At 32.6% G+C, this 144,179-nt stretch overlaps 3 protein-coding genes across 4 annotated transcripts in view; 1 reads left to right on the top strand and 2 right to left on the bottom strand.

Moving 5' to 3' along the window:
• Positions 1-6,684, top strand: part of LOC127726814 (heparan-sulfate 6-O-sulfotransferase 3-B-like) — an 18,583-nt gene extending 11,899 nt beyond the window's left edge. The window contains exon 3 of the mRNA XM_052234267.1: positions 6,114-6,684. Coding sequence (XP_052090227.1) covers positions 6,114-6,684 — 571 coding nt within the window. The remainder of the gene's footprint in view (positions 1-6,113) is intronic.
• A 15,346-nt stretch (positions 6,685-22,030) lies between these two features.
• LOC127726715 (zinc finger protein 436-like) lies at positions 22,031-43,425 on the bottom strand. 2 transcript variants are annotated; one of them, XM_052234187.1, is made up of 5 exons: positions 43,340-43,425; positions 32,716-32,897; positions 28,745-28,892; positions 27,384-27,554; positions 22,031-23,724 (listed from the first exon to the last, which is right to left on the bottom strand). In XM_052234187.1, the coding sequence occupies exons 1-5, from the start codon at positions 43,362-43,364 to the stop codon at positions 22,103-22,105; spliced, it is 2,148 nt and encodes a 715-aa protein (XP_052090147.1). In that variant the 5' UTR covers positions 43,365-43,425; the 3' UTR covers positions 22,031-22,102. The 2 variants fall into 2 exon arrangements, with proteins under 2 accessions (XP_052090147.1, XP_052090148.1); XM_052234188.1 differs by lacking the exon at positions 43,340-43,425 and having other exon boundaries at positions 32,724-32,793.
• A 17,230-nt stretch (positions 43,426-60,655) lies between these two features.
• LOC127726813 (uncharacterized) lies at positions 60,656-139,399 on the bottom strand. The gene is made up of 13 exons (XM_052234266.1): positions 139,279-139,399; positions 126,734-126,883; positions 123,824-123,973; positions 123,039-123,188; positions 114,455-114,604; positions 113,668-113,817; positions 107,615-107,764; positions 106,570-106,719; positions 95,193-95,381; positions 86,128-86,316; positions 77,163-77,351; positions 64,392-64,532; positions 60,656-63,065 (listed from the first exon to the last, which is right to left on the bottom strand). The coding sequence occupies exons 1-13, from the start codon at positions 139,397-139,399 to the stop codon at positions 62,014-62,016; spliced, it is 2,931 nt and encodes a 976-aa protein (XP_052090226.1). The 3' UTR covers positions 60,656-62,013.
• Positions 139,400-144,179: the final 4,780 nt, after the last annotated feature.

Raw genomic sequence — 144,179 nt, 5'->3', positions numbered from 1 at the left:
AATGTTAAAATGAAAATAAAAAGAAGTTTTCCACTCAAGTTAAAGAAATACAAAACGGAATCCAGCAATGTTTTTATTCATGCTGGTTTATTTTTTAAAACGTTTTTTCTTCCTATTTGATAATAGAAGAAAAATACTTAATAAAATAATTGATTATTACAGAGACATATAATACAATATGTCTCTGATTATTATTATTAGTCTATGATATTAAATTGAAATGAAGGAGTCGGCAACCTGGGACCAAAAGATACATTGTATTAGCCATGTTAGTTCTGGGTTTAAAACATTGTCATGAAATAAATAAACTATAGAAAATAATTTTAAGTCTATTATTATCTAACGTTGACTTTCATCAACACAAATTACTTAAAATTTTTACAATATTCTTTATTAAAGCGAGACATAGGGATTGCTTTTCCGGCGACGGCGACGGCGACGGAACGGCGTCAACAATTGTTATGTTTTCTGCTTAAGTTAGTTTGATTGGAACTACATGTACTTGTGATAGATCATTGATATTTAATATAACGTTTTATCCTGCAATCAGCCAACTATTGTACAAATAACAGGTAAACAAATAAATTTTTGCTTATTTGTATATGTACAAATAAAGTCTCCTGTTACCCCTCTTCCATGTTGAGCAAGCGTTAATGTGGATATTTCTTTTTGCGTACCAGTTCATTTTGGGGTCCTCTTCGCGGTCTGCGTTTAAACTATGTCGATTTCTTTGAAAAATTAGAGACAATGATTTAGATTTTAACAAATAAAGTTTCAAGTGTTGGATGTAAATTTCAGGATAAAAACAATATTATGTACATTGTCGGAAAATATAAAATTTATTTGTACTCGCTGCGAAACAGGAGAAAAAATCGTGGAGCCTCGCTTTTCGTCCTGTTTCTAAAGCTCATACGAATAAATCTTACATTTTCTGACATTGTACGACTTTACCCCCAGCAGAGCTATAGAAAAACAGTACATTAACGGGTGTTACACGGACACTTTTTAGATGATACACGGACACTTTTTAGTTGTTACACGGACACTTTTATGAATAGAATCACTCGTGTATGATCAGTGAGTTCATGGGCACTTTAAATTTCAATTAGATTTGAACTTTTTGTTTCACCGACATATTTCCTGTCTTTTTGATGAAAATATTTACGTTGGCATCAATAACTATTTTTTTCAAACAATTCCTGTATATTACTACTCATATCAGTACACTAAGGGATTGACCATTTAACTTCAAAAGGGGGATTATGTATGGTTTTTTCCTAAAAAAAATTTCTGATCCCCAGTTTTATGAGAAAACATATATTGTGGTCAAGCAGATGACAAAATAATGTTCTGATTCCTGATTTTCCGAATACCGTATATAATAGTGCTAATTTCGAAAAAAAATATGTGTGTGATAGCGTTGAAAAACTAAACAATTTTCTTACCCAGAAAAAAAACATACTCCCCTTTTGAAGCTAAATGGTCGGTCCGTAAATGTATATTTTTTTTCAATATATGGACATGAATAGTATTCTGGACAATGCTGAAAGTCAAAAAATGCTGGTACCGACGTTTATATTTCAATAAAAAAAGACAGGAAATATAATATATAAAAAAAATCAAATCTAATCAAAAGATCAAATCCCTATCAACTCACCAATGCACGATTGATCCTATAGATACAACATTTCCGTGTAATACATGTTCAAATAGGCAGCAAATCTTGAAAAAAATCATTTAACTTATATCACCAATTTTGGACGGTAAGCTACGATTTGGTCTTATAGTGACACGTGTTTAATCATGATCAACACTATTTGAGACATATAAAAACCTACAAGCATGAAATATTTAAAAAAAAAATCCAAAATATATTCCTATATATATATCTAATAACAAGACAAAATCCATTTTTTCATAACATTTTATTCACTAATGAAATAGGAAATTCATTCTTTTGATAAATTCATATTGGTATTGAAATTATACATATTGAATTCATATATTTGGGAGCAAACGTACGATTTTTTTATTTTTTTTAAGGGGGAATGGGGGGATGGAATGGCACATCCTGCATTTTTTCAACAAAGAAAGGATCAAGCCTATTTATTTTAAATTTATTTTACCCCCTCCCCCTTTTTCCGTTTTTCCCCAAATAAAAATCCAATGTTAGCTTGCTTACCTCTGAAATCTTTTTCATACATTTATTTTACTTACTTGCGAAGTTGCATTTTAAAAAGTCTCAAATTGATACGACATTCATCTTTTACATGACATGGTTCTTTTTTATAAAATTATTAGATTTTTGAATTTCTTGAGAAAAAAAAAACTCTCGGCTGGAGGGAAGTGAAAAAAAATTGTTTAAACTTTAACTTACATTAACTGGTATATGGCCATTTAAGTGTTTAATCTGTTTTATTTTGCTACCTCTTCTAAATGCAAAATGTACTACTTCTTTCTTGAAACGTCGTACAAGTCAGATACAAAACAAAGGTTACAAAAAACAGGCCGGAAACAAACTGCCGTATAGTTTTTCTGCACTTGTAGTCAGGTCAAGGTCCTCGGCTATCGCCTCGGACCTTCACCTGACTACTCGTTTAGAAAAACTATCCGGCAACGGTTGTTACCGGCCTGTTTCTTGTTACCGTTGTATTGTATCTAATACATGTACATAATAATATTGTATATGTATTACTATCAGTACATATCAGTTTGACGACTATTTTGAGGCCATGCCCCCTAGGACATGTTCCAGTGACTTTGAATTAATTAGCAATTTTCAATGTTAAGTTTTTCTGCGTAAGTTATATTGATAGGAACTACTTACAATAAACAACGATATTTTCTATAAAGTTACATTACTGTCTGTACATCTCAGTGTGTTGACCATTTTCAGGCCCTGCCCACTAGATCATGGTTCAGTGACTGAATTAATAAGCAATGTTGCTGTCCATCAGATTGTCTTTTTCTGAAATTTATGCCGATAGGCGAGACATACATTGTATCTCGTGTGTCAACAGTTTATTAATATGATGTTGTTTACCGAGCCCGTAAATTTAGATAGGATCCGGGTAAACTTATCGACCCTTTAAATAAACTTATTCTAAAAGGTTACCAATTCAACACTATATTTAAATCTTTGAATGTTGTTTTTATCGGTATAAATATTGATATTGTTATCAATAAATTAAAACCCAACTTAATATTATTGTTATACTCATATGTACATTCACGGTCCTACAATCTATCGATACCTATATCTTGGCATTGCACAAGGTCATGTTTTTCTCGGATTGTTTATGACGTCTTTACACTAATTCCATTGGATGTTGCATGTGTACTGATTTATATTTTAGTCTTATATTCACGATTTTTTTAATAATTGTTGTTATTGGGTTTGAACTAACTTTCAGTAACTGCGAGTTCTCTCAGATCTTTACTTTGTGTCTTTTGTGTTTTTGTTCGTTTTTTTGTGCTTTGTATCGATCTGATGAGTTAAGCCCTTTTCAGCTGATTTTTATTTGTTCTTATGTTAAACTGTATTCAGGCTGTTAGTTTTCTCGTTTTCTCGTTTTATTTTTTTCATTTCGGGGCCTTTTATAGCTTACTAAGCGGTATGTATTTTGCTTATTGTTGAAGGCGGCCGTACGGTGACCTATAGTTGTTAACTTACACGTCATTAGGCCTCTGACAAAGAGTTGTATCATTGGCAATCAGACCACATCGTTTTATTTTTCTATTTGCAGCATACAATGTATATGTAATAAGCTTATTGACATGGTGTTTGTATTGTTGAACACTGTTTTTCCTCATCTACCTGAAGTTGTAACGAATTGACCAAGTAACTTGGGACGAATTGTTTGATTCGAATTGGAGTTTGGAACAAATCATTCAGATACCACTAAGTTTCGCGGGATTGTTTTACCAGAAGTTTAAAGCAACAATACAAAGGAGACATAACACACATTCACCTTTGAGACTTTCTTTTCAACCGCTCGTTTCACTTTTATCAACTGTACATAAACCCTCTTAAAATTCAAAATCGTGTATTTACAAACTGACAGGACTGGTGCGCGTTGACTCCATTTTCGTACCTTTACATAAAAGACCTCTTGGAACAGAGGTGGGTAATCGGTTGTCGGTGCGGAAAGATTACGACACATTTGTGAAATACTCGTAAACTTGGTCGTACGATTAACGAACCTTTGTGAAACGATAATCAGAAACGAATAATCCAGTGATTGTCTCTGACTGCTTTCTGTCCTAACTCAGTGTTTTTCATTTATTGTTGTAATATGGTCTGAGCCTTTCGATTTTTTTATCCTGATTGTTTTATCGTCTCGGCACCTTAAATAACCTAATTTACGGATAAAGGTTTTCTCGTAATTGTTGAAGGTCGTTATTAGTCATATCCTTGACCTTTGGATTCCACGTCTTAATTTTATCAAACTGCTATCAAAACACAGACACTTAGATAAATGATACAGAACAAAAATTTAGAGTACCACTAGATGGCGATCGGTAAAATGTCAGAAAGACACCTTTAACCCTGATATATAGTTTGCACCTGACGACGGTTATTCCAGAAACACGGGTGTAGTTGTCTTGATAATAGGCATTATACTTTAAACAAGTGTGCACATGCTGAAATTTCTCGCCCGCTCTACTGATAATGATTGATTTTATGTTGAAAGTTTTATAAGAAAATTTACTACGAGTATCACATAAATCTAACATTATCAATGATCCATGCAGATGAGGAGATGGTCAGATAAACCCTGCCAGAAAGACATTACCACTAATATGAGAAACGGACGTGACAACTTCATTTTTGGCAAATGATCCATGAAAATGAGTCCAGGTCAAATAAATCCTGCCAGTCGGAAATGCACACTTTGCAAGCATTTCATACAACAAATATAGTTGCCGTGTTGCTTACAGTATCTATGAAACTGACCAAACTACAAAACGTTATGCAATGGACAATGAAAATGTGGTTTAGGTCAGATGAACCCTGCCAGAATGATAATGTAAATAAATACATATGATACAATGAGTTTGTACAATCAGTGATATTGTAGGTGTTAGACCACCAATTACTCCATCCAATTTAGAATGTAGGTAAAAGTAGCCCTACTATGACACAAAATAGTGCTTTTGATGTCCTTGTTTATTTAAACTATTGGCCAACAAACTTGCAGAAATGAAACTTTTGGTGAAAGAGAAATATATTTAGACCTTTTTGAGCCAAATTTTACTTGTCTATGAGTTTGCATTAAAAATTGAGGATTAATGCGCTCCATAGTATACTAATTTAAGATTTCCAGAAAACCAGGGGTTATTTTTGGAGTGCCCCTATTCGAAGGTCAGTTTTTTCTTAGAAGGCTTAAAAAGTATGTTGAAAATTGGCATGTAGAAAGCTGATACATGTACAATTCAGGATACACCTGGTTTCTATAAAGTTAAATTTATTAAGGTAAAATATTTAAAAAGCTGTGAAAATTGCAAAATGTGGTTGAACAGATAGGGATTTTTAATTGATGGTCTGACACCTGTATATCTCTGAAATAATTAGTGATTTTGTAAAACCCCTTACTGATTCAGTTATTTTGTAAAATCCCTTAGGCTAGCTGATTCAGTGATTTTGTAAAATCCCTAACTGATTCAGTGATTTTGTAAAACCCCTGATTCAGTGATTTTGTAAAAATCCCTAACTGATTCAGTGATTTTGTAAAACCCCTAACTGATTCAGTGATTTTGGAAAACCCCTAGCCGATTCGGTGATTTTTTAAAATACCTGTAATTGTTAGGAATTTTTTATAATCACTGAAAATATCGCTCGGGAGTTTGTAAAATCCCTAATTACAAGTTGAAACATAATATCTGAAATTTATTTTTATCTCTATCACAGTTTTGTCTACCTTTTTATACGGTTTAGAATGGGGAGAGTGTATCTATTCTTATTTAGAGCCTATTATTTTCTGTTCTGTTAAACTCATTCAACCCCTCTGATAACAAAGCACAACATTTTGAACTTACAATTTTTGCCAATGTAAATCAAATAACAATGCGATTAACTTGATTAATCTAGATCAAGAACATATCTTTTTCAGATTACATTACATAACTATATTACGAGAACCAGTTATAAGATATATCAGTGAATGGAAACAAGTTCAACGAATCGAGATGACGTGGCCTTCTTCGCTGTTCTGCGATGGACGGAAGGCATCTTCAAAAGAGGTCCCGTCTTGTTATAATGGACAAAAATGGAAGAATATAACATTTGAAAATTTCGTTGGTTGTAAATCGAACCTAGCAATTAATCGACAAACCCGGATGTTAGCTAACCTTAGTTTAGTTAACTGTTATAATACGACTGGGATGAGTTTTGAAGAAAGACAAACAAAAATATTGGAAAGTGCGTTAGAAAATTTAAAGAACATGGCATTTTTTGGATTAACGGAATATCAGCTAGAAACACAACTTCTTTTTGAAATGACATTTGATATAAGATTTAAACATTTATTTGAGCAACACAATAACACGTATGCAGAAAATGCTATTTACAATTTGACTGAAGCACAAATTAGTATAATTAAACAGCTAAATGATTTAGACATTAAGTTGTATGAATTCGCAAAGGAAATTTTTTTTGAACGATTAATTATATATAAATCATAAAAAGAAATATTCTTAATAAAATATTGTCAGATTAACTTATTTCTTCTAGAAACGATCTTAACAATAAATTATTATGAAAGATGTGGTATGATTGCCAATGAGACAACTCTCCACAAGAGGCCAAATGACACAGAAATTAACAACTATAGGTCACCGTACGGCCTTCAACAATGAGCTTGCTCATATTAATTCATTTTTTTTTGTCTTTAAGTCCATTTTCAGATTTTGATTTTAATTGAATGGTTATTTGACTTTTGATATTACACTAAGATGAACCTACCGGAAGAATAGAGAACAATATATACACAATTGATTATGAATGACTTTTCTTTTAATGTCTCTAAGGAGTTACATGTAATACCTAGTAACATAAAATTTCTGTTATATGCCGTGGTTAAAATGTACAAGTCACAATGTTATCAAGACGAAGAATTCAAAGAATAATTCATTAGCGGATTCAGATGTAGGATACTGGTAGTACATATGGAAAGATATTTCATTCTCCAAAAACTAAATATAAATTTACTGAGAAACATAAAATTGTAGGTACATTTAAACAAATGTAGTACAAAATTATACATGTATATACATAATAAACTGTAAAAATACATGTACAAGGAGTTAAGGACTCACCTTTTTATTAATACATTTACTGAATAAACACACTTTCTTTAATTTTATTGTTTTTCATTACCAAACCGCGAGTTAATTGACTTCAATGTAAATATTTACAATATATAATTTACGTTTGTTTTTGTAACTGAGAACAGCAAAACAAATAATTATAAATTCATCACTTATATCGCCGGAGTTACATAGAGTACATTTCCTTTCACTGTGGTCAATGTTTTGTCATCTCCATTTTTCTCTAAAGAAAGCATGGTTACCTGCTTTGAATTTACTTAGAATTTCGGAATTTTTTTTTCAAAATCAAGTAAACTTGTGAATGTTATACTAAAATATATTATGTCCCAGAGTAATCTGAATCAGAAAAAAAATCACACTATCCCAAGTCAAATCCATAAAACCCCAACCTTCCCTGTTTTTAAAAGTTACTGGATTATGCAATGAAATGATGTAAATTTAAGCTGGGACAAGTCAATATGTTATGTCCCGGATTGAAGTTATCATTTATAACTAGTCATTGGGATTCCATTTTTGTCTCGCCTTGACGGAGTCAAAAAGCGAGACATAGATATGCTGTTTCCGGCGTCGGCAAAGGCGGCGGCGGCGGCGTCAACAATGTATTAGTTTGTGATTAGGTCTAGTTCATGGTGAACCACTAGTGGTAGGTCAATGATATTTGGTATGCAGTTGTATTAGCATTGGCACATCTCATTACCATGGAGATCATTTGACCCCGCCCCCTCAGTCAAGGTCTATTGACTTTGAAACTTTTCATAGTTTACATGTATTAGTTTGTGATTAGGTCAATTCATGGGGAACCACTAGTGGTAGGTCAATGATATTTGGTATGCAGTTGTATAAGCATTGGCATATCTCATTTCCATGGAGATTATTTGGCTCCGCCCCCTTAGTCATGGTCTATAGACTTTGAAAATTTTGCTAAGTTAACATGTATTAGTTTGTGATTAGGTCAGTTCAAGGGGAACCATTAGTGGTAGGCCAATGTTAATTGGTGTTCAGTTGTATAAGCATTAGCACATCTCATTTCCATGGAGAATATTTGGCCCTGCCCCCTCAGTCATGGTCTATTTACTTTGAAGCTTTTGCTTAGTTTACATGTATTAGTTTGTGATTAGATCAGTTTAAGACGAACTGTTAATGTTAAGTCAATGATATTTGGTATGCAAATTTATTGGCATTTGCATGTATCTTTTCCATGGAGATTATATAGCCCCACCCCTGATCATGGTTCATTGACTTTGAAACTTTTACATTGTTTACAAGTTAATGTTTGGGTTTAGGTTTATTTAAAGGGAACGACTTATAATAAGTCAATAGTATTTGGTATGCAGTTGTATTAGCATTGGCACATCTCAATCCATGGAGATTGTTTAGCCATGTACCTTCAGTCATGGTTCATAGACTTTGAATATTTGCATAACTTACATGTTAAAGTATTGCTATTTTAATTTCAACATTTGCATTATCAAAATTACAAAAAGGCGAGACATATCTTTGTGTTAACAGTTTATTATATTTCTATGTAGTTCGTATTTATAAAAAAAAGGTTTAGTATACGTATGAGACGGTGCTTTCGGTCCGCAATTTGCTTTTTGTCCGATAATTTTGCTTTTTGTCCGACACTTTTGCTTTTTGTCCGTTGCTTTCGGTTCGTTTTGCTTTTGGTCCGATAATTTTGCTTTTGGTCCGACACTTTTGCTGTTTGTCCATACGAGCAAAACGGACCGAAAGCAACGGATAAAAAGCAAAAGTGTCGGACAAAAAGCAAAATTATTGGATAAAAAGCAAAAGCGGACAAAAAACAAATTGCGGACCGAAAGCACAGTATCATACGTGAGCCTAGTTTAACGGTCGAGGTGGAAGGCTGTGGTATACTGACGATAGAATATGAATAGTGAACAGTTTATTTCACAAACCTATATATTACTGTAAAATCGTGCAATATCTTTATTATGTAATTTGGTTTTTTGTGTAGTTAATTATGGTCTCATTTACGTTTATCAAACAGCATCGAGCCTGGCATTTCATTCATATTTACTAATTTGGTTTCATTGCAAACACATACTGATGTATCTTACAGATAAAAAAGGTACACGGGGTTAGTCCAGAACTACATGAGAGGAGACAGTTGGATTCAATACTTCGCATTGAAAACAATTGAGGACCTTATTAGAACTATTGCACACAATTCTAATGTAAATAAATTTTACATGCATATGTATATAATTTAGAATTGCCATGTGATAATCAAGTACACAATCCTGTATGTGATCAGTCAATTCAACTTTCGATCGTTTATAGTACGCGCGTGGTTTTTTTTTCTTCGCAGGTGTACTTGGGAGGGGCTTCAAAGTTTATTTGAGGTCGAAGGTTTGAATTGACCAATGACAACGATCGTTCTTTAACGAGTTGACCTAATAAAGTTTGTTTGACTGATTGGCCGAGTTCACTTGAAACTCTAGAGTTAACTTTACTAACTCGGGTTTCAACAATCCGAATTTACTAGAACCTCTCGAGTTAACCCTCTTACCCCGGTTCCAACCCTCACTGAGCCAGGGTTAAACTCGAGAAACCCTTGAATGACGTCAAACCAATCAGATTTTTTCCTTTTTTGTGCTTAGTCAGGGCCTTACCCTATAGTTACTTTGAGTTGTTCCGAATAGCAACTCGAGTGCGTTCACGTGAAACTCTTGAAACTATATAGTGGACTCTAGAGTTTCAAGTGAACTCGGCCATTATGTCGCACAACCTTACGCTAAGCTTGGCCGCAGTTGCAGTCGTTCTATAGTTAGTGTGACAAGTCTTACTAGTAGTCGAAAAGAAAGTAGACAAACATAACCACTGGACTGATAATTGACTATAATTTACTTTTGTTAATTAATCTTGTTTTTACAATTTATTGCCTTGTTTGGTTTAATTATTGAATCAACACCTGATTGCCGTATAGAAAAATTACAAACAATACACCTGAACATCTTGCAGTACTTATATTAAAATAAGGAGATGTGGTATGATTGTCATTGAGACAACTATCCACCAGAGTTCCAAATTAAGTGGATGTAAGCAATTATGGGCAACCGTACAGCCTTCAACAATGAGAAAAACCCATACCGTATAGTCGGCGATTAAAGGCCCCGACATGAAAAATATGAAACAATTCAATTGAAAAAACTACTGGCATAATTTATAACAGATTTGTTTACGAAAAACAAATATGGCAGACATAAACCAACGACAACCACTTAACTACAGGCTCCTGACTTGGGACAGGCACATTAGATTGTAGACTACATTAGAATGTAGACTCTTTGTAGCAGAGCAGACATAGCGTGAGACTGCTTCTTTTCACACTTGATGACCTGGAGTTTTAACTCGTCTTTTTTTTTATTTATCACAAAAAACAGAAGACCAGTGTAACAAATTTAATGAATTAATAATTACATTACTATCAATTATAAACTGTTATAGTGAATGACTGTCACATAAAAGCTGGTGACCAAATCTTTGGTTTCGGTGTATCAACTTCCTCATCTGAACTTGCAGGTGTAACATTTGAAGATTGGATATTGTTGGTGAAAAACGGTGCAGATTGTTGTTGTATTTCGAAAGTATTTTCATGGCGTGGCGGGAAACAGTTATACATGTTTTGTCCTACTTGTTGCATGTGTTGAAATTATGTGTTATATCCAGTTGGCATCTGTTGGTTCAAAAACGGAAAACCACAAACTACATTGATAATAGGTCGGAAAATTAAATGGAAAGTGATTAGGACTATAGCTAGCTATTTTCTATATAAGGAAATGCCTGTACCAAGTCAGGAATATGACAGTTGTTTTCCATTCGTTTGATGTGTTTGAACTTTTGTTTTTGCCATTTGATAATGGACTTTCTGATTTGAATTTTCCTTGGAGTTCGGTATTTTTGTTATTTTACTTTTTTCTATAAACATAATCAGAACAGTGCATATGCTGCCTAACTGCCTGTCTGCGAAGTGACGGTACACATTTCTTTACAAGGTGGCGAGTCAGTATTACTGGAATCAGAATCATATTCCCTTTTTATTTTAGTATTGACCTCCTTGAATTTCTTCAGAAGTTCTAATTTATCGTTTTGCGAAACGGTAAGCGTCATTACATATCTTAACAGAACACTGGATTGGGAGTATTGTATCTTCCTAAGCCTATCCTTTACAACTTTTGTGAATGAGTTACTAGATTTTGCCTCGTAAGCAGAAGCACGTACAAGCTCACCCTCCAAATCAGCAACTTCTTTTTTGATGTTTTTGATGCGATTATGAAGTTTTTTTTTATCATATCTATATTCCTTGTGTTTATCTTTTTGGCCACATGATCTATAATCGGTGCATTTGTCATTTTGACATACAGAGTTTCCTTTGTTATATTATCTGTTTTATGGCCACGAACATGACAATTTGTGCACCTAAAGGTAGTAAGTACTACAATGTTTTAAATGCAAGTTAAAACTGAAAGGTGAAATTACTCGGTAAGTCAAAAGCAATTGTGTTCAAATTAAATTCTTTATTGTATATGCATTACATCTTAAGATCGGGATTTCTTTTCCTTCAGAAGTTTGTTTGAACATACATAATGATTATGACTATGAATGAGCGGTGTCGGACTATATATACTTATTTGAAATTGGCTATGGTGTGCATGCAATAGCCAATTTTTAAATAAATATATATTGTCCGACACCGCTCATACATAGTCATAATCATTTAATTGGTTTATATTCAATTTGAAAACATTACATCTGTTTGTTGTACTGGATAATGGAGTTTGTGTACAATTTTAATATAAACTCTTAACACCGAGATATGTCTCGCCGTTTTGTTATTGTTTATAAGACGTGCAAATGCTAATACAACTGCGTACTAAATATCATTGACCTACAACTAGTGGTTTCCCATAAACTGACCTAATCACATAGTAATACATTGTTTTGAAATTTGACCCAAAATCTTTCAGTAAGTTCTCAATATGACCCCCAAAAACACAAGAAAAATTGAACACAAAATGTGCAGTGTACCAAATATTGAAATGAAACCTATGCTGACATCACAACAATTATCCGAATTTGCGACACCTCGTTGTTATCAGTGACTTTGCTTACGACCCCACCACACCCCATGCTCCCACATCTAGAAGCACCAGGCAAATATAGCATGCACATTTAGGACCAGATCAAGTATGGGGATACAATCTTTCTAAACATACCTGTAGTGCAACAGGCTCACAAAAAGACGTCTCAAATTCTGCCAACTTTTGTTCATCGTCGAATAACTCTCGTTTCTTTTGTCGGATTTTCTCTTCTGTCGAATTACAAATCTTTCTAAGTACTGGATTTTCTACTTTTTCTGGTACATTTTTGTCTACACTTGAAAGTTCATTTAATGCAAATTCCATCTGTCTCATTTCTCCAAGAGATAAATCATTTCCAAATATATAATTAATGTCGTCTGGAATTTTTAAAGCCCACAGAGAAGCTACGTTTGTGAATTTATGTCGGATAAGATGGTCAGCAAATCTTGCAAATTCAGGACCAATTTGATATGGAAATTCCCTTACTGTCATGTCATCCATTTTTATCAAGTAACACAGAACAAAGTTATAAGCAAGGTAGGTAAAACAGGTCAGAAGATTTTTTAAGTGAGATTATTTCATGTTGACATTTAATTAGAACACGTTTACTGTTACTGTACAGTATCAGGTAAAAGAAATTAAAATGACAGACAAAGAAAATAAGTATGGAAGAAAATACAAACCAGGAGTTCCCACTAATATCGAGTTCAAGGAAAAAGTAATAAGACTTTACAAAACAGGGAGGTTCTCTTATTCACAAATAAGACGCGGGCATTGTGAAATTTCGCATAGTACTGTTCAGACAATTCGCTTGCAGTCAATTAAGATCTGTTTAGTCTATAGTCAGACTGTTCAGTGGTTGTTATTTACCTGTACACATCAACATCAAACTAAATTGTCTGAAAAGCTGACCGAACTTATGTTCTTGTTCGTCTATTCAAACGAACATATACTATTTATAAATAAAAACCAAACACTATTTGGGGGGTCAGAAATGACCTTACATCCCAGCTCCTTTGTTCTACCAGGGGTGATCTGAGCCGGATCATTCCTACCAGATCACCCCAGCTTGAGTTTCTTTGTTTTGAATGCTTTCCTTTGTTTTGTAACATTTTGGCGGGAATGCCTAATCCACAATAAAACTTAGAATTATTTATTGAGAAAAGACACACTTTCAAACTTTATGTACAAAAAAAATCAATTGTCTATGCTGGGATTCGAACTCAAGACCTTAGCATATCAACCCACGACACATACCCCTAGACCAGGACGACTGGATACCAACTCTCAGTTATTTAACATATCTAAAGGAAGCAAGATATTTTCATAAGTGGGGCGAGTTGGCAGACCTTTATTCAGTGGGATTTTAAACCTTTTTCATAAATAAGGCGAGTTGTCAGACTGATTGTTCAATGAGATTTTACCCTTATTCATAAGTTGGGTGAGTTGTTAAACAAGAGTGGGGCGATTTTTTAGAAAGTTGCGATTTAGTGTGGGCCGATTGGCCAGTGGGGCGAGTTGACATGGTTTCATATCTAAACATCGTGTTCGGGGGACATGAAGGCTATATAGTATGTAGAAATATATAAAGTATATTATAATAGTTGTGTGGCGTTCTAAACTAGATTTTATGAATTGTAAATGGTTTTTCGTCTAATCTAAAACAGCTGGGATGTAAAAATCTGAAAATTGACCGAAAGACTGAATATGCCTGAATAATTTATTGTACAGACTTTTCAGATGGTGTTTAGATCAAATGACTGTTTAATACTCAAATTCATTTACTAGTGTAATCATTTGCAGACCCATAAAATCATAAACTTGACACAGAGATATGTCTCGCCTTTTTGTTACTTTGATAGTAAAATGCAATTGTTCAAATCAAATAGCAATACTTTAACATGCAAGTTCTGCAAAATATTGAAAGTCAATGAACCATGACTGAAGGTACAGGGCCAAACATTCTCCATAGAAATTAGATGTGCCAATGCTAATACAAATGCATACCAAATACCATTGACCTACCACTAGGGGTTCCCCATAAACTGACCTAATACATGTAAACTAAACAAAGTTTCAAAGTCAATAGACCATGACTAAGGGGCGGGGTCAAATAATCTCCATGGAAATGAGATGTGCCAGTGCTAATACATTTGCATACCAAATATCATTGACCTACCACTAGTGGTTCCCATTAAAATGACCTAATCACAAACTAATACATGCAAACTAAGCAATAGTTTCAAAGTCAATAGACCATAACTAAGGGGGCGAGACCAAATAATATCCATGGAAATGAGATGTGCACGTGCTTATACAACTGTTACACCAAATATCATTGACCTACATCTAGTGGTTCCCCATTAACTGATCTAATCACAAACAAATACATTGTTGACGACGACGCCGGAAACAGCATACTCCGTAAAGGCGAGACAACCAGGCCAAAGGAGGGGTTGATGGATGGATGCCATGGACAAAACTAAACTTATAAGCCCGCAAACTTACAACTGGGGTTAAACTTAAAATCGTCATGAGACCGACAGTCATTTGCTTTTGCATCATACAGCATCTGCCTTAAAAGAATCGGTCATTCAATATTGTTCTGGTTTTTCTTGGAGAAAATGTAGCTTTTGCAACCTAGAGTATACCATATACTGTGCATTCTTTCAGTATAGGGTTAAAACTTAGTCGACTACAAAAGTACAAACGAAGCAAGTTACCGTGTATTTGTAGAACTTTATTGGAAGCTTCGTCAAATCGCAATTTTAACTAATACATAAACCATATGTATGTTTTCCAAGACTAATATATCAATATGATTTTATATTTTGTCGTCTGTGCTCTTCAACAAGATTGTGAATTTCGTATGGTATATTAGGTTGATAGAGTTTGCAGTATAATATTTTTTTTAATAATGAAATGCTTTATTTAATGTACATTATATATGTAGCATATGCTATTACTCGAATGTTATATTTTAATTACAAAAATGTGAAGAATGGAGAAAGCAAAACCTGTTTTATGTAAATGTTTTTTTATCAAAGTTGTACAAAAAATCGAACAAAAGTGAAAGTGTTGTTTGTTTATGGTTAACTACATGTTTGGTTATTTATAGTAAGGTCGGCTCGATTGGAATATTGTGTTTCATGCACGAGTGAATTTATGCAGTTTGAAGTCATTCGAGCCATTGCAGTCAAAGAGTACAGTAGCAATTATTTATTTCCACTTCAACTTTTCGTAGTATGGCAAGTTCTAAACGTGAAGAAAGTTCAACTTTAAGACATTCTGATACTAATATCACAGGTAGAGATACGGTAACCAAAATTGCAGATATAACCGTGAACCATTTAAAACAGTATTTCGACAGTGAAATTGGTAGCCTTAAGAGGGAACTTAAGGAAGACCCGACGAATAAATCAGACAAAGTGGCTAAATAGCTAAAACCAGAACATTCCTATAAGTTTAAGTTTAACGGTAGCCAGGTTCAGAACGAGTATAATTCTAAAATTGATTATGAAGTAGCCAGTATCAAGCGTGCAGCCGAGCGTGATGAATATTCCTAAGTCCGGGATATTTGCCATGACAAAAAGGAGAAGATTCATTAGCGAAACTATTAAGATCGCTGAAAAGTCACAAGCAGGATAGGATACAGTCAAAGAATACGTGTCAGACGACCTTCCATCAGACTCCGAGGATGAGAAGATTAGGTCTGCCGAAACTTGAGCCTTGGGTACCAAGAAGCACAAGGAATAAGAGCGTGTTCAACGTTGGAATTTGGGTAATTCATTTACTAAGACAGCACATGAAGATCACCAATCTACTTCTACTTATTCTACTAGTCGTAATTTTCGTCCCTACCAGAATGGCAATCCCGTCGGACCTAAACCTACAGATATCTACTTTAGATGTAACACCCAAGGACATTGGAGACAGACTTGTGTAAAAAAGAAACAGTTAGGACAACGCCCTGCAATTAGAAAACAAGGGGATAAGTATTGATTTTTGATAATATTGATAATGAAAATCTTGATAAAAATGAACAATTAGGTACAATTTAGGTCATTTCATTTGAATAATATATTCTTCTCTTTCTGCATCTGTTAAAGGGAGATTAAAAAGAACATATAAACTTTTGGAAAGAATTTGGTACAGATTTATTGTTTTGAACATTATTAATAATGGTCATTGCATCTCGTTTATTACACCATCAGTTATATGTTTAACAAGAACAATAAGTCGGCCTATATGGTAATGTTAAATTTGTTTCTGAGGCTATTTCAGAGCTGTAAATAATAAATGTATTGTACAGGTGAAATCCTGACCTCATGTTGTTAATCCATTCACAGTTTCGATTCAAAGATCGGGGAAAGGATGTAAATTTTTCATAATGTTTGTTGCTTTTTTCGCTGAGTACGTTTTGATCTACCGATCGTTTTAGTCACTGAGCTGGTTGTTATTGAAGCTTATGGGCTGGTTGTTATTGAAGACATTGGGCTGGTTGTTTTTGAAGCCCCTGGTATGATCGTTATTAAATACACTGAGCTGGTTATTACTGAAGCTACTTTGCTGTTTGTTATTGAAGCCACTGGGTAGGTTGTTATTGAAGCCACTGGGCTGATTGTCATTGAAGCCACTGGGCTGATTGTCATTGAAGCCACTGGGCTGATTGTCATTGAAGCCACTGGGCTGGTTGTTACTGAATTCACTTGGCTAGTTGTTAATGAAGACACATTTGTCTTATGTGTCTTCATATACTCTTGTCCTAGAATTGCTGGACCATTAATATTTTCTAAGATTCATACACTTTATATTAAGTCTCTCAAACAAGTGAACTTATAAATTAAAATATACATCTTATTTTTATAAAAATCTTTAATGTATTACATGTATTACATTTGTGATTAATCCTCTTTAAAATTCAGGCCTGTATTTCATTTTACCCAGTATTGTCCAGTATTACCCGGTAAAACCAGTAAAACCGGGGTTTTCCCAGTATTTCCCACTGGGCTGGGCCAATACTCATAAAACCCGGGTTTTTGCCAACCCTGCATTCTAACCATGTCAGATTTGCTTCTACGCCTTTAATTTTGAGATATAAACCAAAGACTTTGAAATTTAGTAAAAATTGTCAGTTCAGGGGCCATGACTCCAACATGGATTGTCTGATTTTTAGATATCAGACAAATTCTGCATTTTGCAAATTGTTGCGGATGTTGTCAGTTTGACTGCTTGGCTCACAGTGACGTTAACACTTTAAAAATAAAATGCTCTGCTGGGCGCAGCTTGATAGGACCGTAGAGGTCGAACCCTGAACAGTTGGGGCAAGTATGGACACAATATTCAAGCTTGATACACACTGAATTTGGATTGTGATTAAATATTTGACACAGCATAGGTTTCTGACACAGAATGAATGTGGTCTAAGAACTTATAAATTATTAATTGACCTATTCAAACCATATCATTATTATTTACTTTTACATATAAATCAGAAATAACCAATTTAAAATGAAAAATTTTAAAGAAAAAAAAAGGAAAAAAAATCCCTCCCCTCAAATTTTTTGAACCCCCTTATGATTCATCACCCCCAAACTCAATCTAAGCCTTCCCTTTATGGTCTGGTACCTTGCAGTACAATTTCAGAGAGATCCATACACTTGAACACAAGTTATTGTCTGGAAACTAGAAAAATGCTTGGTTTTTTGCCCCTTTTTGGCCCCAAATTCCTAAACGTTTAGGACAATTACCCCCAAACTCAAACCCAGCTTTCCCTTTGTGATATTGAACCTTGTAGTACAATTTAAAAAAGATCCATACACTTACACACAAGTTATTGTCCTGAAACTAGAAAAATGCTTGTTTTTTGCCCCTTTTTTGCCCCTAATTCCAAATATTTTGAGGCAATTACCCCCAAAATCAATCCCAGCCTTCCCTTTGTTGTATGGTACCTTGTAGTACAATTTCAGAGAGATCTATACACTTGAACACAAGTTATTGTCATGAAACTAGAAAAATGCTTGTTTTTTCCCCCTTTTTTGACCCCTTATTCCCTTAAATTTTGTGTAATTACCCCCAAAATCAAACCCAGCTTTCCCTTTGTGATATGGAACACTATAGTACAATTTCATAAAGATCCATACACTTAAACACACATTATTGTCTGGAAACTAGAAAAAAGCTTATTTTTGGCCCCTTTTTGGCCCCTTATTCCTAAACGTTTTGGGCAATTACCCCCAAACTCAATTCCAGCCTTCCCTTTGTGATATGGAACCTTGTAGTACTATTTCAGAAAGATCCATACACTTACACACATGTTATTGTCATGAAACTAGAAAAATGCTTGTTTTTTTGCCCCTTTTTTGGCCCCTAATTCCTAAAATTTTGAGGCAATTACCCCCAAAATCAATCCCAGCATTCCCTTTGTGGTATGGTACCTTGCAGTACAATTTCAGAGAGATCCATACACTTGAACACAAGTTATTGTCTGGAAACTAGAAAAATGCTTATGTTTGGCCCCTTTTTTGCCCCTTATCCCTAAACGTTTTGGGCAATTACCCCAAAACTCAATTCAAGCTTTTCCTTTGAGATATGGAACCTTGTAGTACAATTTCAGAAAGATCTATACACTTACATACAAGTTATTGTCATGAAACTAGAAAAATGCTTGTTTTTTCCCCTTTTTTTGCCCCTAATTCCAAAAATTTTTGGGCAATTACCCCCAAAATCAATCCCAGCATTCCCTTTGTGATATGGAACACTGTGGTACAATGTCAGAGAGATCCATAAACTTACACACAAGTTATGTCTGGAAGTTACAAAAATGCTTATTTTTGGCCCCTAATTCCTTAACTGTTGGTACCATAACCCCCAAAATCAATCCCAACCTTCCTTTTGTGGTATTGAACCTTATGGTAAAATTTCATAAAGATCCATTCCTTTAAACTAAAGTTAGAGTGCGAAAACCAATGTGTCTTCGGACGACGACAACGCCAACGTCATACCAATATACGACCACAAAATTTTTTTGCGGTCGTATAACAACATATCTAAATTAGGAATTTTGATAAGTTATAATTTCATAATAGATATGAGGTTATCGAATGACAATTAAATAATGCAATTAGCACTTAAATAATTAAAAAAAGAATGTAACAAAAATCTGTTGCTTGGGTTTTAGGCTGTGTAAGTGCTAATTGGAATGACCATGATGACTAAGGATTAATTATTCTTTACCGTAAGAAAAACTTAAGAACTGTGATGTTATCTATAATTTAAGTGTTTTCTTGAGGCCATAACTTTGTGCATGCATATTTTTATGGTTCTACAGTGATCCCAAGTCCTAGAGCTTTCATTTGATAACAAAATTACCCAAATGTTTTACTTTTTGATGACATTTTCACTTTTAAAGTCTGCACCAATATATTTTCAGACTTCTAGTCTGAAGACCAATATTCCAACATTTTTCTTATTTGGCTGATAAAAGTTTTGCAAAAACTTACTACTCTGAATAAAATTTTACTAGTCTGGGGGATCTGATTACTGGCTAATGGTGCAGACTGCTTATGAGTCACATAGACAGACACCAGAGGGACACAGTGATTCCTACATAACCCACAAAAACATTGCATAAGATTTTAACATAGTATTTAAAAACACTGTTGTAAGTTCATTATGTTTTAAAAGATAAATATAACATTAATTATTATTTTTTTCACTATACTGTAAGATAATATAACAGCTGTTTTATACAGTCAGTGGTTTTACTTGTACAAGTCATTTTTATTTACTTGAAGATGTAAGTAATGTTTACTTTTATAAGTAAATTTGTAAGATTTTAATTTTATTTTCAAGGTTTGAATTATCTCCCCTTAATATTCTCCAAAAATTTACTTATACATACAAGTAATTTTTTTTACAACCCCATAAATTTCCAAGTTTTGGGAGGTCAAAACATACCTTAACAGAATTTTTCTGGTTTGCTTATTAATTTTCAATTACTTGTATAAGTACAAAAAATCTGAATGTCTAAGGGATATAACTCTACCTCCAAAATAATTTACCTGTACAAGTAAATAAAAAATGGAAAATGTGTCCCCATGGACACAGATGATGCTCCCACTTGCATATAACATTATAAAGGGACATAACTCAAAAACAATAAAAAGTGACCCTACCCAAATTTGTACTAGATCTGAGTTTTGTGGTAATAAGTATTGTGTATAGGTTTCATAATGTTTGGCTGGGGCAAACTTTAGTTACAGAACAGAAACTCAAAATTTTGCAATTTTTCGATTTATAAAGGGGCATAACTCAATAATGATTAAAGTGACGCCACCAAAAATTTGACTTGACCTGTATTTTGTGGTAATGAGCATTGTGTATAAGTTTCATAACATTTGGTTGAGGCAACTCAAGTTAGAGAACGGAAACTAAAAATTTTGCTTTTTTTTTCCATTTATAAAGGGGCATAACTCGAGAATGGTTAGAGTGACCCCACTAAAATTCAAACTTGATCTGTGTTTTGTCGTAATTAGCATTGTGCATAACATTTGGTAAAGGCAAACTTAAGTTGGAGAACGGAAACTAAATATTTTGTAATTTTTTTCATTTATAAAGGGGCATAACTCTAGAACAGTTAGAGTGACGCTACCAAAATTCAAACTTGATCTGTATTTTGTGGTAATAAGCATTGTGTATAAGTTTCATAACATTTGGTTTCGGCAAACTCAAGTTAGAGAACGGCAACCAATTTTGGGACGTACGGATGTTTTTATGTACGGACAGACGGACATACAGACGGACAAGGGTAAAACCTAATGTCCCTTCCGCCACGGCGTGGGCATAAAAACACTTGTATAAGTATTACCCCTGACTGTTATATCAAGCAAATTTAAATTGCCCCAATTACAAAACCAGATACACATGTAACATGTGTAAAACTGGTTAATGAATTAAAGAATAGAATCTTGTTCCATCTCACATAACCAAAATGTTGGGAAAAATATGACCACATGTGCTGATATGTAAACAACATATATCTTTTCTATATTTTCTGGTTTTACTGTGTCTAAAGGTTTCTGTAATGAATAAAATTGAGAATAGAAAAGGAGGAATAAGTCAAAGAGACAACAACCCGACCAATCAGCAGAAAACAGCCCAAGGCCACCAAGAGTCTTCAACACAGCAAGAAAATCCCTCACCCAGAGGCGTTCTTCAGCTGGTCCCTAAACAAAAATGTATACTGTATAAAAATAAGGAGATGTGGTATGATTGCCAATGAGACAACTATCAGTTCAGCAAAAATGGACATCACACTAAACTCTGAAACATATAAATGAACCAAAATTTAAAAAACTTACAAGACTAACAAAGGCCAGAGGTTCCTGACTTGTGACAGGTATTTAAATGTCTAGGTTAAACATGTTTTGTGAGATCTCAACCCTCCCCTATACCTCTAGCCAATGTAGAATAAACAAACACACAGCAATATGCACAGTAAACATGGTAAAACTCAGTTCAAAAGAAATCAGAGTATATATGTAACACTTTTTTTAAAAATTTTTTTATATTTCATGAAATTTTCGTAAAGCGCTATTAGAATTTAATCTTTTATGACAAAAACAATAGAAAATACATCTGGATGACTTGTTAATATTAGTATATTATTATCTATTCATTGTATATGTATTATGCATGGCATTTGCCCCTGCCAAAAGACTGCCATAAAGATGATGATAAAAGTTTCTCCTTTCGGCAGGATTTTCAAAATTCATGACTTCATTTACAGCTTCCATTGTCTCATTTCTTTCTATAAAATTATCTTTTTCAAAAGCTGCTCTTTCATTTAATTCGTTAATCTGTTTATTCATTTTCCCAGTATGATTTTTTTCCAAATTTGCTGAATCTGCAATTTTTTCAATTTGTTTATTTTTCTTCATCATATTAACTTTTTCTACATGTTCTAACTTAGCTTGTTTAGACATTTCATTTATTTTGTCATTGACAGTCCTCCCGCCCACTTTTTCTAAACTTCTTTTTTCATTAATTTGTTGATTTCCTTTAATTGGTCGCACAACTGTATCATTTTTTCTTCGACCAATTTCCTCAACTGCATTAATCATTTTAATGGTCGTGTCCACTTTTTCAAAATATCCTTTATCCGATAATTCATCATTTTTTAAATTTCCTTTCATTGGCAGCACTTTAGTAAGATTTGTTCCTCCAATTGATTTATCAGTTTTCTCATTTGTATTAATGGTGGTGTCCACTTTTTCAAAATTTTGTTTCTCATACATTTCCTTTATACTTTCATTCACTTCTGTAGAGTATATTGTTTCAAAATCTTCCGCATCATTCATCTGTTCATCCATTTTGACATCATGTTTTTCCCTTTCATGTCTATTTAAACCAGTTTTGTATACAAAACCCTTTCCACATATGTTGCAGTAGTGAAGTTGTCCATCGTGTGTTTTCTTGTGTGACCTTAAATTACTCATATCGCTGTATACTTTACCACATACATTGCACATGAATGGTTTTTCACCGCTATGACAGCGTTCGTGTATATGCAAACGGTCACTTCGACTGAATGCTTTACCGCAAGTTCCACACAAATATGGCTTTACACCAGTATGTATTCTCTCATGATTATGTAAACATCCGGATCGACTAAATGTTTTATCACAATACTTACAAGCAAAAGGACGTTCATTTCGGTGATTCCTTTCATGAATAAGAAATTCACTGTGCTGATTGTACTGTTTACCACACACAGTACACATATAAGCCTTGTCACTGGAGTGGATTTTCTTATGTGCACTTAGATTACCAGACGAGCTAAATGATTTATCACATTCTCCACACTTATAAGGTTTTATCCCTTTGTGTCGGTTCTCATGGATTCTAAGCGATGTACTATTCTTGAAATTTTTCCGACATATACTACAAGAATAAGATTTCTGCCGTGTCAGTTTATCATTCGGCATCTCACTTTCTTCAGTGATATTTTTAGTTGAACCTTTTTCTAATGAATCATCATCTTTATGTTGTTGAATGTGTTTTTGTAACTTGCCAAGTTCCGTGAAGCCTGAATTACATGTTACACAACTGAAAGACTTATTTTTCTCATGCACTTTCTTGTGTCGCTGCACGTTACTTAGCTTACTAAATTCTTTGTTACATATGTCGCAAGCATAACGTTTCTTTCCATTTGTCATTTTCGTATTAAATTTCCGTAGCTTTGTTTTCACTATGTTGAGTACCCCATCAACAAGATCATTTCTTTTACCTGTAAAATATATTTGATATAGATTGATACACTGTTTTCACAGAGAAATGTCTCACCTGTATTTAATTTTGATAGTATCAAGCAAAGATATAAGAGTGCACATGCTGAAATGTCTCGTCTGTTTTATTTATTATTGAATTCATATTGAAAGCCTGTAACATGAAAATTTAACTACAAATAACACATAAACTAAACATTATCAATGATCCATGAAAATGAGATCCCTGTCAGATGAACCATGCCATACACCAAATGTAGTTGACCTACTGCTTATATTTATCTGAGAAAGGGACTATACCATGTAACTTATACCCTGATCATTGATCCATGAAATGAGGTTGAGGTCAGGTGAACCCTACCTTATGGACATGTAGACCTTGCAAGGAACTCATCAACCAAATTTAGTTATAATGTTACTCATAATAAGAGAGTATATTTGCTTAACTATTCATAATTTGTTTTAGGAAGATAGTCCTTAAAATAAATTTTCACTACGAGTATCTCATAAACTTAACATTATCAATTCAACATGTTCAATGATCCATGAAAATGAAAAAGAAACAGACCAAACCATGAAAACTCAATATTGACCAATGAACCATGAAAATGAGGTCAAGGTCAGATGAACCCTGCCAGACAAACATGTACACCTTATAATCATTCCATATACCAAATTTAGTTGACCTTATTGCTTACAGTATCTGATAAACAGATTTAACAAGAAAACTTAATATTGTCCAATAAACCATGAAAATGAGGTCAAGGTTAAATGATACCTGCCAGACAAACATGTTCAACTTACATGAGGTCAAGGACAATGGACATAAAACAGACGAAAACATCGTAACGTATAAGGTATCTGCATACAAGATATCAAGCATCTGGTCTTCTATCTTATATCTTTCTTCCACCGCATCCTAAGTGTCATCCCTATGTCTCACATAATGCCACTTTCGTTGCAGGCGAAACAAAAAAAACAATTATAATTTTTTTTCAAGCAGTCACTGAACCATAAAAATGAGGTCGAGGAAAATGGACATATGACAGACAAAAATTTTGTTACATAAGGTATCTGCATACAAGGTATGAATCATCCAGGTCTTACTAAGCTTCTGAAATATAAAGCTGGATTCAAATAGTTACGCCGTTGCTGTGGCAACTGTTGCCAGATTGTAATACCTATGTCTCCAATTCTGTGACAGACGAGACAGTAAAATCTATATTAAATGAGATGTGAAAAATGCTAATATAATTGTCTTTCAAGTTGTATTGATTTACCACTCATGGTTCGGAACTGGTTCCTCTTAAATTACTCTAATCACAAACTTAACATATAAACTACTGTAAATTCAGAAATTATTGCGAGGTTTTTATTAATGCGAATAATGCGAATAGGCGAGTATCGCAATAATAAGAACTCGCATTTTGATAACTAAAACATAGATCTGTATGTAGATTTTTCTGAAATCGCAATAATTAAAATCGCATTCTCATCCATTTTTGAAAAATCGCAATAATAAATGCACGCAATAATTTCTGATTTTACAGTATACAGAAACTTTAAAATCAATGACCCACTAATATTGGCAGGGCCATGAAATATGTGAAATGAGATTTGTTAATGCTAATAAATACACAACTACTTACAAATTATATAATTAGTGGTTTCCCAAATCATATAAAAATTAATCGAATTATTTACACCTGACTTTCCATCTGAAATCACCACACAAAGTCTTTTCCTTTGTGACTTCATTGTTTCAAGACAAAAATTGTGTAAGGCCAACTTTTACTGCTGTGTATTAACCCAATTGGCATTTCATTAAAGATTCCATAAGCATATTTACCTCAGTTAATTGTTTTTAAATTTATTTACTATTATCTTTAATACATAAAAGTACAATTAGGAGCTGTAACTTTATTGTGCAGATGAACTGTCAACAGGAAAAGAATAAATTTGCAACAAATAGGTTTAAATTATTTTCCTACATTCCCTAGACAGCACACTAATAAAGAGAATTGAAAACTGAACAATACACTAGAAGGAAAAAAGAATCTGCATCTTTCAGTATATGCTAAATATTTCAAACATTAAATTCATATCTACCTTTCAATTTCCATAAATGAACAATGTAAATGATTTCAGCATGTTGGAGGTTGTGCAATTCACATTTTGTAACCTCTTCATGGTCCATTAACAGACACTAGAATGTCATTAGGTGATTTAAGGAACACTAGACCATAGGTCTCTTTGAGCATAGAGATGTTTATTTTCAATTGTTTGTGTTGTCTTGATAAGGTTTCTCTCATTAAAATAATTAAAGTGCTTGTGAGCACTGAAGAGTAGATACTGTCATTTTGCAATTTTGTGAATTGAATAATAAAACTGAATTTATTTAGCTAGTAGCTAGACAATTCATAAATTTGTTTTTGAGTTATCTTCCTTTGTTCATGATTGTATATTTGTAGTTGAACATATTTTTATAACAGATTCACACATCATGCATTATTTACATGTATGTAATTTTTAATAAAACAAAGTGTTCTTGAAAAATATGGAAATCAAAATACACCTCATATTGTTACTTAATAATCTAAGTATAACATATCATCAATAAATTTCATAACATTGACCTGTTGACTGGATAGGATCTAAATAATGATCACTTCACTGCACTATTTTGTTTGAACTATCAAAAACATTGATAAAGCTTGTAAGATATAGATATGAAGTCAGTTCCATCTTTACCCCAAACATGTTTTCCTTGTTAATTAAAGACTACAGAAATGGTCAACACATTATTCCACAAAAAACTGATAACAAACAATTTCGAGGACAAGAACATTTGAGTATCACCTGATATCCCAAAAAGGATTTTCTAACCAAGATTTTCACATATCATTAGTTAAAACTTAAGGTTTGTAAAATATAAACTTACAAGACTTACGACAGTTTATTTTTTTCATTTTTTTTTTTTTATGATGCAGTTTCTTTTTAGGTTGCCCTTATATAGCCTTTTTGTGCTGATGCAGTCGTAATGCAATCTTCAATCAATCAATCTTTCTTTGGCTAGTAAATTTTGTTGGCAATAGCTCAAAGTAGCCCATTGGACCAAATGAGTTAAAAAATAATTCAAAAACTTAATGCAAGAAAGAAAATTATTTCGAGAGGATTTATCAAGTTTTGTAACAGGCAAACTTCATCAAAACTCTCCATTTTAATAGAGACGACAAAGTGATGTGCCCAGGATAAGATGCTGACCTTAATTGAATAATGTTAATAAAATTGAGAATGGAAATGGGGAATGTGTCAAAGAGACAACAACCCGATCACAGAGCAGACAACAGCCGAAGGCCACCAATGGGTCTTCAATGGGTCTAAAACTTCTTCACATATTATGACTGCGTCTTTTAGCTTTAAGAACACTGAAGATTTGAACCATTGCAATGATCCCTAAAGTGATAAATTGTAAATTGTAAATTGTAAGTTGTAAATTGTAAATTGTAAATTGCAAATTATATGTAAATTGTAAATTGCAAAATATATGCAAATTATAAATAGTAAATGTAAATTGCAAATTATATGTAAATTGTAAATTGTAAAGTATTGTGAACATTTTTAAACAAATAATTCATAATCCACCATGCATACAACCTACTTTTGTAGTCTACGTTATGTTCTTCATCTATTTCAGTTGTACTACCAGAATGATTGTCTCTGTAAGAACTCCCATTAGACATGTTAGAATCATTCCCATCAAAATCTGTGGTGTTGATAAACATTACTGGTCCATCAGTATTGCTAGGTGATATTTCATTGTCTGAAGCCACTAAAATCATACGTTTATATATGAAATATATATTCCAATACATATTACTGTAAATTCAGGAATTATTGTGTGCATTTGTTATTGCGATTTTTTAAGAATGGACAAAAATGCGAGATTAATTATTGCGATTTCAGGAATATCTCCATACATTTATATGTATCGGATATCAGAATGCGAGTTCTTATTATTGCGATACCCACCCAATCGCATTATTCACATTAATAAAACACAATTATTTCTTAATTTACAGTAATACATGTAGTGCAAGATCTTTACTGACATTAGTATTATATTGCAAAATGAATTCTATTGCTACTTTAAACTCCTAAGGTTTTCAAAATGACAATTTAAACACTTTTCAATTTCTAAAGCTTGTGACAGAGTAAATCACCATAATCCATTAATTTTAGAAACATAATGTTATAAAAAGAATTTGTACAATATAAAGCTTTCTTTAATCAAATTAATAACATCGAATTGTTTTGTTTTTTCTGGTGCTTTATTCACATTTTTCTGGGGTCGATGTACAGTTGAAGTACTTTTTTGCATCAGGTTCACCTTTTAAAGACAGTTAAAGAAGAGTTTTTTAAACTAGCTTTTTTCTATAGCATCAGGACTTTGCTTGTCATGCTTGTCAATGACAAGTATGCATTGGTAAAGAAATTAATTTTGTGGTTTTAAAAAGTATTGAAAAAATAGTACAAATGTCAAAAATAATTTCTGAAATTATTCTGTGTGTTCTGTAATATGAGCATCAATCTGAATGTTTTATGACTGAATACATGAAGTAACATTTAGATCCCCTTTATATTTTAGCAGTTTCAATATCTATATACTAATTACTAAATATTCTCCTTACTATCTTATTAACTTTACATTTAAATGTTCTGAAGATGGTAGGTATAGAAGCCTCTTATCAAATTCTTAAATGTAGGTCTAGAAGCCTCTGATCAAATTCTAAAATGAGTCCTACCAAAACAGTCAGAAGTAAAGTATACGCAAGCCGATTCAGCTGAAAATCGCTCTGGCTGACAAATTTTTAGAGTGAATATAACTGTCTGTGATTGAAAAATGAAAAATGACATCATGCCTTCTTTTTAAAAGCAGTCCAAGATAATAACAGTTAGTCAATTTCTGATCTAGAGGAGTTTCATCAATAACTGTCCAATCCTGTTATATTATCAACTTACTACAGAAATCCTTGAACTTTTGTAAACATTTAGGATTTGTGTCCAAGAAATTCTGTCCAACAGTTGATGCCTCACATCTAATTGTCTCCCTTTGTTTGTTTACTGACATAATGACAGTTTCTCTCCCCAAGTCCTGCAATCTTTCACACTGAAAAAGATAAATAAACAAATGTTATTAATTTGAAATTAATAATGATGATGATTTGGTATTTACTCTAAACATATTTTATTTGCAAAATATCACAAAAAAGATGAGGCACAAGTTAGTCCAACTTAGATCGTGTTCTACTACATTCAGATTGTACACTTGATTAATCAAGAAACAATTAGGTCTTTTTAATATAATCAAAAACATTTCTAAACATTTCTTCATTTTGCTCATTTGTCAGATTTATACTACCAGATGTTATAATCTCTAGATCCACTACAAGGTCATCTTGTAACCAACTAAGACTATTCCAAAGAATGTGACGTAAATTTGTATATAAAGGACATATAAAGAGGAAATGATTAGAATCTTCACAAGGAAACACACAGCGACAAGCATTGGTGTTTAAATCCAGTGGCAATTATTACAGGAGAACCTGTTAATGAGATATGAATATCTACATTAGTTTGAAGTAGACAGATACACAGAGCTCAATTTTTTGTGTACTAGTTCAGAAGGTCAAAAAGTCAATAAGTATATTGTATCTTTTTTGACGCATTTTTTGCAATATCAACACCAAAGTACTGTAGATAATGTTATAACACAAGTATAAGCTATTGCTACAATTTTAGAAAACCAGAGTCTTAGTGATTGCTTTTTGATGTCTTTGACATGTTTGAGGAAACAGTTAAACATTACCAAGGTTACATTACGGTGGTAGTATCTTTTGTTTAATTTTCAGATAAGAGTAAACAGTACAAAAATGTATATATAAGGACAAAAAGGAGGGGTCTACCAGGCAGTACCAGTATATTTCTCAGAATTTTTTGTCACAACTCTACATTTTCAACTGGGATCAAATTTAAAGGGGCACTAGCTATGAGATATATAAAAAAATATAAAATATGATTTATTTTGTTCAATTATTAATGAAAGTGAAATAGTGAAATAATAAATTGCTTTTAGGTGTAATACCACCATTGATTTTCCCCTATTAGTCTTTGTTAAATTTGCACTTTTCAAAAAATTGTGCAGAATTTATCTTTGTTTCAAATAAAGAAATACTTGGCATAAGTAAAGTTTTATCCTGTCCAGTACTATAGAAAAAATTTCACATAACATTTCATTGCATATAAGAAAATAACCATCACTGGAAGTTAACCAATCAAATTTTCCCCCCTTTTTAACCTGTGTACAAGCTTTAGTAACCATGTAACCTCAAGTTTCCAAAATATTCTATAGAAACCCCAAATAAAAAAATAATGGTGCTTTGAAATACCCAAGATATATGTTTATGACCCAGAAATGTTTTACTGCAATGAAATGTAGGATCAATTACCTACAACTGTCAAATGCAAGGGAATATTTTTTTTCGACCTATTTTCGTATGCAACCGGATGTGAAATACTATGATTTGGTGGTATTACACCTGCAGCCAGTCTGCTTCAATTTTGTCAAAATAAACTAAGAAACATTGATGATGAATTTTTCACTTGCAAGTGAATAATGAGACCCCATTGAATCAGTATTCATGTGAGCCCTTAGCTAGAAATGGATAAAGCATGAATCGTGCGTGTTAAGTTATTTAAAGGAAAAGAATGTAAACATTGAAAGTGAAACAAAGGTAAATCATTTAATTGACTGATTCGATCCACAAAAAAACATTCGTATACAGGTAAAAACGATGATTAACATATATTCTTAATCTTTAAAATGAAATTAAACAGACATAGAAAAATCCAATTGCACGATTTCGATATATCTATTTATATCTATATTTATTTTTATATCGCTTATATGGTCATCGGAGGTCGTCAGAGGTCAGCTCGATAGTTAATTAGATGGCGTCTAGACAAAAATACACACGAAACGAAGCTACATATAATTGAGCCCATGTCCTGTAAATTGTTTATTTTAGACTTTTTATAATTTGGATAAATGTTTTACATTGTTATAAATCAAATATGAGAATTTGAGTCAAATCGGTGAACACGAATTTGACAGCTAGTGCGCCTTTAAGAATAAAGAACTTAAAAAAAATTAGAATTTCTTAATAGTATAATGAGATTAAGAGGTGTAAAAAAATTTGTATACATAACTAAAACCAAAGGAAAAATTCTTTGTTTGATGTTGCCTACCCCTGCACTGTGGGGTTGGGTAAGCAGGTATGGGTTTTATTTTTCGGGGCCAACAACATTAGTTTTATGTTTTAGACAAGAAAACAACGTAAGAGCAGGTTAAAATCTTAAAAAATAAAATAAGATACGATTTGTGTCATAATCTTTATTGGGTAGCTATATATAGGCGGCTTTTTTAATGTGTAGGTAGGCAACATCAAACAATTCAAATTCTATTTTTGGTCTGGTCTAGAATGGTAGGCATATCTTAGACTTATAGTTGCACCTGTTGGGCTCAAGGCAAATAAAACTAGAGGCTCTAAAGAGCCTGTGTCGCTCACCTTGGTCTATGTGCATATTAAACAATGGACACAGATGGATTCATGACAAAATTGTGTTTTGGTGATGGTGATGTGTTTGTAGATCTTACTTTACTGAACATTCTTGCTCCTTACTATTATCTCTATATATAATGAACTTGGCCCAGTAGTTACAGTGGAAAATATTTTGTAAAAATTTACAAAAATTTACAAAATTTATGAAAATTGTAAAAAATTGACTATAAAGGGCAATAACTCCTTAAGGGGTCAATTGACAATTTTGGTCATGTTGACTTATTTGTAGATCTAACTTTGCTGTACATTATTGCTGTTTACAGTTTATCTCTATCTATAATAATATTCAAGATAATAACCAAAAGCTGCAAAATTTTCTTAAAATTACCAATTCAGGGGCAGCAACCCAACAACATATTGCCTGATTGGTCTGAAAATTTCAGGGCAGATAGATCTTGACCTAATGAACAATTTTATACCATCAGATTTGCTCTAAATGCTTTGGTTTCAGAGATATGAGCCAAAAACTGCATTTTATCCTATGTATTATTTTTTGCCATGTCGGCCATCTTGGTTTGTGGGCAGGGTCATCGGACACATTTTTTAAACTAGATACCCTAATGATGATTGTGGACAATTTTGGTTAAATTTGTCTTAGTAGTTTCAGAGGAGAAGATTTTTGTAAAAGATTACAAAAATTTACGAAAAATGGTTAAAAATTGACTATAAAGGGCAATAACTCCTTAAGGGGTCAACTGACCATTTTGGTCAAGTTGACTTATTTGTAGATCATACTTTGCTGAACATTATTGCTGTTTACAGTTTATCTCTATCTATAATAATATTCAAGATAATAACCAAAAACGGCAAAATTTCCTTAAAATTACCAATTCAGGGGCAGCAACCCAACAACGGGTTGTCCGATTCATCTGAAAATTTCAGGGCAGATAGATCTTGACCTGATAAACAATTTTACTCTTGTCAGATTTGCTCTAAATGCTTTGGTTTCAGAGATATAAGCCAAAATCTACATTTTACCCCTATGTTCTATTTTTAGCCATGGCGGCCATCTTGGTTGGTTGGCGGGGTCATCGGACACATTTTTTAAACTAGATACCCCAATGATGATTGTGGCCAAGTTTGGTCAAATTTGGCCCAGTAGTTTCAGAGGAGAAGATTTTTGTAAAAGTTTACGGACGACGGAGGACGGACGCAGGACGAAGGACGACGGACGCAAAGTGATGAGAAAAGCTCACTTGACCTTTCAGGTCAGGTGAGCTAAAAAAAGGTGATAACTGATAAGTCATGTTCAGTATTGAGGAAAAGAGGAAAAAATGGTGGCTACAACAATTTTGTCCTTTTAATTCCTACCATTTTACCAGCAGCTTTCCATATGTCCTCTTCAGTCTCAAAAGACACTAGTTCATTTCCATTGTTACCACTTCCTTTAGTAAGCACTTGTAATTGTTTTCCTTGATGGTTTTCTTTCTTTGAAGCTAACAATGGTGTCACACTGGCTTGTTCAATATTTCTTATTGATTGTTTTGTTTCATCTATAAAATAAAGGGATGACATTATAAGTAAACATCACACTGCACATGTACATGTATTAACCTTCAAGGTTTGTATTTATAGAAGATTAGAGCAATATTTATAAACACACCAGCTGCTTTTAGGGGAAATATCTTGAATCCATGTCAGAGATGTGGAAAAAGAGGCAAAAGATACCATTTGCAAAGGGACATTCCAACTCATAAGTAGAAAAATAAACTGACAACCATGTGACAAAAAGTGGGAAATAAACAGACAGACAACTAACAGTACATAAAACACAACATAGAAAACTATAGACTGAGCAACACAAACCCCTCCAAAAACTGAAATAACTAAATTCTTCATTAGTCCTTGAGTACTATATATCCATGCTATACAAAAATCTATTTGCCCAGAATTTTTGTTGACTTACAAGTTTTCCTACTGGTTGTGCTATTACAGATGTCTTGGGACAAAAATTTGGAACATATTTACTTGTCAGGGGAGATTTTGGGCCAACAACAGGCTGGCAAGGCATTTCTGCATCTCTGCATTTTCAACAATTTCTTTTTTTGTTGTGCTATTTTCAGGGTTGTTGTTTTAAGGAGGGCTGGTGTCTCCTTCTATTCACATAATTTGCAATTCAAACCAGAAAACTAACGGCCTAATTTATAACAAAACAATTTAAAAAAAATATAAAAGACATGAATCAATGACAACCACTGAACTATATATATACACTCTACAGGCTTCTGAATTTGGAGTTGGGACAGGCACATTTTATTAGTCTTTTTTTTTGTTGCTTTTTCGTACATGAATGTTGTGCTATTACACCACTGTCAATGGTTAGGGGAGAATTTGGCAACAAACATGGAGTTCAAGTCAAATCAGCACCTGGTTAAATCAGCATCTGGTCAAATAGGCACCTATTTAAAGTCAATTCAGCATCAAATAATATTTGATATAACATATAACATATATAAAAAATGTATAAATTATCAGTCTTTGTGCTCTAACCACAGGCCCACCAGCCCAGGCTTGTAAAATTGCTGTCGCCTGCAAAAATCATTTCTACTAAAATGTTTGAAAAATTCAGCTTCTGGCCTGTCATGACTGTAGATAAAAAATTTGCTGTGAAGACTGAATTGCAGCTGTCTTTTAATTTTTTATTATTTTTTTAAAATTTTAGGGTTGGATTTTATTTTATTTTATTCACAACCTCCTTTTTTATCAATATACAGATATTGTATGAAGACAGACTATTCTTGTATAATCACTATGTTTCCCTCTAACTGTGTATGTTATTGTGATGGTTGGGTCAGATTCATATAGTGATACTAGAAAAAGGACCAATAAACAAGCTGCGAAAATAAATTATTGTTTTGACCTTATCTTCGAGGTTAGGGAGCTACCATTTGATTTTTATGGGGGGGGCTTAGAGGATGAAATTTGAAAAAAAAGGCAGGACAGAAGCTAGATTTTGAGTATAAAAATCTAAAAAAAAGAAAAGGCAGGACCGAATAAAGTGAAAAATAAAAATGCAGGACCGAGATTACAGCTAAAAAAAAAAATGCACGACACAATTTTTCATCCTAGTCCCCCAATAAAAATCAAATGGTAGCTCCCTTATCTTAAACAGCTACAGTATTACGAGTATCATAAAGATACTCAAATTACTGTCGCAAGAAAATTAACGACATAATTTCGATAACTTGTAGCCTTTCTGCATGAATTTTTGATTCGACAACAGCAAATGTAGACTACTGTCAAAGTTTATTTCCGGTCTTGGGAGTAGTCCTCAATATGATCATGATGACATATCTACTCAGAATGAATCGTGTAAAATTCATGAATTAAAACAAAATATTTATTAAAGATGCTAAAACAAACTAATATATGAATGTTGTGGATATTCGAATATCACATTTTGAAAATAATCGAATTATTCAGAAATAAATAAAATAGTACATAATACGCCCATTTCCAGAATAAAAAATAAACTTCAAAAACTTTCAAAGCGGTTTGTGTTTGTACCGGCCAACAATGCAGCCAACAATGTGGTGGTTGTATGCTGTAAATACTACAGGGACCTTCTTAAGAATGAAATGTTAAATTCATCTACATTCAAGTCCGTCCGCTCCACAGAGAGTCATTTAGTTAACAAACATATCATAAGCACATCACAGCTTAAGGCTTCTTCTGAACTTTTGAAGGTCCCTACTATGTATTGGTTACCTAAACTACACAAAAAAAAAAAACAGTAAATATCTTTTCATCTTGGCCTCTAGTAAGTGTTCTACAACTAATCATTCAGTGCTTTTAACAAGTTCCTTAACTACTATCAAAGAACTAATAAACTTTTGTAATAAAATATACAAAAACAGTGGAATTAACTATTTTTGGAGTGTAAAACATTCTTTGGATGTTTCAGACAAATTACATGCTTTTGATGGTCCTTTTTATTCTGTTGACAGTTTTGACTTTTCTACTCTTTACACTACACTTCCACACAATCTCATCAAACAAAAGTTTTCCTATCTAATTAAATGGTCGTTTGGTAAATCTGAATGAAAATATATTTGCTGCAACTCATTTAAAGCCTTCTTCCCTAATGAGTAAGGTGAATATGCTAGATATACTTACTGGAGGTGTGATGAGAACTTTCTAAATATACTGCCGAAATTTACCCAAAGGAACTTACTTAAAAAAAATCAAACATAAACAGTAAGATGACTGAAGCTGATAATTTTTTCCTTGATAATATTAATGTATGTATCTGCAACAAAGTTTATAGACAGATTGTAGAACTGTATTCCTATGGGCACTAATTGTGCATCTTTAATAGCAGACTTGTTTTTGTACTGTCATGAATCACAGTTTATGACCAAATTCAGTAAAGACCTGTCTAAATTGCATCTAATTGATAAATTCAACAACACTTACCGTTATCTTGATGATATTTTTTATTGGAATAGTCCAGAACTTTCTAAATAAACTGCCGAAATCTACCCAAAGGAACTTACTTTAAAAAAATCAAACATAAACAGTAAGTTGAAATGTCCTTTCCTAGATTTAGATATTTTAGTATTACACGGGAAACTCCACACTAAAATTTACGACGACAAAAGGGAAGATTTTTCATTCCCTAAGTTCATTTTCCTTTTTTGGATGGTGATGTTCCTTTGGTACCATCTTACAGTGTTTATATGTCACAACTCGTTCACTATGCCTGTGGGATGTTGGATGTGTCCTGATTGATATTTTAGTCTTAGATGCATGATTTCTTTTAGTAGTTGGCTTTGAAGTAGCTGTCAGTAACTCTTAGTACTCTCAGATCTCTACTTAGTGTCTATTTGTTATCAGGATGCACAAGTACCGGGCTACGTCCACTCTGTGTTTTTGTTAGATGTATTTCTATTTGTATCCATCTGATGAGTTAAGGTGGTACCTAACACTACAGGGAGATAACTCTGTAAAAATCAGCTAAACGTTTTAATTACGTTGTATTGTTAAGAAAATATTAAGCTTCTCAATGATCAAAATTAGTGTTTGTCAAACTGCTATATAACCAACGAAATTTTTCTGATAAAGTGGTTGGTTCAAATTTTTTGAATTTTTTATATTTTTGTCAAAGGGTCAAAGTAAACATTTTATCAAAATTTTATGAAAATTAAACGAGCCAAATTAATATTAGTCAAGGTGTTGGGTACCACCTTAAGCCTTTTTTAACTGATTTTTTTAGTTTGTTCTTATGTTGTACTGTAACACACAACTGTCCCAGTTGTGAGAGGGTTGGGATCCCCCTAACATGTTTAACCCCGACACATTCTGTATGTATGTGCCTGTCCCAAGTCAGTAGCCTGTAATTCAATGGTTGTCGTTTGTTGCTGTGTTACATATTTGTTTTTCGTTCATTTTTTGTACATAAATTACCGGTAGGCTGTTACTTTTCTCATTTTAATTGTTTTACATTTGTCATTTCGGGGCCTTTTATAGCTGTCTATGTGGTATGGGCTTTGCTCATTGTTAAAGGCCGTACGGTGACCTATAGTTGTTAATTTCTGTGTCATTTGGTCTCTTGTGAAGAGTTGTCTCATTGGCAATCACACCACATCTTCTTTTTTGTATAAACCTAACTATAAACAAATCAGAAATATGCATATAATCTTGCAAAAAGTAAAATAACAAAAATACTGAACTCCGAGGAAAATTCAAAACGGAGAGTCCCTAATCAAATGGCAAAATCAAATGATAAAACACATCAAACGAATGGACAACAACTGTCATATTCCTGACTTGGTACAGGCATTTTCAAATGTAGAAAATGGTGGATTGAACCTGGTTTTATAGTGCGAAACCTCTCACTTGTATGACAGTCGCATCAAATTCCCTTATATTTACAACGATGCGTGAACAAAACAGACATAATACATGTAGGTAAAATAGTCACAATATGGGTACAGCAGTCATCACTGTGTCGCAATCTCAAAACAAACAAATATTTAACAAAAAAGCACAAAAAAAGTAAAATCACAAAATTACTGAACTCCGAGGAAAATTCAAAACGGAAAGTCCCTAATCAAACAGCAAATTCAAATGATAAAACACATCAAACGAATGGACAGCAACATCGTTAAGGCCATTCAACAGGAAATTTACTTACAGGTGCGTATAAATTAATAGTGGGGAGTACGCAACATCTCATGATACAGGAGAAGTGCAATATACTGTGAGATTCCAATCCAGCTCACTATACAAATCCTTGATTCATTACATCGTTAAAAATCATCACATTTTATTAATTAGCAGTTAGAATTATAATCATGATAATAACAAATATCTAATACCTTGAATACACAGTTGAATGAAACCCCCCTCCCCCCCCCCCCCCCCCCCCCCAAAAAAAAAAAAAGAGTTAATAAGTCAATATTTTTGGACAACTCCTTCTTTATTTTAATCTACTTGCTTGGAACTGAAAAAAAAATAATATATTCAACATGGGTGCTGTAATGACTATATTGGTTGCCATTTTAACCAGGTGCCGATTTGACTAGAATTCCCTAACACTTGTTTATCATGTTTATGGGAGGGACTTTAGCTGCAGAACCCTAACTCTTATGGTCCTTATTATATTTTTTGATTTTTGATCTATGGTCAGCAAATTGTCAAAAGATATCAAAAGGACCTACAGTCAGGGGTACTACTTGTACAAGTAAATTTTATTTACTTGAAGGAGTAAATGCTTATATAACAGGTATAAGTAAATTTGTAAGATACTTATACAAGTGTATTTTATTTACTTGTATAGGTAAATTATTTCATTGGCTTAGTTATTCCCTTAGACATTCAGATTTTTTTACTTATACAAGTAAATTGATTGTTGGTGTTTTAACGCCACTTTTAAGCGCCACTTTTGGGCTATTTCGTGGCGGCCAGTTTTTATTGGTGGAGGGAGCTGGAGTGCCAGGAGAAAACCACCGGCTTCGATAGGAAAATTGACAATCCTAGTCAATTAAGATTGGAGTCGAGTGCACCTGCACGGGCGGGGTTCAAACTCACAACCTCTGTGTTGACTGGCTAGTGATTACAGTAGTAACTACTTAGACCACTTGGCCACCGAGGTCCCTACTTATACAAGTAAAGAAGTCATACTATCTTCTTTTCTTGAATGTTTCATGACTTCTTTGCTCTATTAGAATTTTTAATTGTCTGTCCTTTGCAGATGTCTTTACTAATCATTTAAGGATGTTTGCTACTCTATTTCAAAATAACAAGCTTTTTAAAAGACTGTCATAAATTGATAGTATATATATATAGATAAAGGAACCAAATAAGCAGAAAATATGAAGGGTCCATGTGCTTGTTTTCGAGATATTAGCCATCGAAAATTTGGCGAGAAATAATTCTCTCTAGGCTTTTCATACATTTAACATTGGCACAGTGCCCTTTTCTTCCAAAAATCATGAAAAATAAAAAGGATTTTATACATTTGTTATAGGATTTTGAAATACAGCTTTTTAAACTATATGTAATAAAATTATGAAAAGAAAAGTAGGGGTTAGTAGGGAAAATTTTATAATTGAACTACATGGATAAAACCAGAGGATTCAAATATCTGGCAAAAATTCAAAAAACAAGAGGAGCGAACATCCTCAAGTGTAATTTCATGGACAATGAAAATCTCATTTGTCTGTTATCTTCAGAACACTGCTCATTTACAAGTCCCCAAGGGGCAATCTTTGAAGGCCTTGAGCAATTACTAAAGATCTTTGCGTAATTAGTTTCTCTGTTGAATTAATCAGATGGAACATTGAACTCGAATAAAAAATTATGAGCTAACCTGAAAAAAATTAGTACCCCTAACTAACTTAAGAGCTACAATTCCACAGTTAGGCGGACTTTTGATTTTCAAATTACCACAATCTAGAACTTCAAATTCTTATCATTATTAATTTGTACATGACCTATGACTTTCTTAATGTCAGAGGTAAATTGTACCTTAAAACAATGTAAAATTGAAATTGTCTAGGCCTGTACCTTTTATCTTTAAGACTTTTCATTTCTACAGTTCTAGACCACAGGCCCTTGTTTCTATCCATGGGAAGATCCACTATCAACGTATATTTACGAGCTTGTAAATATACGTTGATAGTGGATCTCCCCATGGATAGAAACAAGTGCCTGTGGTCTAGAACTGTAGAAATGAAAAGATAAAAGGTTTTACCTTTAAAATATTTTTTTTTCATTTTTTTTATATTCTTCATTTCTTATATCAAATGTTATGATCTTCCTTGATACCAAACTTGATGATGTTCCTTTCAAAAATAAAAAAGTTATTGGCATCTTTATATATATATCGGTCAAGACATTTTTCAAGGCAAAGCTAAAGTTGGTCAGGTCAAGTTTTCTAGCATTTCAAAAATAAAAAAATAACTTTTTTCTTAAATTCTTATATTAATTGTTATAATCTACCTTGATACCCCTTTTGATGTTAAGTCTTTCAATAATAAAAAAGTTAATGGCATTTTTATATCGGTCAGGACATTCGTCATGGCAAAGTTGAAGTTGGTCAGGTCAGAGACATATAATACAAGAGATTCGCAACTCTAGCATGTCTAGTAGAGTCTATATAACAGCCAATGAAATGACGTGGCCACCGGAAAGCCGATTATTCTGATGGATTTATGGGTAAAAACCCGCTATTGTTGTGAAGAAGGTTCTACGCTCACGATTTTTCTAATGGATAATGCCGATACCTTTCACAGCTAAAGCATGCAAGTATATTTAAAAGTTACAAAAAACTAATTCTAATAATTTGTTATTGATAAAATGTGTTCTAATGATGAGATTAATCAAATACAAACAAAGTTAAAACTTGGCCCATTTTACTTCACCTCCTATTGCTGTAGAAACCATTTGATCTCCCAATTTTTTTCTTAAAACTTGGAAATATGCTAATAAATATATAATTTTATGGGGCAATAATACTCCCAAATGTTGTTTCGTGAAAATAAGACTTTTTTCGTAAAATTTGATCCAATAGTGTTTTTTTTTTCAAAATTATCAACAAATGTGGCGATTTTTTCTTATTGATACCCGAAGCCAGCTGTGCTGGTACTATCATTTTATCTCGTAAAACTTGGAAATGTGCGAATAATTATTCAATTGTATGGGGCTATATTACTCTCAGATGTATGTTGTGAAAATAAGACCAGTTTCGTAAAATTTTATCCAACAGTTATTTCTAAAAATATCAACAAAGGTGACTATTATTTTGTTATTTATACACAAAGCCAGCTATGCTAATTTTATCAATCTGTTTCGTCAAAACTAGAAATTTACAAATAAATATGTCATATTATGGGGATATATATTACTCCAAATTTTTTTTTTCTTTTCTTTTTTTTTTTTTTTAAACTGGCTAAATATTGAAAATGTTCATGGACAAATTTCCTTAAATCAGTCCTTCATTTTTGTGCACTATGAAATTTATAGCCTGCATTTTGTTAGGCAATTTATTCATTTTTCATTCTGTTTATGGCAAAGTTGTTTATTTACTCCTATTCTGAAGTCATTGTTTTTTTCTTCTTTTTAGGGTGCCAAAGATGAACGAATGCAGTAAATTTACAAAAGGAGTAAAATTTTCCTAGTAAAAGAAACCTTCTGCTGGTCATAATATTATGAATGAGCTTCATGCATCTGTTGTCGTTTCAGACTACACTTCTCATTCAAAACATGAACCTAATTCATTTTTAAATTAAAATCGTATTGAGGACATTTCAATGGTGACTGCAAAAGATATATATATATATATATATTTGATAATAAAAGATTTTATTTACACCAAAGATTTGTGTATGTATACACATAAACAATCTTACTTTTAAACTGCCATCTCTTTACCCCAGAATAAAAAGACAAAAACCACTACAAATGATTAAAAAACAAAAACCACTACAAATGATTGTCTCATAGAAATAAGGTTATAAAAAACACTTTTTAAATAGTGTCTTTCATGTTGCTTTGATGTATGACCTCGGCTCCCACTTCAATGTTGTGTTTTTTTTATAGATTTTTTGTTGCTTCGAGGACACACATATCCATCTATGTATGCAGTATTGTCAATTGTTTTTGTAGGTGGGTCTCTCGCTTATGTCTTCGTCACTTTCACTATCAACAAAGAGTTTGTTATCAGTTTATTCAACTAGGAGTATATCTAAGTCGTAACTATTAAGATTGTCATCCCACGAAATAAAATCGGAATTTTCCATATTGTGTGCACATGAATGAAGCTTTATTCAAATGAGAAATTAATTGTAATTTTCTTAAATATTAATTCTCAATACACACTTCGAACATGAAGAAACCATAAATTTACAGACAATCATTTAAAAAACAACTCAATGCAAGCCTATGATGAAACTGTCAAACAACACTTAGAAATCAAACATTTACCGACAATCCTACAGAAAAAACTCAATGCAAGCCCAATTAATGATGAATATAAAAATAAATAAAATTTTAATAATTTATAAATATCAAGAATAAAAAGCAAAGCCTATCATGATTAACAATTTATTAACAAATAAATTAAGTTTTTTTCCACATTAATTTTACATTTTGTGAATTGAATTTTTGGAAAGAGTGTGGACACCTGTGGTGAAACAACTTCTTCATGTTCTTGTTTACAAGATGTCAATTAAAACTCATTATTTATAACATGTTCGTGATTTACCTGGTCATCGAATAATTCAAACCTAATATACATGTCACACTGTGAAATTATGTCTCCGAGACAGGTGTATATTCAATAGAAACCCATTATGAAACTATCAAATAAAATGAACTCTGACACAATTTATCAAGTGTTAATTATTTAATATCAGTTTTTTTTTAATACAATATCAATTATGTCTCTTTTTCAATAATACAAATCTAAAATCAAAATTACATTAAAATAAATAATTATAAATTCACTCAAATTATTTAATTTGTTATGATAAATTTAACACTGAAACAGTTTATATTATGCTTAAACATTCGTCCTTACTTCGAGTACTTTTAATACTTCTATTAATGACTTTATTACCTAAGGAGATCTCGCCAGGTTTAACTAGTGGCCGCGTGTTTTTACGGGATTTCGCCGAGTTGCGAATCTCTTGTATTAGGGAGCTACCATTTGATTTTTAGGGGGGGGGGGGGGGGGGGGGGGGGGCTAGGATGAAATTTGAAAAAAATAGGCAGGACAGGTGTTTTGAGTAAAAAAAAAAAAAGGCAGGATGAGCAACTTGGCAAAAAAAAAAGGCAGGATGACAATTTATGTATAAAAAAAATGTCAGGATAAACTAAAAAAAAAAAAGGCAGGACCGAAAAGAGTGAAAAATAAAAAGGCAGGACAGAGATTACAACTTAAAAAAAATGCAGGACAATAGTTTCATTATGGCCCCCCATAAAAATCAAATGGTAGCTCCCTATTATATGTCTCTGGTCAGGTCAAGTTTTCTAATAGTAAATTTTTTTTTTTCATTTTTTTTCTCAAATTCTTATATTAATTGTTCTAATCTTCTCTGTTTCCAAATTTGAAGTCAATTCTTTCAATAAAAAAGTTATAAGCACTTTTGTATCAGTCAGGACATAGTCAGGGCAAAGTCGACATTGGTCAGGTTAAAAATTATTTTTTACAATTTATTTTCTTATATTATTATCATGATTATATCTAATGTTATAATCTTCCTTGATGTCAAATTTGAAGTGGATCCTTCCAAGAACAAAAAAGTTATTATCATTTTTGATATCGGTCAGGACATTCATAACAGCAGTCATGTTAGTCAGGACATTAGTGTAACCCGTGTTCTACACAGTAAAACAGTCCAGAACTTCTAGACTGTTAACCAGTATAACGATTGATGATATACACTGACAATGACTGATTTATGTAAGAAAACCAAAAATAATTCAATACCCTGATTTGGACAGGTATTATCCATTTCAAAGGATCTGCACAATGATAATCAAATATTCTCTAAATATTCATCTTTATCAAGCACAATATTTTTTTTTATAACCGGAAATGGAAATGATATTGTAATAATGAAACCAATTCCGGAAAAAGAGGAACCAACTTCCACTATTTTTAATAAGGCCAGTGCCTATTTTATTGGCTCCGGCAAAAGGCTACTTAACAGTTTTTCCCGAATCCGACAGAATAGCTATTTATTTAGAGTTTTGCTATTTGCCGGACTTAACAAAGATTTTGATATTAAGGAGATCAGGTATGCATATTGACACTAAGTCAAGTAAATGATTTGCCTGAGAATGAATGCCCATATAATGTAATTTTATTCTTTTATTCACAATATATATGTGGTTTTTGGCTCTGATTCTGACCAATGCTAATATACTAAATATACATTTTCAAGTGACTATTATTGTTGTTGTTACCAATTATGTAAATCAATTGTATCTGATTTTATGCCCGTTATGGGCCCTGTAATTTGGGAAAAAAAATAAAAATATTCTATTCTATTCTGTTCTATATTACTTACGAATTGAAATAAATGTAGGAACATATATACACTTTAACATGTGTAAAAATATGTCATCTTTTAACATATATATATACATAAGCAAAGCATGGATGATGCATATTAAAATTGATATTTTATCAAAAAAATATCCAATAAGTTTTTAAGTTAAAAGTTACTTTACATTAAAAAAAAATGTCTATTTGTAGCGGAATCGTTTTTTATATATTTAAATTTATGTATATGGTGGAGTATTTCTATTTCCAATATTTATTTTCATGGTTATTATTTTGCTAACATGTACGTATCCAGGGTAAACTATAAAGAGTAATTGACTTTTATTGGTTAACAAGTAAGGACTCTCGGTGTTTTACATAAGATAAATGATTAACAAGTTGCTTTAAAAAAAAAGTCAATACGTGAACCTTAGAACTTTGTTTATGCTAATTATTATTTCAACTGATTTGTAAATTATATCTCAGTATTTTCATTACCATGTGTGTGGAGGATAATATTTTCTTTTTATTGTAAATCAGGACAATTATGGCATGTTGAGAGTGGTGTTAAATATAAAGTAGGGAGATAAGGAATGTTTTAATTTCAATAGTTCATTTCTGGATGGTGTTAGCTTTCATTTTTACCAGTGTGAACGGTCAAACTACTACCAATGGACAATGATGGATGACACTTCGAATCTATGGTGTTTATTGGTAGAGGTAATATTTCAACTAGAATCCCTCAGTAATTTTATATATTTTTATTTTTAAAATACATATTTCAGAGCAAGTACTATATTTTGTTTCATAAAATGTGAAAGTTTTATTCCTACCAAATAAGACAAAATCTACTTGCTTACATTTTATTTTGTGCCGTAAAATCCTGTTCCACCTTAGAAATGGGTTTGGATCCAGCTAATACATTCAATTTGCTGCTTATACATGTATATACTTAATATACCTGTCCAAATCCGAAGCCTTTTTTTTTGTTTGCTTATTATCGTTTCTGTTTTTCGGGGTTTTTTATTGTATAAAAATATTGCCATTGATTTATATCTTGTACAACACTGGTCAATTTGATGTCATTTAGCTCACTTTGCTAAGACTCAACATTCAACGCCATGTGTATTGAAAAGTTCTCTCATTGGCAAGCATAGTTTACCAAATATTATATAATCATATCAGTCGCAGGATAATTCGATTATTATGAAATGCGGTTCCTTAAATCAACATACGTAATAAATTTAAAAACTTTACACTGTTTTTTGCTAACTTATGTTTGTTCCTATAATTCAGAAATTTAACAGTGTTTTGGGATTTTTTGCTTAAAGTTAACTTTTTAAGCATGGGCCCCTTTTCAACAGTTTCCCAACTACTACCTCATATGTGAACTTAAGTATAGGGGAAATTTTGTTCGCTATGTTAAAGAAATCTTCTACTTGCTCTATTTTGCATGTGAAGACCATAGAGCCGTCATCTCTATATTGACAATGTAATTTGATGTTTTCTTTCCATTTGAACTTATCTAAGATATTTATTAATAGGACAGACATATGCAGATATGTGCATGATGGTGAAAATATACCACCTATGGAGGGGGCGCTCCTATAACTTGTTTGTATAACTTTCCATCAAACTTAAAAATTTATTGTTTCTTAGAATTAATTAAACAAATGCAGTTTAATCTTTTTTGTTGAGAATCTTTAAAGGATATTCTTTTGTGTCAATTAATTCTTCTGCATTGATAACTATTTCTTTTAAATTATCAATGATCATATTTGTGTACATTTACGTTTCATCATAGGCAATAAGAATACATTCCCTTTTTACCTGGTGTGTTTTATTGCTGAAATCTTTTGTATCTTGAACTTAAAAGTTATGCCTCTACAAAAATGGTTTTATATTAGATCATTTAATCTCTCAACTCGTCTCGTGGTAGAGTTACACTTATTGATGATCAGTTGTAAGGAACATTAATTAATGTCTCCTACTAGTTGACCATTACTCAGTGCCTCATTAATTATTTCTAGATTAATTTAGTGAATTTTTGAATGACTGAGGTAATGTGTCCACATTTTGAATCATTATTATTCTTTAAGAATTATACGTACGGGAATCTATTTCTATTTTTTTCTATATAGATTATCAACCATATCTTTTATTACCAATATAGCATATAAGTGAGGTAAAGCGATATGTGTAAAGTTCTTTATTGCCAAGTTTTAGATATCTTAAATGATCCGTATGGAGGTGCTCTTAATTGCAGGAAGCTAATACAGATAAGAAATATAAATGTTTCGAATGAACAATAATAAGGGTTCCGAATATTCCTCCATAGACTCTAACTAACTAATATGCGTGAACCCTCAGGGGTTCACGCAAAAAAATTTCTTCTCGGAAGAAAACAATACACTCATTCTCAGGAAATCGGGTCCAATACTAAATGTGTTGTCCCTTTAGATATTTTAAGTCTTGTCTGCTTTAAAATATAAAAAAAAATAATATGTTTTTGAAAATCCAAGGAGATATCTAGGTAAAACTAACATAATTGCCAAGTAGAAGAATATCAAAACTACTCCAGCCTCACACAAAAAAACGTATTTTGAGTAAAACGAATGTCTCTGATGGTATGGATATTTTTTCTGTTGAGTATTCGACTGAAGAAGCTTGCAAAATATGTACTTATGTTGCCATTTCCGAACTATCACCATTCTGTCAGTATATATTTAAATCATTTTAAGTAGTTTAAATTGTCATAAAAAAAAAAACAACACAGTTTTGAGATTATATTTCGAGGTTTTAAATTTAATATTCAATGAGATTACGATACAGTTAAATAGTTAAGCGTATTTACGGTAGGATTCCGTTTTTTTAGAAGCCGTTAATATTTGTCTTACATTTTTGATAAGAACTTTTACATTATTTCACAATGCAATATTTTGAAAGACTTATTTGAGTACTCTGTTTGAAGTGTACATTGTTTACCTGTGTCCATATTGTTATTGCAATTTACATGTGTTGATATTTTGAAAGACCTTATTAAATTATAAAAACACACTTATTTCGATCTCTTCAGGCATGGAGACTCAGACCTAGTGTTTCAAACCTTATGAGGTAAACAGACGGTTTATCTTTTAAAGTCGGAAATATCAAGTAGACTTGTGTATCGGAAATTGATTATTTCCGAGCCATAAGATCAGTTTAGCTTGATTACATATAATTGTCCGATTGCAGGTCTTCAATTTACAGTTAACTCCGAGATATAGTCAAGGTCCGTAATCAATCTTTGTCGGTGAACTTATTGATAAAGGTGTGTTCGAGAAGTAGACATACATATTGTTGGAGTAGATTTTCACACACAATAAAAAAAGAAGCTCATCAGTACAATGTAGAAAAATACGTGTAGCTATAGAGAATTGGATACTGAGTTAACATTACGAAATTTACTAAATAAGAAATACACAGATAATTAAAAACCAATTGTTCAGAGAACAATTGAAGGTCTTTCCACATCAATTTTCTAAATTATTGATGAGGAGTTACTTCTGGTTTACTCAAAGTTACTATATATATTGGCGCCCAAGCATGATAGGTTTCTTCATACTGATTCTCAATGAATAAATGTTGCTATATATTTTTGCCTGAAATAAGGGAGATAATTGTCAACTTCCGGTTTAAAAAATTTCACTTCCGGTCTCACATGACATATCCAGAAATCAACGCCACTTTGCTTATTTGAATATTATACTAAAGAAATCGGATACGGGTCACGGAAATTATATTGAAATGATAGGGAATTTTGAAAAAAATGTCTTGATAGACAGGTTGCGGCGACAGAAAATAAATATACACAACAATATGCACCATTTAAACGAAACATAATGACTGTCGTTGCAAAAATCAAGGTTCCTGAGCTATTTTAAAAATCGAAGCGAGAGGCTTTTAACATTGAAGTATAAAATACAGACTAAAATGGCTGAAACGTCAAATTTGCAAACTTCGTGTTGAAAATTGGCTAACAAGGTCATTACAAAAACAGGTTGCGGGGATGAAACTTGAAACTTGAATGTCCAAAGAATAAGCAAGTCCAAACCTTGTATGTGTAGTCGTTGAACTCTAGGTTCCCACGTAAAGTTAAAATACCCCTATTTCAAGAAGAATAAAGTCACGAAAACACGAAAAATTCACTAAATTCGCGTTCATTGTTTTGATTTTGACCGCCTGACAGCTTTACGGACATATCAGAGTGATTATAAACAAGGACTCTGTGACGGGCAACTTATAATATCCGTGTTTTAAAGATTTCAAGCCAGTCCAGTTCAAACTATTATCACGTGGTACAATTCTCATTTACATATTATGAATATTAATTAGCAAAAGTACTACTAATTTCTGGCTATGATAGCTTTATTTACACTGATTCCAAAAATATATGGTTTCTATATACTTTTGCCTGTAATAATGGAGATATTAGGTACTTCCGGTTTAGCTAAGGTCACTTCCGGTCTCAAATGATAGGTTTATGGATGCATATTTCAAAAACATATAGTTTCTAGGTACTTTTCATGAAATAAGTGCAAAAATGGCTACTTCCGGTTTACTCAAGGTCACTTTCGGTTTATATTTTTCAAGGTCATATGTCAACCAACAGTTTGCAAAATACCCTATGGCTTTATCATGTACCAAGTTGGAGAAATAATCAATTAACCTTAAATTGAATCATTTCAGGGACAATTACTCTTATAAGATGGCATTGGATTGTTTCAGACCAAATGTATCATATCTTCAATGGGACAAACATTTTGCACTAGTTCTTTCAAATATATCTCTAAGATTGTCAGACGAGATCTCGGAACAATGAAAAGTCAAAATTTAGAACATGACCTTGACCTTTGACCTTGACCTCAAATTTATCTTTATGAACCCAGGACCCCAAATACACATACCTTAGGTCTGTATTACTTACCAATCATGTGATACATTTACATATCACTTATGTCAAATTCAAAAGGGGAAATAACTGTTATATGGAGTCTACGAATTGATTCGGTTAAAATTGACAAATCATCCTAAGGATATAATGAGCAATTTAGTAAAACAAATTTGTCGCTTTCGTTTACGGTTCCGGAGGAGATATCGAAACAATGAAAAGTCAAAATTTAGAACATGACTTTGACCTTGACCTCAAATTTATTTTTATGAACCCAGGACCTCAAATACACGTACCTTAGGTCTGTATTACTTACCATTCATGTGATACATTGACGTATCACTTTTGTCAAATTCAAAAGGGGAAATAACTGTCATATGGAGTCTACGAATAGATTCGGTTAAACTTTGACAAATCGTCCTGAGGATATAACGAGCAATTTAGTAAAATAAATTTGTCGCTTTCTTTTACGGTAAAGGAGGAGATCTCTCCACAAAGAAAACAGTGTTTGGGGAGATAACTCTTACAACTTGAGGCTCTCAAGAGCATGTGTCGCTCACCTGTATTTACTGATGCTTTGGAAATCATGTAAAATAAGGTTAAAATCATAATTAATAGTATTAGATATTAGATATTATAATGATATCTAAGATAATAACAAAAAACTGCAAAATTTCTGTAAAATTACTAACTCAGGGGCAGCAACCCAACAACGGGTTGTCGGATTCGTCTGAAAATTTCAGGATACTAGTAGATAAATCTAAATCTGATGAACATTTTTGCCACCTGTCAGATTTGCTCTAAATGCTTTAGTTTCAGAGATATAAACCAAAAACTGCATTTTACCCCTATGTTCTATTTTTAACCAAGTCAGCCATGATGGTTGGAAGGCGGGGTCATCGGACAAATTTTTTAAACTAGATACCCTAATAATGATTATGGCCAAGTATGGTTAAATTTGTTTCAGTAGTTTCAGAGAAGAAGATTTTTGTAAAAGATTACAAAAATTTACGAAAAATTGTTAAAAATTGACTATAAAGGGCAATAAAGGAGTCGACTGACAATTTTGGTCATGTCGACTTATTTGTAGATCTTACTTTGCTGAACATTATTGCTGTTTACAGTTTATCTCTATCTATTATAATATTCAAGATAATAACCGAAAACTGCAAAATTTCCTTAAAATTACCAATTCAGGGGCAGTAACCCAACAACAGGTTGTCAGATTTGTCTGAAAATTTCAGGGCAGATAGATCTTGACCTGATAATCAGTTTTATCCATGTCAGATTTACTCTTAATGCTTTGATTTCAGAGATATAAGCCAAAATCTACATTTTACCCCTATGTTCTATTTTTAACCATGGCGGCCATCTTGGTTGGTTGGCGGGATCATCGGACACATTTTTAAAACTATATACCCTAATGATGATTGTGGCCAAGTTTGGTTAAATTTGGCCCAGTGGTTTCAGAGGAGAAGATTTTTGTAAAAAGCTAACGACGACGGACGACGACGACGACGGACGACGACGACGACGACGGACGACGGACGCCAAGTGATGAGAAAAGCTCACTTGGCCCTTCGGGCCAGGTGAGCTAATAAAAAGTCTTCTACTAAACAGGGTCAGTCTCAAAAGCGCAATTATCTGTTCGATATCATATGCAAAAAATTTAAGCGACATCTTGCGTAACCACAAAACAAATTTTGAAATTTGGCGGAAGAAGAAAAAAAAATAATCAGAACAAATACAATAGGTCTTAAAATCCACATAATAGTGGTAAGACCTAATTAAAAAAAGGTATTTTATACAGAGAAAAATACGAAGGTCGAACCGTCTCCTGTTAACTAACAAATTTTGAAATTTGGCGGAAGAAGAAAAAAAAATAATCAGAACAAATACAATAGGTCTTAAAATCCACATAATAGTGGTAAGACCTAATTAAAAAAAGGTATTTTATACAGAGAAAAATACGAAGGTCGAACCGTCTCCTGTTAACTACAATCGTATACAATATCTTCTTATTTATATCAGCAAGCTAAAATCAGAAATGACGCATGCTTGACAGATGGAACGTAATTTTGAATAAGACCATCATTGTCTGTAATGTGTTAATATCGATACCGCCTGTTGGTCGAGGAAAGGAATACCCCAAACATATAATGGCCAACGTCCGTGAAAGGACTGAAAAGATATTGCCTGGCTACGAAGCATGGAATTTTGTTCAGATCCTACACAAGGAATAAATTTGGGATGGTTGGTTCACTATATCAGATGTCTCTAATGAACACTTAAATTCTCTTCATCGTGCGGTAACATCAAATTCAATATGTAAAGAACCAGATTTATTAAAGTGGATGTTGTAACCAATAAAAACAAAAGGCAGAGAAAACGAACACTAGTTTATGTCATCCAAAGTTAAAATGTCGTTTGTAAAATTAATTGCAGTCAAACCTGGGTAAACCGGACCCTGAATAAACCGGATAACTGTTAATTCAGGCCGAAAATCGAAGTCCCATTTTCCCCCCTTCAAAGTCTTTGTAAAAATATTCTCTGTAAACCGGACCCTGTGAATTTCCAAATTCCGGTCTAATTGTGCAGTCTCAATTAATACTCTTAATTATATTAATTATAACCTTCAAAACCGTTTTGTTTAATTAATTCAACATGATAACAGTATTGATCAATATTCAATCAAAACATAATTGTTTATACAAGATGGTGTTTTTACACAATGATCAATAAGCAAGATGTTAAACCGTGAATTTACAGGCGTGAGCTGTTTTTTTGAAACACTATTGATCCATATTAAGTTTTTTTTTATTAAAATAGACTAAAACATACGCCTAATATATCTCGAATAGAACTTACGTTGTAACTTTTATAAATTTTTCAAATCGCGGGGAAAGGAATTTACGTTGTATTTTTGAAATGCTGGGTTTCCTTTAGCATGTTTAGTGAACCCCAAAACCAAAGATGATGAAGAAGACTAGGATGACGACATCTCATTGTTGAATTTATCATGTTAATGGATATAATACAACTCTACAACAATGTTAAAATTATGATGAAATTCGTGTTGTAAAATTCTTTCTTTTTAAAAAGCTATGCCAACGTAGAAAATGAACAATGGAAGTAAAACGAGACTCTCGATGAACAATTAAACAACGCGAGGAGCAATTGGACTCAAGGTGAAAGTGAAACCGACGAGTCGGAAACTGATGCTACCGGGTCGAATTGACATACGAGATCTAGAATATGTAAAAAAAAGTTGAAGTATAAAATTTTGATCGGAAACTATTCTAATTTCTAAAATTTTTAAGCCAACGTATACGAGGATTCAAAACAACGATCGTGTGTAGTTCAATGGTGAAAGGGCACGGAACATTTGTATGTTCACACAAATTATGACATATTTTTTAATAAACAAATTATTACGGTATTTGTATTAATTAGTTTACAGTTTACAACGAGACAGATATTTTAAATATCTAACGTCACATGTAGATAACTTCCTGTCAAAACAGGAACCTGAATAAACCGACCCACTAACCAAACCGGTTCTTTTGCATAGTCTCCTGGCCGGCTGGTTTATAAGGTTTTACTGTATTTGTATTAGAATATTAGTATTATGAGTTGATTGACCGTTATGGATCGTTATGGAATATCCGTTTCACAGATAATAGCAGATATGTTATTTATGTCGGAGCTACAATTATCCCGTCCCCTTTTCCCGAATGTGACCTACCGAATTAGACTTATTACCGGGTTTGTACTAACATGAGAAACAGGACGGGTGCCACATGTAGAGCAGGATATGACTAGCCTTCCGGAGCACCTGAGATCACCCCAAGTTTTTGTCAGGGTTCGTGTTGCTCAGTCTTTAATTTTCTACGTTGTGTTTTGTGTACTTTTGTGTCTCTGTCTTAATTTTATAGCCATGGGGTTGTCAGTTTATTTTCGACTTATGAGTTTGAATGTTACTCTGGTATGTTTCGCCTCTCTTTTATGCTTAACATTGCAATATGTTTCTAAAGATGTTAAATATAAATCCTACTAGTTACATATAATATATGTATATATATATATATATATAAAATCACTGAAGTTACCAGTAATTATACATTTTTAAATTTTGTATACTAGTATTGTAATTTTTTGGAGAGATTTATGTTAAGTTGACTGTTATAACTTGTATCTTATCCTATTGTTTTACGGTAAAATATGTTTCGTGGTAGTCCATGGATACATTGTATATATAAAAAAGAAAATGGGGTTCCCCGGTATGATTGCCAATGAGACAACTCTCCACAAGAGACCAAATGATACAGAAATTAACAGCTATAGGTCACCATGCAGCCTCATTGAGCAAAGCACATACTGCATAGTCAGCTATAAAAGGCCCCGAAATCACAAATGTAAAACAATTTAAACGAGAAAACTAACAGCCTAATTAATGTACAAAAAAATGAATGAAACACAAATATGTAACACAGCAACAAACGACAACCACTGAATTACAGGCTCCTGACTTGGGACTGGCACATACATACAAAATGTGGCGGGGTTAAACATGTTAGCGGGATCCCAACCCTCCCCCTAACCTGGGACAGTGGTGTAACAGTACAACATAAGAACGAACTATAAAAATCAGTTGAAAGAGTCTTAACTCATCAGATGGATACAAATAAAAATACATTTAACAGAAACACGTGGACGTGACCGGGTACTTGTACATCCCAACAAAAAAAAAAGACACTATGTACAGATCTGAGAGTACTCGCAGTTACTGACAGCTAGTTCAAAGACAATAACAACTAATATAAAAATCATGCATCTAAGACTAAATTATCAATCAGTACACATCAAACATCCAATAGATTTAGTGTAAAGACGTCATAAACAGTCAGAGAAAAACATGACCTTGTGCAATGCCAAGATACAAGAGTACATTGTGTGTGTAAAAAATAAGAAAATATCAGGCCTGTATTATAATTGGAAAAGCTTTCTTGTGAACTTACCCTTGAGGAAGTTGTATTCTATGTTATGCAAAAAAAAAAAAAAAAAAAAAAAAAACAGCTGTCACATTCACAACTCTGTTAGATTGCATCTTTACATATCAACTTGCAAACAACCGTTCCCGTGTATGTAAAATGTACATTTTCGTTGATTATCTTTCATCTTTCAGTCCATCTATAAACATAATGTTATCTAATAATTTTTTTAAATGGTGATAATGTATGACTCATCTATCCGAACCAGCTCGTCGTGATTTCCTTGGTAAAGGGTTGTTGATAATAAGGAAGCTATTGAACCAATGATATCTTTAAGTAAAAGTGAAATAATTTCTAAAGAAGTTCAACAGGCGTCATCATGAGTCGATTAAAGAACTGTTATGCAATACTCGTATCACAGATGACTATTGATATGCTCCTTTGTCATAACCAGTCTCACGTCTTCTATTCTGCGATTGTAACATCACCGAATGAGACTTTTAAACACCGCTTCTGTAATTACAATGAGCAACACAATTGGTGCCGCATGTGAGGCAGTATATGCAAACCTTATATCATCCCCGGGTTTTGTTTAGTTTTTGTTCTTTGAGCGTCCTTGACGCTTTTTGACATTTTTTTTATTCTTCTCTTGTTTTATCCTGTCTCGTTTTTACACATATGATGTCCTCACACAATGTTCGGATGAATGTGTGCATGGTGCATTTTACAACATTGCTAAGTTTCGAGCTTATTTTTTTTTATGTTGGATAATCAGCAGCAGATCAACTATTAAAAATTCTGCAGCAATATTCTCAGAGTGGAATCTAAGATACAGATTTTCTAGGTATATTCTATATATCTTAAATTTGATCATTCAAATAATTGTTTAATATGTTGTCTTCATTTATTGCCATATTGTAGAGTAAAACCAAAATGTTGTTCGATTTAACCAGATACATCTGGTTATCTCTGAACGATAAAAATAATCAATAGGCATTTTTCTTTGGCTGAAATAAATTATTTCTTGTCTTCTCTGGGTACACACTGTCAATCTACTTGTTAAAGATGAAAGAGGAAAACAACTCTTTATAAATTCATGCGTCCGACATGTCCGAAACGTTATTCCGGATTTAACCTCATGAGGAACGCTTAAAGCCGAATATGTGATGTATAAAAACCGAACAAGTTGAAGAACTATATGACAAAAAAATTACCTAAATATGATATTCAAACACATCTAAGACCAACTTTGTCTAAAGGCGTTGAAAACTTAGTTTCTAAATTATCTATAGATTTATAAACGGTGATCTTATTAAGGTGACTTGGATGGAGAGTTGTCTCATTGGCACTCATACCACATCTTCTTATATCTATTCATCAATTATTTCAGTATCAAAGGACTGAATACTAAGCTAATGATACTCTCTGGAACGTATAGTCCACCAGCAGTGGTATCGACCCAGTGTTGTAAAGAACACCAAATTTTTTACAACTTTAAACAAACCCTTTATAAATTTCATGCTTCCGAATATTAATCATGTATTTTATACTTCAATTATCATAGAAAACTGTGGCTACAGACGCATAACCTGCAAACTATATAAAAATACCAAGTATGGCATCAATATATAATATCATTAATATCTTAAAATCTTACAGTGAGAGGTGGGTTTTTTTTTTCGTGTAACTAACTGCTCTCTTTTCGATAAATATATTTGCATCCATATCATGTTTTTGCCTTTCATTCCGTATCTCACAAGTTTAAGTAAAAGTCCATTTAACAATATTCTCAAATGCTTTCCTGGTACATGTATAAAAATGACAAACAGGGAAGTGCTTAGTTGTTTAGTGCTAGAGGTATTCTATAACGAGACACAAGAGGCTTAATTGACACCTTTCTGTTAAAAATCTTTACAACGTGAGCTAATTTCAAACTTGCAGGAATCTTAAAATAGTATTGACAGTAGTTATTAACTTATTTGTTGAACTTGTGACATTTTTTATCCTCGTGTTACTAATATGGTCGTGTCTGATATTTTTATTAGTGTAAATTATCAAAACGATGTAAATGATACCCGTTAGTTGGATAGTAAAATCATTACATGTATTTTGTCTTCTGTCATGAAAGTTGATTAAGCGGATTTGATCATCGTTAAGTAGTTATCAAAGGTACCAGGCTTATAATTTGATACGCCGGACGCGCGTTCCGTCTAAATAAGACTCATCAGTGACGCTCAGATCAAACTAGTTAGGAAGCCAAACAAGTACAAAGTTGAAGAGCATTAAGGACCCAAAATTCCAAAAAGTTGTGCCAAATAAGATTATATACTGAACAAAACAGATTCGTTTTGCATATTTATGTGTCAACATTATCAACAGCTGGACCGGTTGTTCATCTCTTGGTTAATTATAACCCTTGGTTAGATATAACCCATGGTTAAATCTTTAAACTAAGGGTCAAGTAACCAAGGGTCAAAATTCCGTTGTTCAACTTCTTTTTAACCCTTGGTTACGTAACCAATGGTTAAATTTTCATTGAATGTTCATTGTTATTAAAATAAGAATTAAGAACACTTTTCTCCGGCCTAGAAAAACTGTTTGGTCAATAAATATGATTTCTTATCCAAAGCAATACTCTTTTAAGTGTCCAAGTTCATTAAATAGAACAACAACAACGTGGACGTGACAGAGAACATGTTTGAAAAGAAGGGTTGATCGTAAATTATTAGATTATCCAGATAAATACATTATTTTACTAAAAATGTTAAATTTTGCTGCATCGACATTTTTTACCCTGTCATCTCCTATGTAAAGAAACAAATTTATGCAGCAAAATTAAACATGATTTATCACGATAATGTATTTATCTACTTAAGCAAATAATTTACGATCAACGCTTCTTTTCAAACAAATAGGTCTTGGTACCTTTCGATGAACTTTTTTAGAAAAAGGACGAGACGTTCTTTGACATACCCCGGATTTATCAACTTTCTACTCAGACACTGTTGACGTTTTACAAAGTCTGAGTAGCTTTTACGAGCTCTTGAATACCGAATAAGTTGGGAAATGTATATCCCATTTAAGGTGAAGTTGGTATATTGCTACTAAGATGGGGCAAATTGATAATTTAAAAATTAAAATTGTCTCGTTTGTCATAGATTCTGGTACTGAGATGTGCGCGTATGTCAAATACGAGGTATAAGTCTCAAAATGAGGCAGAGGAAGCCGTTTCTGTTATTTCTTTTAGTTCTAGAGGATATATTAATGAAACCCAATCAGATAAATTTTGGATCGTTAATGGAAAGAACATCATCAATATATATGAATGTGAAATTAATTTATCTGGCTTCTTTGATCTTCTGGTTTTTGACAAGTGTCTAAAGGAACTCCGATTCATATGAAAATAAGAAGAGGTCGGCAAGGAGAGGCACGCAATTCGTTCCCATAGGCAAGCCGACAATTTGTTGAAAAGTCTACCTCCTAATTCAACAAATACGTTGTCAATCAGAAACTCCTGCATGCTGATCACTTGTTACTCTGTGTAGCATGTTTTACCTTTTTGTTCACTATTTACAAAATATGCAGTATGGTGTCCCAAAGAATTAGATTTATAGCGTACGCTACCATTTTTGTGTTGAAAAGTATTGTGGATTATTTCTTCTATGCGTTTTGTTTAATTTCACGTGGGAAATTGTGGTATACATGGTTGAATAATCAAAAGTTTTGATAGATCTAATTTCAGAAATGGATCGATATTCAAAATCAACTAGACTTTATTTAGATTTTTTTAGAATCCACATATGGTTAATACCACTACGCGAGTAAATAGTTTCACATATTTTCTGAAGACCCTCTTTCACTGCAGACAGAATGTTTGTCAATCTAATGGACAAAAGTCGAACATGCAGATGAGCCGGTAATGTACCGTTTTTTGTACGGAATTTTGTGAATCTTAGGTATCCAATACAAACAAGGTAAGTCCTCCGATTTGCTGTACAATGTAATATTCATTAAAGCCATGGAAAACTTATGATTTGCCTAAATCTCATCCTTGTCAAATGCTATGTTTTTTTTATTTGGGAATACTTGAGTGCTCATTTATTCATAATTCTTTTACAAGACACTGGTAGTAGTACGATTTTCATACAAAGACAATATTATTTGAAGCTTTGTCCGCAAGAACAACAACATACTTATCGTGAAGAGATTATAGACATTTCACAGCATATTTATCTCTGCAAACAGACTATGGTCGATCATTCACACAGTTTATCAACTTATGAATGCGACGTTTTATCAGATACCTAATTTTGTTTTACCCATTCTGACTAAGTGTTCAGTTCAACTTCTTCTCGTTTAGCTCATGCACTGGCGTAGTCCTCAATGGAATCCATAATTATTTTAAAGTTATGGTTCAAATTGATGTGTTGGAGTTTTCTAAACCTAGGACCATGAGATATCACCTTTCGGAGGTGTTCATGGTAAATTATGTTTATATCCCCAGTAATAACATGACCAGACGCGCTGTAAATATAAGGCTAGTGGGAAAAGTCACATGCTAGAGGTTTTTTTATGTATTGTTCTAATCAAGGTCCTGCGATGCTTGTTTAAAGTTAAATACTTTGGGTGTAATGATTTTGGAGTAACTGTAGGATGCAATACATGCAATAGAAATGGACTGATTTTGAAAATAAAGTGTTTTTTTTTTTTATGTTACCCCCTTGTGATCAATGGTGATGTAGAACGTTGCTGATGTTGATTGCATCAATTACTTTATTAGTAAACTGAACATGAAGGAATTTCCTCTTTTCCTCATGTAAAGGTCCCGATTTTACTGGTGTAAAAAAGACGGAAAAGAGCTACATCACAAATTATACTGACAAGATTGTATATTGGAGAAAATGTATTTATGCATCCTCTAGTGCATAATCTCTCAAACATTTGAGAAAATTAACAGCAAGCGACAAAAGAATAGTTCTAATGTAATGTAACCTTGTATTGGTTGAAGAACAAAGATGTGACAGAATGGTCATCAAAGCTCTCAGAGGGCGATCTTGATTTCGAAGACTTTTTTACATTAGCAGATTAGGCCGATGGTAATATTTTTGCCCATGACTACGTTGTTGTCTTAAAGTAGTATTAAATAAGCTCATTACATTTACATCACTGCAGGCTGGACTTGACAAATTTCCTACAGCTGATATGTTATCATTGTATCTATTTGTTATCATTGCAACCATATATATTTAGTAAAAGCAACGGATAATATCTTTCTGTATGATAACTAATCATGAAGAAACTGAATATCATTCTCTTACAAACTAAGAATATCGTACAGTGCTCAAGACCCAAACGACATCATGATTGGTTTAAGGTTTGCAATTTTTATTATTATGGCATGATATGTAATCGTAATCAATTGTACATGTTGTATTTGACAGTAATCTGTAATCGACAAAAGTTACAGTAAAACAAATGATTTAGTCATCAATTACTTTTCGATTACATTTCTATTACTTTAGAAAAAAGGTTTGATGAAATATCACTTTTTTAAATGAAATATTGACCATTACATGTATTTTGCAGTAAAATATGAAAACAACACGCTATAAATTTCATGCATCTAAAACGCTTTTCTGGATATATCTTCCTTCACACGGAATGCTCAAAGCCGAGTTTTCAAAAGCCAAGAATGTATTTTAACCTAAACAGTTGAAGCGCTACATTGTGTATGTGACCAAAAAGGACCTAACAATAGCAATTTTATCTACGGTCAATTTTTCCTGAGGGAGTTAAAACTTTTCTTATAATTTCAAAAAAAAATAACGGACACTTGTTGAAGGTCTTTTCTAATTCATGTCAGTACTGAAAAACTGACTACTGAGCTGATTATACCCTCGGGGAAGTTCATTACCAGATGTATCGACCCAGTGCTTAAAAATATGAAAAAAAAACGTTATAAATTTCATGCGTCCGAAATTTTTTTCTTCTCTTCTAGCAAGTTCAGATAAAATGCTAAGAATAAAATGATTTGAATTTTCATTTTTCAGATATGTTGTCTTAAAGCTCCTCTATGTAAGACGAGATTTCCTGACAAATTTTACTTTTTTTCAGCTTTTGAAACAAATGGCCCTTAATATTAAACATAAATACATTAAAGGGTGGATGAGTATCTCAACTATACAAAACAAAAAAGATTAGTTGTATAAAAATTCATTAATGCATAATTTTTCAATTAGAGTTCTTTTTATTTGTTAAATTAATGTAACACTCTATTGCAGGCTTATTATCTTCATTACCTAAGGACATTTCTAGTACAATATCAAACTTTCGAAAATTTTGTTCAATCACTTATAACAGTGAACTACATTTTGTAAGTAATTTTAATCAGATATTTCGGAAGACATGGTGGCTGGTTAGTTATTTCTTAAAGAGAACATTGTGAAATTCCACCAGAGTTCTTCCGAAGGAACTATTAAAGTTAAATGCACATACTATCACGTTCCCATATCTTGGATTGCCCAAACAACATCAAACTTTCAACTCAAATTAAAGTATGTTACCTAAATAGTATATGAACATCTTAAAGTGTGGTTCTCAGTTGGTTTTGATTTTGAAATTTGTGTTAGGTTCAATTTAACAAAAAGCTTAAAAAAGAAAAAAAACACATTTGACTCATCATAATTTATGATATATAAACATATAGAAATGATAGAAGTCATGTTGACAAGAAACATATACATGTACATTCAAATTTTGAATCAGTAATTAATGTATGTATAAGACACATATATATAGATATTGTTTATACATTCAAATAAAACAAAGAAAACAGAAATTTTATTTAACTGAATTCTTGTCTTTTAATACTGGTCAATTAATAAAAGATTTGACTTAATGACTTGAAGACTTTGCTTTGATTTCATTATTGTTATTGATTAAGAGTTAGATTTACATTAAATTGCGTTAATTTACATGCGATACTCAATTGTTGGTTTTATAACCTGTAATTAAGGAGATTCTCAAAACAAAAAGATGAAATAAAACTTTTAATTTAACATGAAATTTTTAAGAAATAATTCATAGAAGCCATAGATTTGTTTGAAATGTACACATGGCCTTGGCCATGATATTCGAATTTTATCCTGAACGTTAGCGAGGGATAAAATTAACGAATATCACGGCCTAGGCAATGTGTAAATTTACAACAAATCTAAAAAGAAATTGTTATTTTTTGAGGATTTTAAAAGATTGCAATTATTTAAATATTGCGTATTACACTCTTATTTTCGTTTGATTTTGAATGATTGTATCCTGTTCTATTAGGTTCATAAGATCTGTCATGAAATTTTATAATTCATTAATATGAAAATTGCATTTTGTTTAATTATCCCAAAAAATTGGAATGTTGATTTTTGACAATGGACGTTGATTTGACGTCACTTGCACCGTAAGATCTTTTTTACGACCGGGCAAATTAATATGGACAGATAATAAGCTTTTGGATGCTATATTATACAGCCGTTCATAAAAGTTCCTTAACTAAGAGATTTTATGAAAAATTTCACTCGCCGATGACAGAGCGAAAAAAAGAAAAACGACGAAGAGTAAAAAATTACATAAAACACAATATAGAAAACTAAGGACTGAGTAACACGAAACAGGGTGTGAAGTCAGGTGCTTCGGGAGGGTAAGCAGATCCAGCTCTACATGTGGCATCTGTCGTGTTGCTCATGTAAGTACATACCTGGTAATAAGTCAAACCCTAATCATAAGGGTTGACATGCAGTCGTAAACAAAAGACAATTGTATATTTAATACGTGAGTCTCCTAAACGTTCCGAGTCTATACAATATTATATAAGTTTAAATGCAAATAATGAAATAAAGTGTGACATTTTCTTAATTGTATTATGAAGTAGCAATATAACAGCTGTTCCTGTTTAGATGTTAACAGTATTTCAGAAATAAGAATAACATGAAAAAATATTTTTTATATACTACAACTAGTAAACACAATAGACTTGGCGATAATACGTACCTAGAATCATGTATTTTATGATTATTGAAATATTTAATGGTAACTATTACCTATATATATGTGAATTTCATATTGTTTTTATTCATGAGAAATTGTATTCCTTAAACAGTTTGAAACACTGTATTCCATAATTTAAATTGTACTGGTGTTTTAAATTAATATATATGTGATCCGTTATAATTTTGCAAATGTGTAATTACTTTAGAACCTTTTTCTTTAATAATTACTTTAGCAATTTGCACGAAATTCATACATCTTTTTTTTATGTTTCCAAACTGCATTCTTATTCCCGACTCTTGAGCTCTCTGTGTGTCCAGGTCCTTAATTTGAATATTTTTTTGGAATGTAAGCTCACTTATTTCATGCTTTGTACGGTCTTCCAATTCTTTTTTCATTTTTTCAATATTGTGTATAGTTGTTAAGTCCTCTCTTTCTAACAGTGCAATCATTTTTTCATGTTGTTTAATAACCATTTGATACTTTTCCGATAAGTCTCTTTCAATTAACCTCACCTGTCTTTCATATTCCTTCTCTTTCTCTTCAATTTCTTTATTTATGTCCATGAGAATACAATCTTGTACCCTTTTGAACATAGCGTTTGTATAACAAGACCCCCCATTCTTATGAACCATTGAATCAATTTGAGTCAGAAGGTTCAGCACTTGTTTCCCTTTATTTCTCTCTGATGCAGTGTTAGAAAACCGGACGTATCTATCCCCACATTTTTTGGCAAAACACATAAGTCTCGTGGAGTTATGTACATAATCATCTAGTGTTTGCTTTTTATGTTTAAGATCTTCTGATTTTGTGAAAAGAATAATAAGATATTTAAACATGTCTTCACCAAAATGTTTACAGAAATAGTCAAATGATTCCTGAGTCTCGTCTGTAAATCTACCAAATGGGACAACTAAAATTATCGCATGTGGACCAGGCATAACCATGCAAATACATCTAGCTATTTCTGTTTGAATTTCGTCATCTGTATGTCTCGTATCAAATATACCCGGGGTGTCTACCACTGTTACTATGCGACCATTTATTTTTGTTTTCTCACTTCTACATTCTGATGTAACCGAATTTGCCGAGTCACTCGACATAAAAGCGTCTCGTCCTAAAATTGTATTACCAGTGCAACTTTTCCCAGATCCTGTTTTTCCAATTAAAACAATTCTTAAGCCTGTATGGTTACGCAATCTTTGATCAACTAAAATGAAATGAAATGAAAATATTTACAGTTTAATCATTTAACATATTTTGACCCGTCAGATTTTCACTATCTATAATCAATATTGTATTTTTCGAAATAGAAGCCATTTATGGCATTTTACTCTTGTGATCCATTATAAGCCATGGCCATCAGTTTAGTTCCCTGACCCGAAACAGCACACTAAATTCACAATCCATACTATAAGGATCGTTCACTACAAGTTGATGACATTTCGTTCAGTAGTTTCAGGATGTAGGTAGATCTTGATATTTTAAGCATTCTTGTCCCGTCAGATTTTCTCTATCTTTTATTTTCAAGATATAAGACAACTACAACATTTTACACTGATTACACTGTTCTATTAATTAGTCACGGCCGGCGGTCATGATTGTTTTTTGACCAAACAATTTCACATTGGGGGAATGGTTTATCATGTTTATACAGGGTTGAAATTTCAAAAGTTTTAATAGAATTTTTTTCAGAGCTATCGAGATTTAAAATTACCAAAAGGCTCTTTAAAATCTCGGTATGGTTGAACACCTATAAAAATGATATTTACAAAAGTAACTTTTATAAATAATATTTAAAATATCCTCGTTTTCAACATTACTTGTATAAGTAATTTTGAAAGTCATTTATTTAAGTAATACCACTGACGGATCAACAGGTTTAATAACACTGATATTATGCATCGTATATATAAATGTCGATCAACTAAAAAATCTTTGAATTCAGTTAATCATGAACTATGGCAAATATTTTGAAATTAGTGCATTGTCTGAAAACAAATTTTCATAGATCATTATGTTTCGTCTGTTTTATTTCAAGTCTAGAAACATTGCCTTGTTAAATCTACCGTAATAAATATTTTGTTAACTTAAAAAACTTTCTTTTTGTGAAGTGTTAAAGTATTCTATTATTCAATAATTTCGGAAAGTAATTTTAAGCGATACTTTTATCATTTGCAATTGATGAATAATCCTGAAAAAAGTATATTTTTAATTCCAACAAATAGTTATCGGGACTAGTAAACACTGTTTTCTAAGTTCACCTACAGGTAAAGATGTAAAATTTGTAGTATACGCCCGTTTACTATTGAATAAACGGACACAGAGTAAACGCGTGTTTACTCGAGTAGACATTAGAAATTTACATTTGGTCCGTGTAAACGCAATTATAGTAAACGCTTATTTACTGGTAAACGCGAAAATATTTGAGTTAACAAATGAAATATGTGCACGCAGTGTTTACGTGCGTTTACTTTTTGATATTCTTGGTCTTCAACCAACTGTAATGGCAATATCTTTTATCCCGTTTTCGTACCTGTTTCATCCATATCTTTGGTCATTGCAAATGATGTACCATCGCCTGTTTTAGTTCTTTCGTATATAATTTCTACATCTTCTCTGTCGTGTTTATTAACAACTGTATAAGAAGCAGGCTTTCTAGCTGGTTGTGTGTCAGCTGTGAGATGATTTAATGATCAGTTATTATACATTCACAGCCACATCAAATTGTATTGATAAAGTTTGAAAATGAAACTTCAATATTCACTATCTAATAAGGTTACAGATTATGCTTATTTATCGAAACACATTTACCAGAAAAGTTCTGAATAAGTCCTCTAGTGTTTGTTTCTCTTCAATTCGTCTTATTAAATGTGTAAAGATCTCACAAATACATCCTAATTTTTTGCCGAAATAGGTTTTTTTTTAAGAGCCCGTATATTTAAATACAATATATTAAAACTAACACCAGTAAAATCTTCACATATACATGTAGTTATATTGTGTTGAATGGTACTAACATACGCTTTGTATCTGATAAAACAAATCATAGTTTAAAATGTATTGTTCCGATAAACAGTCGAAGGAACGAAATATCGAATACAAAAATTTCATTTTAACTTTGAACAGAAGAACATGTTTAAACGTCAGTTAGCCCTATCGAAGGCTTATTCATTTTTCAAACGAAATATGTATCCCGTAATTGTAAAGACAAATATTCTTATGACATGATGAGGTATGCTCTTTTGTTTCAAATTGCAAATTGACCGGTAAGAAACTTAAATCATCCTCTGGGCGCCTGATTTCTTTTCCCGTTTAACCAACAAAGCTTTACGAGTTATATATTGACGCAAAAGACATATGGCGCAATCTTCGTGAAAATAGATTATAAATAAACCTTTGAGACTAACAAATTACCTGATATTATTATAATTTAAGCATTTCAAGCGTCGCACCCGTACAACAAAGCATTTATAATACATGTACATTTCATGTCATTTTAATGTTGTTGTTGTTTTTTTTAAATTAGATAAAAGGTATAGATAAATATTTAAAAAAATATAAACTGCCTTGTGTATTTTAAACCAATGTTCTTGTTCTGACGTTTCATTTGTGTGCTAATAACACATCGTTAATAGTTTTGAAACTCCGATAATAGTTAATATTTGGGACTGACAGATATGGATTCATCGGTCTGTTGCGTTAGTCATTAATTTGAATATTTTCCGTTTTCTGGGTAAGTAAAATTATATATCACTCAAATTGTTGGCAAAGGTTAACCGGTTGACCGATAAAATAATCGGAAGGACCGAATACCGATTACCAAAATCGTTATCAGGTTTAAAATCAATTTAAATATACTTCTTGTTATTGCATATCATGAATCAATAACAATGCTTAAATATTTGAAAATGATCATTATCACAGTAGTACTTACTTATATGAATTGTTCAGTATGATGATTACTTTATTCACACATAATACAATTCGATTTTACCTTATCAGTAAGTAGAAACGAATCGTATCTATCAGCTTGGAGCACAATGTAAAGTTAACATAATTTATACGGCATACGAAAAATATTAGTAAAGAACTGCAGTCATTGTGTTTAAACATCAACTGGTTAATCAGTCGATAGATTAAACAGTTAATCAGTTGGCTAAAAATGTTAAATTTTACAGAACTAAAAAATAATTATTAACAAAAATACAGAACGCCAATATGAATAGGTAGAATTTAGTGACACCTGCCAAATTCATATGCCCGACTATATCAACCACTGTAAAGAGTGGAAAAACAACTGTCCCATATTTCTGACTTGACACAAGTATTTTCCGACAAAAATGGTTGGTTAACTTTGGTTTCATAGCTAGCTAGTCCCCCACATGTATGACAGGTGTTAATAAATTAACTATATAAATGATTTTTAGAGATTTAGAATATATTAATAAGTGTTTGAACTTAACCATATTTACCCCCAAATAAACCAGAGGGAAACAATCCAGAATCAATTCCTAAAATAACTATAATTTTTTACATTTTTTTCACGGAAACTTAGTCATGTTAGTGTGATTTAAAAAAAAGTCCAATAATCTGTACACTGTAAAATGTAAAAATTACTGTGCGTCCCTTTGTGTTTCTTTCTTTTACATTTGCTAGATGTATAGGGGTGGGATAAGATCTCACAAAAATATTTAATCCAGGCGCATTTGTGTCCCTGTCCAAAGTCAGGAACCTTTAGTCTTTGTTATTCTTGTGTGTGTGTGTTTTTTTTTTTATAGATATGGTTCATTCGAATATTTCTGAGTTTAGTGTAGCGTCCATTTCACTGAGAAAATATATTATTTGTCTAAGGACCAGTTGAGATGTTATTTGGTTAATCAACTTCCTGCTCAAATACTGGTGAAGTTTATAAAGACTGTGTAGTAGCTGCAAGCTCTTGAATACCGAATGAGTTAGGACATGTGTATCCAATATGCTGATGACGTTGGTGTATTGCTACTACGATGGGGGAAATTGATAATTTCAAAATACAAATCGTCTCGTTAGTCATTGATTATGGTATTGAGATGACTGCTTATGTCTAATTTGAGGTGTAAGACTTAAAATAAAGCAGATGAAGCCGATCTGTTTTCTTTAATTTCTAGTTCTGAAGGATATATTTATGGAACTCAATCAGAAAAGTTTGAAATGTTAATGGAACGAACATTATCAATATGTCTGAATGTGAAATTAATTGATCTGGCTTCTTTGATCTTCTTGTTTTTGGCAATTATCTGAAAGGGCTCCGACTCGTATGAAAATAAAAAGAGGTCAGCAAGGAGAGGCACACAATTCGTTCCAATAGGAATGCCGACAATTTGTGGAAAAAGTCTACCTCCAAATTTAACAAATATGTTGTCAGGCATACTGATCATGGGTTCCTCTGTGTAACATGTTCTACCGTTTTGTTCACTATTAACAAAATATGCCGTATGGTATCCAAAAGTAATACACGTTTAGCGTATGTTAACAATTTTATATTAAAAAAACATTGTGGATTATTTCTGTTAGACGATTTTTCAATTTCACATAGGTAATGGTGGTATACGGGGTTGAAAAATCAAAAGTTTTGATATAATTATTTTCAGAGAAAGATCGACATATTAAATTATCCAGAAGTTCTTTGGAGTTTTTTTAGAATCCACATATGGTTAATACAACTATTCGAGTAAACAGTTTTAAAGTATTTCTGAAGACGTCTTTCACTGCGGACAGAATTTTTGTTAGTCTAATGGACAATTCCTTTGTAAAACATGCAGATGAGCTGCTGCTTGTACGGAGCTTTGTGAAGCATATGTATCCAATACAAACAAGGTAAGTCTTCGGGTTCGCTGTTCAATGTAATGAATGACTTACGATTCGCCAAATTTTCATCCTTTTAAAATGATATGTTTTTGTAGGTGATATCATTTATTCCAAATTCTTTCAAGACACTCGTAGAAGCACGATTTACATACAATGACAACATTATTTGAAGCTTTGTCCACAGGAACAACGACATATTTATCGCAAAGAGATGAAAGACATTTCACAGTTTCTTTGTTTCTGAAAACGGACTTTGGTCGATCATTACTGTTTAGTCTAATTTTGGTAATATCCACCTATTAAACTTAATTATCTCCGCGCCAGAAGTTGCATAAGGCCTCCACGCTGATATTCCACCCTTTTCTATCTTGTGCCGCTGTTCTGGCAACGTTCCGACTTGTCCATCCTTGTTGGTTCCTTTCTCTCTCTATTGTTCTTCTCCATGTAGGTTTTGGCCTTCTCTAGTTCTCTTCCCTTCCGGGGCCCATTGTAGTGCTACATAATTGTTGTTGTCTCTGTAACGCCTTAATATGTGTCCTATCCATGTCCATCGTCTCCTTTTGATTTCAAAACTGATGTTTCTGGTGTTAGCAATTTCATTTACTCTTTTGTGTGATGTTTTACTTTGCAATCTTATTTTTATGATCTTTCTTAGGCATTGTTTTTGTACAGTATTTAGTTTCTTTTCTTCAACGTTTGTGAGTTTCCACGTTTCACATCCATACAAAAGTACAGGTCTAACTAATGATTTATACAGGTGTATTTTTGTTTTTCGGCCAATTCCTCTTGCATACCATATATTTCTTAGGCGATGAAATGCCCCTCTAGCTTTCTGTATTCTTTTCTTGATATCGCTACTTCCTCCTCCCTATTTGTCCATGTTGTCCATGACTGCTGCAAGGTTTGTGAACTTGTCTACATCTTCTACTTTCTCGTTGTATAATGTTATCAGCTATTTACTCCTAACTCTTTTGTATCCATCTCGTTATTGTGCTATGGTAAATTTTTTGAATTCCTATCTTTCGTTTTTGCTTATGTGGTATACTCGACGCTTTTTATATAAATGACAGAAAGTCATCCATAAAGATACCATCGCCGCCTCGATGGTCTACTGGTATCATATTCGCCTCGAGTGCGGGAGGTCATGGTTCCAAACTCTGGTCGGATCAAACCAAAGATTTAAAACTGATATTTGCTGCTTCTCCGCTAAGCACGCGGCATAAAGGAGTAAGTGCAAAGACTGGTCGGCTCAGAATCAGAATAATGTGCCCAGGTAAGGTTATTGGTCTTCCTGCAAACCTTGTCAATTACCACGTAAAAATCCGGGTCAGCGTGTCGGTCTACACCTGAATGGGCATGTTAATTTGCCGCTGGACGTTAAGCAGCCATCCATTATCATTATCAATATCACACACAGACATCATGGGGAGTAAGTGATGTATAATGACTGCGATAACCCCGAGGAGTAAATTGAGCTACAAGAAAGACTAAATGGAATTTATATACCATCCATTTTGTCTTTGCACCCATATTGGGTTGCAATTCTCAAATATCGAATTCAGTAGTTTTTTTTGTGGAAAATTGTTGCAAGGTGAGAATTGTTGACCAGTGGTATATTTCTTTCAATGATGCGACCTTGCATAGTAAGGATTGAATGATCGGGCTAATCAAAATGCGGGTAAACAATGTCGCTCCCATTGATGTCTGATCTGGTCGAACATACGTTTATTCAGCCTCCCTTTTGTTTCGCCGACATATACCACGCCCCAAAGGTTGGAATGATATCAGTAGACGAGATTCGTTGATTTACAATTCAGATCATCATAGCTTCTGGTAAAGTAATATTTTTCAGTTGAATTGCTACATGTAAATTGATTATTTGATATTAAAATTTAACAGGTTTTTGACATTTAGAAATAAGAAAATGTTGTTCAGATTTATCAAAGTCCAAAATGTCATGCAGAAGAACTTCTGCATTCAAAGATTATTACTATTGTCATTAGTATGATGATCTGAATGTGTCATATTCGAGGTATTAATCATGTCTGGTGATGACGTCTGTTTTGAACCTTTTTAATAATGGGCAACGTCCGAGACAGTATTTTGTTTGATCTTCGTAATTCCATGTATAGCACGCTACTGGGCAGATGATGTCCTTGGGGACAAAATGTCTCCCAGCACAGACATCGGCACAGTGCTTGATAAGGAGAGGCAAAAGATACCACAGGGACATTTCATAAGTGGAAAATAAATTGACGACTCCATAGAAAAAAAACCAAACGACAAACAAATGCATACAAAACACAACTTTAAAAAAGGCAAATCAAGTTATGTAATCAACTTTCAAATAATTGTTAACATGATTTCTATAAATACATATTCATGAGTGGTAACGTCGTCATATCGAGGAGCGTTTAGTACAATGATTGTGTCATAATTTGGTTAAGTTGGACATGATTGAAGTGTTGTTGATGACAAACAATGACACACTATAAACATTGGGATTTTTTCTTACGAAACTTCTGAACATAAATTCAAGCTGGTAATTATCTTGGTTTATGGCTAAAATGTAAGAACAAAAAAAATGTTATCATAAATTTGATATTTTGACACAGAATAATGCTTGCGTATGTCAAAATTTAAAAGTTGTTATTTGTTTTTTGATGCATAAAAAAGTGATATACTTACTGTCTGTTACATCACGTACTTCGTAATGATATAAACCTGCCGTCAATTATTCCGAAAAATAGTTACATTTGCAAACAATCTAAGATTATTGAAAATTCAATGTCATGGGTTGGGTTAGTAGTGTTTAATTCATGTTCGACATGGTTCAGTTCTGTGATTCCTATCGTGTATGAAGGAAAAATACCAATAAGAATAAACAATATTATACAACTATTAAAATACTGTTAACAAAATTGAGACCAAAGATATATGAGTTTCATTTGATGTCTTGATAGTAATATGTAAACACTTTCAGAAAAGGTAACATTTTAAGAGATTGAAATACTACTTTTAAACACATTTTTGGAAATATGTGACATCTTCACACCCTTTTTGCAATATTTATAAGCAAACAAATGCAGATTGTTTGCATGGATATAACAACAAGAAATTATTTTTCAACACTTCAATTACTGGAAATTAAAACCATAGAAGATACTGATTATTAATATACGCACATACATGACACAAACAGTAGGCTTAATTTGTAAGAAAGAAAAGAAAAGGGATTGTTAAGATTTAAGAGGACATTTTTTTCTCAACTGTTTATTGCTACATAATGTTGTCGTTTTGTTCCCATACGAGTAGGTTTGAGTTTCACATATTAACGTTGATCTTCTTCTTGCGAAAATTCATTGCTAGAGAAAATATGTCGTCTACAGTAAATTTAGGATATTATCATTAACGTTAGCATTATAGACACGCATTAATAAAGAAATCACGAGGATAATACATTTATGCATTTCAGTAGCAACTTTCTTGAAAATGAATTTTTATTTGGAATACAAAAGAACATAAGTAGATGCGGTATGATTTCCAATGAGGCAACTATCCACCCAAAACCGAATTACGTTCATGTGAAGTCGCCGCACGACCTTCAATAATTAACAAAACCTATACCTCTTAGCAAGCAATAAAAGGCTCCGGCAAAATTTGATGTAAAGCAATTTAAATGGGTAACCAACGGCCTGATTTATGTTCAAATTAATAGGCGAAAAATAAATACGAATTGCAGTAACAAACGACAGCCACCGCATTACAGACTATTGACTTAGGCCAGGCACATACAGACTATTGCGGCGTTGAATATGTTTGCGTGCTTCCAACCCTCTCCTTGCTTTATTCTTGGCATTGATGTAACAGCACAACAAAGAACAACACAATATAAAAATCAGTTGAAAAGGATTAGACCCATCATAAGTCACATAAACACCAAAGACTCAAAGAACCGATCTATGAGTATTTGAATTTACTGGAAGTTCCCAGCCAAAAACTACTTATAAAATATTCATCTTCATCCATCTTATTCTCTGCTTTTAAAAACGAAGATTGCTCGAGTAATCGGATCACAAATAAGGTCGTACTTGGATTGAATGTACTTGTACTTATCAAAATAACACTTAAATCTTGGAATATAAATTTTTTTCACATTAAAGGAAAAACTGCCTAAGAAGAAATAACATCAAAAATGTGGTACACACTGAATATTTAAAAGTGTGCACTACACTTATTATGTTATTTCGTATAGACAGAAAAAAATTAAACTCATTCCTTATAATTTAATTTGGCTTTTAAATTCCATTTTTAAGTGCCAGTCTTTGTAAGAATCAGGCAATTTTGAAAAAAATCTAAACATGGCCGAAAAAAACCCACCGACCTAACCATCCTATTTTGAAGTTACCCTCATCCTGAGTTAGAAATGGTAGGTCTTTCGTTTCTGCGTGTCTGGTAATTCGAGAAATCTCTAGATAAATTTTGGTTAGAACGATAGCAAATTACAGAGTTAGCTCCCCTTAATTTTTCATTTCTAGTGCATTTCAACCAAATTATATCTTGAATTACCAGAACAGGACAAGGAAACGAATGCTATATTCATGCACCATTATACATTTTGAACAAAAATTAATGTCAACCTGAGTGGGTTTTTGTTTGCCATGTTTTCACCACTGCCTGATTCTTAGGCAGATTGGCACTTAAAGAGTAAATCAAAAAAAAGGTTGATGACGTCACGGTCACATTACAAAATTATTTCATGAGTTAATAGACAAAAAACTTTCAGACATTCAGAAGACGTGTTTTATCCAAATTTTAATTATTTCAAAATGAACAGTTTCTCATACTATATACAAGACAGACAGATCTTTTTCTAATGTTTTCGAAACATTATTACATGAGTGAAAAAAAAAGGCTTAAACGGGTTAAGTTAAATACACTGATACAAAATGACAAAACATAATAATTTTTATTCATTTGTAATAGTATTCGATAAAAATGGACATCATATCGAGCTATTTCTAATTCCCAATATTTATCTTCCATATATTCAAATTGGAACTTCGAAAATAATTTTCATAGTAATTTGACTTATAGTTTATTAAGAAAAAAGCTTAAACTGTTGTCCATATTATCATTTCGATATCGTTAGGTTAGTTTTGTAATTGGGTTACTGTATAATTAGCATGTAACCCATATCTACTTTTCATCATATAGATATGTTGGTTTTCCCGTTTGAATGGTTTTACACATGTCATTTTTGAAGCCCTTTATAGCTTGCTGTTCGGGTTGAGCCAAGGCTTCGTGTTAACGACCGTACTTTGCTCTATAATGGTTTACTTTTACAAATTGTGACTTGGATGGAGAGTTGTCTCATTGGCACTCATACCACATCTTCTTATATCTATAATATAGTTCAAATAATTAAAAAAAAACAGAAGTATAGTAGAAAAAATGTAAAACTAAATTATTTCGTTCTAGCTGCCATGTGTTGAAAATTTTAGTAGAAGTCTTTATTCATTTTGACGATAAAGTTTTGGTTAATAAGTTTATTTTCTGCTAAATCATTTTTTTAACAAGCGCCTTCAACCAAACTATTAATATTAAGGTCAAATAAATATATATTAATTGTCATCTAAACCATGACAAACTTGATCAAAATTATGACGAATTTCTCTACACTTAACTGAACTATGTCAATCGTTTAACCAAACCATACCAATTTCAATATTTTAATTATCCGGCGTTAATTTCCTAAATACAGCAATTTCAATTTAGATCGCGTAAATTACAATAAAGATCGAGCATTTTATTTGCTCATTTGAAAAGAACTGAAGCAATCGTTCTGGGAAATAACCTAACTTATTCATGACCAACTTATCCGAATATAACAAAATCACTGTTACTAAACGGTCTTCGATATGACAACGTTACTTCCCTTGATTCCGGTGATATTTAAGTACAGTTTCTAATTTTTTTTTATCAATTAAGCCCGGTGACCTTGTAGCCCGGTGACCAGAGTAAATTATTTAAATCATAATTAGAACTACTGCACCCCTATATCATATATTTATTGAATCGAAATGTCTGCACTTTCAAATCGAAGTGGTTGTCAAAAAAACATTTGGTGCCATTTTGCAGAAAGCAATATCAAATGCCACTAAATCATTTTCTTTAAAATAATTCTTGAATATTTTATTTAAAATCGATATTTATTTTTGCAGTAGAATGATGGCAAACTCACATTTATGTGTGTCTTTATCTCATATTTATTCAAAAAATTAAAAAATCAGAAAATAATTCTCCAGAGTAAACGTACGCAATTTTACAACAAAAGGGGGAAGATTAGTTTCCATTTAGATAAAAAAATGTACTTTTTTCAAATTATCAGTCCAACGGATGTCAAAGTTTTGCAAAATGATTCGAAAATTATAAACAAATTATGTTAAGATTGACCTTAAATGACTTCTGTAAGAGTATTGTGGTAATGCTGTTACATGAATCTGAACATTGGTTGAAACATATCCTCGTACATGCGAGATTATGCTACACAAATCATAAATATCAAAGTTTAACGATCGCGGATAAGAAACACGACAGCATACTTAAACCGCAAATCCGAATAATATTGCGATTCGAAATGATAAGCTTCGGACATTTTAATTGATGTGCAATGGAATAAGTTGCTAGTCAATTGTTTGTGTACAAAATGTCGCGTGATTATGTCTTACATCATGCGACATATCAAAACATTTATTTTTTGCAGAATACGCTTTTGCCACAGCAATTGGTAAACTAACTTAAATAGGGGGAAAAGAACAATTATAACATCAGGGCGCTTCTAGAACAAATGACAAATGGAACCTGTTAAGAAAGGAATAATGTGGCCTGTTGCTTGGAACTCTATAGAAACATTCAAACAAAAGAAAACATTCATCTCTAATTCACATAATACACTTGTTTGCCGGAAGTTTCCGATTGTCGTTATTGTTCTGTCATTCAGTCTGGTCTGTACAAAGTGATTTGATATCTGAACTATTGCTACATTGACATGAGCAAATTTATATCCATTAGCTGTTTTATACCGCAGTGTTAAAAAACTTTGGTGAATTAATGAATACAGCTTGAATCAACATAAAGCTTTACAGTGGTGGTAAGGCAAGCTATCCTGCTCCTGTTACTATTTTTAACAGTATATCTATAAAACCCGCATTTCCGTCTAAGCTGATATTTTATATATCACAGTGAGCTAATAATAAAGTATACTGCCGAAACTAAAAAATGCCTGTTACATATCTTGACATTTTCATTGATATTGACACAGATTGATGACCGCCAAAAAAATCATTTACAGAAGTCACATGATGTTTTAATCTTTTTAATAGTCAATTTCATAGTTCTCAACAGTAACATTTTTCTGTTTTTCGCATTTGTCGCAATAATAAAAACCTCGCAATAATTTCTGAATTTACAGTAGTTCAATTATTTGTAGTAGTTTCGATAAAATTTATGCACTGTATGATGTTTGAATCCGGTGAAACGACGACATGTCCTCGGAAACAGTAGTTTTTTTTCGTTATTTTTAATCAAAAGGCTTTTATGGTTTATTTAGCTTTACCGTTTGATTAGTTAGGCATTATACGTGCTTTTTGAATAAAGTAAAATTAGATATATGTGTTTGAAGTTTTTGAATAATGAGTCAAACTGTATGCCGTCCATGTTTGGCATTTTAGTCAAATTTGCAAGCTAAACCCTAAAATAAAAAAACAAAACTGCATCTATGACCTTTTAGCGATCAATCTTAAAGTCGAGTTGAACTTTTTTTCAAACTGTGTGTTAGCCGGGTAATATGAAACTCGTATAATAATAAACATTTTCAGATTCCAACACTACTATTTGTAAAGTACTTAAGATCTGGGTATGTTGTTCAACTTATTATAAGTATTTGCGAGTCGTCTAAATCTTAATCATTTAGATAGAATTCAATTTGGTTATAAAACTAGTGTGTTGTTCAACTGTTACGTTCTTAATTGTAACATTGCCTTAGAAATGCTTAAGAGTGCGATTAGGACCTTTGTTATAATAACTTGTACTGGGAAATGAACTTTTGATTGAAGATTTCAATTTATGATATTTAAAAACGCTGATTAATTCAAAATTAAATACCACAAGGTTTTTACCCATTACATTACAATACATCCATTGAGCATCCCAATATGTTCCTTTCCATGTGATTTCGTAAACAGTACACAAATGTTTACATTTTCTAATACCTTTTGGATCCGCAAATAAAGATGGTACGCAGTACATATAGATAATTTACCACAATATTTGTCTCTGTAAATAAAATACTATTTGGTAAATATTTGGGTCGTACTTGTTTGAAACAACATTTTTCGCTTAAAACAAGTGTGAAAGTTGCATTGGTACTCTTATCTTATAGAAAAAAAAATATGGAATTTTGGTATCTTGCGACTATACTATCACCATAAATATTCATGATCTTTTAAAGATATAACAGGTTAACATTTGCACGAACATAACACTTATTCTAAATATTTAATCATCTTGTTTTGTAATACTTCATTTTTGTAGGCTAAAAAAGGCCCTTACTAAAACCTCCTCCGTCCAAAATGCATGTATTGTGACGTCATGGGTAAAAAGACTAATCGTTTTTAATTTTTGCATTAAACAGACATTAATTGAAATCTTCAACTAATAATCATCACCCATGGAATAGTATTAAATTCAAATCATACACTTAAATCATCCAATATGACTGCTGTACAAATGCAAAATTGGTTCCTATGCGATAAGGTTTTTCTCCTCTTGAAAGAAATATCAACAGTGGTTATACTTTTTTGATTAGAAAAAAACTTTAGCGGAGTTTAAGCATGTATTTAGGTGAAATTAAAAAAAAACTATACTTTTAAATTGATATTACTAGTCAGAAGATCATTAGCTAAGGAACAAAATCAGCTAAGAATATTGGTAGAAAAAGGCTTACTCGGTCTTTTACCTTATACATGTTATATTTGCGTTGGCATTTTTTTGGGTCTTAAATTGTAAGAAAAGAAATCAAGAATCTCCTTAAATTTTAGTAATTGACTTTATATGAGATATTGAAGTCTTATATGAAAAGAAAAGTGTGTGTTTTTGAACAAAATATTTACCCTATATCATTGGAAAAACCAAAAGAGCCTGAAAATTTGACAAAAATTCCTAAACCTAACTTTAGCACATCCTTAACAGTAATATACAAAAAAATAATAACATTTACGATTGGATTTTCTTGACTTCAATCCTCCTATACCATGATACCTCTTTAAATGTTTTCAATGATACGAGGAGATGCTAGCTGTTCCATTCCGATACATGTAGTAGTTCTCTTTTCAAAAACATATATATTCCCTTTCATTCAAAGTGCAATGAATCGAGGATAAATGGATAAATGTGATACCTTTGTTACAATCTGATGATATCTGATTATTTGTCCTTCCATTTCTACCAGTTTCTGCACACGCTTTGTTCCCTGCAATTAATGAACCATCATCGTTTCTCGTTTTATTATGTAAAATGTGTATTTCCTTTTTCTCATTTTCGCTGACGTTTTGAATCGGAACAGGCGTCGACAGGGATACACTGTCAGCTGTGATAAGAAATGACAAATTGTTAAATTAAAAATTCATGTCATCAACAATATATATATTGGTTTTACGTTTGGTTTCAATCTGTATTGCAACATGGTCCTCTAAGCGCCATACTATTTCATGAATAATTACTAATTATCAATAATGTCAAAATATGTTCTGTAAAGTGGATTGTTCAAGATGAGATGTTTATCATTTTTTAACTTACAAAAAGTGAAGCTCTGTTACTACATATCGCATCAGATTAACGCATATATTTCTACGTGGAACTGAAACAATCATTTTGATGTCTACAGAAAAGCTGAACAATCAATCAATCAGTCATGTTCAGTCTTTCAGTGGGTTTTCAGATTTGTCGGCTGTGGTAAATTAAGTATTATTCCAACAATTCGCTTGCAGTGATTTTGAATTCGTTTAGCCAATGTTTAGTTTATTAGGAGCTATAATCGCCCTGAACACAAATTAAACATCTAGAATTGTCTCAATAGCTACCAAACAGTACTAAATTGACTGCAAGCAAACTGTCTGAATATTAGTAGTACCGACTTTACGAAAAGAAAAGAACTGAACACTTACTTGAAACTCTTTCAGTTATCTCTATCAGTTTGAGAGATTTGAGATAATGTAAAGATCAAAATGATAATTTAAGACTTAAAATATTTTTTTTAGTAATTTATACTGAATGAGAACAACTTAGCAATTAATACAGTAGGTAGGTGCTCCAAATTAGATCAACCGCATTTAAAAGCTTAACATCTGAACAGTCAATTATAAAAGAGGAATTTTCAAACATTTCATCAAACTATTTATAGTTGGAAACATGATTTCCACTGACTGTACTCTACAGTGGTCTTTCTTTTCTGTAAATTGTTGTTGTGTTAGATTTATTTTCTGGTGTATGCTTTTATTGACTACACACCAGCACTAGGTTTTTGTCTAGGAACAATGAAGAGTGTTGGAGATGCTGTTCTGAAAACCAATATATTTTCTAGTGCACATTAAATCAATAAAGCTTATAAAGTGGATCATCGGTATATATTTCCTCTGATAGAATATCACCGTACTATTTTTCAAGCTACAAGTCGTTCAAAAGTGCACAAATTTGGGTAGATTGTCCAAGAAAAACACATTTTTTGTAAATACAGGGAAATCTATGAGATTGAATTTTGAAATAAATTTAAAGAGGATAGTTTTATTATATGCAAGAAAATAAAAATAAAAGATGGTGTCATCGAACTAATTGTTTGGCTACACATACAAAATTAAATCTCACTATCATTCCAGTATAAAACTTTACTATTAGAGTTATCTGCCCTTAAATGGCTACATTGCAAAAATTATTCTAAAAATACGTACTAGTATATTTGGTATTTGTTGAAACATTTTGAATAATGCAATTAATCACTTATTTTTTTCTTTATATAATTGAATAGTCTTACGCAAAAATTGCAAATCCGTCTCAAACTTTGCAGATAAGGTCAAAGAACTAGACCGATAATTAACTGCTATTGTATACGTACAATCCAGGATGGCGGTAAACAGTCAATCTACCTAAATGTAACTTGCTTGATTTATTTCCCGAGTTTAGAAACAACAGCAAAAAATAGTAGAAAGCAGATCATCTCTCAAAATGTATCTGTACAATTCGGTTATTTCCAAATTTAAGGTCAGGTTTTTGTTACATGGGATGATTTTGACAAAATGAATAAATACATATCACAATTGAATATAGTTAGTCTGACTCATACATATCATATATGAATAAAGAAACATGAAAAGAGGGACACCGTTGTTTCCAAAACTAATGTCAACATCTAGTTGAAAAACATGTCCATCAAATTCAACAAATATGTGATCAATAGCAACTCAGGCCTTGGTCCAGTACTAAATTTCTAGCCCGTCGCATGAATCAGATTTATATAATATAATATAATATAATTTGGCCTTCCCATAAACAATGTATTTACATTTATCATTTTTATAAAAAAATTGGTACATTGTATATCGAGGAACACGTGTGTTAAAAGAAGAGAAGTCAAATGTTTTGAACCATCTTTACTCACTATACAATAGAATGGTTTCGGGTCGGTTGGCACACATAACATATTCGTCCTTGGTCCGTTCATTTTCAATCTAATTACTTGTTCTAATAATTGTTAACATTATAGCAAACTGATACATGAGTACTAAGTAATGGCATGTTATCAAAAGCAATTATTATGAAGAGAAACTATTCAATTAATTAAAATTCAAATAAAAAGACGATTTAAGAAGATCACTATGTAAAAAAATAAAGTACACCTACAAATTAATAAACTTCAAATTGAACTCTGTCGGGTTTCTGTCAAATATACCATGAAACGAAAGAATGTTTAAGAAAAAAATGCACCTTTTGCTGTGTTTAAAATCAAATAAATGTGCTGTAATTGTGTATTTATATTGTATGTATCAATGCTAATAAACAGTATATTTCCTCTGTACGTATGCTAAGCATGTTAGGTAATAACGTATTTTGTTGTTGTATACATGTAAATATAATGTAACGATACGACAACTGCACTTGAATTTTTACTAGATAACATTTGTGTTTGATAAGGAGATTCCGTTTATCGTCAAGTGATCGGGATGTTAATGGGGACTTACTGTGCACCACTTATTGCGGACCTTTTCCTGTATTGTCCAAATTACAATTGATGACATTAAGTTATCCTGCAGAACTGTCTTTAAATAAAGCTAGTGCTAGCAATGAACAGTGTCCTTTCTACGATCTTGATATACATATATATATGATCCGTTCAACCTATTTTGACTCTTTAAAATTCAAGAGTCTATCCTAAATTGAGGTAAAGTATATGGCCATCTAAATACCGTTCCGATCCCTAACATCACTGAAGAGACATAAGTTGTCGAAATTCGGATATTGTGTACAAATGTTTGCACCTCATGTTTGCGGTACATCATCTTTTCCGCAAGTTTATTGTTTTCTGTTTGGTAATAAATTAATAATAAGATCCATTTTGTTACATCTTGTGATCCGTATATTTGGCAATCGCCAATGGCAGTCAGCAGGGTTTAAGAACACCAGATGTTCGCCCTGCTCCTCAAATGCGTTTTGATAAAATATACTTTTTCACATTTTTGGTCTTTTGAAAAATGTTTGTGCTGTTTTTAGACCCCTCTACCAAGAAATTTGTTTTGCATGCACACGTATAAATATTGCGGTTTTTATCCAACGCAATCATAGGTTTGAACGTTGTTTTCAATTTAGACTTGTTTATATTTTTTCGTTTGGGCTTGTATTATATTTTCCTTCGGGTTTATATGATCCGTTCAAACTATTTCGACTCTTTAAAATTCAAGAGTCTATCCTAAATTGAGGTAAATTATATGGCCTTCTAAATACCGTTTCGATCCCTAACATCACTGAAGAGACATTAGTTGTCGAAATCCGGATATGGTGTACAAATGTTTGCACCTCACGTTTGCGATATACCATCTTTTCCGCAAGTTTATTGTTTTCTGTTTGGTAATAAATTAATAATAAGATACATTTTGTTACATGTTGTGATCCGTATATTTGGCAATCTCCAATGGCGGTCAGCAGGGTTTAAAAACACCAGTTGTTCGACCTGCTAGTCAAATGCGTTTTGTTAAAATATACTTTTTCACATTTTTAGCCTTTTGAAAAATGTTGTTTGTGTTGTATTTAGATCCTTCTACCAAGAAATTCGTTTTGCATGCACACGTATAAAAAATGCGGTTTTTATCCAACGCAATCATAGGTTTGAACGTTGTTTTCAATTTAGACTTGTTTATATTTTTTCGTTTGGGCTTGTATTATATTTTCCTTCGTGTTTATATGATCCGTTCAAACTATTTCGACTCTTTAAAATTCAAGAGTCTATCCTAAATTGAGGTAAATTATATGGCCTTCTAAATACCGTTTCGATCCCTAACATCACTGAAGAGACATTAAATGTCGAAATTCGGATATGGTGTACAAATGTTTGCACCTCATATCTGCGATATACCATCTTTTCCGCAAGTTTATTGTTTTCTGTTTGGTATTATATTAATAATAAGATCCATTTTGTTACATCTTGTGATCAGTTTATTTTGCAGTCGCCAATGGCAGTCAGTAGGGTTTAAGAACACCAGTTGTTCGACCTGCTAGTCAAATGCGTTTTGTTAAAATAAACTTTTTCACATTTCTGGTTTTTTGAAAAATGTTGTTGGTGCTGTATTTAGACCCTTCTACCAAGAAATTTGTTTTGCATGCACACGTATTAAAGTTACGGTTTTTATCCAACGCAATCATAGGTTTGGACCATGTTTTCAATTTAGACTTGCTTATATATATATATATATATAATGTTGTTTGTGCTGTATTTACACCCCTTTACCAAGAAATTTGTTTTGCATGCACACGTATAAAAATTGCGGTTTTTATCCAACGCAATCATAGGTTTGAACGTTGTTTTCAATTTAGACTTGTTTATATTTTGTCGTTTGGGCTTGAATTATATTTGCCTTTGGGTTTATATGATCCGTTCATCCTAATTTGAATCTTTCAAAAATCAAGAGTGTATCGTGAATTGAGGTAAATTATATTGCCTTCCAAATACCGTTTCGATTCTTACATCACTGAAGAGATATTAGTTGTCGAAATACGGATAAAGTGTACAAATTTTTGCACCTCATGTTTGCGGTACATCATCTTTCCCGCAAGTTTATTGTTTTCTGTTTGGTAATAAATTAATAATAAGATCAATTTTGTTACATCTTGTGATCCGTTTATTTGGCAATCGCCATTGGCAGTCAGCAGGGTTTAAGAACACCAGTTGTTCGACCTGCTAGTCAAATGCGTTTTGATAAAATATACCTTTTCACATTTTTGGTCTTTTGAAAAATGTTGTTTGTGCTGTATTTAGACCCTTCTACGAAGAAATTTGTTTTGCATGCACACGTATAAAAATTGTGGTTTTTATCCAACGCAATCATAGGTTTGAACGTTGTTTTCAATTTAGACTTGTTTATATTTTTTCGTTTGGGCTTGTATTTTGTTTTCCTTCGGGTTTATATGATCCGTTCAACCTATTTCGCATCTTTAAAATTGAAGAGTCTATCCTAAATTGAAGTAATTTATATGGCCTTCTAAATACCGTTTCGATCCCTAACATCACTGAAGAGACATTAGTTGTCGAAATCCGGTTATGGTGTACAAATGTTTGCACCTCATGTTTGCGGTATACCTTCTTTTCCGCAAGTTTATTGTTTTCTGTTTGGTAATAAATTAATAAAAAGATCGATTTTGTTACATCTTGTGATCCGTTTATTTTGCAATCGCCAATGGCAGTCAGGAGGGTTTAAGAATATCCGTTGTTCGACCTGTAAGTCAAATTCGTTTTGTTTAAATATACTTTTTCACATTTTTGGTCTTTTGGAAAATGTTGTTTGTGCTGTACTTAGATCACTCTACCAAGAAACTTGTTTTGCATGCACACGTATAAAAATTGCGGTCTTTATCCAACGCAATCATCGGTTAGAACGTTGTTTTCAACTTAGACTTAATTATATATATATATGTATATATATATATATATACATATACAAGTCTAAATTGAAAACAACGTTCAAACCTATGATTGCGTTGGATAAAAACCATATATATATATATACATATATAATATCTTTAACGGGAAGCTTAACACTTACATTTACGACAAAAGAGATGATTTTCAGTTTGTTAAATTCTTAAATGGGAATGTTCCATTGGCACCATCTTATGGTGTTTATATATCCCAACGATTCGCTCGTGTATGTAACAAAGTAAATGGTTTTAACGAAAGAAGTCTCTGTATTACTCAAATATTATTAAACCAGAGTTTTCGATATTACAAAATTGTCAAAACATTTACTTGATTTTATTATCGGTACGTGGACATCATTTGTAAATATGAATCAAGGTGCAGAAATCTTATACGTTCAGGTGTCTCATATTCCATCTACTATTGTAATATTCTATACAATGCACACAAATGTCGTCATTTACCTCAAAAGCTAACAAACCTTTGTTTGAACAGAATTATCCAGAAGGGATATAGTTACGATACTGTTGCAAAATCATTACAGCAGAATGCATTGAGTGTGTAGGTAAAGGTAGAATCTTTGGTTAGCTTGCTTGTTAGCTGAACCGTGAAGTCTTTATTAGGTTAGGTATACTACCCTCCTTTCAGAAGTAGTCTAGTGCTACAGACAGTTAGATTGGTTATCTGTCAGACTAGTCTATTTTTAAAGGATTCTGCTGTAAAAATGGCGTTTTGGAAAATTAATATTGATTCACTCATAGGGTCTTTGCCTTGGAAATAAACACAATATTCTAAAACAGTTATTGGCATGAAACGGGTTACGTTCTTCTCATATATTTTATGATGGTATGCTCCTGAACCTCTTACGGGAGATATTGTGCTTGATTTTCGAACATAACTTATCACGCAGATTAATTGAGGTCTGGAGCTGGCATGTCAGTAGCTGTTAGTAGTCCTTTGTTAATTTATGTTCATCATTGACGCTTTGCATAGTTTCTTCTGTTACCGTATCTAATATCGGACTCGAACTTCTTTTAAACTAGTTTTACTGTGCTTATTGCTGTGTTGGTTTTTTAATTCTACATTTGCTAGAGGTATAGAGAGTGTATTAGGATCTCACAAAACACGTTTAACTCCGCAACATTTATGCACCTGTCCCACGCCTAGAACCTCTGGACTTTGTATATAGATATATGAAGATGTGGTATGAGTGCCAGTGAGACATCTCTATCATCCAAGTCACAATTTGTAAAAGTAAACCATTATATTTAAAAGTACGGTCTTCAACACGGAGCCTTGGCTCACATCAAACAGCAAACTATAAAGGGCCCTAAAAATGACATGTGTAAAACCATTCAAACGGGAAAACCAACGATCTAATCTATATAACAAACGAGAAACAATTATGAACCACATCAACAAACGAGAAACACTTATGAACCACATCAACAAACAAGAAACACTTATGAACCACATCAAGAACCTTTGGCCGTTGTATGTCTTGTATGTTTCCTTTTTTAGGTTTGTTTCATTTATATGTTTCTAAGCTTAATGCGACGTTAATTTTCGCTGAACTAGAATACATTTTGTTAAGGGGCCACCAAAGTCCGCCTCAAGGTGCGGGATTTTATTACTGTGGTGAAGACCCATTGATTGTCGCCAGCTGTTTTTCTGCTCTTTGGTTGGTTTGTTGTCTCTTTGATACAATCCCCGTTTCCTTTATCTATTTTAAATTCATAAAAAAATGACGTTTTTTTTTTATTAATCACGAGCTGTTTGACTTCAATATTAGATCAAAAGTTCATACACATTTTCGCTATGCAGTCCATTCTGGAAAAAAAAGTAGCAAACGCCCTTTTATGTCAAGTGTCGGAAAAAACAAAGGTCATATCAGTAATGGGCTGAGGGAGGGTAAAGTTAAAAATAAAAAGAGAAGATTTGGAAATTTGATAGTGTATCAAACAATACACAAATGTTTACATTTTCTGATACTTTTTGGATCCTCAAATAAAGATCGTGCGCAGTACATATAGATAATTTACCACAATATTTGACTCTGTAAATAAAATACTACTTTGTAAAATATTTGGGTCGTACTTGTTTGAATCAACATTTCTCGCTAAAAGCAAGTGTGAAAGTTGCATTGGTTTTCCTGTATAAACTCATTAGATCTTATCTTATAGAAAAAATGCAATTTTGATATCTTGCGACTATACTATCACCATAAATATTCATGATCTTTTAAAGATATTACAGGTTAACATTTGCACGAACATAACACTATATTTAATCATCTTGTATTGTAATACTTCATTTTTGTAGGCTAAAAGGGGCCCTTACCAAAACCTCCTCCGTCCAAAATGCATGTATTGTGAAGTCATTGGTAAAAATACTAATCGTTTTTAATTTTGCATTAAACAGACATTAATTGAAATCTTCAACTAATAATCATCACCCATGGAATAGTATTAAATTCAAATCAGACACTTAAATCATCCAATATGACTGCTGTACAAATGCAAAATTTGGTTTCTATGTGATAGTGTTTTCACGTCTTGAAAGAAATATCAAAAGTGGTTATATTTTTTTGATTAAAAAAAACTTTAGCGGAGTTTAAGCATGTACCTAGGTGAAATTAAAAAAAAACTATACTTTGAAATTGATATTACTAGTCAGAAGAGCATAAGCTTAGGAACAAAATCAGCTAGGAATATTGATAGGAAAAGGCTGACTCGGTCTCTTACCTTATACATGTTATATTTGCGTTGTCATTTTTATGGGGTCTCAAATTGTAAGAAAAGAAATCAAGAATCTCCTAAAATTCTAGTAATTGACTTTATATGAGATATTGGAGTCTTATATGAAAAGAAAAGTGTGTGTTTTTGAACAAAATAATTACCCTATATCATTGGAAAAAACCAAAAGAGTCTGAAAATTTGACAAAAATTCCTAAACCTAATTTTAGCACATCCTTAACAGTAATATACTAAAAATTAATAACATGTACGATTGGATTTTCATGACTGCAATTCTCCTATACCATGATACCTCTTTAAATGTTTTCAATACTACGAGGAGATGCTAGCTGTTCCATTCCGATACATGTAGCAGTTCTCTTTTCAAAAACATATGTATTCCCTTTCATTCAAAGTGCAATGAATCGAGGATAAATGGATAAATGTGATACCTTTGTTACAATCTGATGATATCTGATTATTTGTCCTTCCATTTCTACCAGTTTTCGCACACGCGTTGTTTCTTGCAATCAATGAACCATCATCGTTTCTCGTTTTGTTATGTAAAGTGTGTATTTCCTTTTTCTCATTTTCGCTGACGTTTTGAATCGGAACAGGCGTCGACAGGGATACACTGTCAGCTGTGATAAGAAATGACAAACTGTTAATTTACTAAATCATGTCAGCAACGATATATGTATTGATTTTACGTTTGGTTTCAATCTATATTATAACATGGTCCTCTAAGCGCCATACTATTTCATGAATAATTACTAATTATCAAAAATGCCAAAATATGTTATGTAAAGTGGGTTGTTCAAGATGAGTGTTTATCATTTTTTAACTTACAAAAAGTTAAGCTCTGTTACTACATAATGCATCAGATTAACGCATCTATTTCTACGTGGAACTGAAACGATCATTTTGATGTCTACAGAAAAGGCTGAACAATCAATCAATTAGTCATGTTCAGACTTTAAGTGGGTTTTCAGATTTGTTGGCTGTGGTAAATAAGGTATTATTCCAACAATTCGCTTGTAGTCATTTCGAATTTGTTAAGCCAATGTTTAGTTTTTTAGGAGCTGTAATCGTCCTAAACACAAATTAAACATCTTGAATTGTCTCAATAGCTACCGAACAGTACTGAATTGACTGCAAGCAAACTGTCTGAATAGGACTGACTTTATGGATAGAAAAGAAATGAACACTTACTCTTTACATTTAACTCTATCAGTTTGAGATTTCTGAGATGATGTAAAGATCAACATGATAATTTAAAATATTTCTTTTTTTATGATTTATACTGAATGAGAACAACTTAGCAATTAATACAGTAGGTAGGTGCTCCAAAATAGACCAATCGCATTTAAAAGCTTAACATCTGAACAGTCAATTATAAAAGAGGAATTTTCAAACATTTCATCAAATTTCAACTATTTATAGTTGGAATCATGATTTTCACAGACTGTACTCTGTAGTGGTCTTTCTTTTCTGTAAAAGGTTGTTGTGTTTGTTTTATTTTCTGGTGTATGATTTGATTGACTACACACCAGCACTAGGTTTTTGTCTAGGAACTATGAAGAGTTTTGGAGATGTTGTCCTGAAAACCAATATATTTTCTAGTGCACATTAAATAAATATAACTTATAAAGTGGATCATCGGTATATATTTCCTCTGATAGAATATCACCGTACTATTTTTCAAGCTACAAGTCGTTCAAAAGTGCACAAATTTGGATAGATTGTCCAAGAAAAACACATTTTTGTAAATACAGAGAAATCTATGAGATTGAATTTTGAAATAAATTTAAAGAGGATAGTTTTATTATATGCAAGAAAATAAAAATAAAAAATGATGTTATCGAACTGATTTTTTGCTACAAATACAAAATTAATTCTCACTATCATTCCAATATAAAACTTTACTATTAGAGTTATCTGCCCTTAAATGGATACATTTAAAAAAATATTCTAAAAATACGTATATTTGGTATTTGTTGAAACATTTTGAATAATGCAATTAATCACTTTTTTTTTCTTTAAATAATTGAATAGTCTTACGCAAAAATTGCAAATCTGACTCAAACTTTGCAGATTAAGTCAAAGAACTAGACCGATAATTAACTGCCATTATATACGTACAATCCAGGATGGTGGTTAACAGTAAATCTACCTAAATGTAACTTGCTTGATTTATTTCCCGAGTTTAAAAACAATAGCAAAAAATAGTAGAAAGCGGATCAACTCTCTAAATGTATCTGTACAATTCGGTTATTTCCAAATTTAAGGTCAGGTTTTTGTTGTAACTTTATGCATTGGATAATTTTGACAAAATGAATAAAGACATATCAAAATTGAACAAAGTTAGTCTGACTCATACATATCATATATGAATAAAGAAACATGTCGATAAAAAGAGGGACATAGTTGTTTCCAAAACTAATGTCAACATCTAGTTGAAAAACATGTCCATCAAATTCAACAAATATGTGATCAATAGCAACTCAGGCCTTGGTCCAGTACTAAATTTCTAGCCCGTCGCATGAATCAGATTTATATAATATAATATAATTTGGCCTTCCCATAAACAATGTATTTACATTGATCATTTTTATGAAAAATTTGGACTAATTATTGTACATTGTATATCGAGGAACACGCTTGTTAAAAGAAGAGAAGTCAAATGTTTTGAACCATCTTTACTCACTATACAATAGAATGCTTTCGGGTCGGTTGGCACACATAACATATTCGTCCTAGTCCGTTCATTTTCAATCTAATTACTTGTTCTAATAATTTCTAACATTATAGCAAAATTGATACATGAGTACTAAGTAATGGCATGTTATCAAAAGCAATTATTATGAAGAGAAACTATTCAATTAATTAAAATTCAAATAAAAAGACGATTTATGAAGATCACTATGTAAAAAAATAAAGTACACCTACAAATTAATAAACTTCAAATTGAACTCTGTCGGGTTTCTGTCAAATATACCATGAAACGAAAGAATGTTTAAGAAAAAAATGCACCTTTTGCTGTGTTCAAAATCAAATAAATGTGCTGTAATTGTGTATTTATATTGTATGTATCAATGCTAATAAACAGTATATTTCCTCTGTACGTATGCTAAGCATGTTAGGTAATAACGTATTTTGTTGTTGTATACATGTAAATATAATGTAACGATACGACAACTGCACTTGAATTTTTACTAGATAACATTTGTGTTTAATAAGGAGATTCCGTTTATCGTCAAGTGATCGGGATGTTAATGGGGACTTACTGTGCACCACTTATTGCGGACCTTTTCCTGTATTGTCCAAATTACAATCTATGACATTAAGCTAACCAAGACCAATCGTAAGAACATCTGATACAAAATTTAAACACAATTTAAGATATTTGGATGATATGTTGGCTCTCAATAATGACGACTTCATTCAGTAAACTAAAGAGAGTTATCCTGCAGAACTGACTTTAAATAAAGCTAATATTAACAATGGACATTGTCCTTTTTACGATCTTGATATACATATATATATATGTTTGAACGTTGTTTTCAATTTAGACTTGTTTAAATTTTTTCTTTTTATCCAACGCAATCATAGGTTTGAACGTTGTTTTCAATTTAGACTTGTTTATATTTTTTCGTTTGGGCTTGTATTATATTTGCCTTCGGGTTTATATGATCCGTTCATCCTACTTTGACTCCTCAAAATTCAAGAGTCCATCCTAAATTGAGGTAAATTATGTGGCCTTCCAATAACCGTTTCGATTCCTAACATCACTGAAGAGACATTAATTGTCGAAATCCGTATATGGTGTACAAAAAATCTTTGCACCTTTGTTTGCGGTATACCATCTTCGCCGCAAGTTTATTGTTTTCTGTTTGGTATTAAATTTATAGTTAAGATCCATTCATTACACCTTGTGATCCGTTTATTTGGCAATCGCCAATGACAGTCAGCAGGATTTAAGAACATTTGTTGTTCGACCTGTTAGTCAAATGCGTTTTGTTAAAATATACTTTTTCACTTTTTTGGTCTTTTGAAAAATGTTGTTTGTGCTGTATTTAGACCCCTCTAACAAGAAATTTGTTTTGCATGCACACGTATAAAAATTGCGGTTTTTATCCAACGCAATTATAGGTTTGAACGTTGTTTTCAATTTAGACTTGTGAATATTTTTTTTCGTTTGGGCTTGTATTATATTTGCCTTAGGGTTTATATGATCCGTTCATCCTATTTTGACTCCTCAAAATTCAAGAGTCCATCCTAAATTGAGGTAAATTATGTGGCCTTCCAATAACCGTTTCGATTCCTAACATCACTGAAGAGACATTAATTGTCGAAATCCGTATATGGTGTACAAAAAATCTTTGCACCTTTGTTTGCGGTATACCATCTTCGCCGCAAGTTTATTGTTTTCTGTTTGGTATTAAATTTATAGTTAAGATCCATTCATTACACCTTGTGATCCGTTTATTTGGCAATCGCCAATGACAGTCAGCAGGATTTAAGAACATTTGTTGTTCGACCTGTTAGTCAAATGCGTTTTGTTAAAATATACTTTTTCACTTTTTTGGTCTTTTGAAAAATGTTGTTTGTGCTGTATTTAGACCCCTCTAACAAGAAATTTGTTTTGCATGCACACGTATAAAAATTGCGGTTTTTATCCAACGCAATTATAGGTTTGAACGTTGTTTTCAATTTAGACTTGTGAATATTTTTTTTCGTTTGGGCTTGTATTATATTTGCCTTAGGGTTTATATGATCCGTTCATCCTATTTTGACTCCTCAAAATTCAAGAGTCCATCCTAAATTGAGGTAAATTATGTGGCCTTCCAATAACCGTTTCGATTCCTAACATCACTGAAGAGACATTAATTGTCGAAATCCGGATATGGTGTAGAAAAAATCTTTGCACCTTTGTTTGCGGTATACCATCTTCGCCGCAAGTTTATTGTTTTCTGTTTGGTATTAAATTTATAGTTAAGATCCATTTATTACACCTTGTGATCCGTATATTTGGCAATCGCCAATGACAGTCAGCAGGATTTAAGAACATTTGTTGTTCGACCTGTTAGTCAAATGCGTTTTGTTAAAATATACTTTTCCACTTTTTTGGTCTTTTGGAAAATGTTGTTTGTGCTGTATTTAGACCCCTCTAACAAGAAATTTGTTTTGCATGCACACGTATAAAAATTGCGGTTTTTATCCAACGCAATCATAGGTTTGAACGTTGTTTTCAATTTAGACTTGTATATATATATATATATATATATATATATATATATATATATATATATAAAACGTCTGAATAATAGTCAACGATTTTTCCCACGAGGGCGCTGGATCGTTACGAGTAACGATACATGTACACAATACATAAATTATATAAACGCCTAAAAAGTGTTCTCAACAACACCAATAACAAAAAAATGAACTATAAATGTAATTATTTATAAATATTTCGGATAACAGATATCCTTCATCAGTAAATATGATTGTGATGTTGAATGAATCATATATCAGTCTACTTAAATTAAACTATAACAATCTTGAAATTCATACAATAAAAAAATCAAACCGAACATCAGGTAAGACGCTTGCACAATTCTAAATATGTGTTAAACACGACATAGGTTATATGACTAATTACAGCAGAGAGTTCAAATATATGCTTTAAATAAAAATAATAATATGCGAAATGAACTAGCACAATTCTTGTAACATCATAACTGTCGTCACCGTTAAAGCTTTAGAATTGTGCTAGTTCATATCGCACATTATTATTTTTATTTAAAGCATATATTTGAACTCTCTGCTGTAATTAGTCATATAACCTTATTTAGAATTGTGCAAGCGTCTTACCTGATGTTCGGTTTGACTTTTTTATTGTATAAATTTCAAGATTGTTATAGTTTAATTTAAGTAGACTGATATATGATTCATTCAACATCACAATCATATTTACTGATGAAGGATATCTGTTATCCGAAATATTTATAAATAATTACATTTATAGTTCCTTTTTTCGTTATTGGTGTTGTTGAGTACACTTTTTAGGCGTTTATATATATATATATATATATATATATACAAGTCTAAATTGAAAACAACGTTGAAACCTATATATATATATTAATATCTTTAACGGGAAGCTTAACACTAACATTTACGACAAAAGAGATTTGTTAAATCAGTTTGTTAAATTGTTAAATTGTTAAATGGGGACGTCCCATTGTCACTATCTTATGGTGTTTATATATCCCAACGATTCGGTCGTGTATGTAACAAAGTAAATGGTTTTTACGAAAAAAGTCTCTGTATTACTCAAATATTATAACACCAGAGTTTTTGATATTACAAAATTGTCAAAACATTTATTTCATTATATTATCGGTACGAGAACATAATTTGTCAATATGAATCAACGTGCAGAAATCTTATACGTTCAGGTATTTCACATTCCATCTATTATGGTAATATTCTATACAATGCACACAAATGTCGTCATTCACCTCAAAAGCTAACAAACCTTTGAACAGAGTTATACAGATGGGATATGGTTACAATACTGTTGCAAAGTCATTACAGCAGAATGCATTGAGTGTGTAGGTAAAGGTAGAATCTTTGGTAAACTTGCTTGTTAGCTGAACCGTGAAGTCATTATTAGGTTAGGTATACTACCCTCCGTTCGGAGTAGTCTAGTCCTACAGACGGATAGATTGGTTATCTGTCGGACTAGTCTACTCTTAAAGGAGGGTAGTTTACCTTAGCTAATAATTACTTCACGACTCAGCTAGCAAGCAAACTAAAATATAACCAAAGATTCTACCTTTGACTACACACTCAATGCATTCTGCTGTAAAGATGGCGTTTTGTAAAATAAATATTGATTCACTCATAGGGTCTTTGACTTGGAAATAAAAACAATTATTCTAAAAGCAGATATTGGCATGAAACGGGTTATCTTCTTCTCGTATATTTTATGATAGTATGCTCCTGAACCCCTTAGGGGAGGGATTGTGCTTGATTTTCGAACACAACCTATCACACAGATTAAATGAGGTCTGGAGCTGACATGTCAGTAGCTGTTAGTAGTCCTTTGTTAATATATGTTCATCATTGACGTTTTGCTTAGTTTCTTCTGTTACCTTATCTTATATCGGACTCGAACTTTTGGTAAACTAGTTTTACTGTGCTTATTGCTGTGTTGGTTTTTAAGTCTACATTTGCTAGAGATATAGAGAGTGTGTTAACATCACACAAAACACGTTTAACTCTGCAGCATTTAAACGCCTGTCCAAAGTCAAGAACCTCTGGCCTTTGTATATAGATATAAGAAGATGTGATATGAGTGCCAATGAGACATCTCTCTCGTCCAAGTCATAATTTGTAAACGTAAACCATTATAGTTCAAAGTACGGTCTTCACCACGGAGCCTTGGCTCACACCAGACAGCAAGCTATAAAGGGCCCTAAAAATGACATGTGTAAAACCATTCAAATGGGAAAATCAACGGTCTAAGCTATATAAAAAACGAGAAACGAGAAACACTTATGAACCACATCAACAAACGAAAAACACCTATGAACCACATTAACAAACGAGAAACACTTATGAACCTCATCAACAAACGAGAAACACTTATGAACCACATCAACAAACGACAAACACTTATGAACCACATCAAGAACCTCTGGCCTTTGTATTTCTTGTATGTTTACTTTTTTAGGTTTGTTTCATTTATATGTTTCTAAGCTTAATGCGACATCAATTTTCGCTGAACTAGAATACTTTTTGTTAAGGGGCCACCAGAAGCCCGCCTCAAGGTGCGGGATTTTATTACTGTGGTGAAGACCCATTGATTGCCTCCGGCTGTTTTCTGCTCTTTGGTCGGGTCGGTGTCTCTTTGATGCAATCCCCGTTTCCTTTATCTATTTTGAATTCATAAAAAAAAAATGACTTTTTTTTTTTTTTATTAATCACGAGCTGTTTGACCTCATATTAGATAGAATTTCATACACCTTTTAGCTATGCAGTCCATAACGGTAAAAAAAATTATTTAGCAAACGTCCTTTTTATGTAAAGTCTCGCAAAAAACAAAGGTCATATCAGTAATTGGCTGAGGGAGGGTAAAGTTGAAAATAAAAAGAGAAGATTTGGAATTTTGATAGTGTATCAAACAATACACAAATGTTTACATTTTCTGATACTTTTTGGATCCGCAAATAAAGATTGTACGCAGTACATATAGATAATTTACCACAAAACTTGTTTCTGTAAATATAATACTATTTTGTAAATATTTGGGTCGTACTTGTTTGAATCAACATTTCTCGCTAAAAAACAAGTGTGAAAGTTGCATTGGTATTCCTATCTTATAGAAAAAAATGGAATTTTGCTATCTTGCGACTATACTATCACCATAAATATTCATGATCTTTTAAAGATAATTCAGGTGAACATTTGCACGAATATAACACTTATTCTAAACATTTAATCATCTTGTATTATAATACTTCATTTTTGTAGGCTAAAAAAGGCCCTTACCAAAACCTCCTCCGTCAAAAATGCATGTATTGTGACGTCATTGGTAACAGACTAATCGTTTTTAATTTTGCATAACACAGACATTAATTGAAATCTTCAACTAATAATCATCACCCATGGAATAGTATTAAATTTTAATCATACACTTAAATCATCCAATATGACTGCTCTACAAATGCAAAATTTGGTTTCTATGCGATAGTGTTTTCACCTCTTGAAAAAAATATCAAAAGTGGTTATACTTTTTTTATTAGAAAAAAAGTTTTAGCGGAGTTTAAGCATGTACCTAGGTGAAATTTAAAAAATCTATACTTTGGAATTGATATTACTAGTCAGAAGAGCTTAAGCTAATGATCAAAATTAGCTACGAATATTGATAGGAAAAGGCTGACTCGGTCTCTTACCTTATACATGTTATATTTGCGTTGGCATTTTTTTGAGGATTCAAATTGTAAGAAAAGAAATCAAGAATCTCCTTCAATTTTAGTAATTGACTTTATATGAGATATTGAAGTCTTTTATGAAAAGAAAAGTGTGTGTTTTTGAACAAAATATTTACCCTATATCATTGGAAAAAACCAAAAGAGTCTGAAAATTTGACAAAAATTCCTAAACCTAACTTTAGCACAACCTTAATAGTAATACACAAAAATAAATAACATGTACGATTGGATTTTCATGACTGCAATCCTCCTATACCATGATACCTCTTTAAATGTTTCAATACTACGAGGAGATGCTAGCTGTTCCATTCCGATACATGTAGCAGTTCACTTTTCAAAAACATATGTATTCCCTTTCATTCAAAGTGAAATGAATCGAGGATAAATAAAGGCAACAGTAGTATACCGCTATTCGAAATTCATAAATCGATTAAGAAAAAAACAAATCCGGGTTACAAACCAAAACTTAGGGAAACACATCAAATATAAGAGGAGAACAACGAATGTGATACCTTTGTTACAAACCGATGATATCTGAGTAATTGTCCTTCCATTTCTACCAGTTTCCGCACACGCTTTGTTCCCTGCAATTAATGAACCATCATCGTTTCTCGTTTTATTATGTAAAGTGTGTATTTCCTTTTTCTCATTTTCGTTAATTTTTTGAATGGAAACAGGCGTCGACAGGGATACACTGTCAGCTGTGATAAGAAATGACAAACTGTTAAATTAAAAAATCATGTCAGCAACAATATATATATTGATTTTACGTTGGGTTCCAATCTATATTGCAACATGGTCCACTAAGCGCCATACTATTTCATGAATAATTACTAATTATCAATAATGCTAAAATATGTTCTGTAAAGTAGGTTGTTCAAGATAAGTTGTTTATCATTTTTTAACTTACAAAAAGTGAAGCTCTGTTACTACATAATGCATCAGATTAACGCATCTATTTCTACGTGGAACTGAAACGATAATTTTGAAGTCTACAGCTCTTAAAAGGCTGAACAATCAATCAGTCATGTTCAGTCTTTCAGTGGGTTTTCAGATTTAAATGGTAAATAAAGTATTGTTCCAACAATTCGCTTGCAGTGATTTCGATTTTTTTTTTGCCAATGTTTAGTTTTTTTAGGAGCTGTAATCGCCCTGAACACAAATTAAACATCCTGAATTGTCTCAATAGCTACCGAACAGTACTGAATTGACTGCAAGTAAACTGTCTGAATAGTACTGACTTTATGAAAAGAAAAGACCTGAACACTTACTTAAAACTCTTGACACTTAACTCTATCAGTTTGAGATTTTTAGAGATTATGTAAAGATCAAAATCATAATTTAAGACTTAAAATATTTTTTTTTATAATTTATACTAAATGAGAACAACTTAACAATTAATACAGTAGGTAGGTGCTCCAAAATAGATCAACCGCATTTAAAAGCTTAACATCTGAATAGTCAATTATAAAAGAGGAATTTTCAAACATTTCATCAAATTTCAACTTTGTATAGTTGAAATCATGATTTCCACAGACTGTACTCTGTAGTGGTCTTTCTTTTCTGTTTTTTTTCTTAATATAAGTTCATTGTTTTCTGTTTGGTAATAAATGAATAATAAGATCCATTTTGTTACATCTTTGATCCGTTTATTTGGCAATCGCCAATGGCAGTCAGCAGGGTTGAAGAACACCAGTTGTTCGACCTGCTAGTGAAATGCATTTTGTTTAAATGTACTTTTTCACATTTTTGATGTTTTGAAAAATGTTATTTTTGCTGTATTTAGACCCTTCTACCAAGAAATTTGTGTTGCTTTTACACGTATAAAAATTGCGGTTTTTAACCAACGCAATCATAGGTTTGAACGTTGTTTTCAATTTAGACTTGTTTATATTTTTTCGTTTGGGCTTGTATTATATTTTCCTTCGGGTTTATATGATTCGTTCAACCTATTTTGACTCTTTAAAATTCGAGATTCTATCCTAAATTGAGCTAAATTATATAGCCTTCTCAATACCGTTTCGATCCCTAACATCACTGAAGAGACATTAGTTGTCGTAATCCGGATATGGTGTACAAATGTTTGGACCTCATGTTTGCGGTAAACTATCTTTTCCGCAAGTTTATTGTTTTCTGTATGGTAATAAATTAATAATAAGATCCATTTTGTTAAATCTTGTGATCCGTTTGTTTGGCAATCGCCAATGGCAGTCAGCTGGTTTTAAGAACACCAGTTGTTCGACCTGCTAGTCAAATGCGTTTTGTTAAAAAAGACTTTTTTACATTTTTGGTCTTTTGAAAAATGTTGTTTGTGCTGTATTTATACCCTTCTACCAAGAAACTTGTTTTGCATGCACACGTATTAAAATTGCGATTTTTATCCAACGCAATCATAGGTTTAAACGTTGTTTTCAATTTAGACTTGTTTATATTTTTTCGTTTGGTCTTGTATTATATTTTCCTTCGGGTTTATATGACCCGTTCAACCTATTTCGACTTTTAAAAATTCGAGATTCTATCCTAAATTGAGGTAAATTATATGGCCTTCTAAATACCGTTTCGATCCCTAACATCACTGAAGAGACATTAGTTGTCGAAATCCGGATATGGTGTACAAATGTTTGCACCTCATGTTTGCGGTATACCATTTTTTCCGCAAGTTTATTGTTTTCTGTTTGGTAATAAATTAATAATAAGATTCATTTTGTTAAATCTTGTGATCCGTTTATTTGGCAATCGCCAATGGCAGTCAGCAGGATTTAAGAACATCAGTTCTTCGACCTGCTAGTCAAATGCCTTTTGTTAAAATATACTTTTTCACATTTTTGGTCGTTTGAAAAATGTTGTTTGTGCTGTATTTATACCCTTCTACCATGAAATTTGTTTTGCATGCACACGTATTAAAATTGCGGTTTTTATCCAACGCAATCATAGGTTTGAACGTTGTTTTCAATTTAGACTTGTTTATATTTTTTCGTTTGGGCTTGTATTATATTTTCTTTCGGGTTTATATGATCCGTTCAAACTATTTCGACTCTTTAAAATTCAAGAGTCTAACCTAAATTGAGCTAAATTATATAGCCTTCTCAATACCGTTTCGATCCCTAACATCACTGAAGAGACATTAGTTGTCGTAATCCGGATATGGTGTACAAATGTTTGGACCTCATGTTTGCGGTAAACTATCTTTTCCGCAAGTTTATTGTTTTCTGTATGGTAATAAATTAATACTAAGATCCATTTTGTTAAATCTTGTGATCCGTTTGTTTGGCAATCGCCAATGGCAGTCAGCTGGTTTTAAGAACACCAGTTGTTCGACCTGCTAGTCAAATGCGTTTTGTTAAAAAAGACTTTTTTACATTTTTGGTCTTTTGAAAAATGTTGTTTGTGCTGTATTTATACCCTTCTACCAAGAAACTTGTTTTGCATGCACACGTATTAAAATTGCGATTTTTATCCAACGCAATCATAGGTTTAAACGTTGTTTTCAATTTAGACTTGTTTATATTTTTTCGTTTGGTCTTGTATTATATTTTCCTTCGGGTTTATATGACCCGTTCAACCTATTTCGACTTTTAAAAATTCGAGATTCTATCCTAAATTGAGGTAAATTATATGGCCTTCTAAATACCGTTTCGATCCCTAACATCACTGAAGAGACATTAGTTGTCGAAATCCGGATATGGTGTACAAATGTTTGCACCTCATGTTTGCGGTATACCATTTTTTCCGCAAGTTTATTGTTTTCTGTTTGGTAATAAATTAATAATAAGATTCATTTTGTTAAATCTTGTGATCCGTTTATTTGGCAATCGCCAATGGCAGTCAGCAGGATTTAAGAACATCAGTTCTTCGACCTGCTAGTCAAATGCCTTTTGTTAAAATATACTTTTTCACATTTTTGGTCGTTTGAAAAATGTTGTTTGTGCTGTATTTATACCCTTCTACCATGAAATTTGTTTTGCATGCACACGTATTAAAATTGCGGTTTTTATCCAACGCAATCATAGGTTTGAACGTTGTTTTCAATTTAGACTTGTTTATATTTTTTCGTTTGGGCTTGTATTATATTTTCTTTCGGGTTTATATGATCCGTTCAAACTATTTCGACTCTTTAAAATTCAAGAGTCTAACCTAAGTTGAGGTAAATTATATGGCCTTCTAAATACCGTTTCGATCCCTAACATCACTGAAGAGACATTAGTTGTCGAAATCCGGATATGGTGTACAAATGTGTGCACCTCATGTTTGCGGTATACCATCTTTTCCGCACGTTTATTGTTTTCTGTTTGCTAATTAATTAATAATAAGATCCATTTTGTTACATCTTGTGATCCGTTTATTTGGCAATCGACAATGGCAGTCAGCAGGGTTTAAGAACACCAGGTGTTCGACCTGCTAGTCAAATGCGTTTTGTTAAAATATACTTTTTCACTCATTTCATCTTTTGGGAAATGTTGTTTGTGCTGATTTTAGACACCTTTACCAAGAAATTTGTTTTGCACGCACACGTTTAAATTTTGCGATTTTTATCCAACGCAATCATAGGTTTGAACGTTGTTGTCAATTTAGACTTGTATATATATATATATATATATATCAATGGCAGTCAGCAGGGTTTAAGAACATCCGTTGTTCGACCTGTAAGTCAAATGCGTTTTGTTTAAATATACTTTTTCACATTTTTGGTCTTTTGGAAAATGTTGTTTGTGCTGTACTTAGATCCCTATACCAAGAAACTTGTTTTGCATGCACACGTATAACAATTGCGGTTTTTATCCAAAGCAATCATCTGTTTAAACGTTGTTTTCAACTTAGACTTAATTATATATATATATATATATATATATAGATTGCCTAACAATGTAATTTTAACACACTATTTAGTATGTAAATATAAGAATGTTTAAAATATTTACAAAATGATGAAAATAAACGCAATATTTCGCTAGACTAACTAGCTTTATCAAGCGTGCATCTATCCAGGTGAAATCGGATGTAGATGATAAGAAACTTTTGCAGCTCAATGTATATGTTGCACTTGAATTTAGCTGCCTTGAAAATAATACATAATTTGGATGAAGTTCAAGATTTTTACAAAATTGGTAGTTGAAGTTAGCAACGTCCATTGGCCAATATTACAGGATAAAAAGGACGATGCTGTGTACTAAATTATTCTTTATCTTTCCTGTATCTTTTCTCATCTTTTTCGTTAAGACCATCAGGTTCTAAAGTGTGGAGTTGGTGGATCCAAAAATTTTCTCTTCTCCTTCTCGCCGTGGTGTCCCACTCGGTGTTGACTTCTATGATTTGGAAGGTAACATTATCAAAAGAATGTTTCGTTGAACGAAGATGTCTTGTGAGAGGACAGTTTTTGTTGGTTTTGTACCATGAACGATGGTTATTGAGCCGAATATTAAACTTGTCCATTGTTTCTCCCACATACTGAATGCCACATGTGTCACATGTTAATATATAAATTGAGTTCTCCGTTTTACAGTTGGAATTTGAGTAGATGGTATAATTTTGTTTAGTAACGGAGCTGATGAAAGAACTGCTTGTATTGGCAGCTTTACAACACAAGCAGTTCCTTCGACCACATTGTTTGTAGCAACCGGGAGATGGAGTAGGCTGCTTTGCTAATACAGATGTCACTAATTTGTCACGGATGTTTTTAGGTCTTCTGAAGGCCATGACTGGTGGTGAGGAAAATACTTTTTTAAGATTTGAATCATTTTCTATAATTTTCAAATGCTTCTGAACAATGGAAGACACATTTTTAAAATCAGGATGGTAAGTGAGTACAAGGGGTGTTCTGTTAGCTGCTTTATTCTTATCTTTATACTCTAGAAGTTCCTGGCGACTAGTTTTGTTTGCTCTTTCGAAAGCGCTATCAATGATGTTGTTATTGTATCCTCGAACAACTAGATGTTTACGTAGTTGTCCTAGTCTAGCATTTTGCGTATTTTCAGTAGAGCATATTCTCTTGATTCGCAATGCCTGGCTGAATGGGATGCCACGGGAGCAGTGTTTAGGATGGCAACTTTTAGGAGAAAGGAATTGATGTTTGTCCGTTTGTTTGGTATGAAGGTCCGTTATAATGGTTCCGTTCTTGATGTAACTCGTAGTGTCGAGGAAGTTTATTTTCTCCATAGATGATTCATATGTAAATTTTATTGAATGGTGGAAAGAGTTACAGTGTCCTAGAAATTCATTAAGATGTTCTTGTGAATCTGTCCATTTGAAATCAATATCGTCAATGAATCGGAACCATGATAAGGGCTGGTATGGAGCACTAGCCAAGAGGCGTTTTTCAAGTTGGCCCATAAATATGTTGGCATATGACGGGGCCATTTTTGTGCCCATACTAGTACCGTCTATCTGGAGATAATGTTTTTTATTGAAAGAGAAGTTGTTGTTCTCTAGCACTAGTTTCAGAAGTGTAACAAGGCACTCAGTTGGAGGATTTTTTTCACTACGAGTGTTCCATACCTCTTCACACGCTGCTATTCCTTCGTCTTGTGGAATGTTGGTATATAAAGAAGACACATCCATGGATGCAAGTATAGTATTGCTTGGTAGAGGATTGAGGCTTTCCATTTTCTTTAGATAATCAGTCGTATCTTGGATGTAAGAGGGTAGTTCTTTCACATGAGGTCTTAGATGATGGTCTACAAATTCTGATATCTTTTCAGTTGGATGACTATTAACATCAACACCATCCTTCAAGAGATGTTCGACAAAAAGCATATAGACAATGACACCTTTGATTATCTCCGACCTCTTGAGAACGAAGCAAAGGCCGGAAGATTCTATATGTTGCCTAAAATACATAAAACGGGCAATCCAGGTCGACCAATTGTTTCAGCTAATAGTCATCAAACTGAAAAGATATCAGAATTTGTAGACCATCATCTAAGACCTCATGTGAAAGAACTACCCTCTTACATCCAAGATACGACTGATTATCTAAAGAAAATGGAAAGCCTCAATCCTCTACCAAGCAATACTATACTTGCATCCATGGACGTGTCTTCTTTATATACCAACATTCCACAAGACGAAGGAATAGCAGCGTGTGAAGAGGTATGGAACACTCGTAGTGAAAAAAATCCTCCAACTGAGTGCCTTGTTACACTTCTGAAACTAGTGCTAGAGAACAACAACTTCTCTTTCAATGAAAAACATTATCTCCAGATAGACGGTACTAGTATGGGCACAAAAATGGCCCCGTCATATGCCAACATATTTATGGGCCAACTTGAAAAACGCCTCTTGGCTAGTGCTCCATACCAGCCCTTATCATGGTTCCGATTCATTGACGATATTGATTTCAAATGGACAGATTCACAAGAACATCTTAATGAATTTCTAGGACACTGTAACTCTTTCCACCATTCAATAAAATTTACATATGAATCATCTATGGAGAAAATAAACTTCCTCGACACTACGAGTTACATCAAGAACGGAACCATTATAACGGACCTTCATACCAAACAAACGGACAAACATCAATTCCTTTCTTCTAAAAGTTGCCATCCTAAACACTGCTCCCGTGGCATCCCATTCAGCCAGGCATTGCGAATCAAGAGAATATGCTCTACTGAAAATACGCAAAATGCTAGACTAGGACAACTACGTAAACATCTAGTTGTTCGAGGATACAATAACAACATCATTGATAGCGCTTTCGAAAGAGCAAACAAAACTAGTCGCCAAGAACTTCTAGAGTATAAAGATAAGAATAAAGCAGCTAACAGAATACCCCTTGTACTCACTTACCATCCTGATTTTAAAAATGTGTCTTCCATTGTTCAGAAGCATTGGAAAATTATAGAAAATGATTCAAATCTTAAAAAAGTATTTTCCTCACCACCAGTCATGGCCTTCAGAAGACCTAAAAACATCCGTGACAAATTAGTGACATCTGTATTAGCAAAGCAGCCTACTCCATCTCCCGGTTGCTACAAACAATGTGGTCGAAGGAACTGCTTGTGTTGTAAAGCTGCCAATACAAGCAGTTCTTTCATCAGCTCCGTTACTAAACAAAATTATACCATCTACTCAAATTCCAACTGTAAAACGGAGCACTCAATTTATATATTAACATGTGACACATGTGGCATTCAGTATGTGGGAGAAACAATGGACAAGTTTAATATTCGGCTCAATAACCATCGTTCATGGTACAAAACCAACAAAAACTGTCCTCTCACAAGACATCTTCGTTCAACGAAACATTCTTTTGATAATGTTACCTTCCAAATCATAGAAGTCAACACCGAGTGGGACACCACGGCGAGAAGGAGAAGAGAAAATTTTTGGATCCACCAACTCCACACTTTAGAACCTGATGGTCTTAACGAAAAAGATGAGAAAAGATACAGAGAAAATAAAGAATAATTTAGTACACAGCATCGTCCTTTTTATCCTGTAATATTGGCCAATGGACGTTGCTAACTTCAACTACCAATTTTGTAAAAATCTTGAACTTCATCCAAATTATGTATTATATTCAAGGCAGCTAAATTCAAGTGCAACATATACATTGAGCTGCAAAAGTTTCTTATCATCTACATCCGATTTCACCTGGATAGATGCACGCTTGATAAAGCTAGTTAGTCTAGCGAAATATTGCGTTTATTTTCATCATTTTGTAAATATTTTAAACATTCTTATATTTACATACTAAATAGTGTGTTAAAATTACATTGTTAGGCAATCTATAATTTTATTTGTGTAATTGAATTAATCTCTGTACTGATTAATCCACACTCCCATAGATTTGTATGTCATGTGCTGCTATTTATAGGCACTTATATATATATATATATATATATATATATATCCTTATATAATATCTTTAACGGGAAGCTTAACAATAACATTTACGACAAAAGAGATGATTTTCAGTTTGTTAAATTCTTAAATGGGGACGTTCCATTGGCACCATCTTATGGTGTTTATATATCCCAACGATTCGCTCGTGTATGTTACAAAGTAAATGGTTTTAACGAAAGAAGTCTCTGTATTACTCAAATACTATTAAACCAGAGTTTTCGATATTACAAAATTGTCAAAACATTTACTTAATGTTATTATCTATACGAGGACATCATTTGTAAATATGAATCAAGGTGCAGACATCTTATACGTTCAGGTATACATCTACTATTGTAATATTCTTTACAATGCACACAAATGTCGTCATTCACCTCAAAAGCTAGCAAACCTTTGAACAGAATTATTCAGAAGGGATATAGTTATGATACTGTTGCAAAGTCATTACAGCAGAATGCATTGAGTGTGTAGGTGAAGGTAGAATCTTTTGTTAGCTTGCTTGTTAGCTGAACCGTGAAGTCATTATTAGGTTAGGTATACTACCCTCCTTTCAGGAGTAGTTAAGTGCTACAGACAGTTAGATTGGTTATTTGTCGGACTAGTCTACTTTAAAAGGATTCTGCTGTAAAAATGGCGTTTTGGAAAATTAATATTGATTCACTCATAGGGTCTTTTCCTCGGAAATAAACACAATATTCTAAAACAGTTATTGGCATGAAACGAGTTATGTTCTTCTCATATATTTTATGATGGTATGCTCCTGAACCCCTTACGGGAGGGATTGTGCTTGATTTTCGAACATAACTTATCACGCAGATTAATTGAGGTCTGGAGCTGGCATATCAGTAGCTGTGAGTAGTCCTTTGTTGATTTATGTTCATCATTTACGTTTTGCTTAGTTTCTTCTGTTACCTTATCTAATATCGGACTCGAACGTCTTTTAAACTAGTTTTACTGTGTTTATTGCTGTGTTGGTTTTTTAATTCTACATTTGCTAGAGGTATAGAGATTGTATTAAGATCTCACAAAACACGTTGAACTCCGCAGCATTTATGCACCTGTCCCACGCCAAGAACCTCTGGACTTTGTATATAGATATATGAAGATGTGGTATGAGTGCCAATGAGACATCTCTCTCATCCAAGTCACAATTTGTAAAAGTAAACCATTATAATAGTTAAAAGTACGGTCTTCAACACGGAGCCTTGGCTCACACCAAACAGTAAGCTATAAAGGGCCCTAAAAATGACATGTGTAAAACCATTCAAACAGGAAAACCAACAATCTAATCTATATAACAAACGAGAAACGAGGAACAGTTATGAACCACACCAACGAACGAGAAACACTTATGAACCACATCAACAAACAAGAAATACTTATGAACCACATCAAGAACCTTTGGCCTTTGTATGTCTTGTATGTTTCCTTTTTTAGTTTTGTTTCATTTATATGTTTCTAAGCTTAATGCGACGTCCATTTTCGCTGATCTAGAATACATTTTGTTATGGGGCCACCAGAAGCCCGCCTCAAGGTGCGGGATTTTATTACTGTGGTGAAGACCCATTGATTGCCGCCAGCTGTTTTTCTGCTCTTTGGTCGGTTTGTTGTCTCTTTGATACAATCCCCATTTCCTTTATCTATTTTAAATTCATAAAAAAATTACTTTTTTTTTATTAATCACGAGCTGTTTGACTTCAATATTAGATCAGAAGTTCATACACATTTTCGCTATGCAGTTCATTCCGCAAAAAAAAGTTATTTAGCAAACGCCCTTTTTATGTCAAGTGTCGGAAAAAACAAAGGTCATATCAGTAATTAGCTGAGGGAGGGTAAAGTTAAAAATAAAAAGGAGAGATTTGGAATTTTGATAGTGAATCAAACAATACACAAATGTTTACATTTTTTGATACTTTTTGGATCCTCAAATAAAGATTGTACGCAGTACATATAGATAATTTACCACAATATTTGACTCTGTAAATAAAATACTACTTTGTAAAATATTTGGGTCGTACTTGTTTGAATCAACATTTCTCGCTAAAAACAATTGTGAAAGTTGCATTGGTTTTCCTGTATAAACTCATCAGATCTTATCTTATAGAAAAAATAAAAAATTGTGATATCTTGCGACTATACTATCACCATAAATATTCATGATCTTTTAAAGATACTACAGGTTAACATTTGCACGAACATAACACTTATTCTAAATATTTAATCTTCTTGTATTGTAATACTTCATTTTTGTAGGCTAAAAGGGGCCCTTACCAAAACCTCCTCCGTCCAAAAAGCATGTATTCATCTGACAGATTTGTTTTTGCAATCGCCAATGGCAGTCAGCGGGGTTTAAGAACATCAGTTGTTCGACCTGCTAGTCAAATGCGTTTTGTTAAAATATACTTTTTCACTCATTTGGTCTTTTGGAAAATGTTGTTTGTGCTGAATTTAGACCCCTCTATCAAGAAATTTGTTTTGAATGCACACGTATAACAATTGCGGTTATCCAACCCATATATATATATGTATAAGTCTAAATTGAAAACAACGTTCAAACCTATGATTGCGTTGGATAAAAACCGCAATTTTTATACATATATATATTTTCCAAAAGACCAAAATAGTGAAAAGGTATATTTAAATAAAACGTACTTGACTAACAGGTCGAACAACGGATGTTCTTAAACCCTGCTGACTGCCATTGTCGATTGCAAAAACAAATCTGTCAGATGAATACAAGTTGTACTTCGTATGCGCGGCTCCGTTCTGAACACGGTTTTTTTTTGTACTTTTGTCTTGTCGAACTTTCACAACAGTCATGGAATCCGATGAACGAGGTATAAATTTGCCGAGGCTTAAATTACACTTTACGTGAAACTTCGATTAATTATCCATGTTATCTGTCAGATGAGTACAGGTTGGCCTTTGTATAAGTTTTGTTTAAATTTCCCATTGAAATTGAACAGAATTATTTTTGTAGAAAACGTAAAACTCCCTTCAATGTTAAAGGGTAAGCTCTTTATCTATTTGTTTGACTTATCTTACTTGTCGTTTCTGTTCCTGCATTGTTTTTGTTCTTCCCGTATAAAGTATCCCCATCGTTTCTAGTCTTTTCTTCTGAAATGTGTATTCCTTTAATGTCATTTTCACCTACGTGTAGATAAGAAACTGGCTTCGACGGAGAATGATTCCCAGCTGTAATAAAATGTGACATAATGTAAGTTTTACGAATTAATTCTTTAAATCTCGATCAGCGGGAAAATATGTCCTAAATGGAATTTAATATGTTTGTTTTGCAGCAGTCCAAGGATAATACAAAAGCAGTATTAATAAAGTGCAACTTATTGAAACTGAGGAATTATTTGTCAACGGATTTTCAAAGGATATTATTTTTTCTTTCATGTGAATAGGGTTTTTTGTCTCATATTACATTATACTCTTTTTATATCGTGAAATTCCATATAAAATTTTGATTGCAAACAGAGCATTTGTTAAGTCATACGTCCTCTTGTTGTATGAAGGAATGTTTCTTTTTGATAAATAGTATTCCTAGAAACATAGTTGGCGATACAGATACTCTACCTAACATTTTTCGCATTAAGTGTTTTCCTAAACTTTTGATTTGTCAACGGATTTTCAAAGGATATTATTTTTTCTTTCATGTGAATAGGGTTTTTTGTCTCATATTACATTATACTCTTTTTATATCGTGAAATTCCATATAAAATTTTGATTGCAAACAGAGCATTTGTTAAGTCATACGTCCTCTTGTTGTATGAAGGAATGTTTCTTTTTGATAAATAGTATTCCTAGAAACATAGTTGGCGATACAGATACTCTACCTAACATTTTTCGCATTAAGTGTTTTCCTAAACTTTTTTCATTTTAAGAAATATAAATTTTCTATAAGTTTATAAGAAGAATTGCTTAATACGCTGAAATCAAGAATGCGCGAACAAAGGTATTCTTCAATCTACGAAAGTAAGTACTTAAGAAAAAATGTGAATCGAGTTTTCAACAAACTATCAAAGATGTACATTCTTACTACTTTTTAATTTGTTTCTATTAAATTCTTCTTGACTTATCTTACTTTTCGTGTCTGTTCCTGTATTAGTTTTGTTCACCTCGTATAAAGTATCATCATCTTTTCTGGTCCTTTTATCAAAAGTGTGTATTCCTTTATTGTCATGTTCACCTACGTTAAGGTTAGAAACTGGCTCCGAATGGGAATGACTTCCAGCTGTAATAAGATACCACATAATGTTAATCATACAAATCTTTTCAGCACAATAATCATTTTTTTTATCTCTATCAGCGGGAACATATGTCTAAAACTGAACATGATAAAATCAGACGAAACACTTAATTAAATACAACTACATACAAGAAAATTAAAAACCAATACTGCACCGTATCGAAAAGAAAGAAGTAACAGAATTTTACTATGTCTAATTTTTCCTGTTGTAATTATGCAGAAGGCAACTGTCACATTACATTTGAAGATAAGAACTCATATGAATGATATTATTGCCAAATTGACAGATGTCATACAAGTTCAAAATACAATGGACAACATGCATGTTTTATCGCAAAACAAGCATTATACATGAATACAAACGAATGTTGAAAGGGAGAAAGTCATTTAACAATTTGGAATTATATGTCAACGGAATTTTCAAAAAGGATATTTTTTTCTTTTGAGGATTTGTTTTGTCTAATATTGCCTCATAATCTATTTTGATATAGTGAAATTTCATATAACAATATACATGATTGCAATTAGAGCAACAGTTAAATCATACAACTTCCTATTTTATGAAGGAATGGTACTTTGTATAATAACTATGCCTCGTTTGCGATGAAGATATTTTACTTATTTGTCGCAATGTGTTTTTTTCCTTAATTTGAATATTTCATGAAATGCAAATTTCCTATAAGTATAAATAAGCAAGTTCTGAAAATATTGTCATCAATCCACGAAAATTGATGCTCAAGTTTTCAACATGCAAACAATCAAAGATGAAGCAACCTTTGAATTTGTATCGTTTAGATTCTTTCTGACTTATCCCTTTTGGGATGTCTGTTCCTGTATCGTGGTTGTTCAAATTTGAAACAGGATTCGACGGGGAATGGCTTCTAACTGTAATAAGAGATTTCAAAATATCAAGTTACGTAGTTATCACTGTTTACTTTTCAAGACTACACTTGAATAGTAGTAATTGCATATTATTTCTCCATTAGTGGAACAAGCAATGTATATAAAGAAATTGAAATAAAATATAAACAGTACTTGGAAATACTTTGCTCATAAATATCGGTCTGATAAATATGATACACATTTACAAACAAACGAGACAATGATATACAAAATAATATACCTTATATATAATGTATTATTGCTGTTGTGTATGGCATGTTATTGGTTGCAAAAATTTGATATTTTTCATTTAAATGCAATATTTTTTTTATTTAATTGATATATTTCTTCATTCAAATGCAATATTTTTTTATTTGAATGGTATATTTTTTCATTTAAATGGTATATTTTTTTATTTAAATGGTATATTTTTTCATTTAAATGCAATATTTGTTATTCAAATGGTATAATTTGTCATTCAAATGCAATGTTTTTTATTCAATTGGTATAACTTGTCATTTTAATGCAATATTTTTTAATCAATTGGCATAGTAGTTTTTTTTATTTATATGCAATAATTCCATTATGGGAAATTCTTTGACGTCATAAGGTCAAATTTGCAACAACGTTTGTGATTGGTCGGTAATTGTTTGGATTTCTCCCCTTTCTTTCTAAACATAAGTGACCAAGAATTAAAAAACGCGTCAAAATATCGCCCCTCAAACTAAATCTGGCGTTCGTGCGAGTCCTGCACTGGCTGTTGAAATCTTCTGATCCTAACTATTATTTCTATTGCAAAATTTCGATGGTCAAAACGTTCGGACCACAACTTTTCAAAAACTTTCATTGTATATGGATCTATACGCAAGTATATCGTTTTTTTTTTTAAATAGATTAGACGGCACCGTTGGTTTTCCCGTTTGAACGGTTTTACACTAGTAATTTTGGGGTGCCCTTTATAGCTTGCTGTTCGGTGTGAGCCAAGGCTCCGTGTTGAAAACCGTACTTTGACCTATAATGGTTTACAAATTATGACTTAGATGGAGAGTTGTCTCATTGGCACTCATACCACATCTTCTTATATCTATATACAACGTAAACCAGACGTTTCTCAGACTGTTTTCTTTTTTAATTAATCCTTTGACGCGCGTTGTGTACTGATTTAATACTTCAGTCTGGGAGAACAAGATTTATTTCAGTACTAGTTGTTATTAGCTTTGAGCAAACTTCCACTGAGTAATTGAAAATACTCTTATGTCGGTGTTTTGTGTCTATTGTCTTAATGTTAGTTTTTTTGTGTGTCTCGTACCGATCTTTTGACTAATTGCACTTGATTAGTGCAGGTTGTTCTTTTATTGTACTGTTACACCACTGTCCCAGCTTCGGGATGGGTTGAGTGCTCACAAACATGTTGCTGTACTGTTACACCACTGTCCCAGGTTAGGGGGAGGATTGGGATCCCGCTAACATGTTTAACCCTGCCACATTCTGTATGTATGTGCTTGACCCAAGTCAGGAGCCTGTAATTCAGTAGTTGCCGTTTGTTGCTGTGTTATACATATTTGTGTTTCGTTCATTTTTTGTACATTAATTCGGCCGTTAGTTTTCTCGTTTGAATTGTTTTACATTTGTGATTTCGGGGCCTTTTATAGCTGACTATAGGCTTTGCTTATTGTCAAAGGCCGTATGGTGACTTATAGCTGTTGATTTCTGTGTAATATAGTCTCTTGTGGAGTGTTGTCTCATTTGCAATCATACCACATCTTCGTTTTTATATCAACCCTACCATATTCTTTATTTGCCTGGCCCAGGTCAGGAGCCTGTAATTTAGTGGTTGTCGTTGGTTCATGTCTCGACTCATATTTGATTTTTTATAAATTGTGTTGTTATGTATAATTAGGCCATTTGTTTTTTCTTTTGAATTGTTCACACTTTTCATATCGGGCCTTTTATAGACGACTTTACAGTTTCAGGTTTTTGTCATTGTTGAAGACCTTACGATTGTCTATAATTGCTTACATCCACTTCATATTTGAACTCCGGTGGATAGTTGCCTTATTAGCAATCATATCCCATCCAATCTCTTCGTTTTTATATTATATACCTGACTTGTAAATTCGTGTTTTCCTGAACAAGCATGAACTATTTGTAACTGGGCGTTAAAATTAGCATCAAACAATCAATCAATTTAAAATTGTGTTAGATAAGAGGAAAACCATTTGATATTTATCTATTTGTTGGGGTGGGGGACAGAAGGATTTCATATTTGAATATGGTTGCCTGGTAAGAGCTGAAAAATAGGCATGATTAGCGACAGATTAAAATGAATAATAATACCCTCTCTTCCCTTCCCCATCCTTCATCTATAAATTTAAGCTGACCACCACGGAATAGCCCAATAGTGTTCAAAGTAGCGTTAAACACCAATCAATCAAAATCCCTTCCCTAGAATATCAAATAATCGTCCCTTAACTGTTATTGTCCGACGGTGTAGTTCTTATATTTATCCAGCTTATCGTCCTACAGAGATGTCCTACTAAGGCTGTCATACCATTAAACGTTTATAACACAGCTCACATTCTAATATATCTGCATTCATAAATTTATTAATAATTTAGACTAAACGACGCCATATGTTTGTTATGTGCCTCTGCCGACTAAACAACCTATCAAAAAAGAATAGGTGGAAGAGAGCCAGAAGATCTTCCCAATGCAAAAAGAAAAACAAAAATGGACTTCTTCTGGCTCACTACCGAAGAACAAAAAAATGCGCCCCATTAATATGATTTAAAAACGCCTTGTCCCTACCCTTTTTTCCCAAAAATTGGCATTGTTAAATATATATACATATATATAATCATCATTACAATGCTATTGTATTTTTATAAGACCTACTTTATTACATGATCTGGGACTAATGACATCTATCTATAAGTCGAAGCATACAGTAAATTATTATAATATGAATATGTTTCTTGTTTTAATAACCACATATGATGCTATGCATGAGTCACCATTTATCAGGACAGGAATTGGGTTTACATAGAGAGAATAATGTGCAAAAAATAGATAAGGGGCGGTACCAAACCTATAGATAACATAATAAAGAAATGATGAAATATAAAGAATACGTTGATTGTTTTTTGGTTGCCTTATGTCCAGTGGCAAATATTTCACGCATGTTAAGGACAAATATAATAGAGATCAAAGATAAAGAAAAGAGTGAAATGTTAAAAAATTAAAGATTTAGAATTATAGAAACGATCTTTGATCTGAACCCCCTCCCCTCCATTCACACACACACCATAATCATTACCGCCAATACTCGCATATATACATCTCTATACAAATATCTAAATCTGAACCCTTTTTTTTATTTCAATGTGTAGACTGTAGGGGAGTTTCTTCAGAAAGGCTTTTCATTGGGTCGTTTTTGCCATGCACGCAGGTATCTGTTTCTATCCATGAACAGGTTGTGTGTCAAATTATTTATTATTACTTGTCACTCGCATTTTTTGCTCGACCTGGCCATTATTGGCATTAACAGCCAGTGCACGAACTCGCACGAACGCCAGATTTAGTTAGAGGGGTGATATTCCGACGCGTTTTTTTAATTTTTGGTCACTCATGTTTAGAAAGAAAGGGAAGAAATCCAAACAATTACCGACCAATCACAAACGTTGTTCCAAATTTGACCTTGTGACGTCAAGGAATTTCCCATAATGCAATTATTGCATATAAATAAAAAAACTACTATACCAATTGAATAAAAAATATTGCATTAAAATGACAAGTTATACCAATTGAATAAAAGATATTGCATTTGAATGACAAATTATACCATTTGAATAAAACATATTGCATTTAAATAAAAAAATATACCATTTAAATAAAAAATTATACCATTTGAATAAAAAATATTGCATTTAAATGAAGAAATATACCATTTAAATAAAAAAAAAATATTGCATTTAGATGAAAAATATCAAATATTTGCAACCAATACCATGCCAAAGTTGTGTTGGAAATTTGAAAAATCCTATTATGTTTCAGTTAATTAATCGGTTAGGATCGGTAAAGAATCTCTGTTCTTAAACCAGACTTTTCAAACTTGGCCACCATTTGAATTGGGAAAAACCCGATTTAATAAAAATCTTAAACAACAAATCTCTTAAAGATCGCGTTTCTAAAATTCTGAATGTTTCATTTAAATTTCAATTGAAACTAATATCTTTTAAAAATACAAATGAAAATAGGATTGATTGATTGTTGGTGTTTAAACGTTGCTTTTAAGCGACACTTCTGGGCTATTTCGTAGCGGCCAGTTTTTATTGGTGGAGGAAGCCAGAGTGCCCGGAAAAAAACCACCAACCTTCGATAGGAAAACTCAGTGTAAACTGGTTGTGATTACAGTAGTAAAACTACTTAGACCACTTGGCCACCGAGGCTAAATTGAAAACAACGTTCAAACCTATGATTGCGTTGGATAAAAACCGCAATTTTTATACATGTGCATGCAAAACACATTTTTTGGTAGAGGGGTCTAAATACAGCACAAACAACATTTTCCAAAAGACCAAAACAGTGAAAAAGTATATTTAAACAAAACGCATTTGACTAACAGGTCGAACAACGGGTGTTCTTAAACCCTGCTGACTGCATTTGGCGATTGCCTAAACAAATCTGTCAGAAGAATACAAGTTTTACTTTGTATGCGCGGCTCCGTTCTGGACTCGGTTTTTTTTTTTAACCTTTGTCTGGTCGAACTTTCGCAACAGTCATCGAATCCGACGAACGAGGTATAAATTGGCGAAGCCTATATTACACTTTTCGTGAAACTTCGATTAATTATCCATGTTATCTGTCAGATGATTACAGGTTGGCCTTTGTATAAGTTTTGTTTAAATTTCCCATTGAAATTGAACAGAATTATTTAGGTAGAAAACGTAAAACTTCCTTCAATGTTAAAGGGTAAGCTCTTTATCTATTTGTTTGACTTATCTTACTTGTCGTTTCTGTTCCTGCATTGTTTTTGTTCTTCCCGTATAAAGTATCCCCATCGTTTCTAGTCTTTTCTTTTGAAATGTGTATTCCTTTATTGTCATTTTCACCTACGTGTAGATAAGAAACTGGCTTCGACGGGGAATGATTTCCAGCTGTAATAAAATGTGACATAATGTAAGTTTTACGAATTAATTCTTTTAATCTCGATCAGCGGGAAAATATGTCCTAAATGGAATTGAAGATGTTTGTTTTGCAGCAGTCCAGGGATAATACAAAAGCAGTTTTAATAAAGTGCAATTTATTGACACTGAGGAATTATTTGTCAACGGATTTTCAAAAAGAATATTATTTTTTCTTTCATGCGAATAGGGTTGTTTGTCTCATATTGCATTATACTCTTTTCATATAGTGAAATTCCATATAAAAATTTTGATTGCGAGCAGAGCATTTGTTAAGTCTTACGTCCTCTTGTTGTATGTAGGACTGTTTCTTTTGATAAATACTATTCCTAGAAACATAGTTGGCGATACAGATACTCTACCTAACATTTTTCGCAATAAGTGTTTTCCTAAATTTTTTTCGTTTTAAGAAATATAAATTTTCTATAAGTTTATAAGAAGAATTGCTTAATACGATGAAATCAAGAATCCGCGAACAAAGGTATTCTTCAATCTACGAAAGTAAGTACTTAAGAAAAAATGTGAATCGATTTTTCAAAAAACTATTAAAGATGTACATTCTTACTACTTTTTAATTTGTTTCTATTAAATTCTTTTTGACTTATCTTACTTTTCGTGTCTGTTCCTGTATTAGTTTTGTTCACCTCGTATAAAGTATTATCATCTTTTCTGGTCCTTTTATCAAAAGTGTGTATTTCTTTCTTGTCATGTTCACCTACGTTAAGGTTAGAAACTGGCTCCGAATGGGAATGACTTCCAGCTGTAATAAGATACCACATAATTTTAATCATACAAATCTTTTCAGCAAAATAATCATTTTTTTATCTCTATCAGCGGGAAAATATGTCTAAAACTGAACATGATAAAATCAGACGAAACACTTAATTTTATACAACTACATACAAGAAAATTAAAAACCAATACTGCACCGTATCGAAAAGAAAGAAGTAACAGAATTTCACTATGTCTAACTTTTCCTGATGTAATTATGCAGAAAGCAACTGTCACATTACATTTGAAGATAAAAACACATATGATGATATTATTGCCAAATTGACAGATGTCATACAAGTTCAAAATACAATGGACAACATGCATGTTTTATCGCAAAATTATATGTCAACGGAATTTTCAAAAAGGATATTTTTTTTTTCTTTCGAGGATTTGTTTTGTCTAATATTGCCTCATAATCTATTTTGATATAGTGAAATTTCATATAACAATATTCATGATTGCAATTAGAGCAACAGTTAAATCATACAACTTCCTATTTTATGAAGAAATGTTACTTTGTATAATAACTATGCCTCGTTTGCGATGAAGATATTTTACTTGTTTGTCGCAATGTGGTTTTCCTTAATTTGAATATTTCATGAAATGCAAATTTCCTATAAGTTTAAATAAGCAATTTCTGAAAATAATGTCATCAATCCATGAAAATTGGTGCTCAAGTTTTCAACATGCAAACAATCAAAGATGATGCAACCATAAATTCGTGTACCTATGGGCCAATCATTTCTATACAACTTTATCAAATATATAGTTTTTATCGAACATTTCTTCAGTAGCATACTGGTTATATAATAGATATAGGAAGACGTGGTATGAGTGTCAATGAGATAACTCTCCATCCAAGTTACAATTTATAAAAGTAAACCATTAAAGGTCAAGGTACGGCCTTCAACACGGAGCATTGGCCCACACCGAACAACAAGCTATAATAACTGTCCTTATGCTAAATACAAAACATCTCCTTTTCATTTTCGCAGTAGTGATAAACAAATGGAAAGATTAAACTAGTATAAAAAAACGTCTAATTCTACATTGTATTTCTCGATTAGTGGAACAAGCAGTGTATATAAAGAAATTAAAATAAAATATAAACAGTACTTGGAAACACTTTGCTCATAAATATCGGTCTGATAAATATAATACACATTTACAAACAAACGAGACAATGATATACAATGATATACCTTATATACAATGTATAATTGCTGTTGTGTTGGACATTTGAAAAATCCTATTATATTTCAGTTAATCAATCGGTTAGGATCGGTAAAGAATCTCTGTTCCTAAACCCGACTTTTCAAACTTGGCCACCATTTGAATTGGGAAAAACCCGATTTAATAAAATCTTAAACAACAAATCTCTTAAAGATCGCGTTTCTAAAATTCTGAATATTTCATTTAAATTTCAATTGAAACTAATATCTTTTAAAAATACAAATGAAAATAAGATTGATTGATTGTTGGTGATTTAGCGCTACTTTTAAGCGACACTTTTGGGCTATTTCGTAGCGGTCAGTTTTTATTGGTGGAGTAAGCCGGAGTGCCCGGAGAAAACCACCGACCTTCGATATGAAAACTGACCATCCCAGTCAATTATGATTGGAGTCGAGTGCACCCGCAAGAGCGGGGTTCGAACTCGCAACCTCAGTGTTGACTGGCTAGTGATTACAGTAGTACAACTGCTTAGAACACTTGGCCACCGAGCCCCCCTAAAAATAAGAAGCATTGTTCTTAAACAGTAACAATTATACTGGTGAAAATAAAATCAATATACAAATTTGCTTTTAAAAGTAATCTATTTACCATGAAAGCCATATCAAAGTTCAATTTTTTGAGAAATAATTAGATCTATTCTAAATACATAACAGTCTTTTAACATCGACAACATTGACATGATTCATGTTTCCGTAATAGGTGAAATAAACTCCACATCATTTGAATTCTAGGGTGGCAATCATACCACATATCTTTATATACATCTTGTGATCCGTTTATTTGGCAATCGCCAATGGCAGTCAGCAGGGTTTAAGAACATCAGTTGTTCGACCTGCTGGTCAAATGCGTTTTGTTACAATATACTTTTTCACTCATTTGATCTTTTGAAAAATGTTGTTTGTGCTGTATTTAGATCCCTGTATCAAGAAATTCCTTTTGCATGCACACGTATAAAAATTGCTGTTTTTATCCAACGCAATCATAGATTTGAACGTTGTTTTCAATTTAGACTTGTTTATATTTTTTCGTTTGGGCTTGTATTATATTTGCCTTCGGTTTTATATGATCCGTTCATCCTATTTTGACTCTTTCAAAATTCAAGATTCTATCCTAAATTGAGGTAAATGATATGGCCTTCCAAATACCGTTTCGATTCCTAACATCACTGAAGAGACATTAATTGTCGAAATCCGGATATGGTGTACAAATGTTTGCACCTCATGTTTGCGATATACCATCTTTTCCGTAAGTTAATTGTTTTCTGTTTGGTAAAAAATAATAATAAAATCTATTTTGTGACATCTTGTGATCCGTTTATTTGGCAATCGCCAATGGCAGTCAGCAGGGTTTAAGAACATCAGTTGTTTGACCCGCTAATCAAATGCGTTTTGTTAAAATATACTTGTTCACTCATTTGGTCTGTTGGAAAATGTTGTTTGTGCTGAATTTAGACCCCTCTATCAAGAAATTTGTTTTGCATTTTTATTGGTGGAGGAATCCGGAATGCCCGGAGAAAACCACCGACCTTCGATAGGAAAACTGACAATTCTAGTCAATAATGATTGGAGTCGAGCGCACCCGCAAGAGCGGGGTTCGAACTCGCAACCTCAGTGTTGACTGGTTGTGATTACAGTAGTAAAACTGCTTAGACCACTTGGCCACCGAGGCCCCCTAAAAATAAGATGCATTGTTCTTAAACAGTAGCAATTATATTGGTGAAAATAAAATAAATATACAAATTTGCTTTAAGAAGTAATCTTTTTACCATTAAAAGCCATATCAAAGTACAATTGTTTGAGAAAGAATTCGAAATACATAAGAGTCTTTTAACATCGACAACATTGACATGATTCATGTTTCCGTAATAGGTGAAATAAACTCTAAGTCTAAATTGAAAACAACGTTCAAACCTTTGACTGCGTTGGATAAAAACTCCAATTTTTATACGTGTGCATGCAAAACAAATTTCTTGGTAGAAGGGTCTAAATACAGCACAAACAACATTTTTCAAAAGACCAAAATAGTGAAAAAGTATATTTAAACAAAACGCATTTGACTAACAGGTCGAACAACGGATGTTCTTAAACCATGCTGACTGCCATTGGCGATTGCCAAATAAACGGATCACAAGATGTAACAAAATGGATTTTTATCATTAATTTGATACCAAACAGAAAACAATAAACTTGCAAAAAAGATGGTATAGCGCAAACATGAGGTGCAAAAATTTGTACATCATATCCGGATTTCGACAATTAATGTCTCTTCAGTGATGTTAGGAATTGAAACGGTATTTGGAAGACCATATAATTTACCTCAATTTAGGATAGACTCTTGAAATTTGAAGAGTCGAAATAGGATGAACGGACCATATAAACCCAAATGCAAATTTAATACAAGCCCAAACGAAAAAAACATTTTCCAAAAGACCAAAACAGTGAAAAAATATATTTAAACAAAACGCATTTGATTAACAGGTCGAACAACGGGTGTTCTTAAACCCTGCTGACTGCATTTGGCGATTGCCTAAACAAATCTGTCAGATGAATACAAGTTGTACTTCGTATGCGCGGCTCCGTTCTGGACACGTTTTTTTTTGTACTTTTGTCTGGTTGAACTTTATAACAGTCATCGAATCCGACGAACAAGGTATAAATTTGGCGAAGCCTATATTACACTTTTCGTGAAACTTCGATTAATTATCCATGTTATCTGTCAGATGATTACAGGTTGGCCTTTGTATAAGTTTTGTTAAAATTTCCCATTGAAATTGAACAGAATTATTTGGGTAGAAAAGATAAAACTCCCTTCAATGTTAAAGGGTAAGCTCTTTATCTATAAGTTTGACTTATCTTACTTGTCGTTTCTGTTCCTGCATTGTTTTTGTTCTTCACGTATAAAGTATCCCCATCGTTTCTAGTCATTTCTTCTGAAATGTGTATTCCTTTATTGTCATTTTCACCTACGTGTAGATAAGAAGCTGACTTCGACGGGGAATGATTTCCAGCTGTAATAAAATGTGACATAATGTAAGTTTTACGAATTAATTCTTTAAATCTCGATCAGCGGAAAAATATGTCCTAAATGGAACTTAATATTTTTGTTTTGCAGCAGTCCAGGGATAATACAAAAGCAGTTTTAATAAATTGCAATTTATTGACACTGAGGAATTATTTGTCAAAGGATTTTCAAAAAGGATATTATTTTTTTTTTTCATGCGAATAGGGTTGTTTGTCTCATATTGCATTATACTCTATTTATATAGTGAAATTCCATATAAAAATTTTGATTGCAAACAGAGCATTTGTTAAGTCATACGTCCTCTTGTTGTATGAAGGAATGTTTCTTTTGATAAATACTATTCCTAGAAACATAGTTGGCGATACAGATACTCTACCTAACATTTTTCGCAATAAGTGTTTTCCTAAACTTTTTTCATTTTAAGAAATATAAATTTTCTATAAGTTTATAAGAAGAATTGCTTAATACGCTGAAATCAAGAATGCGCGAACAAAGGTATTCTTCAATCTACGAAAGTAAGTACTTAAGAAAAAATGTGAATCGAGTTATCAGCAAACTATCAAAGATGTACATTCTTACTACTTTTTAATTTGTTTCTATTAAATTCTTCTTGACTTATCTTACTGTTCGTGTCTGTTCCTGTATTAGTTTTGTTCACCTCGTATAAAGTATCATCATCTTTTCTGGTCCTTTTATCAAAAGTGTGTATTCCTTTATTGTCATGTTCACCTACGTTAAGGTTAGAAACTGGCTCCGAATGGGAATGACTTCCAGCTGTAATAAGATACCACATAATGTTAATCATACAAATCTTTTCAGCACAATAATCATTTTTTTATCTCTATCAGCGGGAACATATGTCTAAAACTGAACATGATAAAATCAGACGAAACACTTAATTAAATACAACTACATACAAGAAAATTAAAAACCAATACTGCACCGTATCGAAAAGAAAGAAGTAACAGAATTTCACTATGTCTAACTTTTCCTGTTGTAATTATGCAGAAGGCAACTGTCACATTACATTTGAAGATAAGAACACATATGAATGATATTATTGCCAAATTGACAGATGTCATACAAGTTCAAAATACAATGGACAACATGCATGTTTTATCGCAAAACAAGCATTATACATGAATACAAACGAATGTTGATAGGGAGGAAGTCATTTAAACTTTGGAATTATATGTCAACGGAATTTTCAAAAAGGATATTTTTTTTTCTTTCGAGGATTTTTTTTGTCTAATATTGCCTCATAATCTATTTTGATATAATGAAATTTCATATAACAATATTCATGATTGCAATTAGAGTAACAGTTAAATCATACAACTTCCTATTTTATGAAGGAATGTTACTTTGTATAATAACTATGTCTCGTTTGCGATGAAGATATTTTACTTGTTTGTCGCAATGTGTTTTTCCTTAATTTGAATATTTCATGAAATGCAAATTTCCTATAAGTTAACATAAGCAAGTTCTGAAAATAATGTCATCAATCCACGAAAATTGGTGCTCAAGTTTTCAACATGCAAACAATCAAAGATGATGCAACCATAAATTCGTGTTCCTATGGGACAATCATTTCTATACAACTTGATCAAATATATAGTTTTTATCGAACATTTCTTCAGTAGCATACTAGTTATATAATAGATATAGGAAGACGTGGTATGAGTGCCAATGAGACAACTCTCCATCCAAGTTACAATTTATAAAAGTAAACCATTAAAGGTCAAGGTACGGCCTTCAACACGGAGCATTGGCCCACACCGAACAACAAGCTATAATAACTGTCCTTATGCTAAATACAAAACATCTCCTTTTCATTTTCGCAGTAGTGATAAACAAATGGAAAGATTAAACTAGTATAAAAAAACGTCTAATTCTATTTCTCGATTAGTGGAACAAGCAGTGTATATAAAGATATTAAAATAAAATATAAACAGTCCTTGGAAACACTTTGCTCATAAATATCGGTCTGATAAATATGATACACATTTACAAACAAACGAGACAATGATATACAATAATATACCTTATATACAATGTATTATTGCTGTTGTGTTGGACATTTGAAAAATCCTATTATGTTTCAGTTAATCAATCAGTTAGGATCGGTAAAGAATCTTTGTTCCTAAACCCGACTTTTCAAACTTGGCCACCATTTGAATTGTGAAAAACCCGATTAAATAAAATCTTAAACAACAAATCTCTTAAAGATCGCGTTTCTAAAATTCTGAATATTTCATTTAAATTTCAATTGAAATTAATATCTCTTAAAAATACAAATGAAAATAAGATTGATTGATTGTTGGTGTTTTTAGCGCTGCTTTTAAGCGACACTTTTGGGCTATTTCGTAGCGGCCAGTTTTTATTGGTGGAGGAAGCCGGAGTGCCCGGAGAAAACCACCGACCTTCGATAGGAAAACTGACAATCCTAGTCAATTATGATTGGAGTCGAGTGCACCCGCAAGAGCGGGGTTCGAACTCGCAACCTAAGTGTTGACTGGCTAGTGGTTACCATAGTAAAACTGCTTAGAACACTTGGCCACCGAGCCCCCCTGAAAATAAGATGCATAGTTCTTAAACAGTAACAAATATATTGGTGAAAATAAAATCAATATACAAATTTGCTTTTAAAAGTAATCTATTTACCATGAAAGCCATATCAAAGTTCAATTATTTGAGAAATAATTAGATCTATTCTAAATACATAAGAGTCGTTTAACATCGACAATATTGACATGATTCATGTTTCCGTAATAGGTGAAATAAACTCCACATCATTTGAATTCTAGGGTGGCAATCATACCACATATCTTTATATACATCTTGTGATCCGTTTATTTGGCAATCGCCAATGGCAGTCAGCAGGGTTTAAAAACATCAGTTGTTCGACCTGCTAGTCAAATGCGTTTTGTTACAATATACTTTTTCACTCATTTGGTCTTTTGAAAAATGTTGTTTCTGCTGTATTTAGACCCCTCTATCAAGAAATTTCTTTTGCATGCACACGTATAAAAATTGCGGTTTTTATCCAATGCAATCATAGATTTGAACGTTGTTTTCAATTTAGACTTGTTTATATTTTTTTCGATTGGGCTTGTACTATATTTGCCTTAGGGTGTATATGATCCGTTCATCCTATTTTGACTCTTTCAAAATTCAAGATTCTATCCTAAATTGAGGTAAATGATATGACCTTCCAAATACCGTTTCGATTCCTAACATCACTAAAGAGACATTAATTGTCGAAATCCGGAAATGGTGTACAAATTTGTGCACACCATGTTTGCGATATACCACCTTTTTCTTTAGTTAATTGTTTTCTGTTTGATAATAAATTAATAATAAGATCTATTTTGATGACATCTTGTGATCCGTTTATTTGGCAATCGCCAATGGCAGTCAGCAGGGTTTAAGAACATCAGTTGTTTGACCTGCTAGTCAAATGCGTTTTGTTAAAATATACTTGTTCACTCATTTGGTCTGTTGGAAAATGTTGTTTGTGCTGATTTTAGACCCCTCTGTCAAGAAATTTGTTTTGCATGCACACGTATAACAATTGCGGTTATTCAACCCATATATATATATATAAGTCTAAATTGAAAACAACGTTCAAACCTATGATTCCGTTGGATAAAAACCGCAATTTTATACTTCTGCATGCAAAACAAATTTCTTGGTAGAGAGGTCTAAATACAGCACAAACAACATTTTCCAAAGGACGAAAACAGTTAAAAAGTATATTCAAACAAAACGCATTTGACAAACAGGTCGAACAACGGATGTTCTTAAACCCTGCTGACTGCATTTGGCGATTGCAAAAACAAATCTGTCAGATGAATACAAGTTGTACTTCGTATGCGCAGCTCCGTTCTAGACACGGTTTTTTTTGTAATTTTGTCTGGTCGAACTTTCACAACAGTCATGGAATCCGACGAACGAGGTATAAATTTGGCGAGGCCTAAACTACACTTGTCGTGAAACTTCGATTAATTATCCATGTTATCTGTCAGATTAGTACATGTTGGCCTTTGTATAAGTTTTGTTAAAATTTCCCATTGAAATTGGACAGAATTATTCGGGTAGAAAACGTAAAACTCCCTTTAATGTTAAAGAATTAGCTCTTTATCTATTAGTTTGACTTATCTTACTTGTCGTTTCTGTTCCTGTATTGTTTTTGTTCTTCCCGTATAAAGTATCCCCATTGTTTCTAGTCTTTTCATCTGAAATGTGTATTCTTTTATTGTCATTTTCACCTACGTGTAGATAAGAAACTGGCTTCGACGGGGAATGACTTCCAGCTGTAATAAAATGTGACATAATGTATGTTTTACGAATTAATTCTTTTAATCTCGATCAGCGGGAAAATATGTCCTAAATGGAACTTAATATGTTTGTTTTGCAGCAGTCCAGGGATAATACAAAAGCAGTTTTAAGAAAGTGCAATTTATTGAAACTGAGAAATTATTTGTCAACGGATTTTAAAAAAGGATATTATTTTTTCTTTCATGTGAATAGGGTTTTTTTCTCATATTGCATTATACTCTTTTTATATCGTGAAATTCTATCTAAAAATTTTGATTGCGAGCAGAGCAATTGTTACGTTATACGTCATCTTGTTGTCTGAAGGAATGTTTCTTTTGATAAATACTATTTCTAGAATCATAGTTGGCGATACAGATACTCTACCTAACATTTTTCGCAATAAGTGTTTTCCTAAACTTAATCATTTTAAGAAATATAAATTTTCTATAAGTTTATAAGAAGAATTGCTTAATACGATGAAATCAAGAATGCGCGAACAAAGGTATTCTTCAATCTACGAAAGTAAGTACTTAAGAAAAAATGTGAATCGAGTTTTCAACAAACTATCAAAGATGTACATTCTTACTACTTTTTAATTTGTTTCTATTAAATTCTTCTTGACTTATCTTACTTTTCGTGTCTGTTCCTGTATTAGTTTTGTTCACCTCGTATAAAGTATCATCATCTTTTCTGGTCCTTTTATCAAAAGTGTGTATTCCTTTATTGTCATGTTCACCTACGTTAAGGTTAGAAACCGGCTCCGACAGAGAATGACTTCCAGCTGTAATAAGATACCACATAATTTTAAGCATACAAATCTTTTCAGCAAAATAAACATTTTTTATCTCTATCAGCGGGAAAAGATGTCTAAAACTGAACATGATAAAATCAGACGAAACACTTAATTAAATACAACTACATACAAGAAAATTAAAAACCAATACTGCACCGTATCGAAAAGAAAGAAGTAACAGAATTTCACTATGTCTAACTTTTCCTGTTGTAATTATGCAGAAGGCAACTGTCACATTACATTTGAAGATAAGAACACATATGAATGATATTATTGCCAAATTGACAGATGTCATACAAGTTCAAAATACAATGGACAACATGCATGTTTTATCGCAAAACAAGCATTATACATGAATACAAACGAATGTTGATAGGGAGGAAGTCATTTAAACTTTGGAATTATATGTCAACGGAATTTTCAAAAAGGATATTTTTTTTTCTTTCGAGGATTGTTTTTGTCTAATACTGCCTCATAATCTATTTTGATATAGTGAAATTTCATATAACAATATTCATGATTGCCATTAGAGTATCAGTTAAATCATACAACTTCCTATTTTATGAAGGAATGTTACTTTGTATAATAACTATGTCTCGTTTGCGATGAAGATATTTGACTTGTTTGTCGCAATGTGTTTTTCCTTAATTTGAATATTTCATGAAATGCAAATTTCCTATAAGTTTAAATAAGCAAGTCCTGAAAATAATGTCATCAATCCACGAAAATTGGTGCTCAAGTTTTCAACATGCAAACAATCAAAGATGATGCAACCATAAATTCGTGTTCCTATGGGACAATCATTTCTATACAACTTGATCAAATATATAGTTTTTATCGAACATTTCTTCAGTAGCATACTAGTTATATAATAGATATAGGAAGACGTGGTATCAGTGCCAATGAGACAACTCTCCATCCAAGTTACAATTTATAAAAGTAAACCATTAAAGGTCAAGGTACGGCCTTCAACACGGAGCATTGGCCCACACCGAACAACAAGCTATAATAACTGTCCTTATGCTAAATACAAAACATCTCCTTTTCATTTTCGCAGTAGTGATAAACAAATGGAAAGATTAAACTAGTATAAAAAAACGTCTTATTCTATTTCTCGATTAGTGGAACAAGCAGTGTATATAAAGAAATTAAAATAAAATATAAACAGTACTTGGAAACACTTTGCTCATAAATATCGGTCTGATAAATATGATACACATTTACAAACAAACGAGACAATGATATACAATAATATACCTTATATACAATGTATTATTGCTGTTGTGTTGGACATTTGAAAAATCCTATTATGTTTCAGTTAATCAATCAGTTAGGATCGGTAAAGAATCTTTGTTCCTAAACCCGACTTTTCAAACTTGGCCACCATTTGAATTGTGAAAAACCCGATTTAATAAAATCTTAAACAACAAATCTCTTAAAGATCGCGTTTCTAAAATTATGAATATTTCATTTAAATTTCAATTGAAATTAATATCTCTTAAAAATACAAATGAAAATAAGATTGATTGATTGTTGGTGTTTTAGCGCCGCTTTTAAGCGACACTTTTGGGCTATTTCGTAGCGGCCATTTTTTATTGGTGGAGGAAGCCGGAGTGCCCGGAGAAAAACCACCGACCTTCGATAGGAAAACTGACAATCCTAGTCAATTATGATTGGAGTCGAATGCACCCGCAAGAGCGGGGTTCGAACTCGCAACCTAAGTGTTGACTGGCTAGTGGTTACAGTAGTAAAACTGCTTAGAACACTTGGCCACCGAGCCCCCCTGAAAATAAGAGGCTCTTAAACAGTAACAATTATATTGGTGAAAATAAAATCAATATACAAATTTGCTTTTAAAAGTAATCTATTTACCATGAAAGCCATATCAAAGTTCAATTATTTGAGAAATAATTAGATCTATTCTAAATACATAAGAGTCGTTTAACATCGACAATATTGACATGATTCATGTTTCCGTAATAGGTGAAATAAACTCCACTTCATTTGAATTCTAGGGTGGCAATCATACCACATATCTTTATATACATCTTGTGATCCGTTTATTTGGCAATCGCCAATGGCAGTCAGCAGGGTTTAAAAACATCAGTTGTTCGACCTGCTAGTCAAATGCATTTTGTTACAATATACTTTTTCACTCATTTGGTCTTTTGAAAAATGTTGTTTCTGCTGTATTTAGACCCCTCTATCAAGAAATTTCTTTTGCATGCACACGTATAAAAATTGCGGTTTTTATCCAATGCAATCATAGATTTGAACGTTGTTTTCAATTTAGACTTGTTTATATTTTTTCGATTGGGCTTGTACTATATTTGCCTTCGTGTTTATATGATCCGTTCATCCTATTTTGACTCTTTCAAAATTCAAGATTCTATCCTAAATTGAGGTAAATGATATGACCTTCCAAATACCGTTTCGATTCCTAACATCACTGAAGAGACATTAATTGTCGAAATCCGGAAATGGTGTACAAATTTGTGCACACCATGTTTGCGATATACCATCTTTTCCTTTAGTTAATTGTTTTCTGTTTGATAATAAATTAATAATAAGATATATTTTGATGACATCTTGTGATCCGTTTATTTGGCAATCGCCAATGGCAGTCAGCAGGGTTTAAGAACATCAGTTGTTTGACCTGCTAGTCAAATGCTATAAAAAACTATCAAAGATGTACATTCTTACTACTTTTTAATTTGTTTCTATTAAATTCTTCTTGACTTATCTTACTTTTCGTGTCTGTTCCTGTATTAGTTTTGTTCACCTCGTATAAAGTATCATCATCTTTTCTGGTCCTTTTATCAAAAGTGTGTATTCCTTTATTGTCATGTTCACCTACGTTAAGGTTAGAAACCGGCTCCGACAGAGAATGACTTCCAGCTGTAATAAGATACCACATAATTTTAAGCATACAAATCTTTTCAGCAAAATAAACGGAATTTTCAAAAAGGATATTTTTTTTTCTTTCGAGGATATTTTTTGTCTAATATTGCCTCATAATCTATTTTGATATAGTGACATTTCATATACCAATATTCATGATTGCAATTAGAGCAACAGTTAAATCATACAACTTCCTATTTTATGAAGGAATGTTACTTTGTATAATAACTATGCTTCGTTTGCGATGAAGATATTTTACTTCATATAAAAATATAAATAAGTCAAATTAATAATAAAGATCCATTTTGTTACATCTTGTGATCCGTTTATTTGGCAATCGCCAATGGGAGTCAGCAGGGTTCCAGAACATCCGTTGTTCGACCTGTTAGTTAAATGCGTTTTGTTTAAATATACTTTTTCACTGTTTTGGTCTTTTAGAAAATGTTGTTTGTGTTTCATTTAGACCCCTCTACCAAGAAATTTGTTTTTCATGCACACATATAAAAAATTGTGGTTTTTATCCAACGCAGTCATAGGTTTGAACGTTGTTTTTAATTGAGACTTATTAATATTTTTTCGTTTGGGCTTGTATCATATTTGCCTCCGGGTTTATATGATCCGTTCATCCTATTTCGACTCTTCAAAATTCACGAGTCCAAATTGAGGTAAATTATATGGCCTTCAAAATTCCGTTTCAATTCCTAACATCACTGAAGAGACATTAATTGTCGAAATCCGGATATGGTGTACAAATTTTTGCACCTCATGTTTGCGGTATACCATCTTTTCTGCAAGTTTATTGTTTTCTGTTTGGTATCAAATTAATAAAAAAGATCCATTTACATCTTGTGATCCGTTTATTTGGCAATCGCCAATGGCAGTCAGCAGGGTTTAAGAATATCCGTTGTTCGACATGTTAGTCAAATGCGTTTTGTTTAAATATACTTTTTCACTGTTTTGGTCTTTTGGTGGTTGTGCTGTATATATATATATATGCTCGGCGGTGTTGTCGTAGAAGTAAGAAATAAAAAGGACAGGTTCCAGACCCGCTCGAGGAGGAAGTAAAGAATCAGATCAACTCTAACATTGTAAGGTTGATTTTCTAGGCACTTTATATATATCTATATATATATATATATATATATAAATCTATATACAAACAAGTCTAAATTGAAAACAACGTTCAAAGCTATGATTGCGTTGGATAAAAACCGCAACTTTTATACATGTACATACAAAACAAATTTCTTGGAAGAGGGGTCTAGATACAGCACAATATCGGCTTCGTTGGCAATAAAATATCTTTCAAACCTCCTCAAAGAATATATGTTGGTTAGTGTAAATCAATATTGTTCCTTAACATCCGTTTTTTTTTCTTAACATATATTCCAATTGAGGAATCAATTTGAACTGTCGGTTGAAGCTAAAAAAATTTAAACACATAACTTATAATTGCCTTACTTTTCAAAAACGAAAACAACTCTAAAAGATCGAGCTCGCGCGCTATTTTTCCTTGGATATCGTTAATGTAGGGTGAAGCTCTTTCCCACTAACCAACGACGACTAGCATACAATAAATGAACACTATTTATGAAATTGGAGCTCCTTAACAAGAACAATACTTGTAAATGTGAAATCTTAGACCTTATTATCAACAATTCGTGTCAATACTTGAATCAAAATTGTTTTGATATTTCATTGCAATTCAATGCTCGTTTCAGTTTTATATCTTTTTTAGGCCTCAAATATTTTAAATTATGAATAACCTCTTCTAATTGAGTAATTCTTTGATAACTATAAATGCGCACAATATAGACTATTATTTATTATTGTTACCGATTTTCTACGTACAAAAAAAAATATTGTGCACAGAGTGAAGAAAACTAAGAGTTTTATGTAAAAGTTCTTAGGTTGTACAAAATTACCGGTTTTTTTATTCAGATCCCACGCATCTTCGTCATCACTGCTATCTAGTGAATGATTCGCTGGTGAGGTTCCTAAGATATACAACACATAATATATATTTTAACGTTCTTTCTTTGACCAGAAAAAAATCTTCGGAATAGTGGATTACAATGTTTGTGTTATGCTGTATAAAAACTCTAAGTGACATGAAACCATCCTGTTCGTTTAACATTTTTGAAATATAATGATTCATCAAACATGGTGAAAAGACATGACCTGGGATAATTAAAAATGTTATTATGATTAGATGTAATTAATTACAAATTTTAAAGTAAAGTAATGTAATGTCGAATTGAGCATGTTTTCAATTACCTGCAATTGAAAAAAATTAATTACATTGCACTTTGCCATATAAGTATGAATTACTTTTCATTTACTTTCACTCAAAATTAAATATTTATTATAATCCTGATTTGTATCTAATTTATTTTTTCTCATATACATACATTTTTTTACTTCCAAAAACAAGTCTGTAAAATGCTATCATAATGATTGTTCTACTGTAATAAGCAGGAGCTTGAATGTTTTTTATTAATTAAGTGACTCACATGACTACAGTTGGGTGCGGACCAAGCATTACATAAAGTTAACACACGTTAACTCCGCGTGCACATATTTCGTTAGTTAACTTCATTTTTCGCGTTTACTAGTAAACGCGCTTTAACTATAACTACGTTAACGCGGTCGAATGGTAATTTCTAATGTCTACCCGAGTAAACGTGTAGTCAGTAGTAAAGAGGCGTTTGCTTCAGATTTCACTAGTTTATTTCTACGTGCACTTAAAAGTAAACGGGCGTTTACTACAGATTTCACAAGTGTATTTTTACGTGCACTTGAAAGTAAACGCGCGTTTACTTTTCGCGTTAACTGATTGTGTAAATTATAAAATAAACTTCGAGTACATTTGTACATTTTTTTTATTTTGTTAAAACGGCTTTAACTTAATATTTAACGTATATGTGTTTGAAACCGTAACAATTCAAACACACGTTTAATTCGAAATATTAACTTTTATTTATTGCAAAAAATCAGTTCCAATAACTTTAAATAGCGGAACCGTCGTAGAAATGCATTTAAATCCTTTCTAGAAACTTGAACATTATCTGATCGTATCAACTAATCTCTAACTTCAGTAATGTTTTTGCCAGATCTTCTAAACTTATCCTCTCTCAAATGTAAACTGAAAGTCTTGTAGGTTTTACAGTTCCAGGATAAATATCCATTTTGTACTTATATACTATGATTTATTTTCAATTAATTAAATAGGTGTTATATCATTAACTATAATCGTCAATATGTCAATCGAAAATGGACAGTTTCTCATTGTGATATGTTAGGTCAGTGTATCCAGGATACGATGACAATATGCGTTATCGCGCGTTTACCACAAACAGTAAACATGCGTTTACTTTTTACAAAAGTAGAAGGCACGCCTTTTTTCACGTTTACGCGGAAGTAAACGCGAAAGTAAACGCCCGTTTACTCTTACCAAAATTAGAAGACGCGCCATTTTCGCGTTAACGCGGGGGTAAACGCGAAAGAAAACGCCCGTTTACATTTTATGTCTACTGAAATTTCGGAGTTAACGCAGAATAAACGCAGCGTTTACATGAAGTGCACGCTAGTAAACGCCGCGTTAACTTTTCCGCCAGTCTACATGTGTTGCTTGGTCTGCACCCGACTGAATTAGGCTTAAGTTAAGAAACCTTAAAATATAGTTAGATATTCTAGGTAAACATTTAAAATTTTTTAGGAAATGTTTCAACAATAAAAATATATATTCATTCATATGCAAAGGGACACTGGATTCAAATTGTAATTTATGTTTGATTCTGACAAACTGTTATATTTAGTTTACTATTTTAAAAAATTCGCAATGTTAAAAGTTTATTATTTCTGATTTACAGAGAAAGCATAGGAAAGAACATGCGAGCTCTAATAAATTTAGATGCATCTCGATTGAGTCAAACGGAATACAAGAATTAAGAAAATAATAAAATATGTGAAATCTAATGTGAGGAAAACACAGATAACTGATGCTCTTGTATCATTTGTTACTTTTAAAAGAGGGGCAAAAGATACCAGAGGGACATTCAAACTCATAGATCGAAAGTAAACTGACAACGATTTGGCAAAAGAAGAAAAAGACAAACATACAAATAATAGTACACAAGACACAACATAGAAAATTAAAGACCAAAAATTGGGGGTGATCTCAGGTGCTCCGGAAGGGTAAGCAGATCCTGCTCCACATGTGGCACTCGTCGTGTTGCTCATGTTTTTACAAACCCCGTTAAATAGTCTAATTCGGTAGGTCATATTCGTGAAAAGGGAACGGGATTGTAGTTACGACATAAGGAACAACTTTATCCTTTGTCCATGTTGCCCGCGGTAGACAGATAATGTTCTAGACATTTACTTCGAAAAACTTATTCCAAGAACATAAAGAACCAAGTACCATGAAGGAAGCATCTATCTTAACAAAACAAATAAGAAATTCGGGTGAATTGCATATTGCATATTGATTAAAGCATGAACTAAAGTAACCCAAAAATGTATGCCTAACAATTGATTTGTGGTCAAGCAGTCAAATGATATGGTTCATAGAAAGAGTTGTTTAGTTTATCTATTATGATATAGCTAAAACATGTCTTTTGACAAAATTAATTGAAATGTAATTAATTACATTGAAAATGTAATTGATTTTAGAATCAATGTAATTTAAATAAAATTCATTACATTTTAAAATCAATGTAATTGTAATATCATTATTTTTTCTAAAATGAAATTGACCCCAGGTCTGCATGATTGAGTAAATATAAGATATCTGTGCACTTGATGTCAACTGTTTTTTATGAAGTTAGTGTACAAGTGTCTATGCAGTGTTTTGTACATTGGCGCTTGTCTTTTCTTCGTTTTTCCGGGTTTTTTTTTCATAGCATTGACAGATTCTATTCGATTTATGACTTTTGGATGTGCCTATTGTATCTTACACCTTTCTTTTATATCTTTTCAATTACCCGTTAAACGGTCAACGTCGTCGAACACACTATATATATTCAACGTATTGGAAACCAAATATACCAATTGTCAGAAATCATCGTTATCGATATCTATATGTAATATGTAATATGTATTATTTGTGTCAAATATAAAGAACAAGTTTTATCAGATGTGGTATTATTGCCAATGAGATAACTCTTCATAAGAGACCAAATGTTTGTGAACGTGCTTCTCATTATTGTTTACAGCACGAGTTGATTTGACATTCTTTCTTTATTGAAACCGGTAAAAATCGACACTCAATGCCTTTGCAGGGTAATTGTATCTAACATTCCTGTGGATTTTTTTTAAACCATGATGTTGTCTATTTGTTTTCGACATAGAAGTTTGAATATCTCTTTTGTATCTTTCGTCCCTCTTTTAAGCGCAAAAATGAATGGCAATTATTCTTTATCCTCGCTTTCCTACGAGGCTTTCTCTAATTCCCTCTTTAAAAATCTAGATCTGGGTTTTGTTTTTTTTTTCAAATTTATGGTGTTATTAGCATTTTAGACTTTATTCCTATATCAGGGAGGAGTTTCAATGAACACACGTTGAGAATATATCATTTTTTACCGCTTTTCATGCCATCATCATGTACATTCGCATGTGGAATGTTTTTTCTTTCTGTTGAACTCCTCGCCGATGTATGTCTTTTTTTATTCACCTGGTAAGATATTGCCTTTTCCGTTTTCACTGCTGAATATCTTTTTTCTTCAACTTGATCATTATTACTGAACACAATCAACTCATTCCTGTTCAAGTTTTGCATATTATTTACACAATCTACGCTGTATGGTGGATTTCGACATACATCCGTTGGCAAGTTATCTAATCCGTCTTGAGTTTGTTTTCTCGTGCAAAAATTACCCATTTTTTCTTCATCGTAAGATATTTTGAATGGATTTTTAAGATAAGTTACTCCATCACTTTAATGATTTCAATTAGGATGCTCACTATAATAAATATAAAAAGATGTCGTTTGAGCGCCAATGAGAAGACTCTCCATCCAATGGTTATTTTCAACCTGAATACAAATAATTACAAAATTAGGAACATTCAATTCTTCATTCAATCTTGTCAAGCAATACATTTTACTTGAGGGACAGTTTAAGCTACGTAAATGCAAAAAACACTATACATTTCATGCGTCGAAAGCGTATTTCATGATAAATATCATTTCCAAACATTTCATTTTTTCTCACGGAAAGTATAAATAACAAGTAATTCGTAAATGATTGTATACATAAGAAAAAAAAACGAATTATATCAGAATATATTTTATTCAATGTGTCTTTATGGAGGCAGAAACCAGCGGCCCAAAGTCTGGATCGATAATTTCTAAAAAAAATTTAAACCAACACTTATATATTCTTTGTAAGTATTAACTATTGAATATAAAACAAAATACCAGAAGCATTCTCAAACACCAACAGCAAAATTGGAATCGTTATCAATTTGACAATTAACCCAAAATTTTACGAACAGTTTATTCGATGTTTTAGCCTTAAACATACTTGTATAATCAAATAAAAAAGTGCATATCAATCATCTGGAATAAGAAAGACTTTCGTTTTGGCAAAGAAAATATCCTGATCAGTTCTGTTATGTACATGTCTAATTCCAACAACGGTCACTTTCAGAGTTAAAATTATTAAGATTGATTTGAGATGGAAACTTCATTTCATTATTTAGAGATTATATCCTGTTAATATGAATATATCAAGATTTCTAACATGACGTTCTTCAAACGCTTTGAGTACACACCCGTGGTAAAATATGAATATATTGTTTGGGCTGTTCCGATCGTACTCCCGCGTCATATGCTTTTTTATGAATGAGCTACCCAACGTCATAGAACGATGACGTAAGAATAAAAACATTTTACGGGAAAATACACGCTTGTGAAACAGAAAATCATCACAACAAGGAAACGTAAACAAACGATGCTAAAATGTGTTATATAAGCCATTTTTTGTTTCCATATAAGATATATAAATACAATTATCATTTAGATTCATTCAAACCTATCTAAATATGTCATTGTAAATAGTTTAAGCATGCCATTTATTCAGTTTGCTCGGTCCTTTTTCGTCAATTTAATAGTGCGTTTATTTATGGGAACGGCAAATACTGCCTTCACCTAGAGCGCTTCGATCCAAAAGAATTGCCGTATTTGTCCTATTAGAATCGAAATAATTCATGGGGGCTTAAATATATCGTGATTTTACCATGGGTTGTCCCTTTATGCCGATATTTTACCCCTCGCTATCACTCAGGGTAAAATATTTGTCATAAAGGGCCAACCCGTGGTGAAATCACGATATATTCAAGTCCCCATGAATTATTTCTTAAATATACACAGCACTAACAACATTTTCCAAAAGGCCAAAAAAGTGAAAAAGTATATTTTAACAAAACGCATTTGACTAGAATGTAAAAAAACGGATGTTCTTAAACCCTGCTAAACGGTTTTGTTACATCTGGTGATCCGTTTATTTGGCAATCGCCAATGGCAGTCATCAGGGTTTTAGAAGATCCGTTGTTCGACCTGCTAGTCAAATGCGTTTTGTTAAAATATACTTTCACTTTTTTGGTCTTTTGGAAATTGTTGTTTGTGCTGTATTTAGACCCATCTACCAAGAAATTTGTTTTGCATACACACACGTATAAGAATTGCGGTTTTTATCCAACGCAATCATAGGTTTGAACGTTGTTTTCAATTTAGACTTGTTAATTTATATATATATTCAAGAGTCTATCCTAAATTGAGGAAAATTATATGGCCTTCCAAATACAGTTTCGATCCCTAACTTCACTGAAGAGACATTAATAGTCAGAATCCGGATATGGTGTAAAAATTTTTGCACCTCATGTTTGTGGAATACCATCTTTTCCACAAGTTTATTGCGTTTGGGCTTGTATTATATTTTCCTTAGGGTTTATATGATCCGTTCATCCTATTTCGACTGTTTAAAATTCAAGAGTCTATCCTAAATTGAGGTAAATTATATGGCCTTCCAAATACCGTTTCGATCCCTAACATCACTAAAGAGACATTAATTGTCGAAATCCGGATATGGTGTACAAATTGTTGCACTTCATGTTTGTGGTATACGATCTTTTCCACAAGTTTATTGTTTTCTGTTTGGTATTAAATTAATATTAAGATCTATTTCGTTAGATCTGGTGATCAATTTATTTGGCAATCGCCAATGGCAGTCAGCAGGGTTTAAGAACATCAGTTGTTCGACCTGTTAGTCAAATACGTTTTGTTAAAATAGACTTGTTCACTTTTTTGGGTCTTATTGGAAATTGTTGTTTATGCTGTTTTTAGACCCCTCTACCAAGAAATTTGTTTTACATGCACACGTATAAAAATTGCGGTTTTTATCCAACGCAATCATATGTTTGAACGTTGTTTTCAATTTAGACTTATATATATATTTTTCGTTTGGGCTTGTATTATATTTTCCTTCGGGTTTATATGATCCGTTCATCCTATTTCGACTCTTTAAAATTCAAGAGTCTATCCTAAATTGAGGTAAATTATATGGCCTTCCAAATACCGTTTCGATCCCTAACATCACTGAAGAGACATTAATTGTCGAAATCCGGATATGGTGTACAATTCTTTTTATAAACGTAACTGTTGTACATGCGGTAGTGATTTAACTTTCGGACTTAACGAAATATGTTCTAGCTCTTTCACGTACCTGTCTTGTTGTGTATCTTTGATATATAAATTCATAGCTAATGAAATTTCCTCTTTTGTTAGAATTGTCTTAAGTTTCCTGTCACCTTGTGAACTCCTAAGTCGATAGGGACGTTGTTTCTGACAGTTCTTTACAAATTTCAAGACGTTACCAGTCACAGTTAAAAGTTTATGTAGATCAGAATACCGGGAACATCTATGATTTGTGATATTCCCTGCGGATCACTTGGTATTTTGTCGTCAACTCTGTGTGTCTCTGTTCCTGTGATATTGGATAGCTGAGTGCTTATTTTCATATTTCCTGTCCACGAAGGCCATTTACGCTCGTCCGTTATACCACTGGGGTCCATTCCTCTATAGTTTCGAATCTTCAAATTGCGATGCAGTTATACCACGTGTTTGTAGGTCAGCTGGGTTCATTTCTGTGGGTACATATTTCCATTCATGAGTTTCATTTAATTCGTTAATTTCACTAACACGATTTTTTACTTGTTTAACGATTTCGATGAGGTGATCCAATGTAGAACTATTTGGCTATCGCTCCAAAATACTGCTCTTTTAATCCCTAAGTTTTGGATTACATCTTTTGAGAGTTGTGCTCCGATCACTGCAGCCATTAATTCTAATTTCGGTAAAGTTATGAATTTCAACGGTGCAACACGGTTCTTTGCGATAACAAGTGTCGATACTGTGCCTTAACTCAAGTAAACGGAAGCTCCGTATGCTTTCTGACTTGCATAAAAAAAAATGTGTAGAGTAGAGTCGCTGGTTTCCACGTCATGGTTTGCAAAATAGTATCTCTGTATTTTAAGTTTCGTAGTTAACTGTAAGATGTCATTCTTTACATAGGTCTATTCGTTTTCAATTTCTTTCGGTAGTGTCTCGTCCCATGCATATCCTTTTTTCCAAAGTTCCTGAATAAGTGTTTTTGCTCTAATGGTGATCGGTCCAAGTAGTCCTAACGGATAATAAATAGCGGAAGACTGTCGCAAAAGTTCACGTTTGGTCAATTGAGTGTCCATCTTTAATTGTTTCGTTTCGGCAAAGCTGAGTGTATCTAAGTCTGCATTCCAGCGCTTCCCCAATATTTTCGTCTCCTTGTCTGCATCTAGTACTTTTTCCGATAGTGCCAAATCTCTGAGTTTGTCGTTGTTTGACATCCACGACCGTAAGTTGAAGCTTCCCTGTTTGAGTAATTCTCTTGATTCATTGAAGTATTTCACTGCTGCCTCTTCGGAGTCCATGCTAGAAAATCACATTGTCAACATACAAGTTTTCTTGTAAAATTGAAGATACTTTGCTCGGATTCATCGATATATGTTTTAGCAAAGTGGCGTTTAAAATGAATTGCAAACACGTCGCTCCAAAAAGTACAACTTTACATCTGTACATTATCAATTCACTTGTTGAGTCAGTTGAATCGGACAACCAAAAGAATCTTCTGGCGTCTTGGTCTTCATTGTCAAGTCTTACTTGTAAAAATGCCTTTTCTATGTCTGTTGTGATGCCATATTTTCCTAATCTAAATCTTGTAAGAATGTTTGTTAATTTATTCAAAATAGGTGGTGCTGAAGATAGGCAGTCATTTAGGCTGGGTAAATCTGGATTTCCACGGCAACTGCAGTCATATACAATTCTAATAGGGGTCGTGTTTGATTCCTTCTTAACGGGATGGTGCGGTATGTAGTGGATTCGTCCATTTTCGCAATCGATTTCTGTAGAGGGTACCTTTTCTATGAAGTCTTTCGTCTCCTGTTCTTTGATTATCTTATCGTGTAGATTTATCATTCTGGGTCCTCCTTCTTGCTACATATTCATTAGTGGGTAACTCTGGGTGATCTGGTTTCCATGGTAGTTTTGCGACATATTTATTTTCCTTAAAAGTTATGCTAGAGTTTTGGTACTCAAGCAGTAGTTTTTGTACATTTTAAGTGTTTTTGTCAGAATCCGTCTTTAATCCGCTCGACTCAATTTCCCAAAATTTCTGTAAATCGCACTCCTCGGGTTTGTGCGCCACTAAAACATTCATCATCGTAGAGTTCCATTGTGAAGTGTATGTACCTGTGTTCAGTGGTCCTGATAGCAAATAACCTATTTTGGATTTAACCGCTGTTGGTCCGTCACCTCAAATAATTTCATCTTGTACTAAAGACCAGTAGTAATCTGCTCCAACGAGTAGTGAAATGTTAAACTTTTCATCCTGCGTGACTGGGTGGGCAAGTTGTAATCCTCGTAAATAGGACAAGCTGTTGATGTTTACCCGTTTCTTCATATGTATCGGTGGAACAATAATTACTTCCATTGGAACTCTTTCTTTTCTTTCGGTTTCAATCAATAATGTTGATTTCTCCAGGTTGCGTACCTCACCTTCTTTCCCGCCAAATGCAGAACTTTGTATGCTTACTATACCAGTTGGTTTGATATGGAGTTTTTCTATTAATTCTTGAGAAATAAACGAGTTTTGAGCGCCTTCATCGAGTAGAATGTTAGTCATAACACTTTCATCATGGTACCATACGAGCGCTACGGCAGTTTTTAATAAAATTTCGGTATGTGCTGTAACGACAGAATGCATAGCGGTGCTCTTTATTTCTATAGTACTTAGTACATCTTCATTGACAGGTTTTGTGAAGGCTTTATTTTCATTTGAAGTGGAATTTCTATTTTGTAAATTATTACGGCATATGCTGCTATGATGTTTCTTACTGCAATTTCGGCAACTATATTTTGCCTTACATTCCGAAACCTTGTGACTACCAAAAACAGTTAAAGCAAACTCGTTTTTCCTTTACAATTTGTGTGCGGGCGTTTATATCGGTGATCTTTGTACATTCATTTGGGTGATGCGAGTTTTGACAAAACAATCACGGCATTTTATTCTTAAATTTACCATTGTCGTTACTATCTCTAGACCCTGTTGACCTCCATCTTTTATTTGTAGTTTCTGTCACGAATGATCCGGTGGGGATAATATCGGTTTTAATAGCATTGGCGTTAGCGGCCTCTTGAATACAAATTTCTTTCTTTATGGCTTTGCGTAAACTTGAAATATCCCAATCATCATTACTGTGGTATCGAGAAATGTTTTGTCTGACAAAACATGGAAGTTTGTTAAGTATTAGTGGTATTAATAGGCTTCCGTACGATTCCTGATATCGACCAATTCCTTCTAGTTCACGTATATTAATTTCTATTGTGTCACTGAACGATTTCAGTCCCCTAACTCCGGGCTTTGGTGCAGGCAAATTTAGCAAGTTTTGCATGTATGCGTTAACTATTTTGTGTTGTTGACCAAATCTCTCGCTTGGTTATAATTTTTACTAGTAATTTGCATTCCCGATATACACTAACTAGCTTCTCCGTAAAGTTGTGATTTTAGATAGTTATATCGTTGCACGTCACTCAATGAAGGATTTTCATGTACGGCAGAATTATAGGAATCCCAAAAGGCTGACCATTCTAGTAGATTTCCGCCGAAAGTGGGTGGGCAGGTTGAGTTTAGGCAATTTGTTATAATGACTTGACGATACAGAGGTGGGCATGCTTGACTGGCTTACACTTGTTTGTTCTGAGTTGAAATTTATCGGATTTGAATGTTCTTGCACGCTGGGGTTAGTGTATATGAAATCTGGTGCTTTAGGGTTTAATGCGGATTGATTTTTTGACAGACTAACTTCTTTGATATGTTTCTCAATTTTCGTAATTCCAATTTGTAACTCTAACTCGTATCTGTCAACTTCTTCAATTTCTTCGTCGAGGTCTTCTTCTTCTTCAATAGTTTCCAAAATCATCTCATTAAGATCGGACAATGTTTTTTGCTTGGTTTTGATAAGCTCCATCATGGATTTCAGGTTGACAACATCTTGTTGCGGTTCTTCTGTCGGGTCTCCTTTTTCAGTAGCTTTATTACTGCTCGTCGATGTGCTGCTCGTACTGTTTTGAGTTTCGAACTCATCTCTATTTGTTTTTGTCACGGCACCAATATCTTGAGGGTTATTAAAATTGTTAGACTTGTGAAAGAAAATAACGTCTTGCTAGTTGAGATGCTTTATGATTCTAAGATGATAAGATACGTAACAATAGCGTTACGTTACATTACAATAGTGTGCGCGAAATTACGGGAAACAATTACATAACATAACGTTCTAAAGTCTCTTAGCCCATATTCACGACATAGATCTTCAACTGTTTCGATTTTTATAAATCCTTGGCTTTCAAATATTCGGCTTTGAGCGTTCCTAATGAAGGTAAATCCAGAAAAGCGCTTCAGACGCATTAAATTATTAAGGCATTGTTTTCATTTCAACTCATACATTATAAATCAACATAATATACACGTATAATCCATATACGTAGATAAATGTGAATTATATTTAAACTTTAATATATAAAGATAAGCAAAATGAGACTAAGCCAATTACAGACTTTTTGAATCTCAATTAAAAACCCTGAATAAGAAATTACTTAACTTTTCAAGTAAAAATTATCTTTAGTGGTCATTAACTATACAAATTCTGATTTGCAGTCTTAGTTATTAGAACTGTAACAGTGTGCGTCAGTTTGTGCATACAATAATTCACGAAAGTTATTGTATGATGACAGTTTATCAAAAAATGCAATTCATCTTATAAATCATTATGAGAACAAAATTTGCAAGTCCTCTATGACCTATTTATAGTTTTTTTTTTATGTCGCTCTTTTTCACCTTGTAATTGGATTGCACTTTTACGAAATTAACATAATATTTGTCTTTACTAAAAACTTTAAATATCAAAATATATTTTTCATTTGAAATCCAGCTTTCTTGTAACAGGATCCTTTTCATTGTACCATGCTATCAAACACAATGTCCCTAACTTTTTCATGATAATTTTTTTTAATCTATTAACACTCTATTTCTTTTAATTCAAGCTTTTCTAGAATAAATAGAGGACTACCATTTCACAGTGTTATTTGCATGCATATTCTTGTTAAATATAAAAGATTTTTTCAATAAATTTTAGTTACAAAGATGTAATCTATGTAAACAGCTTATTATAGATATAACAATCTAAAAATATAAAGGAGATCTTTCTGAATCTGATAGTACAGCAACATTTGTACTTTTATTATTTACGCATAAAATACGCTAACACAACATTAAGTTTGTTTTATCGGCAACATTGTAACGGTATATTTTTCCAAGTATATTTATAGCATCTTTTTTATAAGATACAGAGTCAGTTTTAAGTACTCTCGATATATCTGATCCATTCAAAATAAAAGGTTTAAACATGTGTAAATGTCTTGTAAAACTAGCAGCTTACCCAGATAAAAATCTACTAAGTTAAGATGAAACTTTTAAAGATTTATTAAATGGGACTTCTTTATGTACGATTAAATAGGCCACTTGACTGGAATATAACTCTAAGGTATTTATATCTGAAATCAGTTTCAATTAATTAATTCTTAAAACAGAATGGTCCTTGTATATGACGTCCACCTTTACTAAAAACTAAAACTTTAGGTTTTTAAAATTCACATTTTAATAACATGTATCACAGTAGGATTTCAATGTATTCTAGCGCTTATAAAGTCTATCAGCCGATTTTGAAAATTACAATAATGACATCATCTGCATACATAAGAGAGTCAATGCGACTAGTGCAGAGTTATAAACTTTCAGGATAGCGTAGTAAACAGTTTGGTAGAACGTTTATGAATAGATTAAAAAGGGTGAGGTTTAAAACATTCCCTTGTCTAAACCAAATATACGAGTTGAAACATGGACATAGTTTTTTATTTACTTTTACTATAAAATTATTGAGAGTATACATGTGTTAAATTATACGACAGACTTTTCTTCCAATGTCTGACCTCAGCATTATGATACAAATGTAAGGATAGCTGGGTTTATCACAGTATCAAAAGCTCTTTTAAAGTCAATAAAATATGCATAAAATTTTCTTCCCTGTCAATAAGTATATTTATCGATTAAGTGTTTGAGGATAAACATGTGGTCTGCTGTCCTTGATTTAATTTTAAAGCCAATTTGGCAATCGCTAGATATATTTCTCTTAACTTAATAGTTTGAAAGTCTTGTATCAATAACAACATAGAATAACTTTCCAATACATACCTCTGAAATTTTCAGGGTTATCTATATCTCTTGATTTATGTCTAGTTGTGCAGTATCTTTCACATCATAGCTTTTGATAAATAAAGATGAAATTATGGGATAGCAAAAAATAAAATAACAAAAAACTACCGAACTCCGAAGAAGGTTCCAAGCGGAAAGTCAATAAGCAAATGGCACAATCAAAAACTCAAACACATCAAACGAATAGATAACAACTGTCATATTCCTGACTTAGTAGAGGCATTTTCTTACGCAAAAAAGGTGGATTAAACCTGGTTTTATAGCTAGCTAAATATCTCACTTGTATGACAGTCGCATTAATTTCCATTATATTGCCACAATCTGTGAACAAAACAAACAACTACAATAGGTCATCATCTGCTATTATAAATTATACGAGAAGAAATCAATCCGTATCATGCCAATGGCTAGTTTTAGAATAAATGTGTTTATTGCTGATGGAAAGACTCTAGTGAGTCAAAAAAGGCAATCATTAATGACTTGACAACGTTATGTATTAATTCAAGCGTCCCAAAAAATGAGATTATTAAATATTTAAAAAGAACAAAATATGTAAAAACATACATTTTTAAAAAAAAAGATCATGCCATGCCCGCTTAAATTTACTTATTCTAAAATGTAAGATCCTTGAGTTCCGAAACACGTGTTCAGATAAATATATTCGAACATCCTCTTCATTTGAACATTGATGGATAGTTGTCTCATTGGCACTCATACCACATCTACTTATTTCCATATATGTATAACATTAGATACGATATCATGTATTAGCTTCAACATTTGAAGCATTATTTTGAAAAATGCAAATACAAATCTTGTTTTCAATTGAAACGTCATGTAACGCTCGTTGGTACTTCCGCAATATATGAGCAAAACATAAAATGATACATATTTTACCGCGAAAAATGCGATTTTCAAGAATTAATATTTCTAATATTCATGCTATATCCGAAATACTGAGTTTATGATATGTAGATATACAGTATAGATTGTGTATATATTGTTTTATTAGTCTGAAGGACGTGTATTTTCTGTTTGTTTATAAATTATATGGGTGTCTATAAAACGCACTAAATCGAAATTTGCGATTTTTTTTATTCTAAACATGCTGAGCTAAAATCAAAATATAAAAGTTTGTACTTTAAATCGATTAAATAATACAACAACTATTGTCTTTTCCCGCCACTTCTTCTGTTCAAAGTCAGGAAATTGGCAGTTATTAACAGACTACTCGTATCTTTGTATGTTGGCGTTTGCTTTTGTTGTAGTTCAGTGTTTATGTTGTTCCATTGTTTTCCTCTAAGAGTTGATGTGTTTCCCTTGGATTTAGTTTGTTACCCGGATTTGTTTGTGCTTCGTCAAATAATTTCTATTGAGCAGCGGTATTCTTATGTTGCCTTTATTCTCTACACGGCTGTCATTCGGTATATAGAGAAAATGATTATGAAACAGTACGAACCGGTGGTCAAGAACTGCGATTGGATTGTGAAAGATCTTATATAGCTTTTTATAGGATCGTCAAAGGAAGTCTTATCGATAAGACACATGCAACGTCAGGAAAGTCTCTTCTTTAGTTTTATTTGGTTTAATATATCATTTTCTACATAAGAAAATGACTGTACCAAGTCAGGAATATGATAGTTGTTATCCATTCGTTTGATGTCTTTGAGCTTTTGATTTTGCCATTTGATTACGGACTTTCCGTTTAGAATTTTCCTCGGAGTTCGGTATTTTTGTTATGATGCTTTCCATGATACCAAAACCCTAACGGGAGGAATTGTGCTTGAATTCTTATATTATGAGGACTTATATACCTATATGGAGTTATTATCTTTCAGAACAATAGGTCATTCTTTCGAAGATTCAACCCGGACGATATCAAATTTCAATGAAATATGCTTCAAAGCATATAATAATGACCTATTTAAGGTCATTATTTCCCTGGTTAAAATGCAAAATATAATTTACTTAAACATTTAATTTGTTTGGTGGTTATCGTGTGTTGATGCCAATTGAGAGTTTACTTAACCAGAATTCCATCTTTAATAGGTTGAAGGCAGAAACAATCCTTTCCTCCGTTTATAAGACTGAAATACAAAAAATTCGTCGTTGACGTACATTTTAACTTTCGAAACAAATGATGTGAAGTTTTGTTAATTTACCGCTACAATAAAGAGACATTATGTCACAAGGGCGGATCCAGCCATTTTTAGGTAGTTTTCCAACCATATGTCCCCGTTCAAAAGCATTGATTGTCAAAAAAAGTATTGTTCCAATTCCCAGACTCCCCCTGGCTTGTTGTAAACGTTTTCATAACACTTTTAAAGCAAGCCAGATTTTACACATTCGTGTGTAGGATTTTGAAAATCTGATGATTGATTCACACTGGATTGAAAATATTATTTTGACCTACATGTATAGATATTCTTTTT

Source organism: Mytilus californianus, unplaced genomic scaffold, assembly GCF_021869535.1.
Source record: "Mytilus californianus isolate M0D057914Y unplaced genomic scaffold, xbMytCali1.0.p SCAF_18, whole genome shotgun sequence".
NCBI classification, from domain to species: domain Eukaryota; kingdom Metazoa; phylum Mollusca; class Bivalvia; order Mytilida; family Mytilidae; genus Mytilus; species Mytilus californianus.
Note: the sequence above shows the minus strand (reverse complement) of the source record. Positions and strands in the feature narration are given on the sequence as shown.

Bases quoted from the DNA above. Each gene is read 5' to 3' on its own strand.
- LOC127726715 (XM_052234187.1), bottom strand. From the start codon at position 43,364: ATGGATAATACCTGTCCAAATCAGG. The intron at 32,898-43,339 runs GTATTGAATTAT...TTTATTTTATAG, and splicing joins TAATACCTGTCCAAATCAGG to ATGAAACAAAACAATCAATA. The intron at 27,555-28,744 runs GTAAGTTGATAA...GTATGATTTTAG, and splicing joins AAAGTTCAAGGATTTCTGTA to TGGCTTCAGACAATGAAATA.
- LOC127726813 (XM_052234266.1), bottom strand. From the start codon at position 139,399: ATGATTTTGGAAACTATTGAAGAAGAAGAAGACCTCGACGAAGAAATT. The intron at 123,974-126,733 runs GTAAGATAAGTC...ATCTTATTACAG, and splicing joins TACAGGAACAGACACGAAAA to CTGGAAGTCATTCTCTGTCG. The intron at 95,382-106,569 runs GTAAGATAAGTC...TTCTTATCACAG, and splicing joins TGCAGGAACAGAAACGACAA to CTGACAGTGTATCCCTGTCG.